A 144,179-nucleotide genomic window follows, 5' to 3' on the forward strand; every position below is an offset into this window, starting at 1 on the left:
CTGGACACTGATGGGTGGCACTGATGGACACTGACAGGTGGAACTGATGGACACTGACGGGCGGCACTGATGAGCCCTGATGGGCAGCACCATCAGTGCCCACACTCAGTGCCCATAGTGCTGCTAGTCAGTGCCCATCAGTGCCTAGATGAGCAGGCACTGATGAACACTGACTGGCAGCACTATGGGCGCTGATTGTGGGCACTGACTGATGGGGGGCACTGATTCTGGGCACTGTGGGCACTGATGGTGGGCACTTATTGTATTTTATTTACCTTTTGTGTAATCAGGGCACTGGTGATCAGTGCCCTGATTACATTCCTCTGTGTCCCCTAACCTCTGATCGGCTCTGCTCTTCCTCACACGCAGTCTCTGTGTGAGGAAGGAGAGCTGGCGATGAGAGATGATCTCATATGTTTACATATGAGATCATCTTTCATTGCACGGTCCAATCACGTGGTAAATGGCCGCTGTGATTGGCCATTCACCACGATCCAAGGGACACGGCCGACACAGATTTTCCCCGATGCGCGCTCGCGGGAGTCTGTCACTGGGAGGCCGTTTAAAGACGGCCTCCCGGAAATTATAGCCCGCGCTGTAGCCGTCTTTCGGCTATAGCGCGGGCCGGAAGAAGTTAAAAAAAAAAAAAAGTTGCATTGAATTATTTATTTAAAGCAGAACTAAACTGTATCTAAGCACCCCAAAGTGAAAATGCTATTTAATTTTAATTTAATGGCCATCTTGAGTAAGGGCAGATGATTCATGTAGCATGTACTTCCTAGAATCAATCTGCCTTTAGCTCAGGCATGCAGGCAAGAGAGTGTGCTTAGCTGAGAAAACTCCTCCTCCCCATGAAAGAAAAGAATGTGCATTAAGACTCTGGGGCTGTATGACATCATTTTTGCCTAGGCCAGAAAGCAGAAGTATGTAAAACTGAAAGAGAAAACTGAAGAATTGTAAAAATAAGTTTAAACAAGTAATTATAATATACCTTTCTATCTATTTACTAAGGCTTGCAGTGTAAGGATTACAAATAGTTAAAGTGGTTCTAAAGGCAGAAGGTTTTTTTATTTTAATGTATTCTATGCATTAAAGTGGAGTTCCACCCAAAAGTGGAAGTACTCCTGACCCCTCCCCTTGACATGCCACATTTGGGGGGGGGGGTTTGGGGGTGAGCGGTGACCTAGTTTTGACAGGTACCCGCTCCCACTTCTGCTCGGAGCGCCACGGCCCCCCCGAGCATAAGTTCTCCTCTCGCCCTCCCTTCCTGCAGTCTTCAGGGGCACATCAGAGGTCCCAGAAGATTGCCTGGCCATTCAGGACGCGCACTGCGACTTGCGCATGCACAGTGCGCACCCGGCTGTGAAGCCCCAAGCTGTAACAGCCGGGTGCCCACGCTAGAGGTGCCAGCCCGCCGAGAGGAGAGGAGTAAGGCTTTGGGCGGCCTGGGACAGGTGAGTGTGTGTTTATTAAAAGTCAAACTACAATTTTTGTAGCTGATGACTTTTAATAAACACAGAAACCGCTGGAACTCCCCTTTGTGCTAAAAAACCTTCAGTGTGCAGCAGCCCCCTTAATACCTGAGCCCCATCTCGATCCAGCGATGTCCACGAGTGCCTTGGCCACCCGGGTCTCACCCTCCTGATTGGCTAAGTAACAGCAGCGGCGCCATTGGCTCCTGCTGCTGTCAATCAAACTTTGTTAGCCAATGAGGAGAGAGAGTGGGTGGGGCCGAACTGCAGCTCTGTGCCTAAATGAACACAGGGAGCTGCAGCTGGTCTCGGGTGCCCCCATAGCAGGCTGCTTGCTGTGGGGGCACTCGACAGGAGGGAGGGGCCAAAAGAGTCGGCGCACAGATCAGGTAAGTATGACATGTTTGTTATTAGGGATGCACCGAAATGAAAATTCTGGGCCGAAACCGAAACCGAAAATGCAGGATGCCCTTGGCCGAAAACCGAAACCGAAAATGACTTTTTTCCCCCAAATGATTTTAAAATAGATAGAACAGGGGGCATACACCAAAGACAGGCAGCGATGTACACCTGTACCATATGTAGTATATGTACTGTGACGGGTTGGCAAGTGGTTAATTTAATTACCAATGATATTTGTATTATGCAGCATGAGGGGGTTAATGTATTGTCACTGCTGGTCACTGATGCATTAGTGACCGACCAGTGGCAGTTAATTAACCCCTTTGTGCTGCATTAGTGCAATCAGTATCAGTGTTAATTAACACTGGTTGCACTAATACTGGTTGCACTAATGCAGCACAAAGGGGTTAATTAACTGCCACTGGTCAGTCACTAATGCATCAGTGACCAGCAGTGACAATACATTAAACCCCTCATGCTGCATAATACTAATACCATTGGTAGAGTATCATCAGTATAGTATCGCAGGGCTGCTCCACTCTATTTAAACCAGCTGTGCAAGATCAAGTCAGTAAAAGTGACAGAAGATAGCAGCACATCCAATTTCCAAAATAAAAATTGTCCTACAGTTAACTTCTCAAGATTAGTGGAGTTCAGTAAACAGGTAATGGGTTTGTGAAACTTCTAACCTGAACAACAGTAAATCCTCCAAAAATAAAATAAAAACCCATGCAGCACACACAGAGTGAATGGAAGCTAGTTTGAGCTCTGTGTGTGCTGCATGGGTTTTTATTTTATTTTTGGAGGATTTACTGTTGGTTCAGGTTAGAAGTTTCACAAACCCATTACCTGTTTACTGAACTCCACTAATCTTGAGCAGTTAACTGTAGGACAATTTTTGTACAGCTCAGGGAGATAAAACATAAGCAGTGAGGGGAGAGGAGGGGAGAGGAGGGGAGAGGAGGCTGATCGGTAACCTGCACAATGCCTGAATACACAGCTATCTGGAACACACTGCAGTCCACCAGCATTCCAATGTGACATTGCTCTAATTCTTGTCATACCTTCTTCTTGCCGTGCAGCTATCTGCTGGTGCTCTCAGTCAAATGTGGCGGGCTGGAGAGGGGCGGGGGAGGAGTGTTTTTACTGCATGCTGACTGGCTGTGGATGGAAGGGAGGAGGAGCTCCACATTTCAGCCCGCCCATCCCCGACATCAGAGCTCCGATCTGACAGCTCTGCTCTCTCACTGACTCACTGACTCACACTGTACTGGAAGGAGTCACACTGCAGAATGTAGTGATACACTGTCAGCACACCGCCCCTGAATCCGGGGATAGCAGTGATAGTGGACCTGGCCGGCCAATGTTAGCGGCCATACATTTTCGGCATCCTTAACCCCTTATCGGCTGAAATTGGATACTCACATTTTCGGCCGAAATTATCGGTGGCCGAAATTTCGGTGCACCTCTATTTGTTATTTTTAAAGAAAAAAAACTAGACTTTATTATCACCTTAATGTTGACAGAGTTAACTTCCACTTTTATAAATGACATTTGTGTCATTTTCAGATGGACATGCAGTGCTGCATGCACCATGAATTTTTCTGTTACAGGGTAAAGGTCTGCTTTAAATATGAGTAAGGGGCATGTTAAATGTCTTTTATCTGGTATACAGTATATAAGCCTCAGGGTTTACACAGTAACAAGAATAACAAATGGCTGGTCAGATCCTCAGAAGGGGAATGTACTAAAGGAAAACGTTCTGTCACTGGTTTATAGATAATTCATAATAAATATGAATTCATTTTAGCAGTTATTGTAGAAGACTAAACATTCATGTTTTGAGTTAATTTAACCACTTGCCAACTGCCCGCCGCAGACATACTGTGGCAGGCTGGCTCGACTGCGTGAATCGGCCTAGCCATACGTCGCTCCTCGGGAGCGAGCATGGGAGGCGTGCGTGGCCATTCGCGGGAGGGGAAGCCGATTTACGGGGTCGGCGGCCGCGATTGCCGCCGGGCGCCCGCTAACACTCCCCGGGTAGACAGAACGGTGGTCTGCCATTGTAAACACAGCAGACCAGTTATCATCACATATCCTCCTATTTAGGAACACAGGTCCCTGTGTTGATCCAATAAGCCCATCCCCCTCACAGTTAGCAAACACCCCCTAGGCTCACATTTAACCCTTTGTTCGCCCCTGGGGTAACCCCTTCCCTGCCAGTGTCGTTATTACATTAACAGTGCATATTTTTAGCACTGATTACTTTAGTAATGTCACTGGTCCCCCCAAAAGTGTCAAAAATGTCAGGGGTCTGCCGCAATGTCGCAGTCCCGCTAAAAATCGCTGAGTGCCGCCATTTCTAGTAAAGATAAATAAATAAATAAAAATTACATACATTTTTCCCTTAGTTAGTAGACCCGATAACTTTTGCGCAAACCAATCAAAATACGCTTATTGGGATTTGGTTTTACCAAAAATATGTAGCAGAATACAAATTGGCCTAAAGTTATGAAAAAATTTGATTCAATTTTTTTTGGGGGGAATGTTATATAGCAGAAAGTGAGAAATATTGTTTTTTTTTTCCAGAATTGTCGCATTTTTTTATTTAGAGCGCAAAAAATAAAAATCGCACAGGTGATCAAATACCACCAAAAGAAAGCTCTAGTTACGGGAAAAAAAAGAACATCAATTTTATTTGGGTACAGCATTGCACAGCTGCGCAATTGTCCATTAAAATAACGCAGTGCCAAATCGCAAAAAATACGCTTATTGGGATTTTTTTTACCAAAAATTTGTAGCAGAATACAAATTGGCCTAAAATTAAGAAAAAAAATTAGATCCATTTTTTTTGAGAATGTTATATAGCAGAAAGTGAAAAATATATATATTTTTTTCCAGAATTGTCGCTCTTTTTGTTGTTTATAGCGCAAAAATAAAAATTGCACAGGTGATCAAATACCCCCAAAAGAAAGCTCTATTTGTGGGAAAAAAAGAACATCAATTTTACTTGGGAACAGCGTCACATGACCGTGCAATTGTCCGTTAGAATAACACAGTGCCAAATCGAAAAAAAATACGCTTATTGGTAATTCTTTACCAAAAATATGTAGCAGAATACAAATTGTCCTAAAATTAAGAAAAAGTTAGATTTTTTTAAAAAAACTTTGAGAATGTTATATAGCAGAAAGTGAAAAATATTGTTTTTTTTTTTTTTTTTTTTGAATTGTGGCTATTTTTTTGTTTATAGCGCAAAAAATAAAAATTGCACAGGTGATCAAATACCACCAAAAGAAAGCTCTATGTGTGGGAAAAAAAGGACATCAATTTTACTCGGGAACAGCGTCACACAACCGCGCAATTGTCCGTTAGAATAACGCAGTGCCAAATTGCAAAAATTGGCCTGATCATTAAGGGGGTAAAACCTTCTGGTCCTTAAGTGGTTAATATGCAATGCCCCCTGTTCCCCAATATGTATGTGGACATTGGGATAGACAGGTATGCAGCATCAGCACTTCAGCCTCGTTGACATTATTGCTACAGTCATTAATTCACTATGTTCTGCCAGAAGCCCAAAACACATTGTAAGCCAAGACACCTACTGTTCACCACATGTCATTTAGGGACACATGAGGGCTCGGGTAAGACCTAATCAGCCCATATGGTGATATGATGAGTTTTACCTTCAAAACAACAGATTTATGTAATACTGCAATCAGTCTCCTTGTTTCCTTCCATTATATCCTTTACATCACCAACGTTACGGTGCAGAACTTTGCACTGCCTTGAAACAAAGTAACAGTTAGCAGTGTTGTTCATGTGCGCAACCAGCAATTACGAATGCACATTAGCAGGTTATGTTCTTTAATGACATGGGCACGGCCTGTAATTTTAAGCTTCCTTGCCGTAATCCTCTTCCTGCTTGTTAACCCTTTAAAAGAAAACCTCTATCACTATGCCCACTAGTAATGGCATTATTTTAACTCATCCATCTTTACTGATGCTAAGCTCCCTCCTGCCTTTGTGACTTGGCATGAAGACACGATATGGCTTACCAGTGCTAGTGAATCTGGCCCGCTGTATTGCTATTATTGCCATCAGATTCAGCAAATGGTGTATTTATGTCAGTTAAATACGAATTCACAGTCTGACAGTTTGATGGAATTTAATGATGTTTACACCATTTTTTCTGGTTAATGGAAAGTGTTACTGAACATACCCTAAAAGCATTTTACAAAAATGTAAATTATCTTCATGCAAGAATTCTTTTTCATGGAAAAGCAAATATTCCTTTCTTTTCCTTATTTACATCAGCAACGCTCATTTCTGAGCTTTCCTCTCTGGGGAAATTACAGTGCAAAGATCACAAAAATGTATTAATACTTTTAAATAAGAAACATTTTAAAATAAATCATTTGATGTATCTTCTTTGAATGATTCAAGTTGCTGGTGAATGAGGGCCAAATTCACAAAAAAATACAAATAGATCTTTATTGTGTTCAGGACCAACAAATATATATTTTTATTATTACACTGAACAAAATTATAAACGCAACACATTTTTGCCCCCATTTTTAAATGAACTGAACTCAAAGATCTAAGAAAACCTGGATTCATCCGTGAAGAGAACACCTCTCCAAAGTGCCAGACGCCACTGAATGTGAGCATTTGCCCACTCAAGTCAGTTACAACGACGAACTGCAGTCAGGTTGAAACCCCAATGAGGACAATGAGCATGCAGATGAGCTTCCCTGAGGCGGTTTCTGACAGTTTGTGCAGAAATTCTTTGGTTATGCAAAGCGAATGTTGCAGCGCCTGTCCGGGTGGCTGGTCTCAGACGATCTTGGAGGTGAAGATGCTGGATGTGGAGCAGTGTTGCCAACCGTCCGTATATTTACGGACAGCCCGTAAAATCAGGGCACTTTAAGGCTGCCCGTAAATGCCCGTAGGAGCCAGTAAGTGCCAGTAAAAATGGCTGCTTCGGGCTCAGGTGAGAACTGCGCATGCGCAGTTCCGGAAATCATCGAGTTATCCGATCTTGAGTCTGCGCCGCCGCCACCCACTGGTGATGTCATGCCGCACGGGAGGTGGGACTCGGGAGCCGTCGTAAAAATTTAAAATGATGCCGGGCGGGAGGAGGATATACCGGACGCGGTTCACCGCCACGCCACCGGGCCCATGCATCGTTTCGGAGGGGGGTAGACTAGAGGGGCAAAGATGCTGAAATTAGCCCTCCTAATGAGGCGAGCACACAGCCACACACACACGGCGTCGGCAAGAGGCGGGACTCGGGAGGATGCAGCTTTTACATCTCTATAAGCCAGGTCAGGATCGCCCCATTGCTAGATAGCAGCTTCCTTCCACGGTGAGAGAAGCATTGGCTTTACTAGGCACTGCACTGGCGCTGTGGCTAGAGAAGTGGAGGACACTCATGTAAGAAGATGGCAGAGGACAGTGCCTGTGGGGACTAAAGGGGGCACAGGACAGTACTATGGGGTCTGAAGGGGGCACAGGACAGTACTATGGGGTCTGAAGGGGGCACAGGACAGTTCTATGGGGTCTGAAGGGGGCACAGGACAGTACTATGGGGTCTGAAGGGGGCACAGGACAGTACTATGGGGTCTGAAGGGGGCACAGGACAGTACTATGGGGTCTGAAGGGGGAACAGGACAGTACTATGGGGTCTGAAGGGGGCACAGGACAGTGCTATGGGGTCTGAAGGGGGCACAGGACAGTACTATGAGGTCTGAAGGGGGCACAGGACAGTACTATGGGGTCTGAAGGGGGCACAGAAGGACAGTACTATGGGGTCTGAAGGGGGCACAGAAGGACAGTACTATGGGGTCTGAAGGGGACACAGAAGGACAGTACTATGGGGGCTGAAGGGGGCACAGAAGGACAGTACTATTGGGGCTGAAGGGGGCACAGAAGGACAGTACTATGGGATCTGAAGGGGGCAAAGAAGGACAGTACTATGGGGGCACAGAAGGACAGTACTATGGGGTCTGAAGGGGGCACAGAAGGACAGTACTATGGGGTCTGAAGGGGACACAGAAGGACAGTACTATGGGGGCTGAAGGGGGCACAGAAGGACAGTACTATTGGGGCTGAAGGGGGCACAGAAGGACAGTACTATGGTATCTGAAGGGGGCAAAGAAGGACAGTACTATGGGGGCACAGAAGGACAGTACTATGGGGTCTGAAGGGGGCACAGAAGGACAGTACTATGGGGTCTGAAGGGGGCACAGAAGGACAGTACTATGGGGGCACAGAAGGACAGTACTATGGGGTCTGAAGGGGTCACAGAAGGACAGTACTATGGGGGCTGGAGGGGGCACAGAAAGACAGTACTATGGGGGCTGGAGGGGGCACAGAAGGACAGTACTATGGGGACTGGAGTGTGCACAGAAGGACAGTGCTGTAGAGGGTATATGAAGGTGGGCAGAGGAGGACTCTGCTGTGGGAGGGTGATGTAAAAGGTGGCAGAGGTGGACACTGATGTGGAGGGTCAAGTGGGGCAGATTAGGACACTACTGTTGGGGGGAATGGGGGGTGTCTGCAGCCTCTCAATACCTCCTGTACCATGTCCGCGCACTGGGAATAAAATTCAGCCCTGGAAAAAATGTCATACCAGCCCCATAGCATTATTATACCGGCCCAACACCATAACGCCATTATTTTCTTGTTCATAAAAGGGAAAACCATGCATTTTAAAGCAAATTTGAAGAGTGTACTATCATAGATAAGATAGATATAAAAGCAGGGCTTTATATATAAAAGCAAATTATAGTTAAAAGTGGTAAAAGTGCGGGCATGATACAGGAGATGTCAGAGGATGTGCGGACATGGTACAGGAGATGTCAGAGGCTGTGCGGACATGATACAGGAGATGTCAGGGGCTGTGCGGACATGGTACAGGAGAGGTCAGGGGCTGTGCGGACATGATACAGGAGATGTCAGAGGCTGTGCGGACATGATACAGGAGAGGTCAGAGGCTGTGTGGACATGGTACAGGAGATGTCAGAGGCTGTGTGGACATGGTACAGGAGAGGTCAGGGGCTGTGCGGACATGATACAGGAGATGTCAGGGGCTGTGCGGACATGATACAGGAGATGTCAGGGGTTGTGCGGACATGATACAGGAGATGTCAGGGGCTGTGCGGACATGGTACAGGAGATGTCAGGGGCTGTGCGGACATGGTACAGGAGATGTCAGAGGCTGTGCGGACATGATACAGGAGATGTCAGAGGCTGTGCGGACATGATACAGGAGATGTCAGAGGCTGTGCGGACATGATACAGGAGATGTCAGAGGCTGTGCGGACATGATACAGGAGAGGTCAGAGGCTGTGTGGACATGGTATAGGAGAAGTCAGGGGCTGTGCGGACATGATACAGGAGATGTCAGGGGCTGTGCGGACATGATACAGGAGATGTCAGAGGCTGTGTGGACATGGTATAGGAGATGTCAGGGGCTGTGCGGACATGATACAGGAGAGGTCAGAGGCTGTGTGGACATGGTATAGGAGATGTCAGGGGCTGTGCGGACATGATACAGGAGATGTCAGAGGCTGTGCGGACATGATACAGGAGATGTCAGAGGCTGTGCGGACATGATACAGGAGAGGTCAGAGGCTGTGTGGACATGGTATAGGAGAGGTCAGAGGCTGTGCGGACATGATACAGGAGATGTCAGAGGCTGTGTGGACATGGTACAGGAGAGGTCAGAGGCTGTGTGGACATGGTACAGGATATGTCAGAGGCTGTGTGGACATGGTACAGGAGATGTCAGGGGCTGTGTGGACATGGTACAGGAGATGTCAGAGGCTGTGCAGACATGGTACAGGAGAGGTCAGGGGCTGTGAGGACATGGTGCAGGAGATGTCAGGGGCTGTGCGGACATGATACAGGAGAGGTCAGAGGCTGTGTGGACTTGGTACAGGAGAGGTCAGAGGTTGCAGACATGATGAGGGGGGTGGGATGAGTGGCAGCAGGGGTGGTGGTGAGGGGGGTGGAATCAGTGGAAGCGGTGGTGATGGTGAGGGGGGTGGGATAAGTGGCAGCGGTGATGGTGAGGGGGGTGGGATCGGTGGCAGCAGGGGTGGTGGTGAGGGGGTGGCAGCGATGGTGGTGATGAGGGGGTGGGTTTGGTGGCAGCGGGGGTGGTGGTGAGGGGGTGGCAGTGAGGGGGTGGCAGCGGTGGTGGTGATGAGGGGGGTGGGGTCGGTGGCAGTGGTGGTGGTGAGGGGGATGGGGATCAGTAGCAGGGGTGGTGGGATCAGTGGCAGGGGTGGTGGCATCAGTGGCAGGGGTGGTGGCATCAGTGGCAGGGGTGGTGGCATCAGTGGCAGGGGTGCTGGGGGATGATCAGTGGCAGGGGTGGTGGCATCAGTGGCAGGGGTGGTGGCATCAGTGGCAGGGGTGGTGGGGGGATCAGTAGCAGGGGTGGTGGGGGGGGATGGGATCAGTGGCAGGGGTGGTGGGGGGGATGGGATCGGTGGCAGTGGTGGTGGTGAAGGGGATGGGGATCAGTAGCAGGGGTGGTGGGGAGGATGGGATCGGTGGCAGTGGTGGTGGTGAGGGGGATGGGGATCAGTAGCAGGGGTGGTGGGATCAGTGGCAGGGGTGGTGGCATCAGTGGCAGGGGTGGTGGCATCAGTGGCAGGGGTGGTGGCATCAGTGGCAGGGGTGGTGGGGGGGATCAGTGGCAGGGGTGGTGGCATCAGTGGCAGGGGTGGTGGGGGGAGGGGATCAGTGGCAGGGGTGGTGGCATCAGTGGCAGGGGTGGTGGGGGGGATCAGTGGCAGGGGTGGTGGCATCAGTGGCAGGGGTGGTGGGGGGGATCAGTGGCAGGTGTGGCGAGATCAGTAGGGGCCAGGGGGCAGTGGTGGTCTGGTGGAGGTCGGAGGATGGGACCAATAATTGCACTGCTGCTGATTTTTATTACTAACTTGGTCCGTCGATCATGCTGCTGCCGTCTGTGTGTGTACTGCCAGACAGTACTGGATGTGGTGTGGGACTCTCGGCGCCGTGACGGTCCGTCTTGCTGTGCCTGGGTCACATGATCCACCGCCGGCTCCCGCTCCCGCAGCCGCTCCCGCCAGATGTGATGTCATGCCGCTCATAGCGGCTGACGTCACGTTGGAAAGACTTCACCGGGGCGGGGCTGCAGCGGCCGTCACAGCGCGGCCGCGGCGCGGTCCCAATAGCGGCCGCGTCTTAAAGCGGCCGCGTCTTAAAGCGGCCAAATGAATCTTAAAGCGGCCCCAATCTTAAAGCGGCCCCAGGGCCGGCGGCCCACCGGGAAATTTCCCGCTATCCCGGTCGGCCAGTCCGGCCCTGTCCGCGCAGCCTCTGACCATCTCCTGTAGAACGTCCGCAGTCTCTGACCTCCTCCGGTATGATCTCCACAGCATCTGACCACCTCCCGTATCATTTCCGCAGCCTCTGACCACCCTCAGGTAAGTGACAGCGCTGCCAGGCCAGTCTAAGGGGGGTCACTGGTGTAATGCCCCGTACACACGTGCAGATTATCTGCAGACTTTTGTCTGCAGACTTACCTTTTCTATGTAGTGCAAGGGCCTGCCTGATTGCATACAAATTGAAAGTGTTTAGGTTTGACCTCATATTATATGGTTTTGGTAAGTCTGCAGACAAAAGTCTGCAGATAATCTGCACGTGTGTATGGGGCATAAGGGCTGGGTGAATACAATAATGTAAGGGGGAACTGATATAAAGGTTTCCCCCTTATAGCAGGGAATCCCCCCTTACCTTAGTGTAATTAATCTGTGGAAGGGGGTCTCTGGTCACCAGAGTCCCCACCCCCCTATCAGAGTTCCTGATATTCCTCTCTACATCAGAGCCTTACAGTGCGAAGGGGGAACTCTGCGGACCCTGATGTAAAAGGGAACTCTGATGTAAAGGGGAATGCAGTGGACTCTGATATAAGGCGGTTTCTGGTCACCAGAGCACCCACCTAAATCAAGATCTGCAGCATTCCTCTTTATGTCAGAGTTACACTGTAAGGGAAATCCTGCACACTCTGATATATGGGGGAACGCTGTGCTGGCTGGGTTATATTAATCTGACCTTCATGTAAATGGAGAAATATGTTTTTTGACTTTTGTTTAACCTAAACACATTGCTAATAGCACTATCTACATGTTTATAGTTTAAGTATTGATATTTGCACGGTTTAGCACTGAAAACAGCCTGTTTATGTACATTTTTGCAGTGCCAGTAAAAAATTTGTGCCGTCCGTAAATTTTGGACGTTCTGCCAGTAAATTTCCCTCCGGGGGGTTGGCAACACTGATGTGGAGGTCCTGGACTGGTGTGGAGACACGTGGTCTGCAGTTGTGAGGCTGGTTGGATGTACTGCCAAATTCTCTGAAATTCCTTTGGAGACTCTGGCTTATGGTAGAGAAATGAAAACTCAATTCACGGCAACAGTTCTGGTGGACATTCCTGCAGTCAGCATTCCAATTGCACGCTCCCTCAAAACTTGCGACATCTGTGGCACATTTTAGAGTGGCCTATATTATTATTATGTGAGGTGGATGGATTATCTCGGCAAAGAAGAAGTGCTCACTAACACAGATTTAGACAGATTTGTGAACAATATTTGTGAACAATATTTGAGAGAAATGGGCCTTTTGTGTACATAGAAAAAGTATTAGAGCTTTGAGTTCAGCTCATGAAAAATGGGGGCAAAAACAAAAGTGTTGGGTTTATAATTTTGTTCAGTGTATATACTAGGGCCTGTTCACACCACAACATCCCGTGCACTGAGGTGCATTGCAATATGCTGTGTTAGACAGTCCAATTTTTTTTAGCCAACAAGCCTCAGTGGCTAGTAAGTGACGATTAGACATGATTGAATGACTAACATTAGTGACTAATCTCCTACCAGAAGGCTCAGTCCAAAGACAAAACAAGCAATAAAACATGATACTACTACTGTACTCTTTCAGTTTACCCATACTCTTAATAAAATCCTTTATCGTGTATTAAATATTTATTTTTAAAACAATAATTGCACATAGGTAGTAAAATAACATGTAAACGTTTAAAAACCTGCCAACTTAACCACTTGAGCCCCGGAAGATTTTACCCCCTTCCTGACCAGGCCCTATTTTGCGATTTGGCACTGCGTGAATTTAATGGAAAATTGCGCGGACGTGCGATGCTGTACCCAAATGAAAATTTACATCTTTTTTTTCCCACAAGCAGAGCTTTCTTTTGGTGGTATTTGATCACCTGTGCGATTTCTACTTTTTGCGCTATAAACAAAAAAAGAACGAAATTTTGAAAAAAATAACAATATTTTTCACATTTTTTTATATGAAATTTCCCCAAAAAATGTAAAAATCTAATTTTTTTAATATTTTAGGCTAATTTGTTTTCTGCTACATATGTTTGGTAAAAAAAATCACAATAAGCGTATTTTGATTGGTTTGCCCAAAAGTTATTGTGTTTACTAACTAAGGGAAAGATTTATGTCATTTTTGGTGGGTTTTTTTTAACGAGTAATGGCGGCGATCTGCGATCTTTTTTTTGCGGGACTGCGACATTGCGGCGGACAGATTGGACCCTTGACTGACATTTTTGACACTTTTGGGGGTACCACTGACATTACTGCAGTAATCAGTGCTATACATATGCACTGTTACTGTAAAAATGACACTGGCAGGAAAGGGGTTAACTTTATTGGTGATGCAGGGGTAAAGTGTGTCCCTAGGGGCGTGCTTCTAACTGTAAAGGAGTGTGGCTAGTGATGTAACCACAGAGACATACGATCCTACATAGCAGGATCTTATGATCTCTGCTGTTACATCAGGGAGAATGACAGGCGGCTTTGTTTACATTAGCCGCCTGCCTTTCTCCCTCTGCACCGGGAGATCGCGAGTGGTCGGCGGACATCGGAACCGCCGGTCACTCGCGCGGACATGTCAGGGAACGAGCGGGGGCGGGAGCGCGCCTCCGGCGGCCCCCTAGAGGCTTGTAAGCGAGCGACGTAGTACTACGTCACTTTGCCTGTATGGGGCTGACTGCCGCAGTAAATAGTCGTGCGGCAGTCTGCAAGTGGTTAAATATTTATTTTTAAAACAATAATTGCACATAGGTAGTAAAATAACAGATGTAAACATTTAAAAACCTGCCAACTTAAGAAAAAAAAAAAAAGGCACTTGCCTTTAGTAAATCAACTTCATAGTGCAGGGGTCTCCAAACCTTTCAAACAAAGGGCCAGTTTACTGTCCTTCAGACTTTAGGGGGGCCGGATTGTGGCCTGTGGTGGTAAAAAATTTCCCAGGCTCAACATCAGTGAGAATAAACATGGCCTCAGGGTTGGTGGTCAGGAGGAAGAGGAATAGTACCCCATCATTGCTATCAGTAAGAGGAATACTACCCCATTGTTGGTGTCAGTGGGAGAAATACTGTGTCATAACACTGGGAGGAATAGTGCCCCAAGGGCCATATAAAGGTTAGCAAAGGGCCACAATTGGCCCGCGGGCCGCAGTTTGGAGACCACTGCCATAGAGTCTCAAAGGAAACAGGTTCTGCTATGCTGTCACCTTTAGTAAATAAAATTGAATGGACCTAAAACCATATTTCCTGACAGTCTCCATGGCAGCCTACGTGTGGATTAACCCCGCTTCCACTCCAAGGGTATAGGACCCCCCTCCCATAAATTTCAGCTGTTCCTTTTTTGTCCTCCTCCAAGGACCTACAATTTTGATGTCTTACTTTGTCCGGCTTACCTCGGGAGCAGGCATAGAATCTTCTTCTTCTGTCAAGGATCTGACCATCCGGACAGTTTTCCTAGTAGCCATCACTTCGGCTAAAAGGGTCTCTGAAATAAGTTCCCTTGGCTATAGAGAACCATTCCTGACTTTCTTCCCAGACCGGGTAGTGCTAATACCCATGCTAAATTCAAACCTGAAAGTCACCTCAGTGTTTCACCAAAACCAGGAGATCGTCCTTCCTACTTTTCGGTCTTCTGATGAGTCTAGTCCTCATCTGCTGGATGTGGGAGAATCCTTAAAAGTTTATCTTCAAGCAACTGCACCATTCAGACAGTCTTGCAACCTCTTTATCCTGTTCTGGGGGAAGAACAGAGGTAAACGTGCTTCATCCAGAACTATTGCATCATGGGTAGTGGCGGCTATCCAACAGGCCTATAGAGCAGAGGGTTTGGCTCCTCCAGAGGCGGTGGCGGCGCACTCTACAATGAGTATTTCTACGTCCTGGGCGGCCTCGTTACACGTGGCTCCAGATGTGATCTGCAGAGCGGCTTCATGGTCTTCGGTCAATACTTTTATGACCCACTATTGTGTGGAGCCTGCTTCTTTGTCTTCAGTTAATTTTGGTTTGACTGTTTTGTCTGCAAATAGCATGAATTAAAGTTTCTTTGCTAAAGCATTCCCACCCGTGTGGCGTGAGCTAGTTATTTCCCACATGTAGGCTGCCATGGAGACTGTCAGGAAAATGGAAAATTCCTATCAAATACTTACCGTAATTTTCCTTTCCTGATGGTCTCCATGGCAGCCAGAGTTCCCACCCTCTCGTCTTGGATTCGGCTAAGATATGGAACACCTGCTGTACCTGAGAGCTGAAATTTATGGGAGGGGGGTCCTATACCCTTGGAGTGGAGGCGGGGTTAACCCACACGTAGGCTGCCATGGAGACCATCAGGAAAGGAAAATTACGGTAAGTATTTGATAGGAATTTTCCATTTTGTTTTCCTTTCAAGAATAGTTAAAATTAAGAGTTTATACTGAACTATACATTTTCAAGAAGATTGAAACATCTGCCCATGTTTGGTAAAAGAGCAGTTTGCCTTTTAGCAATTTGTTTTGAAAATACATTCTGCAGTCTGAAAGTTTGGGTGTGCTTTCAATATTCTGAAGTAAGAGGGTTCATGCTAGGAAGCTTACTATCAAATACACTGTGAAACCCATAGATATTAAAAGATAGCATCCCTAGCCTGTCCACAGGTGATATGCGATGCATACTAGCACATTATGACATTAACTTGCAGGGAGAATTTTTTTTTCTTTTATTGCGGTTTACTACCGCTTTAATGACTTTATAATTAATGAGAAGCTTTATAATATCTTAGCGAACAACCATGAAAATTTTCTCAATGTCTCTCTAAATTCACATCCTCAACTGCTTGCCCACCGTATAACTTACAAATACGGCGGCAGGTGGCTATACTGCGCAGGATCATGTACCTAGTACAAGATCCTGCACTTCCGGGTCTGATTACACACAGCGGGAGCTGATCTGGGGGTACCGCCGACATGATGTCTGCTGGCACCTGCCGATGATTAGGCAGAGAGCCAGAACGGCGATCTGCCTATGTAAACAAGGCAGATAACTGTTCTGTCAGAAGGGAAGGCATTGATTCTGTGTTCCTGCAAAGCAGGAACATGGACCAATGCCTTCCTGTAATGAAAGCACCTCTCACACAGGACAAGAGCACTGGCTAGGCAAACAGTTAACCCTTTGATCGCCCCTGATGTTAACCCCTTCTCAGCCAGTGTCATTAGTACAGTGACTGTGCATATCATTTTAGCACTGATCACTGTGTTAGTGTCACTGGTCCCCAAAAAAGTGTCAGTTAGTGTCCGATTTGTCTACCACCATATTGCAGTCCCACTATAAGTCGATGATTGCTGCCATTACTAGTAAAAAAAATTAAATGTATAAAAATTCCATAAATGTATACCATAGTTTGTAGATGCTATAACTTTTGTGCAAACAAATCAATATACGCTTATTGGGATTTGTTTTTACCAAAAATATGTAGTAGAATACATATTGGCTTAAATTGATGAAGAAATTTTATTTTTTTTACCTTTTTTTTATATTTTTTATAGCAGAAAGTAAAAAATGTTGACGGACGTGTGGTTTTTCAGCTCCGATCCTGTCGACACCATACCATATCATCTGGGCTCTTTTCTTCCTCTCTTGTCGCCTCAGCCTTCATACTGGGTCCCCTGCTGCAGAATCTCTCATCTCCGGTGACCAAGTTTGCCTCAGGAGAAGCCGCACACCACACGTTCCCAGGTCGGTACTTCCCACCCCTCTCCCTCCGTGGCTCTCTTGGACACGAGGCCTCATTCTATGTTGGCTGCTACGCAGACATTCTGTGGGGCTCCGGCGCCCACTAACCCCGCTGGGGCAGATATTCTGGCAGCGATTAATGCCTCCAAAGAGGCACTTACAGCCAAAATAGATGTTCTGACCACGGAAGTAAGCTTGATCAGACATGACTTCAATAAGTTTTGTTCTCGTTTGTCAGAAACGGAGGATCGCATTTCGAGGGGGGAAGTTGTGGTCCGGTATGACTCCACTGAACACTATGCCTTACAGCTGCAGGTGAGAGCATTCCAAGAAAAAGCAGTGGATACCGAAATCCGCTTACGCCACAACAATGTTCGCAATGTTGCCAACCGTCAGTATTTTTATTGGCAGTTAGTAAAAAATGGGCAGTTTTCTCCTGCCAGTAAATTCATGTGAAAGGAAAAGGTTGCCAGTAAAAAATATGACTGCGACGCTCAGGTCGGAACTGCGCATGCGCTATTCTGCCCCGCAGCTGGCAGAGACCATCCAAGTGCCTGCTGCAGTGTGTTCAGGCAGCACCAGTGGGGGGGAAGGTCTGGCAGAGGCAGTGCCTGAGCATGTCTTGTGATGTCATGGTGCAAGGGAGCAAAGCTGAGTGGCTGAATTTGTGGGATGGGAGCATGCAAGAAGGGAGCTGTTTTGACTGTAGGGATCACCTGGTGTGGAGAGAGACTCACTGTAACGTGTCATCATCATCTGTGTGTGGGACGTGTCATCATCTGTGCTGCTGCACACTGCTGTAGTCAATATCGTGTGATGTGTGTGTGTGCCTTCCGATTCATATTTTCTTGCTCTCTTGTCCTATAGCTAAGCTACTTACTTATTATATAGAAAATAAAATAAAAAATATGTTTTTTGCCTTAATATCTACCTTAAATCACATTGCTGTACTTGTTTATAGCCTAAAAACTGAAATTTGCACCTAAAACTAATTTTGTAACTTTTGGAAATGCCAGTAAAAACATGGCTGTGCCAATAAATTGTGGGTGCAGTTTTAGGAAATTTCAATCTGGTAGGTTGGCAACACTGAATGTGCGGATCCTGGGCTTGCCGGAACGTGCAGAGGGCTCCAGACCAGCGGAGTTTCCTCAAACCTTCCTGGCCTAGGCCTACAAGATCTCCTGCCTACATTTGCGGTAGAAAGGGCCCATAGGGTCCCCCCCACTCCACTGATCCAAGGAGCTCCAGCGTGACCTTTCCTACTTCACCTGCTGAATTGGTCGCGATCGGGTCCTGGCGGCTGCCAGGAACAAACTGGATCTTCAGTATGAAAATTCCAAAATTCTCCTTTTTCCAGATTACTCCCCGGAGATCCAGCAATGCTGTAGGTCGTTCACGGAGCTTCGCAGGCGCCTTCAGGAAAAAGGCCTAAAGTTCAGCCTGTTGTATCCTAGCAGGCTCATAGTCGTGGGTGGAGATCGTACACGCTTCTTTGAATCCCCTGAAGATGCTTTCACCTTGCTGGATACTCATTGAGCCTTGAACTGCCTATTTTGCATAGTGATGTCCTGTTGTCATCTTTGCTACCTTCACTTTCATTTTGCAGATTTCAGTTGCTTTTAATCTCTGTTGTTTTTTTGTTTTCTTTGAAGAGCGTACCCACCTATTGGCCCATGGAGGAACTACTTTTTGAGCCTATGATTCCTGGCCATTTTCCTTCTGTGTCCACATGTGCGGGCTCAGGCTCTACCTCTCTATGTCCTGACATGTGGAGAGCATGTGTCTCCCCAGAACTATCATTACTACTGTTACCTTTATTACAGGTTATTACTCCCATTGGGCATAGTGTATTGGATGTGACCAGTTAAGTTTGTTTGACTGTTCTGGGATAAAGTGCCTACTTGTTCCTTCTCATGTTGGGAGGTTCAGGTATGGATAGGGCTGGCACCACAGTGCCAAGTTGTTTGAGTTTCCTTGTTGTTTTTTTTTTTTTTTCTTTTCTTTTTCTGTTTTGGTACTTGTCATTATATTGGTATAACGGCTTTCTTGAGCTTCCCTGGACCTCATGCCTCATATTAGTCTCTGCCTATTCCATCATGGCTTCACATGCTTTTGAAGAGTTAAAAGTGATATCATGGAATGTCAGAGGTCTAAATTTGAAATTTAAAAGGGCACTACTGTTTCAATACCTTTAAGCTTCAGGCCCCACTCATAATCCTACTTCAAGAAACGCATCTCACAGGCAGCAAGATTATGACATTGAAGAAGCCCTGGATTCAAGGGGCCTTTAATGCCACTTTCTCAAAATTATGCCAGAGGAGTCTCAGTGCTCGTCAGTAAAAAATTTCCATGTGTCATTGACCACGTACATACGGATCCCTATGGTAAATGTGTGATTATGGTGATGACATTATGGCAATATGTAATAACTGCCTTGTATGTTATGATTTCAATTCTACTATGTCTCCTACCTTAGAAAGACCCACTCCAGGCAAACAATTCTTGGGGGACTTGACTGCTTGGGCATTGGCAGCTGGCCTCACGGATGTGTGCAGGTAGAAATATCCCATGATTAAAACGTACTCCTGCTTTTCTTCCTCATACAAAACATCCTCCCGCATTGACCTTGCCTTCGCCAATCCCTCCCTCTTGGCGGATATTTTAAGTACTGCTTATCTGCCTAGAGGTTGTCTGATCACTGTCCCTTAGCAGTAGTCCTTCGTACTAGACCCCATCCTAATGGGTCCCTGTGGCACTTGGGAGCCCACTGGGTTTCCCACTCAGACATTCTGACACCCCCCCATCTTACAGGAGTATTGGGAAATCAATGGGGGAACATCCTTTTAGGACATGGAATGGGATGCTTTGAAGCCTTCACGAGGGGTCATTATATCTCTTCCATAGCTGCTGTTAAGCAAGTCCAGGCCTCTGAGGTACAGTCTCTACAAAAAAGGTACTTGAGCAAACAAGTCGTTATAACTCTAACCCTAACGCTGATAGCTTTGACTCTCTTGAATTGGCTAAAATGGAAATGCATTTACATTTGGCCAAAGTCACTGGATTGAATCTCTTACAAATTAAGACAAACATTCTTTGAGCAAGGAGAAAAAAAGCGTTGTCTCAACATGACGTTTCCTTTACGCTGATTCCTGAAATTGAATCCCACTCTGGCAATATACTAATCTCTTAGGAGGACATCTTAGAGGAATTTAGAAGGTGCTATGCTAATTTGTATACCTCCTCCCTTCCACTGAATGTTGACCCACCAGGCCTTACCTCTCTATTAGATACTGTGGCCCTTGGCTGGCTTTCTGGATAGGAATGTTCCATCCTAGTGCATCCCATCTCCCTGGAAGAGGTTTGTGTAGTCATACAGTCCTTTTCTAATGGAAAGGCACCTGTACCTGACGGTGAATAATGATAATGACAGCCCACTCCCTCCCTCCTTCTCTATACCCACTAAATAGCTAAACACAAAGGGGGTGGGATATTAGCTGTTCATTGATGGAGGCTTAACCTCTCTGTAATTCTATGTACATACAGTACAGCACCATAGATAGGGTGTGAAACAGGCTGTGATATTTGTCAGGCGATTTAAAACAGGGGATTGTTTACATCCCTATCTGATATCTGTTAAGCTGGCAGAACATCCATTACATCTCTATGTCTCTATGACATGGGACTACTCTTGATTTTTATGTGATTTCCGTGCATTTCACAAATGAGGTGTGCTCTGATTTGCTTTTTACACATGTCCCAAAATGCAACATGCAGGATGCATGGCACCCACAGCACATTGATGTGAAGTGTTTCATAGTATTTCAAGTGATACATTTTTCATGCATTTTTGTTCCGCTTTTTAAACAACAGATGTGTATCAAAAACGATTCAGTGTGAAAGGGGCTCTTATAATTAAAGGTACCCTATGTCTCTCGATCACTTTTTCTTGTACCTGGATTGTGTCATTCAACCTCATGGTTTGTTCTACTTTATACTACAACATACAATGAAAGACCAATAAAAACCTTTACAATCAAAAAGTAGCATTCTACTCTTGAATGGTTGATCCACACATTCAGCAGACATCATGTGACCTAAAGCCTGGGCCTTTAGACATGTGGCTAGTGCACAAGGGAACATGAAATAGCATTTTCTCCAGAAAAATAGGAGTTTTGTGTTCACCATAAAGGACACACCTTTATGAAGAATAAACAATCAGTGTTATACCGCTGCCTACAGGGGCAATTACTAAGCACCTAACAACTGAAGTCCAGTCCCCTAAAGGCTATGACCCCTTACACTTCCCACCTGCTCAGTTGTAGCAAGCAGTCCAAAGAGGAAGAATAGTGTATAAGGGTAAAAAGCTGTGTTCCTCAATGGACTCCAAGAAAATATTTTACTATGAGTACTAAAAAAAAAAATATCCAATCCAAGAAAACGCTACCCAATCCCCCTGGAGTACTTAAGAACATTGTACCAGAGATGGACTGATAGGAGAGACTCTATGCCACTTGTCAACTCCACCAACTCTCCTGGAAAACAGAGTGAAACTTGCCACAGCTGCTGAGAATGCTGGGATTTACAGACAAAAGCTGGGGAGTAGTGATGGAGAGTAATGTACTTGCCTAAAATAATATCTTAGCTCTATGAGACCAGCAGAATGCAGGAAGGACAATTGCGCCATGGAGTCCTCAGAGTCCCAACTACAAGATAAACAGTGGGTAATTCAAAACAACAGTTTAATAAGGAGGGTTGTCTCCAGTCCCCCAAAGTCTAACAAAAGTGCCAGCCTGTTTAGGCAGCAATACAAAAACATCTCTTTTGCCAACAGCAGTGCCCCACAAACTGCATCTGAAACTGAGACAGCCGCAGGTAGAAGTACAGCCATAGCCAACTACAAAAGTGAAATCAGGATTAAATGAACTGCTATGGCCCTGGTTCTGATGCTCGGCAAGAAATCCCCATAAAACTGGCATGACCTGAATAGTGGAGTTTTGTGCCACTGTAACACAGCCAGGATGTGACTGTCAAACACTGGATTGTTGCAGAGAGAGCACTAGTATACAACTTGTAAAACCTTTGCTTGTTGGTCAACGCGAGAGAATTTATGGATTTTTAAAATATGGCATGAAACTACCAGTGACCGTGGATAGTGGAAACTATTCCAATGCAAGCAAATGGTTATAGCTTCTAGGGGGCTGGCCTTTAGTTTCTATGTGCCTAGTGTCTATTTCTCCTGTAGGCTGCAGTGTAACCCTTGGTTACTTATTCTTCATAAACCTGTGTCCCTCAATCAATTATAGAGATAGTAGCTTTTATTTTTTCCTATTGCCATTTATTTTTTCCATTTTGCCAACCTTGTTAGCATAGATATATGTTAACATTTGAGTAGGTCTTCTTTATCTTCTAAAACAGCTGCAGAAAATTGACATAGTTTATTCCCAAGGCTAATGTGAGGTAGAATCTTTTTCACGTTTCATTGACTGGAAATCTGATCATGTTGTAGAAATACTTTGAGTACAGTTGCTTGAAGCTATGTATTATGCATCCCTTTTATTGTACCTTCAGTAATGGTTGCCTCTGGGCTGTGTGACTATAGCACAAAACTACAGCTGTTTGCACTACTTTGCAGCTGGAAAATAAAAAGTTGCTTTTGTGACTCTGCAAATGTAAAAGCTGTGGTTTAAAATACTTTAAAAGCATTATGTGATTTATTGTAGCTGTGTCATTGTCTAATCCATATTTACAAGTGTGTTGCAAATTTACGTGATCCAATGAGTGTATAAAAAGAAGCAACCAAGTCCCCAAAATCTCCCTACCAAACAAGACATGGCAGATATTTTGAAACACCTAGATCCTAGAACAAATGATTAAGGGAAAACAGAATGCAATGAGGATAGATTTACAGAATGCCCACCACCTCCAAAGAATCGTGCCCCCATGTTAATGGTGACAAGGGCCTTTTCCCCACAACCCCAGGACGAGGGCTGTGGGGGTCTGCCGGTGGGGGGCTTATCGGAATCTGAAAGCCCCCTTTAACAAGGGGCTTCCAGATCCAGCCCCCCTATGTGAATGAGTGAGGGTACATAGTACCCCTACTCATTCACCAAATAAAGTGTCACAAAAAAAAAAAATGATGAGACAGATTTTGACAATTATTTTATTAAATGAACAAAAATAAAAATGAATGTCGCCTGGTGTAGATCCATTGGCAATCACAAAAAAAATCAACAAAAAGAAAAAAAAATGCTACACTCCCAACCAAGGCTCTCGCCGTTTGCCCAATCCGCCATTTGACAGTTCTCAAATAACGAAGGGGCTGGGGCCACCAGATGACATCCCTGGGAGACCCCGCCCCTTGTGACATCATCGACTGAGGGCATGCTGGATTGGTGATGTCACAAGGGGGGTGCCACCTGCCTCTTAGTTATTTAGGAACTTCAGATGGCAGAGCGAACAGTTGGTGGGAGCCTTGGTCGGGGGCGGAGCGTTTTTCTTTTTTTTTTTGGGTTGGCGGTGGTGGCGGACATTGTGATTGACGAGGATCTATACTGGAGACATTCTTTTTTATTTTTGACACTTTTTTTGGTAAATGAGTAGGAGTACTATGTACCCCATACTCATTTTCATACGGCGGAATCCAGGATCTGGGAGCCCCCTTGTTAAAGAGGGCTTCCATATTTCGATAAGCCCCCACCCGCAGACCCCACAACCACCAACCAGGGTTGTGGGGAAGAGGCCCTTGTCCTGAAGGACCTGGTAAGGATTGGGGGGACCCCCACGCTATTTTTGTTCACAATTATTTTTTTTAGTTGCCGGCAATGGTTTTTATTTACATTCAGCGATAGCTGATGACTCATTGATTACCCCGGCTCCCTGCTTTCCTTAGCAAACAGATATTCCTACATTCTGCTGTCAGAGGGTAACCCTGCTGACTGCTGATGAGTCATCTGTTGTTAGGACACTGGAGGGTGCTGCCTCCTAACAACAGATGCAAAAACAGACCGTTTGTTTGTTGACATCAGTTTAGGTCCACTTCTGTTTTTTAAACGGAAGAAAAAAAGAGCTTTCTTCCATTTCAAAAAATGGATTTTAACGAAGGCAGATGTCAGTGGATGTCAATGATCATCCACTAACATCTGCTTGCCCATAGGAATACATGGGTGTCTGTTTTCATCTGTCAACGGATGGAGGAAAAACGGACAAGAGGAACACCCGTGTGAAAGGGGCCTAAGATTATGTATACTCCACCTCAATAGATATGAGGATAAAAGAAATGAATTAAATAAATAAATTGTTGTCTAGGTGGTGTTATGTTCCATCAAAATTAAATAAGTTAAATTCAGGGCTGCCATTGGAGGGAATGTGGATGTGAGCAAACACATGCCTATATATAGTGGCATTGTTCAATTGTTCAGGTATACTGGGGAAAAGTTTTAAACATAATTTTAAGATGATTAGTAACTCTGAAATTAAGCAAGATCTACTGCAATGTTTATTTGACGCTTCCAGTAAGCCAAGGAAAAAATATAAAATGTCTAATATTCCATTTTTGTTGAAGGCAGCAAAGGTATTGATCCCGATGCTGGAAAACAAAGAAAACTCCAACAATATCAGAACGGTTTGGAGAAATAGATAAAACCAGATTAATGGAAGAGTTGATACATTTACAAAATGATTCCTATACAAGATTTTATGAAATCTGGGGAAGTTAGTCTATGGTTTGTATAAGATATATAGGTAATAAAAATGCATCAGAGGAGGGGAAAGAGGGAGAGGTGCAGCAATCCCCATAATATGGAAAAAAGTTGGTAGGTAAGAAAATGAGAGAGGTGGGCTTAGATACTTGGCTCGGCTGCTACAGAGACATAAAAAGAAAATTCTGAGGTTTGGCTGCGGGGGGATGGTGAAGCAATAAGGCAACTTAGCGCATGTGCCAATAGAGAGGGCTCTATGTGCCAGCTGTGGCTTGCGTGCTATAGGTTCGCAATCGCTGGTATAGGCAAGGGCAAGGATGGGTGTGAATATTAGGGTAGGGATGGGGAAGGAAGAAGGGAAGGAATATGAAGAAAGATGAAAGTCATTCTCTTCTTCCTCCTCAATATAACTATTGGTTTCATTGATTTTTTTTCTCTTTTGATTCACATTAAAACAGATGTTGTATGGGGTGGTTAGCAGATGATAGAGAGGGAGGTGAGGTGTGGCGGGTGAGCTATAGGTGAAAGGGTCGGGTAGTCACAAGATCCTTTCTGGCAAAGATCAGTAGGATTAGATATACTCAGATTCAGGGAGAGCCCACCTCTCCTGTTGTCCCCTTCCTCGTTTTTAGGAATTAAATGTGGTCGCTATGATAACCGAATAGGATTTCAATATATACACCATGGTATAGTTTTAAATGTGTTTATATTTTGTTTATTGTCTTTTTGTAATATATTTATTTGTAATAACCTAAAATTAATAAAAAGATTTCAAATCGAAAAGGAAAGAAAAAAAGGAAAAAGAAAAAGGGAAAAAAGAAGGGGAAAAAAAGACACAACCAAATCCCCTAAACTAATATTTTAGAATTTTTTTTATTGGAGTTGAGTAATATGAAAGGATGAATTCTCCACCAGTAGACATAAGAAGACTGTGGTCTGCTCTACAGGCTTACTCTGTATATGTATGGTATATTCTGTATGAAACAGATGTGTCAGTGCACAAAAAATGTAGCTTACATGCTCTTGCATGTGTGAAAGTGGTATTAGGCCCCAGAGAAGCTAGTTGAGACAGTCATGGTTTGTGATACACGCAGTGCTTCTAGATAAATGATGTTTCAGGGAGGCCAGAAGACATAAATCTGTTTGGCCCTTTCAATCACAACGCAGCCTAGATTCCAAAAATCCTTTCAAGGGTAACTTCACTTTTGTGGAAAAAATAATATAGCAAAGAAAAAAAAACATTATAGCATATACAATTGTGACACAAACCATATTGTAGTATAACTATTACTTTAAGTAAATAACCAAAAAAGCAGCGCTTGCAAAATGAATAAATTCTAAATCAAATCAGTACATTTCATATTATGAAGTCAATATGTGCAAACAAAATGCTTGAGTGTATAATTTATAATGATCCAATAAAGTGCAAAAACTGAATATCGTATAAATAGCAAAATATCACAATGTACCCTATAAGTGCATATATAAATAAGATTAAAAATCAATCAAATTCAGAACAATTCATAATAACCATGCTGAACATATGCATAAAGTGCTTGGTGCTTAGTGCAAACAGATAAATATTGATCCAATAAGGTGCAACAATGTATAAAAAAAACACATATCAAGTGCAAAAGTGCCAAAAAATTTATATTTAAAGTCCCACAAAGATTTTTTTGCTAGACGTGTTGAGACAAAATGGTAAATCAAAGGTACAGCTCTGCTCCCGGAACACAGCCAGCTTGCTTTCCACGGACACCAGGAAGTCACGTAATACGTTGACCATTCATCGGAGGTGCATTGACGCTTTTCGCCCGCCTACATGGGACGTTATCAAAGAGCTTTGTACTTGTGATTTACCATTTTGTAAATGGTAGTTGCCTGTCCCCAATCTCAGTACATTTTGAATTAAAGGAAAAGTGTAGCCAAAGCAGCTCTTTTGGCCATACTTCTGTAGGTCACAGGAGTGCACTTAGTTCTGCTTAGTTACAGATTACTAAAGCCCTCTGTAATCTGACGTCACAGCGCTGGTCCAGACTCTGCAGGGATCCTGACAATAATGTCAGGATCGGCGCAGATGCCTGACCGGGTAGCTGACTTAGGCTCCCAGCGTGCCGCTTAGAGCCTAAGCCAGACACTCCCATCCCCTCCATAGCCTTGGTTAGGTTGAGTGCTATAGGGGCAGACCTGACAGTCACTGCTCTCTGCTCAGATTGAACCTGAGGAGTTAGAGATCAGTGGTTTTTGATCACTGATTCTCAGTGTAGAGGCAGCAGGTGCGTATGATTTATTTTTAATTTTTTTTGACACTTCTCCCGAACTTCCCTTTAATGATCCAAGTCATCCTACTACCAAAGTCAGGGAGAAATTCAGAAATCCTGATCATCACAATTGTTCTGGGTCTATTGCACGGGAACCATTGACATCATAGAATCAACTAAACAGTTAGACAGCTAATATTTACAAAAGGGGAATTTAGTATGGTAACCCAATTATTTTATCAGTATGAGTTTCCTTTATTAGAGACAACACCACAAAAAAAAAAGAGGCAGCAATAAAACCCTTTGCTTCCACCATAAAAAAAACGAACTTCTGTGTTCCATTCATAATTTAAATTCTTGCTTGTACATGTCTAGTAGAATCCCTTGCAGGCTTGTTTTTTTTTCTATGGTCTCTATAACAGGGAAGGGGAGGAGGGGGTCTTACTCTCCAGGTAGGATCTCTTCTTTTTTTATTTTTTATGGAGAATGTTTAAAAATCCAAAGGTGGGTAGGAACACCCCAAACTTCCAGATGGACAGGAACACATTTTTTTTAAAGACACAGAAACAGGAAAAGGGGCTGACTCAGTCTACTAGGCCCAATGTATAGCTAAATTATTACTCATGGGTGAACTGGCCCTTTAACTATTTTTGCACATTATTGCTTTTACGTCTTTGACAGGTTTACTTAAAAAGGCTATGAACGAGTTTATGAGAATTCTACACGTAATACTGACAAATTGGACCCAGTAATGTATGTGATAAATTCTAACATTATTTGTGTCTATTTAAAGCATATTTATTTGATGTCCTTAAGGCCCCATACACATTGGCCATTTTGCCCTGACGCATGGGTCTCCATAGTCTAGGTATGGTGGAAGGTAGAGGTGCACTGTCCAGCAGCCTGCCAAACTCTATGAGAAGCTGACAGCTGCACTGAGCAGTATGTTAAAGTGTTACTAAACCCACAACAGTAAAATCAGTCTGTATATGCAGTAAAGCATGCTTAGTATACTCACTGTGGAATCTAAGGAGTTAATCCTTTGCATTGTATATAAAGGCTGTTTGATCATGTCTCTCTGATCCTCCTCTTCTTTCACTGACTCTAAAAAATAACCTGATATTTACAGAGCCAGGGGACGGGCTGCACATGCTTAGTTTGGTGTGTATTGCTAGAGAGTTTACTCTTTTTTTCTTGGGAGAGTGCATTTGATCAGCACAGGGCCACTCAGCACTGTCCAGAAAGAGGATCATGGGGGAATAAAAACTCCTCCTACATGCTTTACTAGGAACTGTTACAAGTCACAAGGCTGCTATATACTGCTGATGAGAACATATTTATCCATTTATATTTACTAAAATAATTGCATTTCCATCTTCTGTGTACTGTGGGAGACCAGATATAATAAATGCAGGTTCTGGGTTTAGTAACACTTTAAGTGCAGTATGTGTCCAGGGACAAGTGTTTAGAACACAAGTCTGCATTCTGGGCATTTGTCCCTGGGAGCATACAGACCTAAATGGAAGTACTGCTCAGTGCACCATCCACCATGTGCAGCTTTCAGCCTCCCATAGAGTTTGATAGGCTGTCAGCAGGAAGGCTGGACTGTACCTTCGACCAGAACCCAAACTCTGGAGATTGGGGTGCATGAGGCGTTATAAAGGATTTCCATCAACTAATCAAAAATGATCTTTCAGTGATCTGACTATAAAAATATAATATCTGGTTCCTACAATTTACTAAACATTGATGATAAGCATTGCTCTTCACACTGCATTCACAAGATATTTAAAATGTTTATTTGTAGGGAAATTTAGGGTTTTCCACTTAAACAAGAAACACATTTCCTAGAATTGCCTAATAGAGTCATCATTGTCATCACTGTATATTTATTAGATGGTACAAAATTAGTTTCTCTAAACACCATAGTGGGAATAGAGGCAACTCTTTCAAACTAGATTAATCCATTAAGAAAAAAGACAGAGTATTGTCCTTAGTAAACAATTATCTGTGTGTGGGCGGGGTCTACTGTGTCCATGGATGTGGGGTAACTCTCTTGTGGAGTATGTTCATTAATGCCCGTACCAGACTATGATTGAGGTCATGTGAACCATCAAACATTAAAGAAGCTCCCGACTTAGAGATGAGCCTTCACTGTGTGCAGTAAAAAACTACAAAGTTCCTCTGAAAAGCTACTGGTCCTATGTCACTACACACTATAACTTGTACATTACATTAGGAGGGACGTGCTGGGCCTGCACCCGCCTTCACCAGTCCACCAGTACCTCTGTTATCTCACTTCCAGTAACAGAATTGCAAACCTCACGTGTGCTCTCATTTAACTCTGACTGTACCACATGACAAGGCCAAAGGTCTCCATAACGCTAGTCTGCACCCAGTTCGTATGGGAGATGGACTGCCAGGGAGGAAGCCAGAACACCAACCCCCTTACTACCAGAGGATCTGTCATCTTACCAGGTACCACACTTAACAACTGGTTGCTATAGCTTGTTCCTTCACTTAGTTATCCATAGCAACAACACTCCTCTTTCTTGTCCTGTCGAGTCAACCTTTTGTAGTTGTGTCACTTCATACCCTGTGATGGACTGCCTGGCACCCTGACTGGGTGCCTCCCCCAAACTGGGCCTTCTGCCCTCCAAAACCTTTTAGCAGACCAATAGCTAACACAAACCCCATAGGCGTGCACACAGGGTGCGCCAGGTGTGCCTGGGAACACCCTAATCACCCCATGTACATTAACATTATCACTTTTTGTGCTGGCAGGAAGATAGCAAAAATCTCTCTCTTACTGGGTCTGCCAGAAGTCTTTAGGCACTTGCCTTTCAATGTTCCTGCAGGGAGATAAATGTGCTGGGGTCATATACAGTGGGTACGGAAAGTATTCAGACCCCCTTAAATTTTTCACTCTTTGTTATATTGCAGCCATTTGCTAAAATCATTTAAGTTCATTCTTCTTCCTCATGAATGTACACATAGCACCCCATACTGACAGAAAAACACAGAATTGTTGACATTGTTGCAGATTTATTAAAAAAGAAAAACTGAAATATCACATGGTCCTAAGTATTCAGACCCTTTTCTCAGTATTTAGTAGAAGCCCCCTTTTGATCTAATACAGCCAGGAGTCTTTTTGGGAAAGATGCAACAAGTCTTTCACACCTGGATTTGGGGATCCTCTGCCATTCCTCCTTGCAGATCCTCTCCAGTTCTGTCAGGTTGGATGGTAAACGTTGGTGGACAGCCATTTTTAGGTCTCTCCAGAGATGCTCAATTGGGTTTAAGTCAGAGCTCTGGCTGGGCCATTCAAGAACAGTCACGGAGTTGTTGTGAAGCCACTCCTTCGTTATTTTAGCTGTGTGCTTAGGGTCATTGTCTTGTTGGAAGGTAAACCTTCGGCCCAGTCTGAGGTCCAGAGCACTCTGGAGAAGGTTTTTGTCCAGGATATCCCTGTACTTGGCCGCATTCATCTTTCCCTCGATTGCAACCAGTCGTCCTGTCCCTGCAGCTGAAAAACACCCCCACAGCATGATGCTGCCACCACCATGCTTCACTGTTGGGACTGTATTGGACAGGTGATGAGCAGTGCCTGGTTTTCTCCACACATACCGCTTAGAATTAAGGCCAAAAAGTTCTATTTTGGTCTCATCAGACCAGAGAATCTTATTTCTCACCATCTTGGAGTCCTTCAGGTGTTTTTTTAGCAAACTCCATGCGGGCTTTCATGTGTCTTACACTGAGGAGAGGTTTCCGTCGGGCCACTCTGCCATAAAGCCCCGACTGGTGGAGGGCTGCAGTGATGGTTGACTTTCTACAACTTTCTCCCATCTCCTGACTGCATCTCTGGAGCTCAGCCACAGTGATCTTTGGGTTCTTCTTTACCTCTCTCACCAAGGCTCTTCTCCCCCGATAGCTCAGTTTGGCCGGACTGCCAGCTCTAGGAAGGGTTCTGGTCGTCCCAAACGTCTTCCATTTGAGGATTATGGAGGCCACTGTGCTCTTAGGAACCTTAAGTGCAGCAGAAATCTTTTTGTAACCTTGGCCAGATCTGTGCCTTGCCACAATTCTGTCTCTGAGCTCTTCAGGCAGTTCCTTTGACCTCATTATTCTCATTTGCTCTGACATGCATTGTGATCTGGAAGGTCTTATATAGACAGGTGTGTGGCTTTCCTAATCAAGTCCAATCAGTATAATCAAACACAGCTGGAGTCAAATGAAGGTGTAGAACCATCTCAAGGATGATCAGAAGAAATGGAAAGCACCTGAGTTAAATATATGAGTGTCACAGCAAAGGGTCTGAATACTTAGGACCATGTGATATTTCAGTTTTTCTTTTTTAATAAATCTGCAACAATGTCAACAATTCTGTGTTTTTTTGTCAGTATGGGGTGCTATGTGTACATTCATGAGGAAGAAGAATGAACTTAAATGATTTTAGCAAATGGCTGCAATATAACAAAGAGTGAAAAATTTAAGGGGGTCTGAATACTTTCCGTACCCACTGTATATGTAGACACACAGAAACACATGTGTTTGAGCTTTGGGGTGCACACCCTAATTTAATAGGCTGCGCACACCTGTGACCAACCCTTTAACCCAAGCATCATACGCAGACAAAATGTTGAGGTAAAACCTTTATCTTTATGGAATAGAAATACAAGTTTTTATACACTTCAAAAATAGGAGCAGTCACCACATGAACAATAAAAACAAATATAACAAATATAAAATATTTGGGGCAAACAACTCACAATGGTTAGGTAAAGATAAATTTGACACAAGACTAATCACATCTTGTAGTAATCTCCAGGAGGATTTGCAAACAGACAGAAACAATGGGTTCCTCAATTAACAATGGAAATGCACATTTAGGAGGCACACAATGGGGAAATTACACAATGGGAGAAAGACACTTCACACCTAGACAGGATAGGCAAACACATAACACCTTAATTAAACAGATTATACATAACAGTCAACAGTAGACCCCAGCTTTAGGTTTTTTTTTTTTTAGTCCATTATAATCTTCTGCTTTGAGTCTAAAAAGGGGTTCAAACAGTCAGTGCTGGTTTTGGATGTTGATTCTACACCCCAACAAAACACAGAGGCCCTGATCTCTATCGGGGTCCTCCAGTTGTTAGAGTCTGTTTATTTTGGGGAGACATAAACTTGAATCTGAAGCAAAACTGCTTAAAAGGTCCACCCAGGCACACACTTCCCAAAGAATAGAGTCTCCTCAAATGCCAGTGCCCATAGTCAATAGGCAAGAGGCTAGCCTGCAGTCCCCTCCAGAAGTCCCTCTCCTTGTTGGGTCTGTCACATACTCCATAGTGCAATTACAGACTTAAGGTTTTTGAAATGTGCCAGAATCAGCATGCACCCCTTGGAATAACTTCAGACCAGGCTTAAAAAGGTTAGCATAACTTTACTGTTGAAATGCAGCATGAGAATACAGCATGAACAATGTCCTTTCCCTAATCCTAACTAATATGATGCAGTGGCCCAGGCATACTTATGTGAGGTGAAAGTTCATATAGCCATTGTCCATGACTTGGATGCTGTCCATGACAGCATTTTCTCATCTTCTCCCCAGAGGCGTGAATTTACAGCACTCTCTGAAGGCGACTGCTACCACGATTACTCTATTGCCCCCTGATCTTAGCAGTTCTCATCTTTATTTATCATTGATGGCCCACCAAAGTAGAAAAGCCCAGAAAAAACAGAACCAAAAATGTTTTTACCCCTTCCGCAGCCTGGCTCAGATGCAGGAAGCAACTGCATTCATTTCAACCTTCCTACATGTGCATGGGCAATGACAAATGATTTCAAAAGATGATGCCATGGACATAAAAACAAGTCATGTTGACATACGCCATTAGAAGAAATTAAAATGCAGGATGCTTCTAGGTGCTTTAGAGAAAGGGGCTTGCAGATGACAGACTCAAATGGTAACAATAAAATAAGCACCTGAAAGACAGAAGTCAATATGCACAAAAGTGAAGTGACATGTGCAACAGCTTTTTCTGGACAAAAAAGTGCCTTTGTTAAAAAAAAAAAAAAAAAAAAAAAAAAGTACCTGTGTTCAAATGATTGTGCAAGACCCATATTCAAACACTTTGGTTTGACACAACTTTTGATCTTAAACCCCCCTCTTGCTGCTACTCCTGGGTTAACTTGACTGTTATGGAGGTCATACACTTTGATAAGTTATCAATTTCTTTTCCAATTGATTTTCCCTGATAGGAATAATCAATCTATAGTGTAAGACCTATTCAATTGATATACCACATGCAGGGAATTTAATCTTTATAAATAAATAAATAGAAGATTTGATTGCAAGTTTTTAACTCCATCTCTGTTTTCTCTATGCAATTTTGTAATCAGATTGATTGAAATACAATCAAATTCATGACCAAAAATTCTCAGTTCTGCCGATCAATGCAAAAATTATCAATAAATTTCCACCCTGGCCAATCGACTCAGTTTAATCAAATCCAGTCTAAATCAAGTCTAAATTGATCAGAAGTTTTACCTATTCAGTTGTTTTAATTAAACTGCACATTAATTAGATAATGAACTTGAAGAGTGTATGGCCACCATTAACTGGTGCTGACTGCTTCAGCTTGGCTTTTTCTGACCATCTCTGGAGTGTTATTTACCTCTTGTAAGCAGTGTGATATGCCATTATTCCTTGAGGACTCTTTAGCCTCCATGGATCCATGTTATGGACTATATTTATTCACAAATTGTTGATTTATACAATTTCATTAGACACTTTATTTGTTCATTTATTCATTTTTGTTAATGTAATTTAGTTCCTTTAGCGTAGCTCCTTTTGGTTTGTTGTCAGGATACCTGATCAGTGCCTGCATCTAATTGGGTGTAGATGTTGTTCGGACAAAATTTTCCACTCTGCTCCTTCGATTTTTCAGTCAAAGGATGTTGGGTGAAATGGCGTTAAAAACAAAAAGTTCACTGCGCAATTAGTGTTTGAACAATACCAAATTTGAATTGATCAACTAATCCAGACAACTTAAGTGGTTGCTGCTGTCATTGACATGTATTCCCACACCTACCTGTATTCAGATAAATAAAATTTAAAAATGCAGCGCAACCCACTACTAAACTGGTAACTAAACAACTGTGCAAACCAATATAGTAGCAAAAAAAAAAAAAAAGCTTGCAATATACAGCAACGGTAACACCCTCAAACTGGGCTAGACATACAGTATTTGTCTAACTAGTATAAATTTACAAATTTACTTATACATCAAGTAAGCCTCCGTTCACATTAGGTCGCTCCGACTTAGGGGCAAGTTGCACGGACTTCACATAATGGAAGTCAATGCAAGTCGCCTCCAGGTCGCCCCGAAGTAGTACAGGACCCTTTTTCTAAGTCAGAGCGACTTGTGTCGCTCCTATTAGAACGGCTCCTGTACTACACAATGGGAGCGTGAGGACCGCGACTTGTCAAGCTGACAAGTCACGTCCAAGTCGTACCAGTGTGAATGCGGTCTAAATCAACAGTAGTATAACCCTCTTAAGTGTAGGATGTCTACATATAAACCCTAACAAAAAATATATAGATTACACAAAAAAACAAGTTTTGCAATTCCACAATTGTTGCAGTTAATAAATAATGGTGACGCCCCACAACATATCAACAGTGGTGTGACCCTCTTCCGTGTTGGATTTCTACATATAACCCCCCCCCCCCCTCAAAAATATACTAAAAACCAAGTTGTGCAATCCCACTATTGTTGCAGTTCATGGATAATGGTTACACCTCCCAAATCACATAACTTGAGGAGTAATAAATTACAAAAGAGATATGAATAAAGGTGAACGTCCCTCCCACAATATTTTCTTTGTTCCAAGTGTTGAAAAAACAAGTGGATACAGGAAAAAAATCACAATAACAGTCCTTTATATTACTGTGCTGTTACTTCTTAATTGTACATTATGTGTTATTCTCCACCAGCTCCATCAACTGCCCACCCTTGCAATAAAACCTACATAAAGTATAGTTCAATAAACGCTTAGGGTGTCTCTCTCCAAGAAAGGTTTTACTCCAGATGCATCAAGATGGGACTTACTTTCAGCTGTACCAGGCTCTCCCAGATGTTGTGCTTCATCAACGCTCAAAAAACAAAACAAGGCCATCATTATGCATACCAATAAAGACAAACAATATTTATAAAAACCTCAATATATACATTAAAATGTGCACTTAAAACTGGTGTACAGCAGAGTATATCCCACGTAAGACAAGGTATTGCCCCCTTAAGGAGCTAACGCAAAGGCTTCACACAGTATACCATAGTATTAAGCCACTTCCAGTTACGTGATGATGTCACTGGCCTCTCGCTGACGCGTTTTGTCATAGTCACATGACTTCCTTAACCACTTAGCGACCGTCCACGGCAGTTTTACAGCGGCAGGCAGCCGCTCCTGGGCAAAGCGACGTAGTACTACGTCGCTCGCTCAGGAGACTCTAGGGGGTGAGGGCGCGCCGCCGGTGGCGCGCTCCCGCCCCCGCTCATCAGCTGGGGATCAGTGTGTGTGACCGGTGGCTCCGATGGCCGCTGGCCACTCTCGATCTCCCATAGCTGAGAGAGAAGGACAGACGGCCGGCTGTCATTCTCCCTTAGATGATCACAGAGGCTATGTGATCCTTCTATATAGGATTGCATGTCTCTGTGATGATCTCACATTCTACGCCCCTCTACAGTTAGAATCACGCCCCTAGGGTCACATTTAACCCCTTGATCGCCTGTACAGTTAACCCCTTCCTTGCCAGTGTCATTTTTACAGTAACAGTGCATATTTTTTAGCACTGATTACTGTAGTAATGTCGCTGGTACCCCCAAAAGTGTAAAAAATGTCAGTTAGGGGTCCGATCTGTCCGCCGCAATGTTGCAGTCCCCCAAAAAATCGCAGATCGCTGCCATTTCTAGTAAAAAAAAAAAAAAAACAATAAAAATTACATAAATATCTTTCCCGTATTTAGTAAACGCAATAACTTTTGCGCAAACCAATCAAAATACGCTTATTATGCTAAATATGTAGCAGAAAAAAAATTGGCCTAAAATGTTAAAACATTTAGATTTTTCCATTTTTTTTGAGAATTTCATATAAAAGAATGTGAAAAATATTGTTATTTTTTAAAAATTGTCACTCTTTTTTTGTTTATAGCGCAAAAAATAAAAATCGCACAGGTGATCAAATACCACCAAAAGAAAAAAAAAATTGTATTTGGGTACAGCGTCGCACAACGTGCAATTGCCGTTAAAGAAATGCAGTGCCAATTTTGCAAAAATTGGCCTGGTTATCAAGGGGGTAAAACCTTCTGGTCCTTAAGTGGTTAATATGCAATGCCCCTGTTTCCCAATATGTATGTGGACATTGGGATAGACAGGTATGCAGCATCAGCACTTCAGCCTCGTTGACATTATTGCTACAGTCATTAATTCACTACGTTCTGCCAGAAGCCCAAAACACATTGTAAGCCAAGACACCTACTGTTCACCACATGTCATTTAGGGACACATGAGGGCTCGGGTTAAGACCTAATCAGCCCATATGGTGATATGATGAGTTCTACCTTCAAAACAACAGATTTATGTAATACTGCAATCAGTCTCCTTGTTTCCTTTCACGCAATTGTCCATTAAAGTAACGCAGTGCCGAATCGCAAAATAGGGCCTGGTCATTGAGCAGCCAAATCCTCCAGTCTTAAAGTGGTTAAAGAATCATTTGCCTTTTAGTTAGGCAATTATTGTATGCCTAGCCTAGTTAGAGGGTGCCACCATTGCTGCTATATTGCAATAATTTTCTGGCTACTTTATTGGTTTTCACAGTTGTTTGGTTATCGGTTTGGTAGTAGGTTGCGCTGCCTTTTTTTATTTTATTTATCTGTATGGGTGAAATGGTGCCAAAAGGGCCACCCACTGATACAATTCAGCCATTTCATTTGGAACTGAATGAAATCTGCTCAGTGCATTGCCAGCTTTAGCCTCACCTGGGTTTTTTTGCAGGACGCTGTGCAGAACATTTTTACTACAAGAATCATCTTCTGAAACAAAAATTGTTTTATTTCACATGTGATTTCCTTGTAATGTGAATTTCATTTCACTTACTGTATATTGTCCTAAAATTATGAATAACTGTAGTCATTTAAATTTCCTGCTTTGCCAATGTTCTGTTATTTAGGCTGAACAAAGCTGTCAAATGCGTTAAGGATGAAATGAAGATGTTATTGTTATATCAAAGATTTCCTCTCTCTTCCCGCCTGCCTGCAACCATGTAATGAGCTCTCCAGTTCAGAAATAAGGTTTGGAGGCTGGTATTAAAACTCCCCCTGCTGTGCTAGAGCTGATTAATTCTGTTCTCATCAACAGCTGCTCGCCTTCGTCTCCTATGTATAGCTCACTTAAAAAGTGTGAAGATGCTGTAACCAGTTCAAAATCTGTGATTTCGTATTTTTTTTTACAGTTCATTGTTTAAAGAAAAACTGTCATGCATTTTATAAACAGAGATCATCTAAAGTCTGACAGTTGCTCTCCTTTCAACTGTCTGACCTCATGTACTGTTCCCTACCACTTAGAATGCATAAGAGTCTGTATTGATGAGCTTTTTGCGCAGAACAGGTTTTGAATACCTCTGCAAGTCTATGGGTATGCAAAACCTGTTTAACCGGTTCCAGACCGCCCACCGCATATATACTGCGGCAGGCTGGCCCTCCTGCACGAACCGATGTAGGACTACGTCGGTCACGCACCTGCAGCTAGAGGGCGAGCGTGCGCTTGGCAGCGGGTATTCTGATGCATGGGGCAGGCGGCTCCGATTGCCGCCTGACACCCGCGATCGCTCCCCGCTGAGAGAGAACGGTCAGCTGTTGTAAACTTCTATATAGGATCAGAGGTCACTATGGTCATTCCATAAACCCCGCCCCATACAGTAAGAATCACTCCCCTAGGCTCACATTTAACCCCTTGATCATTATTACAGTAACAGTGCATATTTTTAGCACTGATTACTGTAGTAATGTCACTGGCCCCCCCAAAAGTGTCAAAAATGTTAGTTAGGGGTCCAATCTGTCCGCCGCAATGTCGCAGTCCTGCTAAAAATCGCAGATCGCCCGCCATTACTAGTTAAAAAAAAAAACAATAAAAATGACATAAATCTTTCCCGTAGTTTGTAGACTTTTGCGCAAACCAATCAAAATACACTTATTGTGATTTTTTTTTTTTACCAAAAATATGTAGCAGAAAACAAAATTGGCCTAAAATTTAAAAAAATTGGGATTTTTACATTTTTTTGGGGGAATGTTATATAGCAGAAAGTGAAAAATATTGTTTCTTTTTTTCAGAATTGTTTTTTTTTTTTTGTTTATAGTGAAAAAAATTAAAGTCGCAGGAGTGATTAAACACCACCAAAAGAAAGCTCTATTTGTGGGAAAAAAGGACATCAATTTGGGTATAGCGTTGCACGACCATGCAATTGTCCGTTAAAGTAACGCAGTGCCGAATCGCAAAATATGGCCTGGTCATTAAGGGGAAAATTTTCCGGTCCAGAAGCGGTTAAAACAGGTCAGAAGGTGGCCAACCATAGGTCAAATGCACCTTTCAATAAATTTGAAATGATCTCACAAGCCTCTCAAACTGATGTCATACTGATGCCCTATAGCAGGGACATGCAAACTGTGGCCCTCCAGCTGTTGCCAAACTACAAGTCCCATCAAGCCTCTGCCTCTGGATGTCATGCTTGTGGCTGTCAGAGTCTTGCCTCATGGGACTTGTAGTTCTGCAACAGCTGGAAGGCCACAGTTTGCATATCCCTGCCCTAGAGAAAAACCCAGATTTTGCCCTTAGGAGCAATGCAAATGCAGCTGTGGCCAGGTACTTTTAGGGAAAAAAAACTTGCAAGCACATTGATGGTGAAAGACTAAAAATATGCCAAGCGTAAAATTCCGGGTGGTTTCCCTTTTTGGGGTGCCAAGAGAGTGGCTGGATGCGGCCATACTCTTGTAAATGCTGATGTTTCTATATGCAAGGGTAAACGGCGATGCGCAGACGCATCTGCATAGCTCCCAACTGTCTCTGATTTTGAGGGACTGTCCCTGATTTGGAACAAAGTCCCTCTGTCCCTCTTTTCTCCTCATTTGTCCCTCATTTTGGTCTGATCCTTAAAGTTGTATATAACATGCACTTTTTATCTTTTAAAATGTGTTTCGCTGCTAAACCTTTCATCCAATTTCTAAATTGCTTCATCTGTAAATTTCAGAAGCCAGTATAAATGAATAATAGTAAAAAAAGCACTTGTGAGATTAATTTTTTTTTATGGTATAATTCTCCTTTAACCACTTGCCTACAGTGCACTTTCACCCCCTTCCTGCCCAGGCCAATTTTTAGCTTTCAGCGCTCTCACACTTTGAATAACAAGGGCAGGGCAATAACTTCACAACATGAGGCAGATATCTTACAGAATGACCTGAACCAAATAACAGAGTGGGCAACTACATGGCAAATAAGGTTTTATGTGGAGTAGTGTAAGGTTTTTCACTTGGGGGCTAAAAGCATAAAAGCACAATACACTTTAGGGGGGGGAACCTTTGGGGGAATCAAAAATGGAGAAGGATCTGGGAGTCCTGGTAGAGGATAGACTTGGCAATAGCATGCAATGTCAAGCTGCAGCTGCCAAGGCCGGCAGAATATTAGCATGCATAAGGAAGGGGATGTATTCCCGACATAAAACTATAATCCTTCCACTTTATAAAACTCTGGTCCGACCACATCAGGAGTATTCTGTCCAGTTCTGGTCACCATTCCTCAGAAGGGATGTGTTGGAGCTGGAAAGAGTCTAGAGAAGGGCAACTAAAATGATTAGGGGATTTACAATCGCTTGATTTATTCCCCCTGGTGAAGATACGCCTGAGAGGGGACATGATAGCAATTTTCAAATACCTCAATGGTGATCTCAGCATAGAAAAAAGCTATTCAGTCGCAAGGATTGCATGAGGACACGAGGATATACAATGCGATTAGAGGAGAAGCGTTTTAACCTCAGGCAACGTAGGGGGTTCTTCACTGTTAGGACTACAAGACTGTGGAATTCTCTACCACAAGAGGTAGTTACTGCAGGAAGTATGGTGGCTTTCAAAAGACTCTTGGACGTACATCTCAAGGCTCAGAACATTAGGGGTATGAGAGATGATTACGGCCATACACACCTACACAGGTTGAACTGGATGGACTGTTGTCTTTATTCAACCTCAACTACTATGTAACTATGTAACTAAGAAAGAGAAAGGCCCCACTTGCCAGAACACTACGGTCAGCTCTCTCAGCCATTAGCTGAGAGCGCTGATTGGAAGCCGATTGGCAGACCTTTTTTGGTCATGCCTCTTTGACAGGATAATGGCTGGGTCAGGACTCTGTGCAGGCCAGTCAGGTTCCTCCACCCCAAACTGGCTCACTTATGTCTTTATGGACCTTGCTTTGTGCACCGGTGCGCAGTCATTTTTGAATAGGAAGGAGCCATTCCCAAACTGTTCCCACAAAGTTGGGAGCATGAAATTGTCTAAAATTTCTTGGTATGCTGACGCCATAGGAGTTCCCTTCACAGGAACTAAGGGTCTAAGTCCAACCCCTGAAAAACAACTCCACACCATAATCCCCCTCCACCAAATGATTTAGACCAGTGCACAAAGCAAGGTCCATAAAGACAAAGATGAGCGAGTTTGGGGTGAAGAAACTTGACTGGTCTGCACAAGTCAAAGAGTCCTGATCTCAACCCGATAGAACATCTTTGGGATAAATTAGAGCAGAGACCGCAAGCCAGGTCTTCTCATCCAGCATTAGTGCCTGAGCTCACAAATGTGCTTCTGAAAGAATGATCAAACATTCCCATAGAAACACTCCAAAACCTTGTTAAAAGCCTTCCCAGAAGAGTTGTTATAGCTGCAAAGAGTGGGAGAGTGGGCCAACTCAATATTGAACCCTGCAGACTAAGACTGAGATGGCATTAAAGTTCATGTGCATGTAAAGGCAGGTGCCCAATACTTTTGACAATATAGTGTGTATATATATATATATATATATATATATATATATATACGCAGTATATCACAAAAGTGAGTACACCCCTCACATTTTTGTAAATATTTTACTATATCTTTTCATGTGACAACACTGAAGAAATGACACTTTGCTACAATGTAAAGTAGTGAGTGTACAGCTTGTATAACAGTGTAAATTTGCTGTCCCCTCAAAATAACTCAACACACAGCCATAAATGTCTAAAAAGCTAAACCGCTGGCATGTTTATCCCCCCCCTAAGTGAAAAAGTCCAAATTGGGCCAAAAGTGTGAATATTTTGTGTGGTCACGATTATTTTCCAACTCTGCCTTAACCCTCTAGGGCATGGAGTTTCCAGAGCTTCACAGGTTGCCACTGGAGTCCTCTTCCACTCCTCCATGATGACATCACAGAGCTGGTGGATGTTAGAGACTTGTGCTCCTCCACCTTCCGTTTGAGGATGCCCCACAGATGCTCAATAGGGTTTAGGTCTGGAGACATGCTTTGCCAGTCCAACACCTTTACCCTTAGCTTCTTTAGAAGGCATTGGTCATCTTGCAGGTGTGTTTGAGGTCGTTCTCATGTTGGAATACTGCCCTGTGGCCAAGTCTACGAAGGGAGGGGATCATGCACTGCTTCAGTATGTCACAGTACATGTTGGCATTCATGGTTCCCTCAATGAACTGTAGCTCCCCAGTGCCGGCATCACTCATGCAGCCCCAGACCTTGACAATCCCACCACCATGCTTGACTGTAGGCAAGACACACTTGTCTTTGTACTCCTCACCTGGTTGCTGCAACGCACGCTTGACACCATCTGAGCAAAATAAGTTTATCTTGGTCTCATCAGAACACAGGACATGATTCAAGTAATCCATGTCCTTAGTCTGCTTGTCTTCAGCAAACTGTTTGAGGGCTTTCTTGTGCATCATCTTTAGAAGAGGCTTCCTTCTGGAATGACAGCCATGCAGACCAATTTGATGCAGTGTGCAGCATATGGTCTGAGCACCGACAGGCTGACCCCCACCCCTTTAACCTCTGCAGCAATGCTGGCAGCATTCATATGTCTATTTTCCAAAGGCAAACTCTGGATATGATGCTGAGCACGTGCACTCAACTTCTTTGGTCGACCATGGCGAGGCCTGTTCTGAGTGGAACCTGTCCTGTTTAACTGCTGTCTGGTCTTGGCCACCATGCTGCAGCTCAGTTTCAGGGTCTTCCCAATCTTCTTATAGCCTAGGCCATCTTTATGTAGAGCAACGATTCTTTTTTTCAGATCCTCAGAGAGTTCTTTGCCATGAGGTGCCATGTTGAACTTCCAGTGACCAGTATGAGAGAGTGAGAGCGATAACACCAAATTTAACACATCTGCTCCCCATTCACACCTGAGATCTTGTAACACTAACGAGTCACATGACATTGGGGAGGGAAAATGGCTAATTGGGCCCTATTTGGACATTTTTACTTAGGGGTGTACTCACTTTTGTTGCCAACGGTTTAGACATTAATGGCTGTGTGTTGAGTTATTTTGAGGGGGACAGCAAATTTACACTTTTATACAAGCTGTACACTCACCATGTTACATTGTAGAAAAGTGTAATTTCCTCAGTGTTGTCACATGAAAAGATATAATAAAATATTTACAAAAATGTGAGGGGTGTACTCACTTTTGTTAGATACTGTTTCTCAAAAAATGTGAATATTATCAAAAAATTTATTTATTTCAATAATTCAATTCAAAAAGTGAAACTCATATATTTTATATAGATGCGTTACACACAGAGGTATATATTTTAGGCATTTCTTTTTTTATCCTTGATGATTATGGCTTACAGCCAGTGAAAACCCACAATTCAGTATCTCAGAAAATCAGAATATTACATAAGACCAATAAAAAAAAAAGGATTTTTAAGACAGAAATATTGGCTTACTGAAAAGTAAGTCTATGTATGGTATGAAATCAACATCTTCATAAAGCTGGCCAGCAGAGGGAAGCATGAAGTGCCCTAAAATTTCCTGGTTAAGGATTACGCTAACTTTGGACTTGATTAAACACAGTGGACTAACACCAGATAACATGGCTCCCCAAATAATTTACAGAAGTAGCTGTAAATGGCTTAGAAGAAGGCCAAGAAGAGAATTCCACTTCTGGGCATCCAGGGTCTGAGGAGCCATTCTCGGCGTCTCAATCCCAGAGATTATTAATTCAGTCTCTCACTGAAATGGTCCGATCTGGATTTAAACTACCTCCCTTAGAGATTTCTGAAGTCTCTTTTTCCTCATTAGGCTCATTATGCCCTCCTCAAAATCCTCAGGCTTTTCCCTTACATCCTCTCTTAGAGCAGATAGTATATTCTGATTGGGATTATCCTGATAGGATTTTTATTCCTCCCAAAAGGTTTTCTTTGTTGTATCCTATGGAGGAAAAGTTCACAAGAAAATGGAATGTACCTACAGTAAATGCTGCTATTTCTTCTGTCTTCTATGCTGTAGATAATGCCCGAGTTTTTAAAGATCCAGCTGATAAGAATTTGGAATCCTTGCTAAAAGCTTCCTTTGCTATTGCAGGGTCTGCAATACAATCGACAGTGGCAACTATAGGAGTTTGTCAGACCGTATTAAACGAGTATCCAGGACTGTTCCTTCTCAAGGAGAGTCTGTTGAAGATTTGACAGATCTACCTTAAGCTTGTGTTTTGCAGTAGATGCTCTATACAGGACTCTATACAGCAAATGTTTCGGTTTGCTCTTAAGGACTCCATACAGCAAATGTCGCGGTTTGCTCTTTTGTCAGTTCATATGCACAGAATCCTGTGGCTAAAAAGGTGGTCTACGGAATTACTGTGTAAAAAATTGCTGACTGGTTTTCCCTTTCATCGGGAATGCCTATTTGGTGATGATCTAAATAAATATATCCAAAAGATTTTGGGGGGAAGAGTGCACTGCTACCAGTTAAAAGGAGACGCCCTTCTTTTAAGGTATCTGACACTCAGATTCCCAGTACTTCTAATCACAGGCAGTTTTGACTGCCTCAGCCATCTGGATCTAGAGTCAAGCCTTCAGGTCAAGGGCAGAAGAAATCCTGGGCCCAGAGACCTACCAAGCCTAGCTCTAAATCTACCTTGTGAAGGGACGCCCCCCCCCTTCAGTCGGGTGGGGGGATGGCTGCTACGGTTCTAAGAGGCCTAGGTGGAAATGATTCAGGACAACTGGGTTATTTCCACAATCTCACAGGGGTACAAGCTAGAATTTTGGGTGTTTCCTCATCCTCGGTTTGTAAAGTCAAACATATCTGCAGATTCTCTAAAAAGAAAGAAGATCCTTCTTTCTGGCGCTGGACCATCTACAGCCCCAAGCAGTGATTACAGAGGTTCCAGATGGCAAGAATCTCAGGGGTTTTTCCTCAAACCTTTTCGTAGTTCCCAAGCCAAATGCAGACGTGAGACCTATTCTGGATCTTAAAGCTCTGAACCAGTTTTTAAACATTCGCACATTCCGAAGAGTCAATTCGCACAGTCATGCCCTCTCTACAAGGTGGAGAATTTCTAGCATCCATAGACATCAAGGATGCATACCTTCACGTTCCTATCTTCCAGGCCCATCAAAGGCTTTTGCACTTTGCAGTGGAAGACCATCATTTTCAGTTCATGGCTTTGCCCATCGGGCTAGCCACGGCTCCACGAGTGTTCACAAAAACCCTAGCCCCAGTATTGGCTATTCTAAGGGCTCAAGGGATAGCAGTGGTAGGATACCTAGATGATCTATTACTTATAGACTGGTCGGCATCTACTCTAAGCCAGAATGTGTTCTGGGCAGTTCAGTTCTTAGAACGTCTGGGTTGGATTCTGAATTTGGCAAAGTCAGCATTGCAGCCGGTTCAGAGTCTTGAGTATCTGGGCTTCCTTGTGGACACAGTACAGGCAAAGGTATTTTTGCCACCAAGAAAGGTCATAGCCCTAAAGGATCTGGTTCGGATCGTAAGAGGGAAGAAGTATCCTTCTGTACGTATTGAAAAAAAATTAATGCAAAAAATGTGACACAATAAATTATATCATAAATACATATCATAAAATGATGTGCCAAAGAATATATGAATATATGTGCAAAAAAAAAATATATATGTGATCAATCTCCGGCTGCATACACAAAATTTGGGCTCACTCTTCACAATCAAAATCAAATAACTAACATAAAAGTGTTGCGCCAGAAAAATAAATATATATAGGTGCACATAAAAAATAGAGTTATATAAGTGAAAAATCACACTTTCCAAAACAATATAATGTCCTTAATAGGTGCAAATCATATATTGTGCAAAATAAAGTGACCAGAAAAAAGTCCATCTAATAAGTCCCATAATCCAACTGATATGATAACACCTCCGTGAACGTGTCAGGGTCCCCTTCACCATCTAAATTGGCCTCTCACCTTACTCTTTGATCCGAGAATCACCCCGGGTCAAAACAGCTTTTTCCCTCACTGGGGGGGTTATGATGTCAATGCACACAGGGGAGTAATCCAGGATCCCTCTTCCGGTCTCAGAAGGTTCAGTGAATATAGGAAGTAAAAGGATTAAATCTAGTGCTCTCTGCTTTGCTTGATATGGTAAATTTAACATTTAACAAATGGCCGCATTAACATTAAAAAAACACTCAGCAGTGCATGCATGTCAAACCATCTCGTATCAACTCAGGAAGGGATGTGACATCCGGTATGCAGAGAGCACTATATTTATTCCTTTTACTTCCTATATACACTGAACCTTCTGAGACCGGAAGAGGGATCCTGGATTACTCCCCTGTGTGCATTGACATCATAACCCCCCCAGTGAGGGAAAAAGCTGTTTTGACCCGGGGTGATTCTCGGGTCAAAACAGTTCCTTATGCTCAATTCCATGCCAGACCTTTATAGAACAACATTCAGCCTGGAGCAAAAAAGATCCTGGCCATAGATTGCCCTAGTCTCTAGTACAGAGGGTACGTCAGAGTCTAAGACGGTGGTTGATAGCCAGGAATTTTGTAAGCAGGAAATCCTTTCTTCCAGTAGTCTGGAACGAGGTGACTACAGATGACAGTCTTTCTTGCTGGGGAGCAGTTCTGGAGAAAGACACTGTCCAAGGGAAATGGTTCTGGTTATAAAGGAGCTTCCCCATCAATATCCTGGAAATCCGAGCAGTTTGTCGGCATTAAGGTACTGGACGCCCAGACTTCGGGGATATCCGTCAGGGTATAATCCGACAATGCCACGGTTGTGGCCTATAGCAACTATCAGGGGGGCACCAAGAGTCAGTCAGCCCAGAAGGATGTGGGTCACATCCTATCCTGGGCAGAGAAATTTTTTCCTTGCCTGTTGGCAGTTTTCATTTCAGGAATAGAGAACTGGCAGGCAGACTTACTGAGTCGCCAGCAGATGTTTCCAGGGGAATGGTCCTTATATCCTGAGATCTTTGCCTTCGTTTGTCAATGCTGGGAGGCCCCGGACGTAGATCTGTTGGTATCCAGGTTCAACAACAAGTTGAAAACATTTGTGTCCAGGACCAGGGATCTACTCGCAGTTAAAGTAGATGCCTTGGTGACTCCCTGGGAGCAGTTCTCTCTGACCTATGCTTTTCCTCCGGTTCAGCTGCTGCCACAACTTCTGTGCAGGGTTCAGAAAGAGGGTAGACCAGTAATCCTGGTGGCTCCAGCCTGGCCCAGGAGTATTTGGTGTGCACAAATTCTAAGTTTGGCGGTGGGAAAGCCTTGGGTTCTCCCACTGCTTCTGGACCTGCTCTCTCAGGGTCCGATTTTCCACCCTGCTTTACAGTCTCTAAATTTGACGGCTTGGCTATTGAAGCCTGGAGTTTGAGGGAGCGGGGCATATCTGGCCCTGCAGTCTCTACCCTGATAGACGCTAGGAAACCAGTCTCTAGGCGCATTTATTACAGAGTCTGGTGTGAGACCAGAAAGTAGCATCCCCGTAAATATATATTTGATCAGGAGAATCCTAGCCTTCTAGCAAGTAGGAGTAGATATGAAACTAGCCTTAGGAAAAATTAAAGGTCAAAATTCAGCCTTATCAGTCTTTTTTCAAAGACCGATTGCTTCACATTCCTTTATTCAAGGGGTGTTACATATGCTTCCGCCAGTGAGACCACTGTTGTGTCCTTGGGATTTAAATTTGATTCTGGCAGTTCTACAGAAACCGCCTTTTGCACCTATTCGGCATATTCCTCTGGTTCTTTTGACTAGAAAGTTTGTTTTTTTGGTTGCAGTAACTTCAGCTGGAAGAGTATCAGAGTTAGCGGCTCTTTCTTGTAAGGAGCCATTTTTGATGTTACATCAAGATAGGGTGATTCTACGTCCACACCCAGGGTTTTTGCCTAAGGTGGTGTCCGCTTTCATTTGAACCAGGACATTATACTACCAGAGCGGCACAAACACATGGGGGCGAGAATACTTGTGACATCATTGACCTAATAAGGCCACATGGTTATATTAGTTCCATGTCATTGGCCTAATATGGCCATGTGGTTTTATTAGGGGAATGATGTCATGAGCATCCCCACCCCTTTGTGTTTATGCAGCATCCTACTATAGGCTTATAGAAAATAGAATGAGAAGGAGTTCTGAAATGTTTATTATTAAGTAAGGGGCAAGCCTTCCAGGCCTGGGGCTTTGCTGGTCTTGGAGGAACTAGAGCAAGTTGCTCTGATGTGAGTGATTCCTTTAGCCAATCTCTTAGCCCCTGGGGAATCGATTTGAGGTAGGGTTCTATATGTTGCTGACATAAAGGGAAAAGAGGCCTTACCAGGGGACATGAAGTTGTATAGTAAAAGTTATTAAACTCTTGTGTGATGGCCAAGGTGGCAACCAGATGTTCTGTTTTACCAGATGTTCTGTTTTAAATTATTTGAACATATTTTAAAATGAAAAGCTTTATTTGTAGAAACCATCTGATAATTGAAATATTATTATAAATAAGGATATGATGTTAGTGATTCCCCAATCGAAGTAGTGACAGCCAAAAGTTACATTTTGTTTATGTTTAGGTTAATAAATACGAATTATACAGTGCATTAAAAAAGAGGTCAGCCCAGACTGAACAGGCTGCATGAAATCTGACTGCAGAACACCTTACTACTGCCATCTGCATCACTCAATTTGCCAACAGCTCCTTTAGCCTGTATATAGCATATTTATTTGTCTCCAAAAGACTATTAGCTTATTGGAAATAATTCCTGATTTAAGTCTACCTATCTGTGCTGTGTTTGGAGAACAATTAGATTGACAGAATGATTGAAAGCTTTTCTTGCCAACTGCTTTGGCCAGACATAATGAATATTATTCATTTAAATCCAAAGTGTAAAAATGTATCATGAAAGATGATCACTGGGTGATTTATTATCATATGTGTATGTATCTAGCTGCTTCATAAAGCACAAAGGGTCACTAATAAGACACGGCTGATAGGGAGAAGTGTTTGAAGACTGCAGAAGGGTGATTTGATCTTTTGCTTGGCACACACACTTTAAACAGGTGCCTGGAAAACAGCCCAACAAGCTAACAGCTTCTAAATCAAACCTGTAAAGATCAGAATGTCTCCTCACTTTGGTAAGAGATCACTTGAACATGACAACATCAATATTTACTCCAAAGAAATATACTGTTGCATAAACTGTCATTTCAACCAGATAATAACATAAAATGTTTTGGGTGACTTTTCTGCATTAAAATGACAAAAGAGACATCAGGAACTTTGTGTGGACCTTTACAGAAAGTAATAATCGCAATACAATACAGTGGTCATTATTTTCACAACAATCCAGAATCATTTCAGGCAGCGTAATGCAGAAGAACTATACTAAACTATATACTTCCCATAATACCAACAGACAAAAAACGTTAAACATATAGACACAAAAACAAGAAGAAAAAAAGCGGGGTGTGGGGAGGTGCAAGGTAGAGAATGAATGATATTAGTGAAGTCAACCTATTTTGCGCTTTGTGTTCATCATGCCTCTTCTAATCTATTATAAAAAATGAAAATTGACACATACAATCATGTAATATATCAGCCTTCACACCCAGTGCCACTAAAACAATTGGATAATTAAAAGCAGCTACTATAACGAATTAAAACACCTCAAAATATGTAGTAAAAAAAGTAGTCCATAAAAAAGTACACAATTGATCACCACATTAGTAACGCTAAAAGACGGAATTACGAAACGCGTCCGGGGCGCAACCAGGTGACCTCAGCACAGGAGACGCCGGATCGTCTGGTACCACTCGGGTATCACCGCAGGACAGGTGGTGAGAGGCGCCGGATTACCAGGGTTTTGGATGATGACTTTTTAGAGAATGCGGTTGTTGTTTTTAACCATGTATTTTTATTGTGTGTGGTGTGAAATAAAAACCTAAAACAGGATTACACTATGTGTTGCTGTATGTGTTTCCTATGAGCACTGAGGATGGAAGGGGGAGGCAAATTCAGCTAATCATTGAGGAAGCCCCTTTAGGATCTCAGGCTGAGGATTATCGGGATTATTGAGTCTGTGTGCACCTATATATCATAGAAGTTATTCCTGTGGCTGGAGCTGGAGGAGAGAGATGTGTGGTTATATCCAAAAGCCCTGAATCACCTGTTCGTAGGTTTGTATGCTGAAGGGGAGAGGATGTGGTGGAAGCAGTACACATCACCTGATTCCTAATGAAGTCACTTTAAAAGCACATGGTGGATTGAAATATAAACTTTTTTGTGTAAAGTTTTAGCGCTACTAATGTGGTGATCAATTGTGAACTTTTTTTATGGACTTCTTTTTTTACTCCATATTATGAGGCCTCTTCATATCTATTGCTGTTAATGCTTAGTTCAATTGTATTGTAAGGTCTGAAACTGTCTATTTTGTAATATGTTTGATAGTTTTTTGGAGAATTGTAATCTGTTCCATTTGATGTATCTCATCAGCTCGTAATATTCATTCCGCTACCGGTGGGGGTCCAGGAGTTTTCCAATATTTCAGAATCGGACTTATGGCCATGTTCAGGAATTAGTGAGTTATACATAGTGACAAGCCAAGGAGTGTTGTAAAATAAGAGGACCCAAGGGTACTATTGAAGGGTCACATAGCCAATTTTCTCTATTAGGTCAACAATTTGTTCCCAGTAGCGTTTAATTAGTAATCACTGCCACCAAGTATGGGAAAGGGTACCTGGATACAATCTGCAATTCGAGCAGGGCTGCAACTAACGATTATTTTCAAAATCAATTAGTTGGCTGATTATTGTTTCGAATAAAAACCTAAAAAAAAGTGTGGTGTATTATTTACATTTAAAGTTAAAAAGACCATTTATTCTTGAATATCTATATGCAGTGGTAAATATAAAAAAAAAAACAGCTATACGGTTAGGAAACAAAATATCTAATCCACTCTTAGATTAACAGGCAGAATAGATGTATATACTATTAGAGGTTGAATCTGATACATCAGACTCAGAGATCAAAAATTTTATTTAAAGAAAAAAAGAAATGAAAAGAGACCTAAAATGCTGTTTGGCAGATTTTCAGACAGGATTTTAATATAATTTTATGCATGTTCGACTGGTACTAGCTACCTGCGTCAGATTACATTGAGGCCCCTTTAACACTTAAAATGAGATTTTACCACAATTTGGCTGTGATTTTTGCTGCAATTGTGACGGGATTTTGACGCGATTGTGACTGGCATGAAGCAATGCCTTTAAAATCTTGAGGTCTATAGACAAAACACATCAAAATGGGACCAAAGTAGTGCAGGGACTACTTTGAAGTTGTTGCGACTTGAAGTCGCACAGATATGAACAGTACTCATTGGAAATCATGAAGTACAACTTGTCATGCGACTTTGCAGTCCCAAGTTGCAGGACAAGTCGCACAAGTGTGAAAGGGGCCTTAGTAGCAGCAGAATGCTTTTTGTAAGGAAATAAGGAAATCGGCACTACTTTCTCAGTGAGTACAAGCTCACTGTCAATGAGATGGACAATGTAGTTCCTGTGTGTTCAAATGCATTGCAAACTCTTTAGTGATAAGGTAAAAACGAATAGAGGAAAATGGGTGGCCCAATCAGGTCCGCCTGAAAAATGGACAGACAGACCTAATCGGTCCGCTAGTGTTAAAGGGGCCTAATATATATATATATATATATATATATATATATATATATATATATATATATATATATATATATATAAATAAAACGTATATTATATATATATGATAATAAATACACTCAGAAGTAGTATATAGTGTTTATTAACTGGGATTTAGACCCGAAGCTATATGAAGGGTGGAGGGGAGATATAAATCTTTTATATTAACTTTAAAAAGTTTAAGTTTAACTTATAAAACTTTTTTGCTTAGATATAATAATTTTAAATGCACAATACTGGTAAACTTTTACTTTAAATGTAATTGTAATGCCTTATGTAACCTCCAGTCTATCAGCCTCTACCTTCTGTGAGTTTAGATGTTGATCTTCTCTACAAAGAGCCCTTAAAGTGATTGTAAACATTGGATTTACAATGGTTTTGCACAGAGCAACCCCTGATCTTCCACTTCTGGCTCCTCCTGCCGGAAAGTATAGTATAGAGCAGTGGTTCTCAACTAGGGTTCCTCCAGAGATTGCTAGGGGTTCCTTGAGCAAGGAGCAATTTCTGCCTCTCAGATAAGTTCCCCTGAAACCATTCATCTTTTTAGCTATCTGGAAGAAGGTAATTATTTCCAATGTCCACAAGTGTAAGGAGCATTCGTCCCACTGACCATCACACTAATGTATCATGAATTGTAATTATAGTCATTTTTAGTAGGGGTTCCCTGAGACCTGAAAATTATACTTTGCTTAAAAGGTTGAGAAAGGCTGAGTGTACTTATGGCAAGGTTAAAAAAAAAAAATCTGCCTTTAGAATCGCTTTAAATCACTTCCTTCTCCTGCCCAGGACTACATGTCCCATAAAGCATTGTTTCTCACACATTCACAAGTTCTCATCCACTTATTGACATGTATGGATGGTATACTGAGCTGTCTGTGTGCTACACTGTGTATACTGACATGTATGAATGGTGTACTTAGCTGTGTGCGTGCTGTACTGTATTGCCTGATATGTAAACAAAAAATGCATTCTGTATGCAGGCCAACTAATTGGCTGACCAACTAATCGATAATGAAAAAAGTTGACAACTATTTTCATATTCGATTATAGTAAATTATGTTGATTAGTTGTTTCAGTCCTAATTTCCAGCACAAGGAAGGTTTGGGTGTCATATCTACTGTACTTAGGTGCACGGGGTTTCTGTACTACCGTGTTGGAAGGTTAATGTTGCTCTCTGATATAGCAGTATTAATTAGGGGTTATGATTTAGGGGAAGTACTGTATTTTGGATTGGTGCTCTTCCAGCAGGTCAAGTAGTCTGGGAATTTACATTTGCAGTTGATAGGTCCAGTTTGTTCAGCAGTAAGTGAGAGAGACCAGTTGTGGCCAAGAAGATTTGTCCTATCAGGGTTAAGAGAGTCTGAGTTTAATAAGGGTTTTGAACTCTGAGTACAACTATTTTCATATACATATAATTCCTAATAGCTACAAAGGATATACAGTACTGTGAAGAAATACTACAAAGTAAGAATGCTTTCAAAAATGTATATTTAAATTTGTTTACTTTTACCAATTTGCAAAATGCAAAGTGAGGGAACAGATGAAAAATCTAAAGCAAATCAATATTTGGTGTGACTATCCTTTGGCTTCAAACCAGCATCAATTCTTTCACCTGTACACTTTGTACACTTGCACAAAGTCAGGAATTTTGTAGGATTAGAGTCAGGTGTATGATTAACCAGTTATACCAAACAGGTGCCAATGATCATCAATTTCATATGTAGGTTGAAATTCATTAACTGAAACAGAAACAGCAGTGTACAAGGCTTAACCAGTGAAGTTCTTTAGAAGTACTATGTATGTCCACAGAGTGAACCTTTTATCACGAGCTAATGGCTGCAGTAGCAGTCATCAGCTTGTGTTTAGCCAGCTCTCGGCTTCAAAGTGAAAGTGATGCGGCAGCTCCATAGCTGCCAATCACTTTCACAGAGCCGGCAGCGCAGTGCCTCCTCCTTCCCTGCCAGCGACCCCCCCTCCTCCCATGGTTCCTGGGGTCTCCCACTCTTACCAGAGCCCGTGAGCACAACCACCAGCTAGGGAAGGGAGAGCACTGTGAAACTGAGGAAAATCCATGCCTCTTTCTCACATGCAAACAGTGAAATTCGAAGTGATGTCACTTCCGGGTTCAGATGCACCATTTCCAGGCAAGTACAGCCAGGGGACACATCTAACCAAGCCGATCTGTGCTTGGTTAGATGGTGTGAAGGGCAGGGGGAGACATTGGGGTCTTTTAGACCCCTAATGTCTCCATAGAGAGTTCCTGTCACCTACCCAATGCTATCACATGGGGGTTTATTAACCCTCTGTGATAGAAGTCAAGTGAAAATAAACTAAAAAAAGAAAAGAAAAACATTTTAAAATATAAAATTATAATAAAATATATTAAAATTAAAAAATAAACCCCGTTGCCCCTCACACCTGCGCAAATGCAAGCCCAGGGTGCACACGTGCATGTAAACTGCGATCGCACCTCACTTGTGACATACCACTGTGAACGGCAGAGTGGGAACAATAATTCTAGCAAAAGAGCTCCTAGTTAACTCTAAACTGATGAGCTGTAAAGGTTTTTAAAGCATCAGCTATTGAGATTCTTGGACACCATAGTTTTTGATGATAACTTGGGTGCATGCAATTTTAAGACATGGAATGTTTGTAATCTATTTACTCAATGCAACTTCATCTATTATATTTGAATCAAAAATGGGTATTATATTTTATTGTGTGTTTTTGCACTTAAATTAATTTATTATAATTTTCCAGAAAATGTGCATTTAATAAACATTTGCACAAATATCATGTGACATAGCAATTTGCAACTATCACCTTTGTATTCTACAGGGCCTCTGCTTTCAGAAAATATAAAATGTTCTGGGGGTTTAAAGTGGAGTTCCACCCTATTTTTATACTTACCTCCATCTTCTCGCTCCGGGTCACCTGAAAAAGAAATGGATAATCGCATATTTTTTTTTTTTTTACTTACCTCGTAGCGAAGAAAATATACTTACCTTACTTCCTTCTTCCTCCTTCCTCGGCCGCGGCCCGTCGTCACTTCCTGGCTCTGCAATGATTCCTGGGAGCTGGACGTCATAGCTCCCAGGAATCATTGCGCCTGCACCGGCCCCGACGTCAGTTCCGGGTCGCGCGCGTCATCCCCTTCTAAACAGCTTCTGGGCATGCCCAGAAGCTGTGGAGGGGTGACGCGCGCGACCCGGAAGTGACGTCGGGGCCGGCGCAGAGCATCGTGGGACCAAAGAAGGCGGAAGAAGACGCCGAAGAGGACGCGCTGGCTTCAAGCTGCCCACATCTGAGATGGCAGCGCTGGACAAGACGTTTGCAAGGTAAGTATTTCGTCTTGCAGGTAAGTGCAACCCGGGACAGATCAGAGGCTAGCCATTGTGGAATGCACTAGCCCTGACTGTCCCGGGGGTATTAAAAAAAAAAAAAAAAAAACCAGGGTGGAACTCCGCTTTAAGTAATTTTATTGCCAAAAATTAGTATTTTTACATGTATGTGAAAAAAAAATGTTCTGGAGCCGAAATGGTTAAAACTGAGTGAGGAACAGCCAAACCTTTCTACTAAGATGAGGTTGTGAAAGACAGGTTCATATCACAGGTCATACACCATGGCAAGACTAAACACACAGGGTAGTTATACTGCATCAACAAGGTCTCTCGCTGGCAAAGGTTTCAAAGCAGTCTGGAGTTTCAAGATGTGCTGTTCAAGCTCTTTTAAAGAAGCACAAAGAAACGGGCAACGTTGAGGACTTTAGAGACAGTAGTCGCCCAAGGAAACAATGCAGCTGATGAAAGACACATTGGGATTGATTTACTAAAATTGGAGAGTGCAAAATCCAGAGCAGCTCTGCGTTGTTTGTAGCCAATCAGCTTCTACGTTCAGCTTGTTCTAATAAGGTTTGACAAAAAACCTGGAAGCTGATTGGTTTCTATTCAGAACTGCACCATATTTTGCACTCTCTAGTTTTAGTAAATCAACCCCATTATGCTTACTTCCCTTCGGCATCAGAAGATGTCCAGCAGTGCCCTCAGAGCTGGCTGAAACCAGTGGGACCCAGATACAACCGTCCACTGTCCAGGGAAGTCTGGCCAGAAGTGGTCTTCATGGAAGAATTGGGGCCAAATAGCCATAAATCCAACTAGGAAATAAGGATAAGCGACGAAAACATAGAAACTGGGAAGCAGAAAATTGGCAGCAGGTGCTCTGGACTAATGAGTGAAAATCTGAAATGTTTGGCTGTAGCTGAAACATTTAGCTGTTCGTGAAGAGCTAGAGAGCGGTACAAAAATGAGTGTTTGCATGCAACAGCGAAGCATGGTGGAGGTTCCTTGCAAGTTTCGGCTTGCATTTCAAATGGTGTTGGAGGTTTGGTCAGGAGGATTAATAATTTCCTTAATGCTGAGAAATACAGCCAGATACTTATCTCTCATGCCATACCATCAGTTGTGTTATTGGCCCCAAATGTATTCTGCAGCAGAGCAATGACCCCAAACATACAGCCAACGTCATTAAGAACTATCTTCAGTGTAAAAAAGAACAAGGATTTCTCAAAGTGATGATCTGGCCCCCACAGAGCCCTGATCTCAATATTATGGAGTCTGTCTGGAATTCAATGAAGAGGCAAAGGGATTCAGTTTACATCCACCGACGATCTCTGGTTAGTTCTTTAAGATGTTTGGAACAACCTATATGCTGCAAGTGTACCTAAAAGATTTGATGCTGTTTGAAAGCAAATGGTGGTCTCACATAATATTGATTTAATTTGGATTTCTCTTCTATTCATTTACTTTTTTTGCTCAGTTTGATAAAGATAAACTGTTAACACTAATTTCTGAAAGCTTTCCTTATTTACAGCATTTTTTCATACCTGCCTACCATGCTTTTGCAGACTCAGGTAATACCTTGGAAAAGTAGCACTAACTTCATCAATGTGCTGTGCATAGCCTGGACAGACACAAGAACTGTGGGAGGAACCAGTAGACTCCACCCACTAGTGGATGCCTGCAGAAAACTACAGGAGGGGCTGGAGACAAGAACAGTCACCCTGCACAAGGAGAGAGACCAGTAGTGACTGGTCTTTATTAACCGCTTCCGGTCCGCGCTATAGCCGAAAGACGACTGCAGCGAGCGTGCATCGGGGAAAATCTGTGTTGGCCGTGTCCCTTGGACACAGCCAATCACAGATCGTGGCGAATGGCCAATCACAGCGGCAATTCGTCACTCGATCGAGGCATCCAATGAGAGATGATCTCAAATGTAAACATATGAGATCATCTCTCATTGCCTTCCAGTAACAGTCTCCCCGCGCGCTCCCGCGAGCGCGCATCGGGGAAAATTTGTGTTGGCCGTGTCCCTTGGACACAGTCAATCACAGATCGTGGCGAATGGCCAATCACAGCAGCCATTCGTCACTCGATCGAGGCATCCAATGAGAGATGATCTCAAATGTAAACATATGAGATCATCTCTTATTGCCGGCTCTACTTCCTCACACACAGACTGCAGTGTGAGGAGAGGAGAGATCGTGAGTTATAACAGTGAATTGCCCACAGTGCCCACAGTGGCCACAGTGTACAGCAGTGTGCCCATCAGTGCCCATCTGTGCCCACCTGTGCCCACAGTGCATATCAGTGTGCCCAGTGCTCATCAGTGTGCCCACAGCTCATCAGTGTGCCCACAGTGCTCATCGGTGTGCCCACAGTGCTCATCGGTGTGCCCACAGTGCTCATCAGTGTGCCCACAGTGCTCATCGGTGTGCCCACAGTGCTCATCGGTGTGCCCACAGTGCATATCAGTGTGCCCACAGTGCTCATCAGTGTGCCCACAGTGCTCATCGGTGTGCCCACAGTGCATATCAGTGTGCCCACAGTGCATATCAGTGTGCCCACAGTGCTCATCAGTGTGCCCACAGTGCCCATCAGTGTGCCAGTGTCACAGTGCCCATCAGTGTCACAGTGCCTATCAGTGTGCCAATCAGTGTCACAGTGCCCATCAGTCTCACAGTGCCCATCAGTGTCACCATGCCCATCAGTGTCACCGTGCCCATCAGTGTCACCAACGATGGCAAAGACATTTTTTTCAGCCGAGGAGGCCTTCAATATCCTGAGTGTGGACGAGGATATCAACAGGGAGCTTTCTGCTTCGGAATCTTCTTCAGAGTCAGAGTCTGACTCCGAAGTAAATTACGAGCCGTTCATAAGCAGCGGGATGCAGACAGACTCCGACGAGGAAGAATATTGTGTGCCTGCCAAACGAAGGCGTTCTGGTGAGGAGGAGGCAGTGCCATCCACCAGCTCCGCAGTGCCATCCACCAGCTCCGCAGTGCCATCCACCAGCACCACAGTGCCTCGGCAAGAAAGGCCAAGTTCAAGTGGGGTGTCACCTCACCCCAAAGGGTTAGGACCAATGCCAGCCTTCCCTATGCCCTTCAGAACCCCTTGTGGCTTCCTCCCAACTCAGGAGAAGCCATCATCCCCCCTTTCACTGCCCAGCCAGGAGTCCAGGTTAACACGGAGAACTTTGCCCCAATAGACTTCTTCGGTTTAATTTTTACAGAGGACATGCTGACGTCCATTGTGGCCCAGTGCAACCTGTATGCACAACAATTTATTCGGAGTAACCCCACGTCATTTTATTCCCGTCCCTTTGAGTGGAGAGACCTAACGGTGGAGGAGTTCAAGATCTTTTTAGGCCTCACCTTCAACATGGGACTCAATAAAAAAAATTAATTGCAAGCATATTGGTCAACCAAACCTATCTACCATATGCCCATCTACTCTGCAGTAATGCCCAGGGCCAGGTATTTGATGATAATGAGGTTCCTCCATTTTAATGACAATACCCAGTGCCCTCCCCGAAATTCCCCAGCATTTGACAAGCTTTATAAGTTCGGGCCACTTCTAAATTATTTTTCAGAAATATTCCCTCAATTATTTACCCCAGACCAACATGTATGTGTGGATGAGTCCCTGGTTAAATTTACCGGCAGGCTGAGCATCAAACAATTTATTCCCAGCAAATGGGCCCGCTACGGGGTGAAGGTGTATAAGTTATGTGACCGAGCCACAGGGTACACATATGCCTTCAGGGTGTACGAAGGGAAGGACACCCAGCTGCATCCCCCTGAATGTCCGGACTACTTGGGATCAAGCAGGAAAGTTGTTTGGGACCTCATTTACCCTCTCCTAGAAAAAGGCTACCACCTTTACGTAGATAACTTCTACACAAGTTTGCCCCTGTTCCGAAACCTTCACAGAAAGAAGACTCCTGCATGTGGCACGGTCCGAAAAAACAGGAAAGGCTTTCCTCAAAAGCTCGTTATCACCAAGCTGAGAAGAGGGGAGGCGGCGAGTCTGCGAAATGAGGAAGTTCTGGCTGTGAAGTGGAGGGACAGAAGAGACGTGTACATGCTGTCTTCAATCCACAATGACAACTACGTGGAAGTCCGAAGAAGGAATGGCCCAATCCGAAAGCCAACGTGTGTACATGAGTACAACTTGTTCATGGGGGGAATGGACTTCAACGACCAAATGATGGAACCCTATCTACCCACAAGACGTACATATCATTGGTACAAAAAAGTAGCAATTTATCTTTTTCATTTGGCCACATACAATTCGTACATAATATACCGCATGTCCACTGAAAGCCCCCAACCCTTCCTTTATTACCTGGAGGAAATCTTCACTGCCCTTATATTTCCAAACGGCCCACCAGAAAACATTTGATCTGACGTAATCAGTAGACTTTCTGAACGCCATTTTCTCAGTAAAATCCCTCCCACACAAACAGACAAAAAACGGCAGAAAAAATGTAGGGTGTGTACCAAGGCAGGAATTAGAAAAGACACCGTTATTATTGTCCCCAGTGTCCTTCCCAACCAGGCCTCTGTGTAGAAGACTGTTTCCGCCGTTACCATACATGTCTAAATTATTAGTGAAGTATGGTAAACGTAGTCCTCCACCTTCACCCCTTATGCCACTGTATGCTCCTGAAATGACCCTGGCCAGTTATTCAATGACGCCTTTGCCTGCTGATTTTGTACATATGTCTGCCTGCTCCGGAACTGACCCTGGCCTGTTTTTTGACCATGCTTCTGCCTGCTGATTCTGTTCATACCTCTGCCTGATCTGGAACTGACCCTGGACTGTTATTTGACCACGCCTTTGCCTGCTGATTTTGTACATACCTCTGCCTGCTCTGGAACTGACCCTGGACTGTTTGACCACAATTTTTGCCTGCCTCTTGAAGTAGTGGGATTCATACCACAGGGGTCTCACATATGTGAGGGGACCAGAATTGTGTTTCTGGATATAGAAAACAATTTTTTTTGTTTTTCTTCTTCTCAGATTAGGGTCTGAATCCCGGAGGCTTCAAAGCGATTTGGGTGGGAGATGCCTCTACCCCTGTCCCCATTCTATCCCGACAGAGGCCCTACTTCTGCCTGCAGGACTTACTACCATCATGCCTCTGCCTGCCACATGAACTGACCACACCAGCACTGCTCACAATATCTCGGCTTGCACTGACACTGGACTGGTATCCTTGCCTGGAGAATTGCATGCACTGTTGCTGACCAAGTCCCTGCCTGCTGCCTGGACTCAACTCCTGTGGACAACTGCGCTTCTAAAACTACAGGTAAGCTTTTGTTTACCCTTTGCGCAGCAGAATGTATTTTGGGGTGTAATTCATGGTAATTCATGGTATGTGCATGCTATGTATCCCTAGAACACCTGATGGTGTTCTTTGCATGTTGGGCCTCTGTATGTGACCTGACTGCGTAAAAGTCTCACACATGTGATATCGCCATACTCAGGAGGAGTAGCAGAATGTATTTTGGGGTGTCATTTTTGCTATGTACATGCTATTTGTTGGAAATATCTTATAAATGGACAACTTTGTGTAAAAAAAAAATGCGTTTTCATTTTTTTCCACATTTTCCGAAAGATTCTGGAAAAAAATGACATGTTCATTATGCCTCATAGATTATACGTTGGGGTTTTTGCTTTGCAAAATGGGGTCATTTAGTGGGCCCACTGTAATAGGTGGTTGAGAAATGAAAAGTGTATTTTATGCTCCGAGAACGCCTGAAGGTGCTACTTCAATGTTGGACCTCTGTATGTGGCCTGGCTATAAAAAAGTCTCACACATGTGGTATCGCCATACTCAGGAGGAGTAGCAGAATGTATTTTGGGGTGTAATTTTTGCTATGTACATGCTATGTGTTGGAAATATCTTATAAATGGACAACTTTGTGTAAAAAAAATGCATGTACATAGCAAAAATGACACCCCAATATACATTCTGCTACTCCTCCTGAGTATGGCGATACCACATGTGTGAGACTTTTAGGCCTCTTGCACACGATACTCCTGTTTGGGCATCTTGCGGCTTAAAAATGCTCAGTACAGCTAAAATACAGCCCATTAATTGTAATTTGCCTATGCACACAGGCGCGTAAACAAGCGCTGTGTATTCTTCAGTAAGAACAAAATAGAAAAATCTGCATTTTTGGTCAGTAATTTAAGCCTCAATACTCGCGAATACACGCGAATACACGCACAAATACATACAAGAAAAAAGGTCTGGAAAAAAGTAGATGCTCAAACAGGAGTATTGTGTGCAAGAGGCCAAAAGGAGATGCTCAAACAGGAGTATCGTGTGCAAGAGGCCTTACGCAGTCAGGTCACATACAGAGGCCCAACATGCAAAGACCACCACCACCATCCCATCCTCCCACCATCCCTCTGCCACTGATCCCATCCCCCACCACCATCCCTCTGCCACAGATCCCATCCCTCCCACCATCCTTCTCCCATTGATCCCATCCCTCCCACCATCCCATCACTCCACTATCCCTCTGCCATTGATTCTATCCCTCTGCCACCATTCCTCTGCCACTGATCCCATCCCTCTGCTTCTGATCCCATCCCTCTACCACCATCCCTGTGCCACTGATCCCATCCCTCCATCCAATCTCTCACCATCCCTCTGCCCCTGATCCCACCCCATCCCCCTCACCATCCCTCTGCCACTAATCCTATCCCTCCATCCTTTCCCCCCACCATCCCTCTGCCCCTGATCCCATTCCTCCATCCCATCCACCCCCACCATCCCTCTGCCACTGATCCCATCCTTCTACCACCATCCCTCTGCCGTGATCCCACCCCTCCATCCCATCCCCCCACCATCCCTCTGCCCCTGATCCCATCCCCCTCACTATCCCTTTGCCACTGATCCCATCCCTCAATCCCATCCCCCTCACCATCCCTCTGCCACTGATCCCATCCCTCTTCTACCATCCCTTCCCCCCACCATCCCTCTGCCACTGATCCCATTCCTCCATTACATCTCCCATCATCCCTCTGCCCCTGATCCCATCTCACCCCCCCTCACCATCCCTCTACCACTGATCCCATCCCTCAATCCCATCCCCCTATCATCCCTCTGCCCCTGATCCCATCCCATCCCCCTCACTATCCCTTTGCCACTGATCCCATCCCTCAATCCCATCCCCCTCACCATCCCTCTGCCACTGATCCCATCCCTCTTCTACCATCCCTTCCCCCCACCATCCCTCTGCCACTGATCCCATTCATCCATTACATCTCCCATCATCCCTCTGCCCCTGATCCCATCTCACCCCCCCTCACCATCCCTCTACTACTGATCCCATCCCTCAATCCCATCCCCCTACCATCCCTCTGCCCCTGATCCCATCCTATCCCCCTCACTATTCCTCTGCCCCTGATCCCATCCCTCAATCCCATCCCCCAACCATTCCTCTGCCACTGACCCCATCCTTCTTCTACCATCCCATCCCCCCACCATCCCTCTGCCACTGATCCCGTTCCTCCATTACATCCCCCCACCACCCCTCTGCCACTGATCCCATCCCCCTTACCACCCCTCTGCCACTAATCCCATCCCACCATCCCATCCCCCCACTATCCCTCTGCCACTGATCCCATCCCTCCATCCTATACCCCCACCATCCCCTGATTTCATCCCTCCACTACCATCTCATCCCCCCACTATCCCTCTGCCACTGATCCCATCCCTCCATCCCGTCCCTCCATCCCATCCCCCCACTATCCCTCTGCCACTGAACTAATCCCTCCATCCCATTCCCCCCCCACAATCCCTCTGCCACTGGATGGATTCACCCCTTTTTTATGGATAGTGTAGGACCCACTGATAATGGGGTACTTTGACGCAGTGGTGGGCTTGAGCACGATATGGCCATATGGTGGGACTAAACCCCCATTTTTATTTATGGATTGTCTCCATATTTGATAGTCATTTCTTTTGCATGGTTGCGCTATTCTTTTTTTTAATATACATGTTGCTTGGTCCATAGCTGCACCGGCTTTAGATATACATGTTCAGGGTCTGCTCCCCCAATTTTTTGCTTGTTTATTATGTATTCGGTCTGACCAGACTTATGAGGTTGAGCATCCCATCCCCCACACACACCTGTACTCTATTGTAGATATAGGAGGAGTCCCCTGCAGTGCATTAGCACACCTTCCCAGCAAGGAGTGTTGTCTCCAAGGGTAAGAGAGGCTGGATTCACCCCTTTTTTATGGATAGTGTAGGACCCACTGATAATGGGGTACTTTGACGCAGTGGTGGGCTTGAGCATGATATGGCCATATGGTGGGACTAAACCCCCATTTTTATTTATGGATTGTCTCCATATTTGAGTCATTTCTTTTGCATGGTTGCGCTATTCTTTTTTTAATATACACTGAACTAATCCCTCCATCCCATTCCCCCCCCACAATCCCTCTGCCACTGATCCCATTCCTGCATCCCATCCCCCACAATCCCTCTGCCCCTGATCCCATCCCTCCATCCCATCCCCCTGCCCCTGATCCCATCCCTCCACCACCATCCCACCACCCTGCCATCCCTCTGCCACTGATCCCATCCCTCCCACTATCCCTCTGCCACTGATCCCATTCCTTCCACCATCTCTCTACTACTGATCCCATCCCTCCCCCCATCCCTCTGCCACTGATCCCATCCCTCCACCACCATCCCACCCCCACCATCCCTCTGCCACTGATCACATCCCTTCATTTCGTCCCCCATCCCTCTGCCCCTGATCCCATCTCTCCATCCTATACCCCCACCATCCCTCTGCCCCTGATCCTATCCCTCCATCCCATCCCCCTGCCCCTGATCCCATCCCTCCACCACCATCCCACCACCCTGCCATCCCTCTGCCACTGATCCCATCCCTCCCACTATCCCTCTGCCACTGATCCCATTCCTTCCCCCATCTCTCTACTACTGATCCCATCCCTCCCCCCATCCCTCTGCCACTGATCCCATCCCTCCACCACCATCCCACCTCCACCATCCCTCTGCCACTGATCACATCCCTTCATTTCACCCCCCATCCCTCTGCCCCTGATCCCATCTCTCCATCCTATACCCCCACCATCCCTCTGCCCCTGATTTCATCCCTCCACCACCATCTCATCCCCCCACCATCCCTCTGCCACTGATCCCACCCCCCACCACCATCCCATCCCTCCCACCATTCCTCTGCCCCTGATCCCATCCCCCCACCATCCCACCCCCAACCATTCCTCTGCCCCTGATACCATCCCTCCCACCATCCCACTGCCACTGATCCCATCCCCCACCACCATCCCATCCCTCCCACCATTCCTCTGCCCCTGATCCCATCCCCCCACCACCATCCCATCCCCCAACCATTCCTCTGCCCCTGATCCCATCCCTTTCACTATCCCTCTGCCACTGATCCCATCCCTCCCACCATCCCTCTGCCACCATCCCATCACCCCACCATCCCTCTGCCACTGATTCATTCCTTCCCACCACCATCCCATTCCCCCACCATTCTTCTGCCCCCTGATCCCATCCCTCAACCACCATCCCATCCCCTCTGCCATCCCTCTGCCACTGATCCAATACCTCCATCCCATCCCTCTGCCACTGATCCCATCCCTCTACCACGATTCCATCCCCCCACCATCCCTCTGCCATTGACCCCATCCCTCCATCCCATCCCCCACCATCCCTCTGCCCCTAAACCCATCCCCTCAGAATCCCTCTGCCAATGATCCTATCCCTCCATCCCATCCCCCCACCATCCCTCTGCCCCAATCACATCCCTCCATCCCACCCCCCCACCATCCCTCTGCCACTGACCCCATCCTTCTACCACCATCCCTCTGCCCCGATCCCATCCCTCCATCCCATCTTCCCACTATCCATCTGCCCCTGACCCCATCCCACCCCCCTCACCATCCCTCTGCCACTGATCCTATCCCTCCATTCCATCTCTCCACCTTCCCTCTGCCCCTGATCCCATCTCTCCATCACATTCCTCCATCCCATCCCTCTGCCACTGATCCCATCACTCGACCACCATCCCATCCCCCCCACCATCCCTCTGCCCCGATCCCATCCCTTTATCCCATCCCCCACCATCCCTCTGCCACTGATCCTATCAATCTACCACCATCCTATCCCTCTGCCACTGATCCCATTCCTCCATCCCACCCCCTCACCATCACTTTGTCACTGATCCCATCCCATCCCTCTCACCATCCCTCTGCCACTGATCTCATCCCCCTCACCACCCCTCTGCCACTAATCCCATCCCTCCATCCCATCCCCCCACTATCCCTCTGCCACTGAACCAATCCCTCCATCCCATCCCCCCACAATCCCTCTACCCCTGATCCCTTCCTTCCACCACCATCCCACCACCATCCCACCCCCCTGCCATCCTTCTGCCACTGATCCCATCCATGCATCCCATCCCCCCACCATCCCTCTGCCCCTGATTCCATCCCTCCCACCATCTCATCCCCCACCATCCCTCTGCTACTGATCCCATCCCTCCCACTATCCCTCTGCCACTGATCCCATTCCTTTCCACCATCCCTCTGCCACTGATCCCATCCCTCCCACCATCCCTCTGCCACTGTTCCCATCCCTCCACCCCCACCATCCCTCTGCCACTGATCACATCCCTTCATTCTATCCCCCCACCATCCCTCTGCCCCTGATCCTATCCCTCCACCACCATCTCATCCCCCAACCATCCCTCCGCCAGTGATCCCCCCCAACATCCCTCTGTCACTGATCCCATCCCTCCCACCATCCCTCTGCCACTGATCCCATCCCTCCCACCATCCCTCTGCCACTGATCCCATCCCTCCATTCCATCCCTCCTACCATCCCACTGCCACTGATCCCATCCCTCCACCATCCCTCTGCCACTAATCCCATCCCTCTGCCACTGTTCCCATCCCTCCACCCCCACCATCCCTCTGCCACTGATCACATCCCTTCATTCTATCCCCCCACCATCCCTCTGCCCCTGATCCCATCCCTCCACCACCATCTCATCCCCCAACCATCCCTCTGTCACTGATCCCATCCCTCCCACCATCCCTCTGCCACTGATCCCATCCCTCCCACCATCCCTCTGCCACTGATCCCATCCCGCCATTCCATCCCCCCTACCATCCCACTGCCACTGATCCCATCCCCCACCACCATCCCATCCCTCTCACCATTCCTCTGCCCCTGATCCCATCCCTCCACCACCATCCCATCCCCCCACCATTCCTCTGCCCCTGATTCCATCCCCTTCACCATCCTTTTGCCATGGATCCCATACATCCCACCATCCTTCTGCCACTGATCCCATCCCTCCCTCCACCACTCTGCCACCATCCCATCACCCCACCATCCACTGCCACTGATTTATTTCCTCCACCACCATCCCATCCCCCCACCATTCTTCTGCCCCTGATTCCCATCCCTCAACCACCATCCCATCCCCTCCGCCATCCCTCTGCCACTGATCCCATTCCTCCATCCCATCCCTCTACCACTGATTCCATCCCTCTACCACCATTTCATCCCCCCACCATCCCTCTGCCACGGACCCCATCCCTCTATCCCACACCCCCGCCATCCCTCTGCCCCTGATCTCATCCCTCCATCCCATCCACCCCCACCATCCCTCTCCCACTGGCCCCATCCTTCTACCACCATCCCATTCCCCCACCATCCCTCTGCCCCGATCCCATCCCTCCATCCAATCTTCCCACCATCCCTCTGCCCCTGATCCCATCCCACCCCCCTCACCATCCCTCTGCCACTGATCCTATCCCTCCATCCCATCCCCCCACCATCCCTCTGCCCCTGATCCCATCTCTCTATCACATTCCTCCATCCCATCCCTGTGCCACTGATCCTATTCCTCCACCACCATCTCTCTGCCCCGATCTCATCCCTTTATCCCCCCCACCATCCCTCTGCCACAGATCCTATCCCTCCACCATCCCTCTGCCACTGATCCCATTCCTCCATCCCATCCCCACCACCATCCCTCTGTCACTGATCCCATCCAATCCCCCTCACCATCCCTCTGCCACTGATCCCATCTCTCCATCCCATCCCCCCCACTATCCCTCTGTCACTGATCCCATCCCTCCATCCCATCCCCCCACCTACCCTCTGTCACTGATTCCATCCCATCCCCCCACCATCTCTCTGCCCCTGAACTCATCCATCCATCCCATCCCCCACCATCCCTCTGCCCCTAATCTCATCCATCAACCCAATTCTCCCCCCCACCATCTCTCTGTCACTGATCCCATCCCTCCATCCCCCTACCATCCCTCTGCCCCTGATCCCATCCCTCATGCCCTATCCCATCCCCCCCGCTATGCCTCTGCCACTGATCCTAGCCCTCCTTTCCACCCCCCGTCCCTCTGCCCCTGATCTCATCCCTCCCATTATCCCATCCCCCATCATCCCTCTGCCACTGATTCTATCCCTCCCACCATCTCTCTGCCACTGATCCCAGCCCTCCACCACCATCCCTCTGCCACTGATCCCATCCCTCCACCACCATCCTATTCCCCCACCACCCCTCTGCCACTGATTCCATCCCTCCGCCACTGATCCCATTCCTCTCACCATCCCTCTGCCACTGATCCCATCCCTCCATCCCTCCCAACATCCCTCTGCCACTGATCCCATTCCTCCACCCCATCCCGCAACCATCCCTCTGCCACTGATCCCATCGCTCCCACCACCCTTCTGCCACTGATCCCATCCCTCCCAGCATCCCGTCACCCCACCATCCCTCTGCCACTGATCCCATCCCTCCATCCCATCCCTCTGCCACTGATCCCAACCCTCCACCACCATTCCTCTGCCACTGATCCCATCCCTCAACCACCATTTCATCCCCTCCACCATCCCTATGCCACTGATCCCATCCCTCCCACCATCCCTTTGCCACTGATCCCATCCCCCCCACCATCCCTCTGCCACTAATGAATCCTCACCACCATCCCTCTGCCACTGATCCCATCCCCCACTACTATCCCTCTGCCACTGATCCCCCCCACCACCATTGATCTCACCCCCACCACTGATTCTATTCCCATGCCACTGATCCCATCCCTCCCTCCCACCACCACTACTGATCCCATCCCCTCCACAACCACTACTCCCACTGATTCCAAGGAGGCATTTAGGAGGATGTAAGGAGGCACTCTGCAGGTACTGTTTTAGTACTTCCAGAGTGCCCCCTATATCTTCCAGAGTGCTTCCTTACACCCTTTAAAAATGCCCACTAGTAATTGGAAAGTTAGTGGCAGAACTACCAGGGTCTTAAAGGTCGCACTTGCGACCAGGCCCTGGCGTTCCACCACCATGTGGGGGCCTCAAGACAGCAGGAGATGGCCCACAGCAAAACATGAGAAAGGGCCCCGGGATGGGGTCCGGCCCTTCATGGTTGCACCAGGGCCCTTAAGGTTGTATTTATGCCTCTGTTGGATAGTTTTATTCCTCCAGAGGTGGACCCAAGCAGATATGAGAGGATCAACTGGCTTCCCAGGGCAAAGCTGGGGATCAGGAAAAACTCAATTGTAACATTAACTGATTAAGAGTACAGATAGGTGTGACTTCATAGAGATTCAGGTAAAAAGAATGGCGGGCCAGTGGTGGTGGTTGAGACAGGATAGGTAGAGCATGATGGCAAACCTGAGAAAAATTACTGATATCTGTGCAATGGAAGTTCAACCTAAAGAACTTGAACATCTCATGAAGTCATCACGGTTCTGGATCAGAAGGATGGATGTGAGACGTTGTGGAGGTGGCACTACTGGAGCAAGGCCATCTGTGTCTCTGAGGCAGAGGATTCGAAATCAGAGGGACATGGTTTTTAAGAAGGATATCCAGCCAGTTTGGGATGGACACAGGATCGGCTCTCAAGAATGAAAAAAGCTCAGGAAGTTGGTCCAGGGACCGCAAGGTGAACTGACAATTCTCTTTCTTCACAAGCAAATGAAACAGGAAGCCCCATGTATAGCGCAAGATTCTCGTATAGCGGGTAAGAGAGGCCTAACAGCTCTTTGTATCCCAAGGGTAACACGGTATTAATCTGGCAGAAGGTGAATAGTAGCTTTATCAAAATCAATTATAGTAAAGTATAGTATACTTTATAGTAGTTAACATGGCATAATCCATCCTTGGACGGTCATTAGCAGGTGTTACGCCAGGTGTGACCCTGTGGACTCTACTAAGTTCCACATCCCCGTCTGGTTCTTGGTCCACGTATTTAAAAAAGATTGATGTGACCGTCGCGGTAAGGTCAACAGGAGCAGTGGCCTCCAGTATACCTCAGAGCCTGATGTTGTCTCTCCTACTCCTGTTTTTAATTTGCTCCACCCTTAACCGCAGCTGAAGGAGTTGTGATTGATGGTGGGACACAACAGTATCAAATGCCACAATGCAAGCCTCTTGATCGGTCGCAATAGAGTCAGTAGCAGTGACCCTGTTATCTGTGTGGGCAATTTGAGCCCGAAGGTCCTCCACCTCCCTCTTCAGGGGGGATTTGATCTGTTGAGCCCAGTGGTCCAGCTCTTGTTTATTGGGCAAAGGTACGCTTTGCTGAATCTATCTGAGAGCCTCTAATGGGGCTGCATTAGTGAGACTAGGTTCTCTGTCTTCGGTGCCAATAGGAGAAGGAGACAGGCACAGGCAAGGCAAGGGAATCCGAGATCAGTCTCTTACCCAGAAGCAGTGGCTGAAGCGGTGTGACAAGAGCGAGAGGGCAAATGGCTCCTATCTGCATGGCTGGCCACAGGAGGAGATGACACCATATTGGCTGCCGCAGTTCCCATGGGGCTGGAATCTGCAGGAGGCACAGAAGAGAAAATGCAGGTGTGATCAGCCAGCACACGTGACCGAGGAATGCTCTGGGACTTCCTTTTCTTGGGCATCTGTCAGGTACCCGGTTTAAGTTGCTAATACAGTCTCAGGGAGAGCCCTGTGTGTCAGGAGCTGTGGAGTCAGCCATGGTCAGCGACACCCCCAGTTGTATTTATGTTAATAGAACAGGAAACCATTCAGAAAATGTAAAAAAAAACTATAACCCAAGGTGCTTGGTGCCCTAGTTATAAACCACATCCTCCAGCTGTAAAATAGACCTTTCGTATACAAAAATATATATAGTTAAAGAACTAAAAATGCAATTAAGTATAAGATAGTTGCATATCACCTCATATTATGCTGTATATGTACTATGTTAAAATCAGAGCCTGACAAAGGGGAAATTCCTCCGAAAACATATTTTCAGGGTGATTTGCAAATTGAGTGAGAGTGGCCTTATATTATCCATCAACAGAACATGATTCTGGAAAGATTTCAGGGCGCATAATGAAAGGGGAATTGGAGGGTACGAAACAGATATGAGATTTGTTAGGATTTTTATTTTGATGGCATTGATTTTCTCTATTCATGATCATTGGGGGTTAGACCAAGAATAAATCAAAGTTTTTAATTGTTGTTGTTGGAATATAGTTTGCTGTATAAAGTTTTTGATACGAGCGGTAAGGTGAAATCCCAGGTAAATCCATAGACTAAATTTTTCAAAAATATAACTATAGCCCTTAGGCATGGTTTGCCAGCACCAGGACAGCATGTGAACATGACTTGGTAGAATAGGCTAAAATGTGGAAACACAGACAAGGCAGGTGCTTTTCTACACTAGAAATTCAAACCTTTCATCTCAGAGACACGGTAGGTGTGTTTTTTTTTTTTTACAAAAAAAATATAAGTGTACTATTTATTTATTTCAGGTTCTTATATAGCGCTGTCAATTTACGCAGCGCTTTACATATACATTGCACATTCACATCATTCCCTGCCCTCAAGGAGCTTACAATCTAAGGTCCCTAACTCGCATTCATACATACATAGTAGGGCCAATTTTATACAGGATCCAATTAACCTACCAGCATGTCTTTGGAGTGTGGGAGGAAACCCACACAGGCACAGGGAGAACATGCAAACTCCAGGCAGGTAGTGTCGTGGTTGAGATTTGAACCAGCGACCCTCTTGCTGGTAGGTGAAAGTGCTTACCACTAGACCACTGTGCCGCCCATCGATCTGCTTGACCTACGGTAGATTTACTCTTCTTTATGACCATTCTATTTTTCTGCGATTTGCTTTAACAGGAAGTGGGAAGAAACCTTTCTAAAGTGAGGGTGATTCCCATTTAAGACAGTTGTCACCAGAATATTTGTCCCAATCGGATAGTTTGCCTCACCTTTTGCTGTGGCCTTTCCCTTATTTTCTGTCTCAGTGGCAATGGCCATCAGGACAATCAGAAGGGTGAATCTTTACAGACAGCAACGAACAATGAATGCCCAACCCTCCCCTAAAGCCATCTAAAACGACAAAAAAACAACCAAAATACCCCCCAAAAAAAAACGTTCTGCCATTACACCAGTGGCGGGTCGTGCATAGGGGGCGCCAGGGCGCCGCCCCCCCCCCCCCCCCTAAAAAAAAATGACAAAAAAAATGACAAAAAGAACAATAAAGTTATGAAAAAAAATCGGTTCGCCAGCCTATGTGGTGGCTAAAGGGGGGGTGGGGTTTACGACCCAGAAGAGGCGCCGATTGGCTGCCTTCTGGGGGCGTAACCTGGGCGCAGGAAAGAGCGCTTGGCCACCCCCACCTTCGTGATATCCTGGCTGTGATTGGTCCAGTCTCCAGCCTGGACCAATCATCATCCAGGACATCCGATCGCTGATGTCGCAATGGGGGCGGTGCCGGTGCGTGCGTCAGTCACGCACCGTCACCGCTTCCCGCCACCCGGAGCGATCGGAAGACAGAAGACTGAAGAGGACGAGACGAGCAGCGCCGTGGACGGTTCCCGGAATCCCGCCGCCGTCAGAAGGTAAGTGATTGAAGCCGACCTGTGCCATTCCTATGCCATCACCTGTGCCATGCCTATGCCATCACCTGTGCCATGCCTATACCATCACCTGTGCCATGCCTATACCATCACCTGTGCCATCACCTGTGCCATGCCTGTACCATCACCTGTGCCATGCCTGTACCATCACCTGTGCTATGCCTATACCATCACCTGTGCCATCACCTGTGCCATGCCTGTACCATCACCTGTGCCATGCCTGTACCATCACCTGTGCTATGCCTATACCATCACCTGTGCCATGCCTATACCATCACCTGTGCCATGCCTGTACTATTACCTGTGCCATGCCTGTACTATCACCTGTGCCATGCCTATACCATCACCTGTGCCATGCCTGTGCCATGCCTATACCATCACCTGTGCCATGCCTGTGCCATGCCTATACCATCACCTGTGCCATGCCTGTACCATCACCTGTGCCATGCCTATACCATCACCTTTGCCATGCCTGTGCCGTGCCTATACCATCACCTGTGCCATGCCTGTGCCATGCCTGTACCATCACCTGTGCCATGCCTATACCATCGCCTGTGCCATGCCTATACCGTCGCCTGTGCCATGCCTATACTGTCACCTGTGCCATGCCTATACCGTCACCTGTGCCATGCCTGTGCCATGCCTATGCCATCACCTGTGCCATGCCTGTACCATCACCTGTGCCATGCCTGTACCATCACCTGTGCCATGCCTATACCATCACCTTTGCCATGCCTGTGCCATGCCTATACCATCACCTGTGCCATGCCTGTACCATCACCTGTGCCATGCCTATACCATCACCTGTGCCATGTCTGCGCCATGCCTATACCGTCACCTGTGCCATGCCTATACCATCACCTGTGCCATGCCTGTGCCATGCCTATACCATCACCTGTGCCATACCTGTACCATCACATGTGCCATGCCTATACCATCACCTGTGCCATGCCTGTGCCATGCCTATACCATCACCTGTGCCATGCCTGTGCCATGCCTGTACCATCACCTGAGCCATGCCTATACCATCACCTGTGCCATGCCTTTGCCATGCCTATACCGTCACCTGTGCCATGCCTATACCATCACCTGTGCCATGCCTGTACCATCACCTGTGCCATGCCTGTACCATCACCTGTGCCATGCCTATACCATCACCTGTGCCATGCCTATACCATCACCTGTGCCATCACCTGTGCCATGCCTGTACCATCACCTGTGCCATGCCTATACCATCACCTGTGCCATGCCTATACCATCACCTGTGCCATGCCTGTGCCATGCCTGTACCATCACCTGTGCCATGCCTGTACCATCACCTGTGCCATGCCTATACCATCACCTGTGCCATGCCTATACCATCACCTGTGCCATGCCTGTACCATGACCTCAAAGTCACGCAATTTTTTTACCGCATTTTTTGCCGCGAAGCAATACCTATTACATTTTTCTTTTTGCGCCCCCCCCAAAAATTTTGAGCACCAGCCGCCACTGCATTACACTTATTTTATTGGGTCTTTTTCAATTAAATCTGGCCTTTGACAACCTTTTCAGTGAACACTAGCTAAAAGAAAACAAACCTACCACTGTTTGAACACAAACCTGCTGAACTAGATTGTGGAATGAAGTCATGATAATCATGTGCAGAATATGTTTTATTGTGTTCAGAGATTGCTTACTATGCACTGAAATTTGTCAAACAGGATAATTTTTGAATCTGATCATTCTGCTAGAACAATCAGATTCTCACATGTATGACCAAGGAAAATACAGCTATTGTCAGAGAAGCAGTCGGGGTGAGAGAGAAAGAGGCCCTGTTTAATAAAGATCACCTAACCTGGTTGAGGATTGCAGAACCTTTCTTTACCTGAACCTGTAAATTTAAATCGTAGAGATATTCAATGTATCTCCAGTGTTTATTGCTAAGTTTAAAGATCTGGATCTGGGTTCATGTCCTGCATTCCTAGCTATTTTTGAAGAATAGCAATACATACCAACTTCTGGTCTCTTGTATAGACATTAAAAGGTTCTGAGGTATGTACAATAATAGTAGTCATTGAATTGCACATTAGAGAAAACCTGCGCTCAGAGAAAAATGGAAATTGCCATTGCTGATGTCCCTCTAAAAAATACTAGTTGCCTATGGCTTCGCAACACCCAAAACAAGCATGAAGCCAGCAAAGTCACTCTCCCAGAAGACATTTAAGCCAATAGATCAGCCAGGCAACTGCCATTTACAGAAGGAGATGGTGCGGAATGACAGCCTCAATGTTTGTCCAAGCAGGTTGACTGCCATGTCAATGTCATGAATGCTCATCACTTTCAGAAAATGCTAACTGTCTGGCTTTTATGAGGCCTCTCTATCTTCAAAGCCTTTTTAGTTACTGATTTAGAACAAGTATGCAGGTTTGAATATAATTAGAATTTTTAGCTGCATGCATGATCCTGGTCAGGGGCGTAACTACAGGGGTTGCAGAGGTTGCAATTTCAACCGGCCCCCATGCTCCAGGGGGCCTGTGCGGCTCCCCTGTACACCTGAATAGGAGGGGCGGTGGGGGCAGCATGTAGAGAAATCACTGTCCTCCTTTTTCCTCCTGTAGCTGCAGGAGGAAAATGGAGGAGATTGGTTCCTCTGTATGCTGCCCCCGCCATTCCTCCTATCCAGTTCACTTGTGTTCTGCTGTCTATGGGCCCCTGTGTGCTCCCCTGGTCCCCCCCCCCCCTCTACTGTCCTGCCCCCCCCCCCCCCAGTGTGCTCCCTTTCCTCTCCTGCTGGCTGCTGCAGGGGATGTGTCACAATACGGAACCAGGAAGGGGTCGGTAAATATGTAATTTACCAGCTCCTTCCTTTTCTGAATGGACAGAGTCATAGCAGACATCCCAAGTCTCTTGCAAGTTGCGGGAGTCTACCGCATTTCACCCTGCACTCATGGACACCCACGAGCGCAGGGCGATATCCCGGCAGGGCTGAGGACGGCAGTGTCAGAGGCGAGCTCAGCTGTCATTACTGAGAATGGAGCCGCTATTTCCTCCGTAGTACCTGCTCACAGGCGGAGTGATATCAAGTACACTCCACCTGTCGGAGGAGGAGCCATACAGAGGAAGCATGCGGCTCTGCTCTCTACTGCAGCCGTGTGCTTCCTCTGTATGACTCCTCCTCTCACAGGCGAAGTGCACTTGATATCACTCCGCCTGTGAGCCGGTACTACGGAGGAAATAGCAGCTCCATTCTCACAGTCTTGACAGCTGAGCTTTGAGACTGCCACCCTCAACCCTGCCGGGATATCCACAGCATAACACAGAGACCGCACCCCAGAGCCCAGCATACCACAGAGCCCAACATACCACAGAGACCGGCACCACAGAGACCGGCACCACAGAGCCCAGCATACCACAGAGCCCAGCACCACAGTGCCCAGCATACCACAGAGCCCAACATACCACAGGGACCGCACCACAGAGCCCAGCACCACGGAGCTCAGCATACCGTAGATATCAGCACCACAGAGACCAGCATACCACAGAGACCAGCATACCATAGAGACCGGCACCACAGAGACCAATACCACAGAGACCAATACCACAGAGCCCAGAACCACAGAGCCCGGCACCACAGAGACCGATACCATAGATACCACAGAGACCAGCACCACAGAGACCGATACCACAGAGACCAGCACCACAGAGACCAGCACCACTGCGCCCAGCATACCACAGAGCCCGGCACCACAGAGCCCAGCACACCACAGAGCCCAGCACCACAGACACCGGCATACCACAGAGCCTAGCACCACAGAGACCAGCACCACAGAGCCCAGCATACCACAGAGACCGGCACCACAGAGACCGATACCACAGATACCATATAGACCAGCACCACAGAGCCCAGCATACTACAGAGCCTGGCACCACAGAGCCCGGCACCACAGAGCCCAGCACCACAGAGACCGGCATACCACAGAGCCCAGCACCACAGAGACTGGCACCACAGAGCTCAGCATACCGTAGATACCAGCACCACAGAGACCAGCATACCACAGAGACCAGCATACCATAGAGACCGGCACCACAGAGACCAATACCACAGATACCACAGAGACCTGCACCACAGAGCCCGGCACCACAGAGCCCAGCACCACAGAGCCCCGGCACCACAGAGACCGATACCATAGATACCACAGAGACCAGCACCACAGAGCCAAGCATACCACAGAGACCGATACCACAGAGACCGATACCACAGAGACCAGCACCACAGAGCCCAGCATACCACAGAGCCCGGCACCACAGAGCCCAGCACCACAGACACCGGCATACCACAGAGCCTAGCACCACAGAGACCGGCACCACAGAGACCGGCACCATAGAGACCGATACCACAGATACCATATAGACCAGCACCACAGAGCTCAGCATACCACAGAGCCCGGCACCACAGAGCCCGGCACCACAGAGCCCAGCTCCACAGAGCCCAGCACCACAGAGACCGGCATACCACAGGGCCTAGCACCACAGAGACTGGCACCACAGAGCTCAGCATACCGTAGGGACCGGCACCACACCACCCAGCATACAACAGAGCACAGCATACCGTAGAGATCAGCACCACAGAGACCAGCATACCACAGAAATCACAGAGCCCAGCACCACAGAGACTGGCACCACAGAGACCAGCATACCGTAGAGACCGGCACCACAGAGACCAGCGTACCACAGAGACTTGCACCACAGAGACCAATACCACAGATACCACAGAGACCAGCATACCACAGAGACCAGCACCACAAAGACCAGCATAGTCTGCAAAATAAGTAGAAAAGGTATGTGCATTAGTGTGTGTAAATTGTTGCAATGTGTTTTTTAATACCTAGCTGTGTTCTGTCATAATAAAATGTCATGTCCTTCTTCATACATGTATGAAGAAGGACATGACATTTTCTGGCTGCCTAAGTCACATGTGCTAGGAGTAAAACTAGCCCCCAACACATAACTGTAAATATCCCAGCATGTGCAGTGTTTCTGTCTCCTCCCACCATCACCACTTCAAATCATTGAAGTGGTCATAGTGGTTAGAGTGTTCCTTTAATATCTCCCAGAAGAAGTAAACCTCCATATACTGATTCCATTTCATTTCATTATCCTCTGGTTGTGTTAAATTGGAAAGGGGCAGCGAAATGCTGCGTGGGGGGGGGGTTGCGGCGGCGGCGCGGAGTGCCACCTCCCTGAGATGAGTTTTTACAGGTTGGGAAGTTTGTCATAGTCAGTGACATTGTAAAGAAATAAAATGATAAAACATAATACAATTAAAATACTAAAAAATAAAAACTACTGACACCAGTGGGTGAACTTCCAGGATCGCAAAGGTCACACTTGCATTCCACCACTGTGGGGAGGCCCCAAGATGGCAGGAAGGGGGCCCAATGCAGAACTTGTGAAAGGGTCCTGCTGCCGGACCGTAATAAAGGGCCCCACAATGAGAGTAAAGGGCCCCAGGATCAGTGGGCTGAGCCCCAAGCTTGAAGGGAAGGGCCCCGGCTAGGGGTGGCCCTTCATGGTTTATTGCACCAAGGCCCTCAAGGTTCTAGTTACGCCTCTGTTCCTGGTTTATGTCTTAAAATGCTGAAGCAAAAGATTTAGCATGATAGCCAAACAGATAGCATTTGTGGAGGTCAGCAATGTAAGTCTAATATTTGTTTGATCACAGGTTTACTTCACTGCGATACATTAAAAACAAATTTCAAGCCTAGAGCGCAGAAATAGAGCAATATGCTGCCTTCTATGAAACAGCCACTAGATGGGGTAAACGTCTATGAACACTAGAAGAAGCATTTTTGTTTCTGCAAGCTGCATGTGAATAGGGAGGACCACACAGGAGTGGAACATTTTAATTTGATACTGTAATTACCATTTTAAGGCTGCCAATGTGCGTTCAGCTGCAATTTTTGTTATTTTACAGTACAAATTCATATTGGAGTATGGATGCCAACATTCCTACTTCAAAACAAGGGCTGGGGTTTGGTTTGAAGAGTCAGCAGCTTATAACATCAAGAAAACATATTAAACATCAGCAAGCTTGTGCAGAGCTGTGTATACACTATATTACCAAAAGTATTGGGACGCCTGCCTTTACACACACATAAACTTTAATGACATCCCAGTCTTAGTCCATAGGGTTCAATATTGAGTTGGCCACCCTTGGCAGCTAAAACAGCTTCAACTCTTCTGGGAAGGCTGTCCACAAGGTTTAGGAGTGGGTCTATGGGAATATTTGACCATTCTTCCAGAAGTGCATTTGTTTGGTCAGGCACTGATGTGGACGAGAAGGCCTGGCTCACAGTCTCCGCTCTAATTCATCCCAAAGGTGTTCTATCGGGATTCATCCCAAAGGTGTTCTATCGGGTTGAGGTCAGGGCAAATCAAGTTACTCCACCCCAAACTCACTTATTCATGTCTTTATGGACCTTGCTTTAAGTTCAGCTATAGGTCTGCCTAATAATTTGGACAGCTATTTTACTTTCCACTATAACCGGTTGCCAACCACACGCCGTGTATTTACTGCGGTAGTGTGGCTCCCCCCAGGCAAACCGACGTAGGGCTATGCCAGTCGCGAGCAGGGAGCTAGGGGGCAAGCATGCGGTGCCGGTGGCGCGCTTCCGCCCCCAGTCGGCAGCGGGGAAGCCGATTCATGGGTCAGGCGGCTCCGATTGCCGCCTGACACCCGCGGTCGATCTCCGCTGAGAGAGAAGTACGGTCGGCTGTTGTAAACACAGCTGACTGTTCTCCCTGTAAGGATTGTAGAGCCCATGTGATCCTTCTATATAGATCTTTATGGTCATTTCAGAAGCCATGCCCCCACAGTTAGAATCACTCACATTTAACCCCTTGATCACCCACAATGTTAACCCCCTCACTGCCAGTGTCATTATTACAGTAACAGTGCATATTTTTAGCTGTCTAACTGTAGTAATGTCACTGGTCCCCCCAAAAGTGTCAAAAATGTCAGTTAGGGGTCCGATCTGTCCACCGCAATGTCGCAGTCCCACTAATAATCGCAGATCGCCGCCATTACTAGTAAAAAAAAAAAAAACAATAAAAATGACATAAATCTTTCCCGTAGTTAGTAGATGCTATAACGTTTGCACAAACCAATCAAAATACACTTATTGCGATTTTTTTTACAAAAAATATGTAGCAGAAAACAAATTGGCCTAAAATGTTAAAAAAAATTTAGATTTTTAATTTTTTTTCCTTGAGAATGTTATATAGCACAATGTGAAAATATATTTTTTTCAGAATTGTCGCTCTTTTTTTGTTTATAGCGCAAAAACTAAAAATCGCACAGGTGATCAAATACCGCCAAAAGAAAGCTCTATTTGTGGGGAAAAAAATAGAAAGCTCTATTGTCTGTTAAAGTAACGCAGTGCAGAATCGCAAAATATGGCCTGGTCATCAAGGGGGAAAATCTTCCGGTCCAGAAGTGGATAAAAACAAAAATCTATTAAAAAATAATAGTATAGATTAAATACTATATATTAAAAAATAGTGTGTTAAAAAGATTGAACCTCAGTGTTTTTTTTATGCTGCCTGTGGGCATTAGGAAGATTTCATCTAACTTTCTGTCCTGGTAAAAGCATTACTAGAGAGGTGGGAAGTGAAAGGCACTAACAGGATTACAATAGCAAGCTAGGCCTGATATATTTGGTGACTTTTACAAGCATGTACTGCAGATTGCAGGTTTATTGCTGTGCTGTGAGTACAGACCTGAATAGCAAGACCTCAGGTTACACACACAGCTAAATGAGTCAGCGGATTGACTACAGGGGGTAAGGGGTGGGGGACACCCCTTCAACTCTAAGTACAGGCAGTACTGTCTAGATTTGCAGTCTTCTAGAGCAGTCAACAAGTGCAGAGCTAATGGCTAATACCACAGATCTGCACATAGTAATGTCTACAAAACACCTTGTTTCCGTTTTTAGGTGTTCAGTTTTAGTACTGTAGGTTCGAGCAATCCACCACTGAAATTTTTATCTACAACTAAAGCAGAGCTAATCCCAGGCTTCCTTATTAGACAGCCCAGTATGTACTGCACACACTGAAGCATGGAATCACTCTGTATTAAAGTTACATGATTACATAGTTAGTAAGGTTGAATAAAGATAATAGTCCATCCAGTTCAACCTGTGTGTGTGTGTGTGTTCGTGTAGATAATCATTTCCCATATCCCTGTATATTGTGTTCGCTAAAATGCACAGCCAAGAGTCTTTGGAAACTAATAATACTTCCTCCTGACACCACCAATTGTGGAAGAGAGTTCCACATCCCTACCGCCCTGGCAGTGAAATCTCCCTACCCAGTTTAGGATTAAACCGTTTCTCTTCCAGTCTTATTGTTTGGCCCTGTGTCCTCCTACACTTCCTGAGACTGAATAGTTTCCTTCCTACACTGGGATCACTGTTGAGATATTTTATATCGCTATCATATCTTCTCTCAAGCATCTCTTCTCCAGAGAGAATACATTTAGAGCTTGTAGTCCTTCCTTGTAATTGAGGACTCTCTCCAGTTCCAGCACATCCTTCCTGAGGATTGGTAACCAGAACCGGATGGAATATTTCAGATGTGGCCGAACCAGAGTTTTAAAAAGTGGCAGGATTATCATTTTATCTCTGGAGTAAATCCCCTTTTAATGCATGCTAACATTCTGCTGACTTTGCTTGCTGCAGCTTGATGTTGCATGCTATTTCTCAGTCTGTCTGTACTAGGACGCCCAGATCATTCTCCATCCTGGAATCCCCCAGAGGTTCTCCCCCTAGTTAGCACTTTGTGTTTTGATGTTTAACCCCCTTTACATTTTTCAATGTTGAACCTCTTTTGCCATGTAGTTGCCCACACCATTCATTATTTAGGTCCACTTGTAGGCAGTGGCGGCTGGTGCTCAAACTTTTTTTTGGGGGGGGGGGCGCAAACAGAAAAATGTAATAGGCATTGCTTTGCGGCAAAAAACGCTGTAAAAAATTGCGTGACTTTGAAGTCGCAAAAGTGTGAAAGGGGCCTTCAGTAATTAAGGTATAGTGTGCCCCCTTTCAATGCAGAGAGACCAGCGTGCCCCCTTTCAATGCAGAGTGACCAGCGTGCCCCCTTTTAATGTACAGTGACCAGCGTGCCCCCTTTCAATGCAGTGACCAGTGTACATGCCCCCTTCAATGCAGTGACCAGCGTACATGCCCCCTTCAATGCAGAGATCAGCGTACATGCCCCCAATGTAGTGACCAGCATTCATGCCCCCTTCAATGCAGTGACCAGCATACCATTCCCCCAATGCAGAGATCAGCGTACATGCCCCCAATGCAGTGACCAGCATACATGCCCCCAATGCAGTGACCAGCATAAATGCCCCCAATGCAGAGATCAGCGTGCGTGCCCCCAATGTAGTGACCAGCATACATGCCCCCAATGCAGAGATCAGCGTGCGTGCCCCCAATGTAGTGACCAGCATACATGCCCCCAATGTAGTGACCACCATACATGCCCCCAATGTAGTGACCAGCATACATGCCCCCAATGCAGTGACCAGCATACATGCCCCCAATGCAGTGAACAGCATACATGCCCCCAATGCAGAGATCAGCATACATGCCCCCAATGAAGAGATCAGCGTGCGTGCCTCCAATGTAGGGACCAGCATACATGCCCCCAATGCAGAGATCAGCGTGCGTGCCCCAATGTAGTGACCAGCATACATGCCCCCAATGCATAGATCAGCGTGCGTGCCCCCAATGTAGTGACCAGCATACATGCCCCCAATGTAGTGACCAGCATACATGCCCCCAATGCAGTGACCAGCATACATGCCCCCAATGTAGTGACCAGCATACATGCCCCCAATGCAGAGATCAGCGTGCATGCCCCCAATGTAGTGACCAGCATACATGCCCCCAATGCAGAGATCAGCATGCGTGCCCCCAATGTAGTGACCAGCATACATGCCCCCAATGCAGAGATCAGCATGCGTGCCCCCAATGTAGTGACCAGCATACATTCCCCCAATGCAGAGATCAGCATGCGTGCCCTCAATGTAGTGACCAGCATACATGCCCCCAATGCAGAGATCAGCGTGCGTGCCCCCAATGTAGTGACTAGCATACATGCCCCCAATGCAGAGATCAGCGTGCGTGCCCCCTTACTTACCTGGAGCAGCAGCGGCGGTGGGCGGCTTCTGATCAGTCTCTCGGCGCCGGCTTCTTCTCGGTCCCGGTGGCGCGTCTCTGAATCCTCCGCTCCCGCCTCCTCCTCGGCCAATGGCATGAAGTTTGCCTTGTGGCCAATCATGAAGCGGGTATCGGACGCGCTTCCTGATTGGCCAGGAGGAGGATCGGTGTGACAATAGCGAATTTTCATTCGCTATTGTCACACAATGGGTGGGCTCGGTACGCACTGCTCTGCGCCCGTGGTCCACGTTTGCATCGCCCTATTAGAGCCTCTGGTTCTAATCAGGTGATGCCAAAAAAAATAAATCCCCATTGAACTCCATGCGTCCGGCGCCCCTGCATGCAGATTAGAGGGCCGGACGCATGGTTGGGGGGGCGGCACCCCTGCGCCCTCTGTACACCGGCCGCCACTGCTTGTAGGGTTTCTATATCCTTTTGTGATGGTATTCCCCTACTCATTTTTGTGTTATCAGCAAACACTGAGATCAAGCTATTTATTCCATTCTCTATATCATTTCTTAATAAATTAAAGTGATTCTAAAAGCTAAAACATTTTTAACCTTAATGCATTCATTGCATAAAGGTAAAAAATGTTTTACCACTTGCTGTTTCCCCCCTCCCTAAATACTTATCTTAATCCTGTATCAATCAAGAGCTGTGGCCGGTTGCATCTCTTCTCTGCCACCTCCCTGCTGATACAGGCTTTGCTGGAAGCAGTGGGAGCCATTGGCTCCTAATGCTGTCAGTCAAATCTTGTGAATGGGGATGAGGAGGCAGGGCCCAGCTGTGCTTTGTGTGTCTATAGACACACACAGCTTGGCTCTAGAATGCACCCAGTTTATGTTCCCCTATAGCACACACCTTGCTAAGGGGGCACACACAGAAGAGGAAGAGAGGAGAGTGCCAGCAGGGGACCCTAGAAGAGGAGGAATGGGGCTGTAATACCATTGCACAAAGCAGGTACTGTAAGTATAACATGTTGATTATTTTAATAAAAAATAAAACAGCCTTTAGAAACATTTTAAATATTGTAATATTGGGAGTTCATATGAAATAAAATATATAAAATATGCTTATTTACTTCTAAATCTTAAAGTGATTTTAAAGTCTTGTTTTTTTTTTAATATGTTATACTTACCTGCTCTATGCAGTGGTTTTGCACAGAGCAGCTCAGATCCTCCTCTTCTTGGATCCCTCGCCGGTGCTCCTGGCCCCTTCCTCCTGCCGAGTGCGCCCACAGCAAGCAGCTTGCTATGGGCGCACCCAAGTCGAGCCGCTGCTCTGTGTGTTCATTCAGACATGGAGCTGGGTCTCAGCCTCACCCCTCTTACTCCTCATTGGCTCACTGACTTTGATTGACAGCAGCGGGAGCCAATCGCTGGTGTGTCTCAGCCAGGAGGGAGAGTCCCGGACAGCCAAGACTCTTGTGCAACATCGCTGGATCGAGATGGGTCTCGGGTAAGTATTTAGGGGGGCTGCTGCACACTGAAGGTTTTTTTATCCTATTGCATAGAATGTACTAAGATAAAAAAAAAAAATTCTGCCTTTAGAACCACTTGAAATTTAGTCATTTTCTTTTTAAATCAGCACCAGGGACAGTACTTACATGAATGACGAGTGCCCTGTGTACTGGTGGCTGCTTCTTGAAATCTTTATTCCCCTGCCCCCCAGATATCCCTGCAGCTGCAAATCTTCCAGTGCTGCAGCAGGAGTTAAAGCTATTGTGGAGCTATTTTTTTTTTTTTTTTTAATAACAAACATGGTATACTTAGCTATTCTGTTTAAGGATATTGCACATAGTGGCCCGATCCTCCTATTCTTGGATCCCCTGCTGGCGCTCTTGGATCCTTCTCTTCTTGGTGCACCCTGTGGGCGTGCTTTACACTGTCTATTTACACACATAGCGTGACTCAGCCCTGCCCCCTGCTCACTGAATTTGATTGACAGTAGCAGGAGCCAATGGCTCCCGCTATTGCCTGTGAGAAAGAGGAGGGAGGAGAGAGCAACTCACAGGACTCAGGTATTTTGGTTGGGTGGGGGGGCGATACTACTACTAGGACATTTTTTACCTTAAAGTGGTTGTGAAGGCACAAGGTTCTTTACCTTCATGCATTCTAGCAGCCCCCCAGCCCCCCTAATACTTACCTGAGTCCCGTCTCGATCTAGCGATGTCCAGGAGAGCCTTACCTCTCTGGGGACCCGCACTCCTGATTGGCTTTTGCCAGCAGCGGGAGCCATTGGCTTCTGCTGCTGTCAATCACACCCAGTGAGCAAATTAGGAGACGGAGGGTATGTGGCCGAGCCGGGGCTGCATGTGTGAATGGACACACAGAACAGTGGCTCAGCTCGGGTGCCCCCATAGTAAGCTGCTTGCTTTTGGGGCACTCGGCAGGAGGGAACCCATATGGAAGAAAAATATATTTCCAATATATTTAGGGAACAATTTTCAGAAATATATTGAATATGGCCAAAATTGTAGCATTTCAAATATATTTAGGGAAATTTTTTTTAGAAATATATTGAATATGGCCAAAATTGTAGCATTTCAAATATATTTCCAATATATTTGGGGGAAAAAAATGAATTTTTAAAAAAATATATTTTAAATATATTTTTTTTTCCATGTGGGAAGGGCCAGGAGTGCCAACGTGGGACCCGAGAAGAGGAGGATCCAGGGCTGCTCTGTGCAAAACCACTGCACAGAGCAGGTAAGTATAACATGTTTGGTATTTTTTTTAAATAAAAATCAAGACTTTAATATGACTTTAATGCAGGGAACCACTTTAATACGAGCATATATATGGAACATCCACCTCCTCTATTCATAGAGCACTTCTCATTGTGGAAACAGTGCAGTACAGCTTCTATGAAAGGAGTAAGGGGCAAAAAGAGAAAAAGAGGGGCATGGAAAGTGCATGTGCAGGAGGAGCCACTCAAATTAAACCCTGCAGCTGTGATCTTTCATGAAGTCACGTGGTTAGTGATGATAGGGGAGGAACCAGGTGACGTCACGTATGGAGTGCGAGGATCAGCGGCCGGTTGCTTTGTTACATGCTATATCTGCTTTTTCTTTATTTTTTTATTTATTAATAAAACAATTGGTATTTTACTTACTAGACTATGGGGGGTTTATTTACTATAGCTAAAGAGGGCAAAATCAGTCACACTTCTGCAGAAAAACTAATCAGTTTCCAGGTTTTTATTGCCAAAGCCTAATTAAACAAGCTGAGGTTAAAAGCTCATTGGCTCCTCTGCAGAAGTGTGACTGATTTTTCCCTCTCTAGCTTTAGTAAATATACCCCTGGGAGTCTATCTGTGGTCTTGAGCTTCTATAGAACGAATTGGGAATTGATGAGACTACTGGAATAGAGGGAGAGGAGAAATTGATGGTGAAGAATGGAGATCATTCCTTTATGATTGTGTACATCACCCCGAAATCAAGGAACAAAAGCTCCTAGATCTATGATATAGGTCTAGCATACAAGTATGGGTCCACCCTTACTTTCACTGTCTGGTGGAGCACTGGAGAAGCTAAATTAGTCTTACAGCACTGAGATTTGAGTTTCAAATCACCGTAAGTTTTTTTCCTTTATAAGAGCACTGATTGCTATAGGTCAGCTATGGCGAACCTTGGCACCCCAAATGTTTTGGAACTACATTTCCCATGATGCTCATGCACTCCGCAGTGTAATTGAGCATCATTGAGCATCCCTTTAAGCTAATGCCATCACTTGTTGCACTGAACAAGGAATTATAGTATGTGAATCTTTATATTGGAACTGAATACTGGAAAACACTATCAATAATAGTGACTTGAACTCAAATCAATGGATTATATTTGGTGCATTATTATGGCATGCCTATATCAAAGAGGATTAATATAGGAAAGAGTTAATTTATTGATCACATTTTTGGTATACCAAATTTGCACTTATATTTATGTCATTATACCAGCAGCGCAGCACATTCATTTCATTTGTCTTCTTGAGAAGTTGCATTCTTCAGGCTCAAGCAAAACTGCCTGAAAGCCAGTTCTGATAGTGGAGGGTCACTGACCTGGCTGCAGATCATTTGTCCAGCCACTTCTGCCTCATCAGGTGTGACCTTTCTAGGTTGCTGAGGGAGGGAGTCCAAGGATTTTATACTACATGGGCATGTCTGAGAACCCAGGGAGCTGTGAGAAATGAAGTCAAAGGGGCCTGTACCTGCAACTGAGCATGGTGAGGACATACTATGTATACAAATGAAACACAGAAGTTTGTGCCAGCCTAGGGAAATTTGTTACCACAAATGTAGGGAGGCACAAGCCATGATAGCCCCAGACATATCGCCACTACATCAGAAGCTACCAGTTACACTACAGGCTGGAGTGTGTATAAGTAAAAGGAGGTCAATAGTGTGCCAAAAACTAACTCACTTTGCATGACATAAAATAAACAGCTCTACTTCTACATTACTAGAGGCAGTAAAAATCATGGGCAGTAAGTTGATAAAGTGTTCTAGAACAGGCTGAAACTGTACGTCTTTCTTTTAGAACTCTAGCACTCTTCATGAAATGTGACCTGAGAGCTGTGGATGCGTGGGAGTAAATAAAATGTCTAGCAGAGTGAGATTGAATCAGACTCAGTTTATTTCTGACAGCAGTCCTCCTAGTATTCAGTTTCATTCAAGCAAGTTCCTTTTCAGCGGCAGATTTCTTGTACACAGATATAACTGTTGGCCCTTTCAGGGGGAGTTAAAGCAATGCTGCTATGAAAAAAAGAAAAAAACGTGTCCTTAAGCTGTTGCAAAGGCTACCGCCAACTATGAAATCTTTCTAGTTTCTGTGCAATCAGTCCTTCCATTAGTTCACTCTATGCTTGTTGTATCTATAACATATTGGTAATTGAAATTGACTAAATGATCAGACAGGGAACAATTGTAATTTAAAGTTTAATAAAGGTTCAGGATGACAAAAACATGCAAACATTGCAAAATAATGAAAAACAGGTTGAGGGTGGCAAAAAAACATACGTATACATCAGAAGCAGATTATGAAAGCTGCACAAACATGGACTCTTCACAGCAATTTTTCAGTAGCTCAATCAGGGAAACATGTAGCTGCATAGAATATTCTCTAGAAGACTCTACAACCCTGGTACCCAACCTGTGGCCTAGCACCGCATACAGCCCTTTGGCACTTATTGCTCTGCCCTCAAACTCAAGCAGCTAGTAGTTTGAGCATTCTTTTGTAAAGGTGCTATAATGCTGCTATGTATTGTCCCCAGTTGTTAAGGGTCTCCTGCAGCATATCTACAGTGTTCAGCTACACCTATAGGATGCCCTGAGTCAGAGGCGTAACTAGAACCTTCAGGGCCCCGGTGCAAGAAACCATGAAGGGCCCCCCGGACCCCTGGCCGGGGCCCTTCCCTTCAAGCCTGGGGCTCTTCCCCTGGGGTGACCAGGGGAGCACACAGGGGCCCAGAGACAGCAGAATACAAGTGAACTGGATAGGAGGAGTGGCGGGGGCAGCATATAGAGGAACCAATCTCCTCCATTTTCCTCCTGCAGCTACAGGAGGAGAAAGGAGGACAGTGATTTCTCTACATGCTGCCCCCCACCGCCCCTCCTATCCAGGTTTACAGGGGAGCCGCACAGGCCCCCTGGAGCATGGGGCCGGTTGCAATTGCAACCCCTGCAACCCCTGTAGTTACGCCCCTGCCCTGAGTTTCTAAACATCTCTTGCAGTAGAAGTGTGTGACAATTGTCTGTAGCAATCCATATTCTGAATATTATGGGCAGCTCTCTGAGGATGTTAGAAGATGCATTTTTGGCCCCCTCCAGAAATTCAAGAGAATGACCAGGGCTTCAGGAACAATAATAAAAGGTTAGTATTATCCTGCATATGACTTTCCAAAGCCTTTTACCAGATTTCCAATCCACTTATGCCAAATGGGTCAAATAAACTATCAAAATGACCAACTGTGTGTTGGTAATTAAACAAAATACTACACTATTTGATTTTTTTTTTTTTTGAGTTTCACGTGATGAGTTGAAGATATTTGAGAAACAAAGGTAAATAAAGGAACAGACACACAGTTGGTGATTTTGACAGATTATTGGACCCATTTGGCATGAGTGGGTTGTAAATCTGGTAAGAGGCTTGGAAAGTCATCTGTAGGATAATACTCACCTTTTATAACTGTTTCTGAACTGATGGCCATTCTCTTGATTTGTTTTAACGGAGTATGCCAGGGGGCTTTGCTGGTCTGTTCGATTGCTTGGGAGACTCTGGGAGGCATTTGTGCGCTGGTGGACTCTTTAAATGTTAGGCACCCTGTTCTAGTTAGTTGACCACTACTGTTAAATAACAACAATGAGTCTAGCTCAGAATCACTACTTCAGTAGAACAGTTTAGAGCACTGGTTGTTAACCTTTCTTGAGTCATAGACCCCTTTAAGAATTTGATGAAAGCTATGGAACCCTTTCCCAGAAATGTTCATATGAACAAAACTTTGCATGCAATGAATATATGTACTTTATTTTATTGATATTTGATTTCCTCATAAATATATGACATACACAACATTTGAATAAAGTAAAACTCACTCCTTTTTATACAAAAAGTAATGGGTACTGATTACAAAAATGAAATACAATCATTGTGTGCAAATTAAACAATTTGGTTTAGTGCAGAGCTACTTGCAATTATCCTGACTAACAGTGTCCCTCACAGTGAAGAACAGGGTAGCTGTGGTAACACAGGTGAACAGCTGGAGGAATCCAGGTCCCAAAGACTAAAGGCCACCCAACTGCATCTGGAGTACTCTACTACCAGTCAGGGATGGGCTCTGCACAGTAGCTGGGCATTTTGGAGAAGTTGTGTGCTATAAGGCTCTGGCCCAGCTGCCCACACACGGTGGTGCTGACAGTGGGGGCCCTCACCTGGAAAAAGATCACTCACTACCTACGCCTCAACACTCGTGGCTACTCTTTTCTACTGTGGGAAGGAAGCTGAGGAATTTATACTCCCTGGGCATGTCCGGAAACCCAGGGAGTTGTGGATAATGAAATTAAAGGGGCCCAAGCTTACATCTGAGTATGGTAAGTAAATTGGCCCAAACTCTGCTTGACTGTTTGTGTGTGTTCATTGCTTGTGCACGTAATGCAACATAATCATTGCTGCAGATAAACTGCAAATTCAATATTGGATCATCATATCCGCTCTAAACAGTGCTGTACCTTCCATGCAATGTGTGGGGCACATGGGCTCCAAGGTGGGGGGACACTGTGTCCTTACACATTGCACAACAAAGGAGCAACGTCATTTTGTTCTCTGTCTTTGCAACCATTGGGATTGTGATGGGAGAGGAGATTCGGTGCCAGGCTAATGATGGTGGGAGGGGGGTAGGTCCCTGTTTCCATGAAGAGCAAGACAAAAATGGCCATTGCTAAAGCCAATCACAGTCAGCCCCACTTACCAGACCCAAAGAAAGGAGCAAATGAGCCTGGAACAGACAGAAGGAACCAACTGATTGTGGCAAGGGATGGTAGTAAGCGGTGCAGAGGAGGGCTGTGTGAGATAGAAGGTCACTTTTGACCTTGAAAATCTGCATCCCTTCCTACTGACCCCAGAACTCTGTGCCATTTATTGCTGACCTCTGAACTCAGCACCACTTACTCTTGGTCCCTGAATTCTGCATCACTTACTACTACTGACCCCAGATCTCTGTGTCACTTACTACTGACCTCTGAACTCTGCCTCAATCCAGTCATTTACAGCTGCAGCTCAGTGGGGGTGAGTCCATGTTTCCAGGGGGAGGAGGACAGTAATTGGACTCTGCTAAGGCCAATTACAGTCCTGCTAGCCCTGCCTACCAGACCCGAGGAAAGGAGGAAGAGAGCTGGGAAAAAACAGAAGGAACCAACTCGTGATGGCAAGGGAGGGTGGTAAGCTGTGCAGTGTAGGACTGTGTGGGAGAGAGGGTCACTTACTTCTGAACTCAGAAATCCTCATCCCTTTCTACTGACCCCTGAGCTCTGTGCCATGTGCTACTGACACCTGAACTCTGTGTCACTACTGACCTCTGAACTCTGTGTCACTACTGACCACTAATCTCTTTGCCACTTTTTACTCCCTCTGAACTCTGTAGCACTTACTACTGTCCCCAGAAATCGACGTCACTTTCTACAGACCACTGAACTCATTGTCACTTATTATTGACCTATCAACTCTACCTCACTTACCTCAGACCCCTGAAGTCTTCCTCGCTTATTCCCCCTAAAACTCTGCATTAGTTAATACTGACCCCTGAACTAAGTGTTTCTTGCTACTGACTCCTCAACTCAGTGCCACTTACTACTGAACTCTGTGCCACTTTCTACTGACCCCTCAACTCTGTGATATTTATTACTGACCTCTGAACCACTATTACTGCTCCTCAGAACTCTGCATCACTTACTATTGACCCCTTAACTCTGCCTGACTTACTCCTGACCCCTGAACTCTGCCTCACTTAGAACTAACCTCTTAACTCTGCATCATTTACTACTGTGAAAAAATGGGGGACAGCGCTCAATGGTGTAAGTCAAATTCAATCACTTCTAATAAATATATGAATAAATAAATATATAAAATGTATATGAAAACACAAATCACAAACCACAGTTAAATAAACCAAAAGGGTTCCCCCTAAAGTGCTTCAACTTTAAAGTGATTGTGCATATAATACTTTTAATCATATTAGATATACAGTCCTCGTATCTCCAAAGTGCAAATGCAAAACGTGCAACAAATAAGACTGAGTGATTATTATTAAAGTGCTTCGTGTTTAGCAAAATTGCATTTCTTCATGCAAATGAGGGAATCCGTCACCATGTGGTCAGCCCACTTACCAAACGACCCCTTGGGGTCTAGCGTAGGTAAATGGTGTCTTAATGCCCGGTATCTTTAACTCCCTGCTGAAGATGTGTCCGGGATCTCCTACTGCTGGTTTGGAAGAGGGCTGGATCGGTGATTCCGGTATCTACCCCGTTCGGGCGTACGGTGGTTTCAACATATCATAAAAAATGCAAGGAAGCTTATGGTGTAGTATGTATAACTCTGAATATAATAAAGTAGTAGTCACTTATAGTTTAGTATCGAAGGAACAGCTGTAGAGCAGCGCCACAGCCAGTTTGCGTTCCCGCTGCGTTCCAGAAACAGGAAGTGACATGGGGCGTAGCACAGGACCCGACGCGTTTCGTCATCAAACGTATGATGTCATCAGGTGATTCTTTTGTGAAAAGAATCCAGTTCCTATCTCTAAATTTAACTGAGTGGCTGCCCGGGCATACCGCTACCGGTGCTAGTCCGTAGCTGGCATTTTCCATATCTTGGTTGTTCTGTGGAACCACAATGCCTCCGATTAATTGCATGGTGCAGCAGAGCTCCCTCAGAGCATGTATGGCTAAGAGCGGGCCAGAAAGCCTCAAACCCATTTTTCCCCCATTTATTTAACTGGTGAGAAAGCTGAATTTAAAAAACGTGTGGGAACTTCTTGACTTCTTGACTCTCCCCCCCCCCCCTCTCAGCCCGGGCCAGCCACTAAATAACTAGTGCAACAATAAACAACCTGCCATTGGTGGGAATACTCCCAATGTTCCAAAGAAAAAACTCCTTCCTCTACTCAAAAGGAAAATACACTCATAAGCAGATAAATATAAAAAGTGATGCCCATAGTGTAGAATTAAAATAAAACCATTTTATTATAAGAACAAGCGCACACTCACATAAGACAAAAAAGGCTGTACCACATACAAGTGCATCTCATAAAATTAGAATATCATCAAAAAGTTAATTTATTTCAGTAATTCAATTAAAAAAGTGAAACTAACATATTTTAGATAGATGCGTTACACACAGATTGATATATTTCAAGCATTTCTTTCTTTTAATTTTGATGATTATATCTTACAGCTAGTGAAAACCCAAAATTCAGTATCTCAGAAAATTTGAATATTACATAAGACCAATAAAAAAAAAAAAGGATTTTTAATACAGAAATGTTGGCTTACGGAAAGTATGTCCATGTACATAATAGTATGCACTCAATACTTGGTCAGGGCTCCTGTTGCATGAAATACTGCATCAAGGCATGGAGGCGATCAGCCTGTGGCACTGCTGAGGTGTTATGCAAGCCCAGGTTGCTTTGATAGTGGCTTTCAGCTCATCTACATTGTTGGGTCTGGTGTCTCTCATCTTCCTCTTGACAATACCCTACAGATTTTCTATGGGGTTTAGGTCAGGCTAATTTGCTGGCCAATCAAGCATAGTGATACCATGATCATTAAACCAGGTATTGGTACTTTTGGCAGTGTGGGCAGATGCCAAGTCCTTCTGGTAATTTAAATCAGCATCTCCAAAAAGCAGGTCAGCAGAAGGAACCATGAAGTGCTTTAGAATTTCCTGGTAGGGGGCTGTGCTGACTTTGGACTTGATAAAACACAATGGACCAACATCAGCAGATGACTCCCCAAATCATCACAGACTGTGAAAAATGTTGCATTTCATTTGGAAATCAAGGTCCCGGAGTGTAGAGGAAAAGTGGTGAGGCACAGAATCCAAGTTGCATGAGGTCCAGCGTGAAGTTTCCACAGTCAGTGATGATTTCAGGAGTCATGTCATCTGCTGGTGTTGGTCCATGAGTTTTATCAAGTCCAAAGTCAGCGCAGCCCCCTACCAGGAAATTCTAAAGCACTTCATTATTCCCTCTGCTGACCAGCTTTTTTGGAGATGCACCTGCCCACACTTGACACCTACCCACACTTGACACCTACCCACACTGCCAAAAGTACCAATACCTGGTTTAATGACCATGGTATCACTGTGCTTGATTGGCTAGAAAATTCGCCTGACCTAAACCCCATAGAGAATCTGTGAATCTGTGGGGTATTGTCAAGAGGGAGATGAGAGCCACCAGACCCAACTATGCAGACGTGCTGAAGGTGGCTTTTAAAGCAACCTGGGCTTCAATAAAACTTCAGCAGTGCGACAGGCTGATCGCCTCCATGACAGGCCGCATTGATGCAGTAATTGATGCAAAAGGAGCCCTGACCAAGTATTGAGTGCATACTATACTGTACATGGACATACTTTTTAGTAAGCCAACATTTCTGTATTAAAAATCCTTTTTTTTATTGGTCTTATGTAATATTCTAATTTTCTGAGATACTGAATTTCGGGTTTTTATTAGCTGTAACCCATAATCATCAAAATTAAAAGAAAGAAATGCTTGAAGTATATCACTCTGTGTGTAACACATCTATATAAAATATATGAGTTTTGAATTGAATTACTGAAACAAACGAACTTTTTGATGATATTCTTATTTTATGAGATGCACCTGTATAAGGAAGAATGTCCAGCTATCATAACAAAGCCAGGAGCACTGAACAGCGACAATTGTGTGTGATGGTGTCACATAGCTTCCCCCACATATTTTGTCAAAGATGATGTCTCAGATGGTGTGGCTGGATGTATCATGCTCAGAGTATAAATGCAAGCCCGAAATGAGAGGATGATCGCCACCACTTGCAACCGCAAACCTAGAGAGGCACAGGGAGCAAACACAAAGTGCATCTTTTAAATCATAGGAATAATATATTGATATTGATCAGTGTGTGTGCATCCCTGCTCTATAGAAGTTGATCAAACAATTCTGGAAAACTTTTCTCGATTCACTAATTTGCTGCAGCTGCTGATCAGTGTATTCTAAAAGCGGCAAGTCCAGCTGTAAGATAACAATTTCTTAGTGGGGGGGATTTTCCATCCACTTCATTTTCGTTCAAAACAAACCATCTATGGCCAGCCTAATGCTATCAGAACTGTTTACAGAGTAATTTGGTTTCAGCAAAAGGCTGACAATGACCATGCTACATGGATGTGCAATCATATTATGCTTTTTTGCATTTACCAAGATCTTAAATTCTAAATGTAAAACCAAAGAAATTCCAGCGCTGGAACTGTGGCAGTCTCAATAGATGATTGATAATAACTCCACCTGTGGTGCTGCTAATAAAGGTGCTGAACCAGCACAAAAGTACACAGAAAACAAGGAGATCAGCGCTAGCCTCAGTGGATATAGGGGAACCACAGCCAACATGAACCAATATAGTTTATAAAAAATTATAAGTTGAGAATAAAAATCCAAATCTGTATGTAAAGTCCCTGATGGCTGAGGGGTGTACACCAAGCATCGCCGCCGGATGGGGGCCGCTCTTTGATGGAGAAAGCTTGAGCTACCGGATGTGATAAAACAGCAATTCAGAGCCAGCTTGACTCGCAAAGCAACTGGGCATTGTTTGCGAGTCAAGCTGGCTCTGAATTCCTGTTTCATCACATCCGGTAGTGATGTCCTTCCGGTTTCCGGCTGCACGCATCCATCCCGCTCCACTGAGCTCTGCAGCATAGGAGGTAGAAGGAGGAAGTGTTAGTGCACACCGGCTGGTTCGGTGTGCTCCCCTCCCCTCGCTACAAAATCAACCAGCTCAAGCTTTCTCCATCAGAGAGCGGACCCCATCTGGCGGCGATGCTTGGTTTACACCCCTCATCCATCAGGGACTTCACATACCGGTTTTGATTTTTATTCTCAACTATCAATTTTCAATAAACTATATTGGTTCATGTTGGCTGTGGTTCCCCTATATCCACTGAGGCTAGCGCTGATCTCCTTGTTTTCTGTGTAAATTCTAAATGTGCATATGAGTTCACCTGCCATACCATATATATTATATAGTTCATATTCCTATCGCACACCTTCCTGGTTTGTAGGCTCGTGTTTACTGGGTGCTGAAGCGATCACCAGTTGGCAACTGGATCAGTTACATGTAGATACATATTCGCCAGCACACCAAGGAGCTTGCAAAAGCAGTCCAAAAAACTTTATTCCAGATAAGATCACATCAGAAAAATATAGTGCAACGTTTCAGAGCCGCACAGGACCCCTTCGTCAGGCATACCAGACTTCCCCAGTTGTCTGTCTCTACTTTTAGACTCAAACAAAGAAAAATGGCAGCTGCTCAGTCATTTAAAGCAAACCTGTCATGAGAAAGCTACAGGAGCTTTCAAATCTGACAGCCCTTGTCTACTTACTTTCTCCAGAGCAGTCACTCACAATAGTGAAGTGAGAAAGTAAATTAGCATTTTTTGAAAGCTTGGCCCTTTCTCAAGACAGTTACCCTTTAAAACAAACATGGGCAGTGTAAAATGGGAGGATTTATTCACAAAGCTTACTGTGTGATACAAGTTTCGCTGTCACTTGAACCTCATTTCAAAGTCCATTCATGTCAGCATTGAAAATTAAACCTCAAAATGCAATAAGAGACATGGCATACCGGCTCAATGCTTCAAATTGTTATCCTAACATCCCAGTAGTGCACTAGTCTATACTGCCCTTTTGTATTAGTAATCTGCTGAGATGACTGTCATCTCATGTCTGTGGTGGCTAAAAAATATGTTCATATAATTCCCAACAGTCAACGTTCCAGCATCCTGGAGATTCAGGCTGTGTCACACTGCAGGCTGGTTGCTGGAACACTCTTTCCTCCATCCCCTTTGTTGCTCTGTTGGGCAGAGTGATCGCCTGCTCGACATAAAAGCTATAGTTCCACCAGAGGGAGGCAGCGATGTGGGATACAGAGTGTGGATAGGTAAGTAATCCACTGAAAGTGCAAAAACGCAGCAAAGTGTACTTGATGTGGACAAAAATAATGAATTATTAATTAGGTAGTTATATATGATATATAAATATAAAGTGCTCAGTGGGGTATAGCAAAATAAAATAATAAATAATATCCAAAGTGCATCAACAAGTGGTCAATAAATATACCAGCTGATAAAAAAAATCACTGTGTGTAAGTGATCATTCCAAGTGTATAAATGGAATTAGTGTATCCAATAAATATAAAGTGACATAGTGCTAATTAATCCGATATATGATAATAAAAATGGCAATAAATTGCAAATTAAAGTGACAAAGTGTGGCCTGGTCCAGTATGTGTGCAAAATACTTTGTGCTATGGAGCGGCCAAAAAGGTGAGTTAAAGTGACTGAGAAATGTTTAAATTAATAATATAAGTCCATAGGTGATCAATTGGTGAAGTAAATTCCAGAAGAAGTTGATGGGTGAATCTCAGGGTGGTCCAAATAGGACGTGACGGATGAGGAAACTAGTGCTCCCCTCTAAATTCTGTCCGCACTCACCGGAGCTCACTACCCCTACAGGGGTAACCAGCGTGATGTAATTGGGGGTTCCCTCTATCAGACGGGGCCCAGATGCCGGTATCCTCAGTGGTTATATTGGATCATCTCTCCCTGATATGTGGTATACCCAGTATAATTGATACAGCCTCGTATGATATCAATATCCCATCGTGTTATTGCAGCAAATTCCAGATCATAAACAAGAAGAAGAGCCTCATATAGTGAAATATTGTATGAAATCCTTTCTTTATTAAATAAAAACGGTACTCACATTAAGAGCAGGTAAACAAGCATGTATTGGTATAGGGACTGCAACTTCCTCACTCGCGGTATGCTTCCAGAACGCTATGCGTTTCAATCGCCAGATGTGTGTTCCAAAGTCAGCGGAAATTACGTGATTACGCTCTATGCGTTTCGTCAGACTGACGTCATCAGGAGCAGCCTAAAGGAACACATCGTATGCCACGTGACGTCACTGGAGCAAAGGGTTCGATCCCACACTTGAAAAAAGAGCGTGCATGCCCATTGCGAGCTTGGCGAATGCTCTAAAATGCGTTGTGTCACCCTTTGCTCCGGTGACGTATCGTGACGTACGCTGTGTTCCAACCTGGTCCCTGGACATCAGCTGAACCCGAAAGACGCCCGGCCGCTCTTTCCCGTCTACCGGTTCCATCTCATCGGCTGCTTACATCCATCTTTCCGGGACACCTGGACTTCACAGCCTCCCTCCACGGACCACCAGAGCCATCACAAGCCTTTGATACCAAATTTTTTATGTGAGTTACTACATTCTGTGCTTCCATTGTCATCAATAAATACGGCACTTAGAGGCGCTCTGTGTGTTCTTCTATTTGTTCCTATCCACAGAATTGACTTCCCTGTGTCTCAGAGCCAGCCCTTATTGCAGTTTACATGCATCACTCCTTATAGCACAGTGACTTTTTGGGACCCCATACCCCAACTATGGACTTGAATATCCTTTAACTGTTTATGGACATGTAAGTTCCATCTTCATGAATTGTATCAGCGTTCTATGATCCTTTATTAGCTGATTAGTACTTCATTAGACCCCTGTAAGTTTATTTTCTCAGAGCGCTTGTTTTCTCCTCTCACCACTGAGCAGACAGGAACAGGCCGTGTCCGTCAGTAGGTTGCAACAGAGCAGGAATGCCAGATGGACACCACTGAGCAGGAGACAGGAGCAGGCTGAGTCCGTCAGTATGTTGCAGCGGAGCAGGGAAGCTGGATGGACACCAGTGGCAAGTAGGCAGAGACTAGCAGCAGGAAGTCCAGCAGAGTAGTAGCCAGGAGCAGGATCAGACAAACCGGGTCATACACAGGCAGACGGATCAGGTGCAGATGTGTAGGCAGAAGTGTGGTCAAAAGCAAGCTCGGGTCAATGCCGGCAGAGTTCAGGGGAAGTCAAGGCAAGCCGGGTCGGTAACAGTAGTCAGATGCAGATTTACAGGTAGCAGATACCCACAGGAACACTGTAGACAAGACAGCACTGAAGCACAGCACAGGCTCAGTTTAAATAGCCCCCTTGGCGCCAATATGAGCAACAGGTGCTCGCACATAGCAATGAGCAATAGGTGTTCAGGCATGCGCACGAATGTTCGAGTATCTTCCCCGCGAACACTTGCACAATTTCTGTTAGCCTGAAGACGGATAAGCATATGTACAGGAAGCTGTCTAGAAGAGCCATTCTGTCTACTGGAATGTCTTTCCTGACACCTATCCTCTGCCAGCATACTACAGAGAAGCACATTTTTTTTTCTGTTTTGGAAGCATTGGCTTCTCTGTAAAGGTCTGATGCCTGTAGTATGCAAGGTCCGCATATACAGTCTGGGACCCCTCCCCTTTAAAAAAAAAAACACCTGATATTACTAGATGCAAAAGGTACCATCTGTCCAGGAAGAATGCTAAGGGGTGCAGAGCAGGAAAAATCTTACAAGAAGACACTCCAGTTTATAGCTAATGTGTCTTCTCACAAGATTTTGGCTGCTCTGTATTCTACAGGATCTCACTGGAAGGACTGTGACAACACCCTCGCTAGGCACTGTGGGAGAAAGACCAGATTAGGTATACATTTAACTTTGTTCTTTACAGGTACATTTTGACTACAGCAACCAGTGGCGTACCTAGAGCATTTGGCACCCGGGGCGGATCCTATATCTGGCACCCCCCCCCCCCAACTTTAAAATGTAAAAACACCCACAGAAATTTGTAATGTTTTCAAGAATATTTATTGCACAAATTTCACAGCCCCCCATCACAGTGCCCCTTGCCGTCTGCCCCCTCCCCCGTCTCTCTAATCGCAGTTCCTCCTTTTGCACTCTCTGCCTCCCCTGCACCGTCCTACCTTCAGCATAAATAGATAGAGACTGCAGACATGGTACAGGAGATGGTCAGAGACTACAGACATGATACAGGAGATGGTCAGAGACTACAGACATGATACAGGAGATGGTCAGAGACTACAGACATGATACAGGAGATGGTCAGAGACTACAGACATGATACAGGAGTTAGTCAGAGACTGCAGACATGATAGAAGATAGAAGAGCACTAGGGGGGCCAGAGAGCACAGGCGAAGCAGAGAGCACTGGAGGAGCTGAAGGGCACGGTGGGGGGGGGGGGCTGGAGAGAATTAAGAGGGGGTTTGGAAAGCATTGCAGGGTTGGTTGGAAGGCGCAGGGGGTGGAGAGCACGGGGGGGGGGGACAGGGAGCACTTGGGGGTGGGCAGGGAAAACCAGGGAGGTGGAGAGCACTGGGGGGACAGGGAGCACTTGGGGGGTGGGCAGGGAAGACCAGAGGGGTGGAGAGCACTGGGGGGACAGGTAGCACTTGGGGGGCGGGCAGGGAAAACCAGGGGGGTGGAGAGCACTGGGGGGGACAGGTAGCACTTGAGGGATGGGCAGGGAAAACCAGGCAGGTGGACAGCACTGGGGGGGGGACAGGTAGCACTTGGGGGGTGGGCAGAGAAAACCAGGCAGGTGGAGAGCACTGGGGGGGGGGACAGGTAGCACTTGAGGGGTGGGCAGGGAAAACCAGGGGGGTGGAGAGCACTGAAGGGGACAGGGAGCTAGGGAAAGATGAATTCCTCATATGCAGCTGCCCCATCCCCCTCCTATCCAGCACACACACTTCGGAACTCACCTTCTTCCTGCCGAGGCTGAGGCTCCGCCCCTTCTTCCCGCTGAGGCCCCGCCCCCTTCTCCGGCCGCGGCTCCGCCCCTTATTCCCGCCGCCGTTCCGCCCCCCCCGCAGCGCTGACTGAAGGAGCTGCCTTCACAGCGATACGGAACACCGGCTCAGGGCACAACACCGGCTGACACCCCCCAGTGCGTGGCACCCGGGGCGGGCCGCCCCCCCGCCCCCCCTCTTGGTACGCCACTGACAGCAACTTAGGTCAAGGGAGGGGGAGGGGGTCTGTAAAATACTTCATACACAACCCTTGCATTTTACTGTAAGGTCTATTTTAGGTGGGATACTGTTTTCGGGTGCTTTACACAATCCCAGGCTACAAGGGCATTGTACAATGTTCCTGTTGTTTTCCATTTTCCCAGGCTGCAATTGTTATTATAATTATTATTATACAGGATTTATATAGCGCCAACAGTTTACGCAGCGCTTTACAACTTGAGGGTAGACAGTACAAACATAATACACGGAATCAGAGGGCCCTACTTATTAGAGCTTACAATCTAAGAAGGAGGGTCAAGAGATACAAGAGGTAGTAACTGTCGGAGGTGGGCTGATGGAGAAAATAAATGTACAGTTGTTAAATGGATGCCAGATAGGCTTCTCTGAAGAGATGTACTTTCAGGGATCGTCTGAAAGTGGACAAAGTAGGAGATAGTCAAACAGATTGGGTTAGAGCATTCCAGAGGATGGGAGAGGCTCAGGAGAAGTCCTGGAGGCGAGCATGGGAAGAGATGACGAGGGAGCTAGAGAGCAGAAGGGTCCTGGGAGGAACGAAGAGAATGATTTGGTTGGCATTTTGAGAACAGGTTAGTGATGTAGCTGGGTGCCAAGTTATGGATAGCTTTGTAAGTTATGGTTAGCATCTTAAATTTAATTCTAAGGTTGAGTGGCAGTCAATGGAGGGATTGGCAAAGAAGGGCAGCAGACAGCAAGTGGTTGGTAAGGTGGATGACCCTGGCAGCAGCGTTCATGATGGACTGAAGGGGGGACAGCCTATTTAAAGGTAAACCAATGAGAAGGGAGTTGCAGTAATCAAGACGAGAGATGACCAGGGAGTGGATTAGAAGCTTTGTGGTGTCGTTGGTTAGGAGGGAGCGTACCTTGGAGATGTTGCGGAGGTTGAGGCGGCAGGCTTTGGACATGCGCCTGGATGTGTGGCCAAAAGCATAGTTCAGAGTCCAGGATTACACCTAGGACCTTGGCATGGGGGGATGGGTTGATGGTTGAGCCACTGATTTTGACAGATATCAGAGGAAGAGGAACGTGGGGGAGGAAATATCATGAGCTCGGTTTTGGATAGGTTGAGTTTGAGGAAGTGATGTGTCATCCAGATATGTCTGTTAGTAAGTTGGTAATGCGTGAGGAGACTGATGGATTTGGGTGTCATCAGCGTAGAGATGATATTGAAAGCCATGGGAGGCGCGGTCCAAGAACAGAACCTTGGGGGATCCAGACAGAGAAAGAAAGAGGAGAGGATGTAGTAAGGTTGTAAGTAGCACTGAAGGTGCGTTGGGATAAGTAGGATGAGAAGCAGTGAAGAATACAGTCACGGAGACCAAGAGATTGGAGTTTTTTGAGGAGAAGGGGGTGGTCCACTGTGTCAAAGGCAGCAGAGAGGTCCAGGAGGAATAGTACAGAATAGTGTCCATTGGTGTTAGCTGTTAGTATGTCGTTTGTTAGTTAAAGGAAACCAGTTTCCGTGGAATGTTGAGGGCGAAATCCAGACTGAAGGGGATCAAGAAGTTTGTTCTTAGTCAGATGGTCAGTCAGTCGGTTATAGACCAGTCGTTCAAGGAGTTTGGAGGAGAAATGGAGTAAGGATATGGGACATAGATTGTGAAGTTTGGTGGGGCCCAGTGAGGGCTTTTTAAGGATGGGAGTGACAAGCGCATGCTTTAGAGAGTTGGGGAAGATGCCAGAAGAGAGGGAGAGGTTGAAGGTCTGAGTAAGAGAGTGTAGAACAGAGTCAGAGGGTGAGAGTGAGAGAGGGTGAGCGTAGCATTTGCGAGGGAGTAGGATCCAGGGGGCAGGTAGTTAGATGGGTGTTAGAAAAAGTCCAGCAACCTCGTTAATACTAGCAGGGTTGAACGAGGGAAGAGATGATTGTACCTGTGGACATGGGGTGTTAAGTGGGGGAGGTTTCTGCACATTGGAGATCTCCTTGCGAATTGTATCACTCTTATTTTTGAAGGGATTGGCAATCTCCTGGGCAGTAAGTGAGTTAGAGGGTGGAATTTGTGGAGGACAGAGTGGAGAGTTAAAGGTAGAGAAGAGTTGACTGAAACTAGATGAGAATGTGTGAATGAGCGTGATAAAATAGCTGCTTGGCAGTGAGGAGTCAGAAATAGTTTTTAAGGAGGGCAGATTTATATTGGTTTAAATCTTCCGGGGACTTAGTCTTACGCAACAGGTGCTCAAGAGCGGTCGGGGCTGAATTCTGCGTGTAGTGAGGTAACTGAGCTTGTCTAAGTAGGATGACAGTGAGCTGTTGTAGATGGAAGTGGCTAGGCTGGGGCATGACAGGGGTGAGAATTTGTCATATAGATGGTCAGTAGCAGAGTAGAGAAAAGAAGGGTTGAGGTGGCAAATTTTTCTCAAGTAACTGTTAGGCAGTTGGAAGGAAAGGTGGTGGAAGACAGGGAGAGAGGGAAACTAATAAGGTGGTGATCATAGAATGGGAGAAGATTGTTGGAAAGGTTGCATGGAGTGCATATATAGGAGAAGACAAGGTCAAGGGTGTTGCCATTGGAGTGTGTAGGAGCCTGTATCTATTGCTTCAGGTCAAGAGATGAGGTAAGTCTAAGAAGTTTAGAAGCAGTAGTAGCATTAGCATCAGAGTTGTATAAAGTACTTGAAACCCATACTTGAGTAAAAGTACAAGTGCTCGATCAAAAAGTGACTTGAGTAGAAGTGGAAGTGCTTGATCAAAAAGGGACTTGAGTAGAAGTACTAAAGTATTCAACATTTTTTGTACTTAAGTATTGCAAGTAGTTTTTTAAAAAAATTTGCTTCTCAAGTACTGAAAGTAAAAGTACCAGTAGTTTTGAAAACAAAATTGCTACTCAAGTACTGAAAGTAAAAGTACAAGTACTGTGTTATGTAGTTATTAAAAAAAGAAGTCAAAAGTTTGAACATCATATTGTTTTTTATTATTTCAAATGCAGCTTTTATTTATACATACAGTAGCATTTATTTTTGTATGCGCTGATAATACACATGTTTTGAGCTTCATGAAACCTGCCATCTACTGTTCTGGCAGTGGTAATTTTTATAATAGTAACGAGTAACTATGCAGCACAAAAAAAAATATCGGAGTAGAAGTATTGAAATCATCGAAAAAATTTAGTGAAGTAAAAGTGGAAGTAGGAGAAAAAAATTCTACTCTAGGAAAGTACAGATACCGCCTTTCGGTACTTAGGTACAGTAGTGAAGTAGTTCTACTTAGTTACTATACATCTCTGATTAGCATTAACAGGGATGTTGACGTTACCAAGAATGATTGTGGAGATTTCACAAGAGAGAAAGTAGGGTAGCCAGGCAGAGAAGTCATCAAGGAAGGTTGATACCAATCCAGGGGGCTGGTAGATGACAGCAATTCTTGGAGAAACAGGAGAAAATAGACAAATACAATGTGCCTTAAAAGAGGAGAATGTCAGAGAGAGAGGTGGGTGAAGTACCTGATAGGTGCTGGATGGGGCTAGAAGGATTCAAACTCCACCTCCCTTCCATCTACTAGGTCCCGGGGGAGCGAGTCCCGAGAAGACCACCATGGGAGAGGGAAGCAGGAGAAGTAAAACAACTAAAACTGTTTTACTGAAATAGAAATTCTTTGAACTTTCTGTTGTTATAATTATATTTTAGAGACTATGCTACGTAGCCACATGTTACCCTGATTGAACCATATAGACATTGCTTTACTGACTAAATAGTCAATGTCTGTGCAGCTTTCATAATCTGTTCTGTATTATTCTGAAGAGTATGTATGCTTGTAAGGGACTTGGTTTGGACAGCGGCTCCAAGCTGACCCAGGTCCTGCCCCGCTTCTTCTCTTGATAAAACATTCGCATACCTGTCTTTAGGGAAAAACTCCACCATATTGGGGTTTATTTACTAATGCTAGAGAGGGCAAAATAGTCCAAATTCTGCAGAGAAAACAATCAGCTTCCAGGTTTTATTGCTAAAGCTTAAATAAACAAGCTGTGGTTAGAAGCAGATTGGTTTCTCTGCAGAATTGTGACTAATTTTGCCTTCGTAAAATGCCCTTTAGTAAATAAACCCCATTGTGTCGCTCATTTTCCGGGCCTGAGACCCACCTTCTTACATAATAAATAAAGAATGTCTTGAATGGTGTACTGAGGAATGTTTACATAGCATTATAGTCCACATTCCAATATATATATACTTCGACAAAGTGACGCTATTGTGGGAAACAACGTACTTGTACGTCGTTTCGTTTAATAGCCACTAGATGTTGCCATTGTGCCGCTGGAGGCGCCATCGCGCCATGATTGGCTAGCATGGATGTCAATCAACAGGTCTGATGGACCTGTTGTCCGCCAGCCACCTGCAATCCTCCCCAGGAGAGGCAGAACGGTGATCTGCCTATGTAAACAAGGCAGATCGCTGTTCTGCAAGGGAACAAGATGGAGATCTTGTGTTCCTGCTAAGCAGAAACCAGTATCTGTGTCTTCCCCAATCAGTATAACCCCCCCACAGGTAGTAAGCACTCCTAGGGGAAAACCTAACCCTTTGATCACCCCCTGATGTTAACCCCTTCCCTTCCAGTGTCATTAGTGCAGTGACAGTGCATTTTAACACTGATCACTGTAATAATGTAACTGGTCCCCAAAAAGTCTCAAAAGTGTCAGATGTCCGATTTGTCTGCTGCAATGTTGCAGTGCCGCTAAAAATTGCTGATCGCCGCCATTACTAGTAAAAATAAATAAATAAATATAAATTCTATAAAGATATTGCTTCATTTGAAGACGCTATGAAGTGTGCGCAAACCAATCAATACACGCTTATTGGGATTGATTTTTTAAATTTTTTTATTGGCTGCGTTTTATAGCAGAAAGTAAAAAATATTTATTTTTTTTTCCAAAATGGTCGCTCTTTTTTTGTTTATAGCGCAAAAAAATGAAAAAACGGAAGAGGTGATGAAATACCACTAAAAGAAAGCTCTATTTGTGGGAAAAAAGGACATGAATTTACTTTGTATACAGCTTTGCACGACTGCGCAATTGTCAGTTAAAGTAACGCAGAGCCGTATCGCAAAAAATGGATGTAATTAACAGTGTCTTTACAGTGCAGAGCACAGAACCTCCATTACATGACTTCCTGCCGCTACAGTGTGGAGCACTTCACTGCAGCTATCACACACCCATTAACTCCAGCCATCTCTCTCTTTACTCATCCATGAGTGCACCAGCAATGGGTCTTCAGAGGCAAGCTCCAAAGGGCTACTCAATTTCCAGCTAGAGACCTGCTAATCAAACACCAGGGGTAGCTACATCCTTCTGTTTCCTTTAACTTGAGCCCTCCTGCCAGTTCAGCCTGAAGAGGGCTCTCTCTCTCTCTCTCACTCTCTCTCACAGGACATAGACCTATATGGTGTTGCTCAGGGGTGACCTGTTCCTATACCTGAACTCTTGGGCCCCAACCACATCAGCGTATAATAAGGGGCACCAAATCCACCCACTGACATCACCAGGGGAAGGGCATTACCAAAAATGCACTACACCCTTCACCTGGCAAAATGCTATTTTCCATTCTTTTCCATGATCGCTTTTAACTTTGCACCTGTTTAGTAAACTGCATGTTACAGTTACTCTCCTTCTGATTACTAGACCTATTCACCTATACTGTTAAAGTATTACAGTGTACCGATTTCATTTATAACCATTAGTAATTAGCACCTTGGCTGGGGAATGCAATTAAATATTACCTTACTATTGGTGCCAAACACAAGGAAATCCCTTACCTTTTGAAACTATCTGCCAACTTGGAACAGTTTAAGTGAGAGAGAAGTGTGGGTCAGATACTACATCAGGGATACTGAATCTTTGCAGCTCCTCTGATGTTTCTTGAAGCCATAAAACGTATTTGGCACCTTCAGTAGTAGGCTTTCTTTAACATGTAGCTGTCATCACCTTTTAGGAGACAGACAGTGTAAATGATTAGAGTTTCTATTCACATGTCTGCTCTGGAATGAAATAAAAAGGTCAGGTTAGCAGCATATTGCTAAGGAATGGGCTGTCCCCTGAAACAGCAGTTTTCACTTACTTCCCAGAAAACCAACCCGGTTTTTCTCTATCATTTTCTAGTGCCGATAAGGGAATTGAACAAAGAACCTGGTTGGTTGCAATTTGATAGATAATACAATAGTCATTGGTTTTATCTGTACAAAACAGTGCATCCGGAAAGTATTCACAGCGTTTCACTTTTTCCACATTTTGTTTTGTTACAGCCTTATTCCAAAATGGACTAAATTCATTATTTTCCTCAAAATTCTACAAAAAATACCCCAAAATGACAACATGAAAGAAGTTTGTTTGAAATCTTTGCAAATTTCCTAAGAATAAAAAACAAAAAAATATCCCATGTACATAAGTATCACAGCCTTTGTGCAATACTTTGTTGAAGCACCTTTTGCACCAATTACAGCCTCAAGTCTTTTTGAGTTTTATGCTACAAGCCTGAAACACCTATTTTTAGACAGTTTCTCTCATTCTTCTTTGCAGGACCTCTCAAGCTCCATCAGGTTGGATGGGGAGCGTCAGTGCACAGCCATTTTCAGATCTCTTCAGAGATGTTCAATCGGGTTTAAGTCTAGGCTCTGGCTGGGTCACTCAAGGACATTCACAAAGTTGTCCCGTAGCCACTCCTTTGTTATCTTGGCCGTGTGCTTAGGGACCTTGTCCTGTTGGAAGATGAACCTTCGCCCGAGTCTGAGGTCCGGAGCACTCTGGAGCAGGTTTTCATCAAGGATGTCTCCGTACATTGCTGCATTTATCTTTCCCTCGATCCTGGCTAGTTTCCCAGTTTCTGCCTCTGAAAAACATCCTCACAGCATGATGTTGCCACCACCATGCTTCACTGTAGGGATGTTATTGGTCAGGTGATGAGCGGTTGCTGGTTTCTTCCAGCCATAATACTTGCCATTCAGGCCAAAGAGTTCAATCTTTGTTTCATCAGACCAGAGACTTTTGTTTCTCATGGTCTGAGAGTCCTTCAGGCAGTCTGGCCACTCTACCATACAGGCCTGATTGGCGGAGTGCTGCAGAGATGGTTGATCTCTTGGAACGTTCTCCTCTCTCCTCAGAGAAACGCTGGAACTCTGTCAGAGGGACCATCGGGTTCTTGGTCACCTCCCTGACTAAGGCCCTTCTCTCCCCCAATTGCTCAGTTTGGCCGGGCGGCCCGCTCTAGGAAGAGTCATGGTAGTTCCAAACTTCTTACATTTAGGGATGATGGAGGCCACTGTGCTCTTTGGGACCTTCAATGCTGCAGAAAATTTTCTGTACCCTTCCCCAGATCTGTGCCTGCATTCAATCCTGTCTCGGAGATCTACAAACAATTCCTTCGACTTCATAGCTTGGTTTGTGCTCTGACATGCACTGTGGGACATTATATAGACAGGTGTGTGTCTTTCCAAATCATGTCCAATCAACTTAATTTACCACAGGTGGACTCCAATCAATTTGTAGAAATATTTCAAGGATGATCAGTGGAAACAGGATGCACCGGAGCTTAATTTTGAGTGTCATGGCAACGGCTTTGAATACTTATATACATGGGATTTTTTTCGTTTTTTGTTTCTGATAAATTTGCAAAGATTTTAAGCAAACTTCTTTCATGTTGTCATTAAGGGGTATTGTTTGTAGAATTTGGAGGCAAATCATGAATTTAATCCATTTTGGAATAATGTGGAAAAAATAAAGCACTGTGAATACTTTCCAGAAGCACTGTATATGACATCATTTTGGATTGATAAAAAGGACTATATAAATGTATGCTGCTTCCATGGTCATATACACATTGTACAGTCAGGAGGTTGGGGATTCACAGCCCTGACATTTTTAACTTAGGGTTTAGAGCTTGACAAGTGGCGCCGCTTGTCAAACTCACTTATTGAGTTTAATGGGGCCATTCTGCAACCATGTGCAATGCATGTGATTGTGGAGTGGTAGAAGTGGTATTATAGGGTTAAACCAGGCAGTGAGGAGGCAATATAACGCCTCCTCACCTCTTGGCAAATGCCCTCTAAAAAGAGTTCCAAACATGGATTGCTTTTCAGTGGGCACCGCACTCCACTGTGAATGTGAAAGAGCTCCTACTATTGTAGTGCTACTGAGGGGCCACTTGAAAATGCTTGTCCCCAATGGTTGCCCTGACCTTGCAACCCTCCAGACACCTCTGACACTCTGGGTTCTGACATAATTCAAATAGAGGCAGAAATTGAAAAGCCTCAATTCTTTAGTGACACGTTAAAGAGCTTTTAATCAAGAACCGGTAGACCACAAAATAACAATATCACTGTGCACAACCTCAACCAAAGGAATAACAGTAGGCTTTAATACAAAGATTATGATTAATTAGCAGAGGTAAATGGTTTATGACAGTTATGGCAAGTGAAAAATTAGCATCGGAGAATTGTTTAACAACTATGGTAAGAGAACTTTAGTCATTAAACTGAAACCTTAAATGGTAAAGAGGGGGGAAAGGAGGACTTATTGGTCAGTCAACTCCCTCTGAACCCCCAGCATTAAGCAGGAAAAGAAAACATGTCCAGGGAAAACTCTGGTTTTATTGGTTAAAGCCTTGAACGAAAAAGAGTTATTTTTACTAAAATAGTACGAAGATTCATGTGATGCAGAAGTATATTTGATGCAGGAGTCTCTTTGATGATAAGGGGATCCGCTGTCTTCTGCTCGCAATGTCGGGCACCCATAAACATTAGTGAATACTGGTAATTCAATAAAGTTAAGCAGATAGGCTTTGGTACTGCTCAAAGCAAAGGTCTCCTGGCCTTGAGGTGTAAAGGTGTCTGCATATAGTGTCCTAAGATTGATGACAGAGAGATGTTGGGCATCCGCCTGCTCACCAATCCTATGGATAACACGGACTCCTAGGAACAGGATTCTGACCCCCAGCTCTTGGCTGTTTGCAGGAATGTGCAGAATTACCGCCTGCCGGCCTGCCAGCACGTTGAGCAGAGGTGTCTGGGTGACGAGAAGACAGTGCAGAGAAGCTGATGCAATCCCAGTGTGGCAGTAGGTGTCACCGCTGTGCTGAATTGTTGTGCAGAGTCCCGCAGCAGTAGGCCAGCAATCTGTCTCTGGAGGAGAATGGTAGTCCCCCTGCATTCATCTCTGAATCCCATGCCAAGAGAGCTAGTCAGTCCCTTGCTGTAGAATATATCTGCTTTCCCAGCATCCTTCTCCTATGCCAGCTCTCTTGTAGTTGTAGTTTGATAAGCACTCAAGAACACAGTGTACTGTGTATAGGGACTACAGGTTCTAAGATCCTCTGCTGGAAGATGGAAAGAGCTTAGCTCTGCAAACAGGAAATGATGTAGCTGTCTCAATGTTGGGCACTGGGGGCAAAATGCAAACTCATAGTCCCACTGGACGTGTCTGTTGTATAGAGCAGTGTTTCTCAACCTTTATTCAGTCAAGGCACCCTTTAAAAATGACGGACAGTCTAAAGGCATGCCATTTTAAAATGTAAAAACTATTCTAATAGTTTTACATAATGCAGCAACATCCACAAAAGTAGGACACCCAACGTTAGAGGGGATTTATTCTTGCAAAGCAAATACACTTTTTGCAAACTGGTACTGACTAGTATTCCAATGTTTATCTTCTCCCTACGTTTTTCTCCATCGCTCAGCCAATGTGACCTCACTGCTGATGGAGAGAAGAAGAAGGATGCTATGCAGGCGACTGACATCCTCCCTATCAACTGATGTCATTGGTTGTAGAAGGTAGCTAGAAGGTAGTAATGGTGCTCAATGAAAACCTGTGGCTTTGTGTAACTAAAAGGCAATCTTTATCCGCATGCCAGGCTTGTATACAATTTTTGGGCAATTTTTAGGCATTTTACCAAGGCACCCCTGAAGAAACCTCAAGGCACCCCAGTGTGCCTGGGCACCCTGGTTGAAAAAGGCTGGCATAGAGCGATGTCTAACCAGCACTTAGCTACATTGTACACAATAAATTTCACATCTGGCCAAGTGTGTTTATGGATTGTGGAAAGAGATTTGGGCTGACACACAGTCAAAAAAGGCCACTAGGTGAAAATGAGAAAGGTGTAAGCCAGTCTTCAACACTACAGGAAAGTGTTTGAACTTGAAAATTATATTTTGGGGGTCCTGCAGCAGTATGTAAACACCTAAAGGTACATTTAGACATCTCTAGATACCTGCTTTTTAATCTTTGCTCACTTCCCAAAGTTTAAGTTTCTAGAGAGGTCAATATACTGTCAATATTTTACCCACTATGTTCCCACTTCCACATTTTGTGCAGGCTGCGTTTGCATGGACATAAATTAATAGGCTGCTGTGCCTGCAATTCCAAAAAAATATAAAAAGTGCATGCACCTTTTTGAAAACGCAGGTGCAGGGAAATCACATGGTCTTTTTAACCATGCGATTTCCCTGCAGTTCCTACACCCGCAAATGCACTGGGTGCTGAGATACGTGGGGGTGCTATTCAGAATGAATAAAAATAAGAGACGGTGCTAAATCCTAATAGGGCAATCATGAATAATCATATGGTAAATAATGTGGCATGAAAACAACTAAACATGCAGTGAATAAATTATGAGCAAAATATAACTTTGAAAAAAAGCAAACATATGAAAGTGATATAATGAAATAAGTGCAAAATCCAGTGTTAGGGGAACATAAAGTCCTTTCAATGAAAAAGTCCTTTTCAAAATAAAAAAGAGTGTCTATAAAGTACAAAAAAGTGTAAAAGTACCGTTGATTGATGAAATCCACCACCAAGCACCAACACTTAGCATACGCTTCTTACCAGATAGCATAGACCATAAATTATAATGGTCATAAAAGCACAGAATAACCCGGCATCCGAGATAGGCGGTGGCTACTAAAAAAAATAAATGAACAAGCATAGTGAAGCCTGCTAACATTTAGTTCCTTTTATTTAAAATATATAAAAAGTACCTTTGATGAGTTGTAAACAGGCACAAACGAGTAAAAAACCAGCAGACTGTCAGCTCTTGAGAAAGGAACGCCGTGATTGACAGCTAAGCTAGCGATGTCTTCAGTAACAACCAATCCCAACGAGTTTTGTCATCGGTGACGTCTTCCCAGGTGCAGGCCGAACTTCCTGGCTGAAAATGCTGTGGAGATAGCTAGTTCAGACACTGAACAGATGTTGAACAGAACCTGTTGCATTAGTCAACAACTATGAGGGACAGGAATATTCCAATTACCACGCACCTATTTCACACAGGAATGGGAATTATCATGACCAGCATGCTGGCTATTCTTTCCACTTAGCTCATCACACTAGCCATTATTCACAATTTAAACATTCCTCTGGAAAAAAGAAAGGCTTTGTTCCACCACATATAAGGAATCCAACTAGGACCAATCCTCACACTAATGGACCAGTGTCTATTGTGTTTGAGACGTAACTATTATCAGCAAACTAGACTACTCAAAAGTCGTTTTCTAAAAAAAGGGTATGATCCAGTAGATCTAGATAGGACCATTGCTGAAGTAGCTGATAGAAATAGAGAATCGCTTTTGGTTACAACTCATCGAAAGAACTTTTTATATATTTTAAATAAAAGGACCTAAATGTTAGCAGGCTTCACTATGATTGTTAGTTTTTTTTAATTCTTGATCCATTTGGAGCTGCTGCTAAGCAGCCACCACCTATTTCAGGTAATTTTGTGCTTTTATGACTGTTATAATTTATGGTCTATGCTATCTGGTAAGAAGCGTATGCTAAGTGTTGGTGCTTGGTGTTGGATTTCATCAATCAACGTTACTTATACTGTACACTTTTTTGCACTTTATAGACACTTTTTTTTAATATTGAAAAGGACTTTTTTCATTGAAAGGACTTTATGTTCACCTAACATTGGATTTTGCACTTATTTCATTATATCACTTTCATATGATTGCTTTTTTCAAAGATATATTTTGCTTATAATTGATTTATTGCATGTTTAGTTGTTTTCATGCCACATTATTTACCATATGATTATTCATGATTGCACTATTAGGATTTAGCGCTGCTTCCTATTTTAATTGATCATTTACAGCTGGTATCGTAGTTGGTTAAGTGGCTGCTTACCTTTTCGTTCTTTTTGCTTGACCTAGTGCGGATTTTTTCTTTGTTTATATTCAGTATGAATGGCACCTCCATGTATCTCAGCACGCAGTGCGTTTGCGGATGCAGGAACTGCAGGAAAATCGCATGGTCATTAAGACCATGCAATTTTTTGGTCAACCTCCAATGCTAAATTGGAGGTTTGAGTAAGTACTGACTTTAGTGCGAAACGCATTACCTTTTATGTTCCTTTCATACCTGTGATGTGATTTTAAGGCTTCAATAAAGTTACCAAGGAGTGCAGCAATATTTAGGATTTTTGCATGTCTTTGAGCCCCGCCCTCCTTAGGAAGTGCATTTCCATCTTCAGTGTGGGCATCTGAAGCCCGTTCGTAGCTTCTTCCGGGACACGGTGCTGCTGGCTACCCAGCATGCGCCACCCCATCATTGCATACAAAGCGCGGCACACACGTATTGCGGAGGCTGCCTGTTGACTCCTGGGATTGAATTCACATATTCCAGGAGCAAATTGGTGGCCAGATATGAGCAGAAGTGCACCTGTCTACTAGCCAAAAAAAGGTAATAATCTTTAAAAAACAAAACAAAAAAAATAAACATTCAGAAGATTAGTGGCAACGTGATAAGCAAAACAGGGGGGGGGGGCGACCTTCAAAAATTGGGCGGAACCCTGCTTTAAGAGCAGTGCAATTTGGTTTCAGGTGCGGGAACAGATGAGATACCCACAACCTGAATGCAGAGTGCGGGCTAGTGTGGACCTAGCCTTAAGGTTCCTTCACCTTTGTTGGGTTACAAGGGGGACCATATTGCATACAAAGAGTAACAATAAATTCAAACATTTATTTCTAAAAGTCTAGCACCAAATAATAAGAATACATTGAGGATGAAAAATTTAGCTTTATATCACGTATAACGTGTAACCTAGTTTGAAGGGTTCATTTCCGTTCCGGCTCTAAGAAGAAAAGTCCTTAGTCAGAATATCTTAAGCCCCGTACACACGCACTGATTGTTGGCCGACCGATCGGCCGTCTTTTGTCCAGTATTGTTGTGTTGGTTGAAATGTGCTCTAGACTGCACACAAATTTTGTCGGCCAACAACAACCAACTGCAGAAGTGATGTCATGTTCTGGTCTACTTTCCGTGTGTTTTTTCTTCTCTGAGCATGCCCAGTCTTGCTCATCTGACTTTTGTCGGCCGAAATCTGTACTGACTGATGAACAATCGGCCGTTCTGGTGACGGCCAACAAAAATTTTATAGCATGCACACCAGATTTTGTTGGGCCGAAAAGTCGCAGTCGGTTGTCGGAAGCATCATACTAACAAGCCGACAATCGGCCGATTGGACGTTGGCCGAAAATTTACGGCCAACAATCGGTGCATGTGTACGAGGCTTTAGTCTTTATACTGTGCTTTAAGGGCAGCCCAATTTGGTTTCAGGCACGGAGACAGATGGGATACCCGCAACCTGAACGCACAGTGAGGACTAGTGTGGACCTAGCCTTAAGGTTCTTTCACCTTTGATGGGTTACTATGTGGACCATATTGGATACAAAGAGTAACAATAAATTCAAAAATGTATTTCTAAAAGTCTAGCACCAAATAGTAACAATACATTGAGGATGAAAAATATAGCTTTATATCACGTATAACGTGTAACCTTGTTTGAAGGGTTCATTTCCGTTCCGGCTCTAGAAGAAAAGACCTTAGTCAGAATATCTTAGTCTTTATACAGTCTTTGCTCAGAGGCTTTTGAACGACACGATTTACAGTTGTATAATGCTTATGCGTGATATGAAATCTATAGGTATGCAGCTGAGGACTTTATTAGCATCAGGGAATAGCTGGGCTGTCCTCAGGTTTCAGACACATTAGGAGACAAACCTGTCTCTTCCACAGGGATCTCCCCACAGCAATATCTCAGCAAATATGGAGCGTATAGTCTATGCTTTGCTTACTTCTGGTAACACATGTATATTAAAAGGTCAACCCAACCAACATTAATTTTTCAAACTCGATTCCTGCCATTACTTTTTTGTTGTGTTGAATAGCATGAGGTTAGAAATCCTGTAGAAAGCTTATTACTGTAATGGAGAGAGCGGTGCCTCTAAGTGCAGGTATCCAATTTAATGCAATAAAAACAACAGTAAAAACTAATATTAAAGTAAAGGTAGACAGGGACATCTGATAAATTGTGTGAAGTCAAGTCCATGATGTCCTTGTGTCCTGCAGAGCAATGGCTGTGGCGTCCCGTCTCGTTATTTCCGTTGGTCTCTGTATAGAGCCAGCTGTACGGTGATGGAAATCCGAACAGGGCGAGGCTTGGGACGCTGCAGGTGAGGGATCATGACGTCACCAGTATGCGACACGTCTCCGAGCGTGCGCGCTGCCAGTGGTATGGCAGCCGCGCTCCTTTTTCAAGCACTGGTTTCAGTTTTCCCTGGACGGCAGCCCTATGCTCACGGTCTTCCTAGCCCATATCCAGTATATTGGATTGTATTACCCTCTCTCTTTGGTATTTTTTCTATTTTGCCATCCCCTTCCCCTCCCCTTGTACTGTTAGCTTTAGCGCCTATCCCCTTGTTATAGGGAATAAAGATAACAATGCTGACTGGGACATGAAGACACAGACAGCAAGAAAAACCTCAGAGATTTTCATTTTTCCACGTTTAAAAAAAAAAAAGTGTTCAATGCTACTAATGCATACAATTTCCAATCACTTCCTGTTCCTGTAGTAGTGACACTGACGACAATATGGGATCTAAACTGGAGCTGAGCTTTCAGATATTAGTATATAACAGAGAGTTAAAGTGATTCTAAAGGTAAGATTAAAAAGCAAAACCAATGGTTTTGTACAGACCAGCCCCGATTCTCCTCTTTTCAGGTCTCCCCCCCCCCTACTCTCCTGGCTCCTCCCCCCTGAAAGTCACTTTATATGAGGGCACTTGTGCGTGCTCGCTCCCAAGCCCTGCTCTGTGTGTCCATAAGACCCCGCCCGCTTCTCACTGTCTGTGGTTTACCATAGATTAATGCACGGTAAAGGTGCATTGAAAATGCTCCCCAAATTCCCTATGCATATTTGATGCCACCAGATACCTATATTTTTTGTTGTTGTTGTTGTGAACAAGGCCTAACATACTGCAAGCACATCGCATAGACAGGCCACTGTTTATGTTATCATAGACTTGAATGTTAGGAGTTGAGATGCTTCAACGTCTTCCAAACACATCATGTAGCATTTTTAAAGAGCAGCATTGGGCTTGCAATGCAAATGCTTCATGTTTTGATAATGCTAACAGCTTAGTGTGCTGTCCATATTATCATTTGCAGACTGCTTTACTAGGCATTTGAAGAGTGTTAAAAACACACCTCAAATGACTGATTTTAATGGCAGTGTGAACAGGGCCTAAAGCTGGCCGTAGATGGATCAGAATTTGGCTAGTTCAGCAGGGAACGGCCCGAATTTTAATCCACATATGGCTGCTCCAGCTTGACAGATGTTGATCTAACGATCGACTTCTGTTGAATGAGCCTGTTAGAAAAGCGGCTGCAGCTGTTGATCAGTGCATTCTGACAGTGGAGAGTTAGTGGAGAGAATACAATGTCTCAGCAGTTGTCTGAATGAAAAAAAAGAAAACGATCCTTCTATAGCCAGATTAAAGCCCCCGTACACACAATTTCGAGTCGAAATATGGCCAGGAATTTTTGTCCGACGACCGATCTGCCGATTTTCGGCTTGTTAGTATGATGCTTCCGACAACCGACTCCGACTTTTCGGCCGAAAAAAATCTGGTGTGCATACTATAAAATTTTTGTCCTCCGTCAAAACACGGCCGATTTTCGTGCAGTCAGTACAGATTTCAACAGGGAAAAATCTTAAGAGCAAGACTGGGTATGCTCAGAGAAGAAAGAACACAAAGAAAGCAAACCAACACATGACATCACTTCTGAAGTAGAATTTTGTCATGCGGGAAAATTCGTGTGCAGTCTAGGCACATTCCAACCAACAAAACACCACTCTGGACAAAAGATGGACGACCGGTCGGCGGAAATTCGTTGCGTGTGTACTAGGCTTTAGTGATCCAGCTGGAATCAGGGAAACCAACCAGGAATCAGGAATGCAGCACCAGTTTTCAATTATACACTAGCCGGATACAGCCAGACAGTACTATATTCAGAGCTCCCAACTGTCCTTAATTTCGAGGGACTGTCCCTGATTTGGAACAATGTCCAATGCAGCATGTTCTACTTTTTTTCAAGAACTGGAATGCACTGGAACTGACCGCACTGGTGTGAACTATGCCATTGAATACCATATAACATAGCTCCCAACTGTCCCTGATTTAGAGGGAATGCCCTGATTTGGAGCAAAGTCCCTCTTTCCTCCTCATTTGTTCCTAATTTTGGTCTGATCTATATAGATATATACAAAATTAACTATTTATCTTTTAAATAGTGTTTCAGTGCTAAACCATTCATTCAGTTTCTAAATTGTTGCATTTGTACATTTCAAAAAACAGTATGAAGGAATATTAATGGTTATAAAAAGAGCACTTGTGGGTTTAGCTGTTTTTTTTTTTTGTTTAGTTCTCCTTTAAGGGGGCGTGGAAGGGGCGTGTCTATATCTACATACTTTTGCAAATAGGTGTCCCTTGTTCCCATCTCAAAAAGTTGGGAGGTGTGCTATATTGGGTGGGATACTTGAGATTAACAATAACATTTGCTGAGAAGTCAAAAATCTTCTTTTTTGCATCATATTGACAGAAATCTAGCTCCCAACCGTCCCGGATTTGGAGGGACTGTCCCTGATTTCGAACAAAGTCCCTCTGTCTCATTTGTCCCTTATTTTGGTCTGATCTATATATAGTTGTATATAAAATGCACTTTTTATCTTTCAAAAACTGTTTCCCAGTGCTAAACCTTTCATCCAAATTCTAAATTCCTGCATTTTTAAATTTCAAAAGTCAATATAAAGGAATAGTAGTGGTGCAAAAGCACTTGTGGGTTTGACCAATCTTTTTTTTTTGTACAATTCTCCTTTAGGAGGGCGTGGCAGGGGGTGTGTCCTATGCCTAAGTACATACTTTTGCTAATAGGTGTCCCTAGTTCTCATCTGAAAAGGTTGGGAGATCTGCAGATATATTGATATAAATCAGCATAAGGGTTCATTCAGACAGTTGCTGAGACCCATCCTTCATTGTGAGCTGCAGTGTGTTGCGTGTGAATCCACCTCAGAGCAGGCAGCCTATAAAAATGGATGTAGTTGCAGCGGCTACAAAGACACAGTCGCATGTCAAAATCTGACATGTGTGCTAGTACAGTCACTGTGTTTTCGGATCTGTGCACCCACTCCAAATGTTGACATGTTACTGTGTCTGTGCAGGCCCTGCGCCAGCATCCAGGTCTATGGGCTGCCTGAATGCAGCTCCAAGGTGGATTCACATGCACCAGACAGCGGCACAGCATAGAGGTCGGGTCTCAGCACCCGTCTGAATGAGCCCTAAAGCTGTTCTCACAAAGAAGGGCGCTTCCAGCTGTATTTTGTAGTAGTATCCTTCCAGCAGGATGATAGGAATCTGCAACTGCTCTCACGCAGCATACATGAGGATGGTAAAAACACTCATCTCCCTGCCTTTTTACTATTCTGTGCCACAATTTATTGAGGTATTTGGCATAGGGTAATACTAAAGGTAAAGCACTGTGTATTTTCAATGATAGCATATTTTAAATGATTTTTGTACTTTTTAACTTTTTTAGGTGTTCGTTTTTATACACTCTCCCTTTCATGTTCTTGTATTTAATAAAGAGATTTGTAGATTTACCTGTAGAGGGAGATCTCCTCGGTTTAATGAAAGAGCTTCTCCAGGCATACAGCTTGTCTATGTCCAGCCAAAAACATAATTTTCTAGTTCTTAATGGAGTTCAGAAGGTTTAAGGATTATCCTGTCCAATTTTACAGCTTAGCAGAGCTCAATAAGCCCTGGTCCATGCCAGAGCGGCTTTGAAATCATGCTACTTCGGCGCAATTTCAAAACCACAGATCAGTGCCATTTGCACCTTCGATTTCACTGCGGCCTGCAAATTCATTTAACTGAAGTCTATGCTAGTCGCAATAAAATCAGAAAAAAGTAGTGCAAGAACCTTTTTAAGAGTCGCTGTAATTTGAACGGTTCCATTGCCGGCAAATGGGTGCGACTTGTCATGCGATTTGATATTTCCAAAAAATATCACCGGTGTGAACCAGGGCTTAGGGCCGGTTCACACTGTTCCAACATGTGCTCTGACTTCCAGAGCACAAGTCGGATGACATATCAAAATCAATGGTTCTCTATGAGAGCCATCTTAACTGGTCTGATTTGTGGTTTCTGCACTACTTTGGTCAGACTTGGGCACGATTTCTGCCCATTGATTTGAAGGAAGTAGGGATCATCATCTTAACTGATCCGACTTGTGGCATGCGACTTGTGCTCTGAGGATCTTAAGGGGGAACCCCCACACCAAATCTGAAAAAAAAATGGTGTGGGGTCCCCTCCAAGACCATACCAGACCCTTCGGTATGCCATGGGGGCCTCATTGTTCCAAGCAACCTCTGCTGCCAGGGTACGGAATTCAATGGCGTAATGGGCAACAGTTCTCATACTCTGATGGACATGCGGCTCTTGGCAGCAGAAGTAGAGCGAGTGGGAATGTCAAATACCCTTTTAAAGGGAGCCACAAACTCAGAGTAAATGAGGGCAATGTGTTCTTGCATCTCCCATAGAGGGTTTGCCCAGGCCAAGGTTCTATCAAAAAGTCAGGAAATAATGAAGCCCACTTTGCTTTTGCCCATGGGGAATGCCTGGGGCAGCATCTTAAAGTATATCCCAATCTGGTTGAGAAACCCTCTGCATTGAACAGGTGGGAGGAACACAGTGGGAGGATCCAGGTGAGCAGTTTGAATCAAGAGCAAGAGCATCTGTAATGCTATGGTAATCTGATCCATGCGGGGGTCCAGCTCACCCCATCTGGACAAAAATATTACCATTAGGTGGATTGCCTGCATCTTCTGAATTCATGGCCTTTGCCTACTGTCAGGAACCATAAATTAAACTGAGACAGAAAATGCAGTAAAATCACACCTTTAATGTCATGGTAAAAAATGGTACAGAACAGTAAACATAGTCAAAACATAAGCCAGGGGTTGGAAGCCAAAATGGGAAGTCACACGAGTCAGTGATCAGCAAACCAGAAATCAGCGTAGTCAGAGGCAGAGGAACAGGATCAGGAAACAAAAGGGACGCCAGCCAGACAAAGTCTTTCACAGGAACACAGCAGAGAAACTCCAAATATGTTGACCAGGCAAAGGCAGGAAAGGAATGAACAAGGCAGCCTAAAAAGTCAGAAGGGGCTGGCTGTAGGTGGGACTGATGAGCAGATAATGATAACCAGGTGAGCCACTGAGGAAACAATGGCTGCTGACAATTAACCGCCAGCTGAGCAGCCTGAACACAGAGAAGAGAGCTTCTGCAAGCTCAGCCCTGACAATACTCTGCTAAGCCTGTAGATAAATAAAACAACCAGAATCTTCGCTAAGTGGAAGATTGGGTCATACAAGGTTGGCAGTGCCTCCACCCAGGACAGTGCCTCTGAGAGCAGAGGGGATTCCCTTCCTGAGAAATTACCCAGTGATCTAATGAAAGTAATTAAGATAAAATAATTTTATTTTCTCATATAACATTAACAATAAGAGAATTCATTTGATGTGTTGAAAGCAGAAAAACTTGGAATTGCAGTTTTTTGTGTACGGGGCTGCTTAACAGCAGACTGGTCAGGGTGCCCATGCTGACCCAATTCCACAGTCAAAAGTGGCTACAATGGGCACATCATCATAACTGGACCATGGATCAATGATAAAAGATGATCTGGTCTGATGAATAAAGTTTTATTTTAAATCATGTGGATGGGCAGAAGGGAAAGCAGCAGACAGATAAGGTAATCTCTCTATCACTCTGTTCTCTCCTTCTATCTGCATATTTCTTTTTAGCAGTACAACTAATTGGTTACTTGTGCTAGCCCTCTCTCAGCTCTGCTGTACATAGATTGCAAAAGACTGATAGCCAGCCAAATTCAGCTCCTTACACTAGTTGCTTTAAATATACACATATTTACAGTAAAGTGGAATCTCAGCATTTTTTAGTTTAGCACACTGAGCACAATAAAATAATCATTCCCTGGTAAACTATTTGTTAAAATTCTTACCCCGGCATTTGCAGTTTACAATTTTCAATACTGTTGGCTCCTGCTCTTAGTGTTGCTTCTCTAAACTTCCGATCTTCATGGCAAAGAGTAATGCCTCGTACACACGTACCGATCGTCGGCCGACCGAATGGCCGTCTTTTGTCCAGGGCTGTCCTGTCCGCTGAAAAGTGCAAAAGACTGCACACAAATTTTGTCCGCCGACTGCAGAAGTAATGTCATGTGATGGTTAACTTTCCCTGTGTTTTTTCTTCTCTGAGCATGCCCAGTCTTGCAAATCTGCTGATTGTCGGCCGAATTCTGTACTGACTGGCGAACAATCGGCCGTTCTGGTGTTGGCCAACAAAAATTTTAATGCTTGCATGACAGATTCTGTTCGGCCGAAAATGCGCTGTCGGCTGTCGGAAGCATCATACTAACAAGCCTACAATCGGCCAATCGGTCGTCGGCTGAATATTTACAGCCGACAATCGGTACGTGTGTACGGGACTTTACCAGTGAACACTGCAGTCTCCAGTCAGACAGTTTCGAGAAGGGAGGATTAGGGGAATGCCTTGCCACCCTACGCTACAGGAGTTTGTGTTTCTATTGCTGCACACAGTTTAGGGGGACACAGCTCTAGTCCCTGCATGCAAGGGTGACTCCATAGGATGCTGCAAGAAAAAGAAGCTACCCTGAAAGAGGAAACTTGGGGTCTGTCCAGATTAAACTGGAACACAGGAAAGGATTTTAAGATAAAGAAGCTGCATACTCAGTAAGTGAATAATACCACTTTAGGGATTAATACCACTTTAATCATAAATTGGTGTTTTTTTTTTTTTAATTCTGGTTGGAGTTGGGCTTTTACAGTTCAAAAAGAAATGCATGGGGCTTAGGAACAGAAAAAGGAGGGAAAGGCTGACCATCATATTTAGAGAACTACAGAATTGAGTGTGGAAAAGGAGGAGTGGAACAAGCTTGCACCTCCAGCTAAGCAGCAGAGACACTGTGTGATTACCAGGGTCCAAGGTTGATGGGGTGTGATAATAAGCTAATTATAAAGCAAGGTTTGGGCCCTCATCCTTTTGCTGAAGGGTTTTTCATAACTGAGGTACAAATGCGTTCCGCTAACTCCCCACACCCATAGGCATGTGCAGGGGGTGTGCCAGGTGTGCCTGGGCACACCCTAATTACTATGTGAGGTGCCGATTCCCCCTACCACCTAGGCCCCCCCCTTGTTGCCCCCCCCCCCCGCAGTGTTGCTGGCTTCCCTCCTCTCCTCTCCCCCCTGGCTGCTGCAGGGTATGTTTCCTGACGGAGAGCGTGGGTGTGCCAAGTGTGCCTGGGCATGCCCTAATCTGTATGTGCAGTCCTGATTCCCCTACTAGCCAGGCTCCCCCCCCACCCCCACCCCGCAGTGCTGCTGGCTTCCTTACTCTCCTCTCCGCCTGGTGGCTGCTGGGTATGTTTCAGGATGGAGAGCGGGAGAAGGAGCTAGTAAATACTGTATGTAGTTTACTGGCCAGTTAACACACTTGCTTACTGTGACCATTCATAACTGTGTTTACTATGCTTCGGTTTGTGATTGAACAGGAAGCCACCCAGCACAGAACACTTCCCATTCATTCACTGCCCCATGCAGCTGAGGCTGCAGAGAAAGGCATGTGTGTTTGAGCTTTGGGGTGCACACCCTAATGCAATAGGCTGCGTACACCTATGCCCACACCAAACAATAAGGCCCCTTCCATACTGTTAAGCTTTTCTTCCACTTTTGCCTTACCAATGAAGCGCTTTACACTGGTCAGCTGTGTTTTTTAAAGTCCTGCATGCTGCATTTTTTAGGCATGTTTGGTGCAGTAAAAAAAAAAAAAAAAACACCAAAAACCTCCCTAATGAAATGAGTGCAAAAATTCACCCGAGGTTGTGTTATTGGTTCGTTTTTGGAGTCACTTGTCCTGTTTTTCACAAGCTCAAAATGCACCGAAAACGCAGCAAAAGTACATATGTGTTTTTACCGCGTTTATGCAATGGAGCATTGTGATAGCAGCCTAAAAGTAAAGATGGGGCATCAAACCCATATTGCGTTGGAAGAAGCGTACATACCATTAGTAGATATGATGTCTAGATATTCCCTAGAGGGCTGGTAGTGGAATCAGCAGGCCCAGGTTTTGGTGAATTTTGACAGAATGTCCTGTTAGGTGTGAATGAGCTCCTCCACTGATACGCTTTTAACATCAAGTTGATCTCTTTTAAATATTTAGCAAAAAAAACCTTTTCATTCCCATTAATCTAATTTCCCATTTCCAGTGAAAAGGTGGAACATGTATCTTGTTGCCTAGTGCAATAAGGCACAAACAGGCACCCGAAATGCCTGGGATGGCAATTGGGCACCTGGTACAGCTCCAAGCTTTTCAGCTTACTTCATCTCATGCAACGAACAGCTGACAACTGCTGAACACTCAGTTTCTAGGTAGTGTTCAATTAGTGGAATAGCAAAGGCCCAAGGCAAGATTCCACACTCCTTCAAACTAAAGGGGGCGAATGGGGACTACCATATTTTACTTACCGGAAAAAAGTCCCTTATGCACCATGTTCTGTTTTCTTTCATTAGTTTTTCTTTTTAGAGGGGCTTTTCTATCCAGAAAGAATACAGCTCAATCTTAGTATTTGCAGACGATACTAAATTAAGCAGGGCAATAACTTCTACACAGGATGTGGAAACCTTACAAGAAGACCTGAACAAAATAATGGGGTGGGCATCGACATGGCAAATGAGGTTTAATGTTGGGAAAGGTAAGGTAATGCATTTGGGTGCCAGAAATACGAACGCAAGTTACTCGATAGGGGGAGAACCTTTTGGGGAGTCTATGATGAAAAAGGACCTGGGGGTCCTAGTAGACGACAAGCTCAGCAATGGCATGCAATGCCAAACTACTGCAAGTAAAGCCAACAGAATACTGGGTTGTATAAAAAAGGGGATTCCCTCCAGAGATAAAACAAAAATTAGACTTGGAGTGAGTCTGGAGAAAGACAAAAAAGCTAATAAATGGAATGGAAGACTTCAGATATGAGGAAAGACTACAAGCTTCGAGGAGACGCTTGGGAGGGGATATGATATCAATATATAAAAACCGTACTGGTGACCCTAGCATAGGGAACAAACTTTTCAGCAAAAAGAAATAAAAAGACACACGGCCATTCACTAAAATTAGAAGAGAAGCAGTTTAACCTTAAACTGTGTAAATGGTTCTTTACTGTCAGAGCAGTAAGGATGTGAAATTATCTTGCACAAGCAGTCGTATCAGAGGCGTTAGACAGGCGGCGAGGAGGCAATATGTTGCCTCCTCACTGCCCGTTTACACCCAGTAAATATCGCACCATCGTGCCGTAACTGTGTGCACTGCATATGGGTGCAGAGTTGTTGCAGCGCAGCCCTATTTCCTTGATATTGGGTACTGCCCATGGAATGTGACAGAGAGGATATTTGCTGTGGCTGTGAAGAAAATCATTGCAGAGGTGGCGTGTCCGGCTTCCTTTACATCTTAAAGCGTAACTCCACTTTTGTTGAGAAAAAAACATTCCCCTCTGGGTGATCTCTGTACATTACAAGGATTTTAACAAACGGTGTTGCAGATTCCTACCTTTTGTTATGGGACAGTAGGCAGGATTTCTTATTCTAAATTCTTATCTAAGATAAAAAGAGGCAGACAACTGTACTTGTGAAAAATAATTGGCCGCGCGCGACCGTTTATTATTGGTTTTAAAACTTTTAATAAATATAGGATAAAAACATACAACACTTGCAACAACCCAGCCACCACGGCTCAGGCTGCATAAATAAATAACTCAGATAAAATCATCACTTCCAAATATATAGTAAAAACCGTCCCCCTTTGCTAAAAGCAAAGGTTACTCACCACATAAAAACATCCGCGACAACGGAGGAGGGGTTGGGAAAATCCACTGGTCGAGTCTTCTGAGGCGAATGAGCCCCTCTGAGGCGATCCCCTCTTTATATAGGGTCCCCAGAGGGCTCTAGAAACTTCCACAGCTGATCTCTCTCCCTATAGGTGCTCTGACCCCTGCAAAGCTATGGGACCACCCACAGCAGCTGTTTCCCTCAGGATAACCTATTCTTCCCTCCCCTTTTTTCCCTGAGGAAAAAAGGAGGGAAAATAATGAATAACCTCAAACTAAACTCCTTTCCCGCCACTCTCCCATGAGGAAAAGGGGGGCTATACAGCCTTCCCTTTTCCTCTCATTGTGAATAAATCATTGTTTGTTGCTCTGTTCCTCTGTGCTGTGTGGGTTTAATGGGAGTGGTTTCATAATTATCTATCAGCTGTGGCAGCTGCAGTGCTCTAATGAGGAAAGCTGCTGGGCCTGCATCCCTTTAGACGTGCTCCTATTGGGAGTATCTCACCAAAAATTACATTTTTTTTGCAGGGGATGCCAGAAATCTGACTTGTATCTTAGGCAGACTTCTGGCAAAATTGGTGAGCCAATCACACAAGCAGGAAAATGATGTTTATTGGGTGTGGTCAGTACACATTTTGTGTACAGAACATCTCCAGGTAGCCATATTGCATTGCATTTTCAGAAAATTACAATAGCTGCAGATTAAAAAGGAAAGGTCATTTTAATAACATTCAATTACAATATGATTTGTGTCGCAATTGTGTACGCTTTATTGTTTTTTCTTTATTTGCTGATTTTTTTTCCCCATGAAATTGGAGTTACCCTTAAAGAGGGGTAACAATACAGCTCAACTATTTTTAACGCCCCAACCTAAAGTTTAATCAAGCTTTGGTATTTGCCAGGGTAGCCAATCTGTTCAGCACCAAAGCCTACAGAAACTTTGAATTTGGGCCTATACAAAATAACTGAGCACAAGATGTTCATTCAAATTAAATGTGTATTTTGCACTGCAAACCATAAATCTGCCTGATTCAGTGAATATATTTTTTAATAAAACATTTAATCCAGAAACTTTTGCAGCATTCATGATATATTTCCCATCAGTGCTGTATAAAGTAATTGCTGTGTTAAGGGCATTCTAGAATGTAGAGGCTTCACACCCATTTCACTTATTCAGCAGTACTGTCTGCAACCCACAGCTATTTATATCTAGTACGAAGGCCATCTGGGGAAAGCTAAAAGAGATTTCTCATTTATCAACACTCTCAACCATTTGCATAGCTTATTTTTCAACACAATGAAAAATGAAGAATTCTGTGGTCATCTGTGTCATGTATCCTGTATTACATATTGCACACAGGAAATAGACACACATTTTATGAGCTTCCAGTTTAATGCCCTAAGGGGCCATTGCACTTTACTATGAGTGACTATGCATTTTGATTAATTACTGTAAAGTTTATGCAATGCATGGAGTAGTCTTCACATTTTTACTTGCGTGCTGATCTATATTTTCACATTTATATATCTTATAACAATTTGTAAACTCTATGTGCATTTAGGATCATTGATGACCTACCGCTGAAGTAACATATAATCTCATGCTGAGGTTGTAGCTGTCAGCCAGTTTGCATACTTGTACTGCGTAACAGTAAAGCGCAGTCACTGTAGAACTACTAAGCTGGAGGCACAGCCTATGAATGTAATAAACAATTTGGAAATGTTTAAACATTTTATTGCCATTTTGTTATTTTATGTTTCAGTATAGTTATTCAGAGGGTATATAAGCTGTGCTACATCAAATATGTTCCTTTTCACACTAGTGGCGAATCAGAAATAAGAAAGCTGCTGCTATAACTTGTGTTACTACAAGCAGTAAACAAAAATAGTGAAAATAGCTGCGCTATCCCCTATAGCAGGGGTACTCAATTAAAATTCATGGAGGTCCGGTTGGTAACATTTTCTTTCTGCAGAGGTCCGAATCTAATTTTTCTGCTATGACTCAGGTCTTTCACGTCACAGCCCCCTTTAAATGAATGTCCTCAGTCCCCCTTTTCCTATTACAGCCCCCCTTACATCACAACCCCCTTTCACATTAGAGCCCCCAAAATTAGTGACCCGGTTACATCACAGCCCCCCTTGAAATCACAACCCCCCACATCACAGCTCATCCCCGCCTGACATCACAGCCCTTCACCTCACATCACAAACCCTTCATATCACAGCCCCCCTTCTCATATCACAGCCCCCTTCTCATATCATAGCCCCCAATATCACAGCTCCCCCATATCACAGCCCCCTCTCGCATCACAGCCCCCCCCATATCAAAGCTTCCCCATATCACAGCCCCCTTTCACATCATAGCCCCCCCATATCAAAGCTCCCCCCTCACATCACATTCACCGTATCACATCACAGCCCCCTATATCACAACTTCCCCCTCTCACATAACAGCTCCCCCATATCATAGCTCCCCCATATCACATCACAGCCCCCCACATCACAGCTCCTCCTCTCGCATCACAGCTTCCCCACATCACAGCTCCCCACATCACTGCTCCCCCTCTCGCACCACAGTCCTCCATATCACAGACCCCTCTCGCATCACAGCCCTCCATAACACAACTTCTCCCTTTTACATTACAGCCCCCAATATCACAGCACCCCCCTATTCTCATCCCAGCTCCCCCTCTCACATTACAGCTCCCCCTTTTTACATCACCCCATATCACAGCTTCTCTCTCTAACATCACAGCCCTTTAGTATTATAGTCCCCCCCTCACAGCCCCTCATATCACTGCTGCTGCGGTCCAGATTTAAGCGCATCTGGGTCCGGACGCGGCCCGGAGTCCGCCTATTGAGGACCCTGGCCCTATAGTGAAAAATTTATATAATCCAATCATCAAAGTGCAAATGGTGCTCAAAATATAATTAAAGTGCCAAAAGTTCCTTAAAGTGCAATTAGTCCTGAAAACAATGTGCTCCTCTTTCTTTAGCCAAAGGAAACTACTGTGCCTTGGGCAAAAAACACAATCTCTGTGTCCTATCACCACTCCAGTACCCTCCTATGATTGAACTCATCATAAGTTGTTGACCTCCTGAGTTTACACTGAGGTAGGTCAAAACACGCTTAGTATGTCTGGTCAATCTCTCATTGTGGGTCACCATCCGTGCCACCGTAATTTTCTATACAAGAAAACCAGAAAGAATAACATCACATAATGCTATTTATTTGTTTAAAATCCCAGTAAAAATCATATAGTATGCATCAGGAATTATCTGGCCTCAATAATGTAATGTAGCCTGGCCGCTCCGTGTCTCCAAATGTATATTGAAGCCAGTGTACGTTCCACCTGGTGGAAGTGGAAGTGACGTCCTTCCACGCTTCTGCGCCCTTACATGTTTCATCACCAGGACGTCATCAAGAGGTGTTTGAAAATAGTTTTCTTCCAAAAATGTTTAATTCACAAATATAAAGGTGTGGATTTGTGTATTTTTTTTTTTAAATGATCATTTAACTGTTAAAAGCCTTTTATTTTTCATGAATAGTTATTTTCACTCACAAAAACACTTTTAATTATTATTTTAATAATATGTTAATAAATACTAATTGCCATTACAGCAAATAATTAGTGTATACTGTGTATGTGTGTGTGTGAACATGAGCATGAGTTCGGGCCGAACATGGGCTGTTCGCCCTAGTCGGGGAACACCCGAATTTGCAGGATGTTCAGTGGGTGTTTGGCGTGACTGCATGCTTCACAGTGCATTCTGCACCCTGATCGCGCAAAGCTTTGCCCGATCAGGGCACAGTAAAAGCTGGTTGTTAAGGAGCGGGGCAGGGAAGGCGGCTGGGGAGTCCTTAACAACTGATGAGTAATCAGCCGTCCATGGGCTTCCCCGCTGACAGCTAAAAAAATAACACATTTGCTGCTCTCCCCACCCCAAAGCACTTTGTAACCATGTTGATGGGGCCAAGGGTCTCTTCCCCACAACCCTGGGCTGTGGTTGTGGGGGTCTGCAGGCGGGGGGCTTATCAGAATCTGGAAGCCCCCTTTACCAAGGGGGCCCCCAGATTCCGCCCTCCCCCATGTGAATGAGTATGGCCCATTCACTAAAAAAGTGTTAAAAAGTAATGAAAACACAGAGACAGTTTTTGACAATTCCTTTATTAAAAAATAAAAAAACTGTCCCCCGATCTATCGTCAATCACACTACCCGCCGTACCCGAAAAAGAACAAAAAAAATGCTCTGCCTGGCAACGTCACCTGGTGGCACTGCCCCCTTGTGATGTAACTGACCCAGCATGCACTGGTCCGTGATGTCACAAGTGGGAGTGGTGCCACCAGGTGACGTCGCCGGGTGGCATGCCCTTACCTATATAAGAACTGTCAAACAGCGGAGGAGGCATTTGGCGGTCAGCAGTCAGTGAAGGGAAGCTTTTTTTGTTCTTTTTTGGGTGCGGCGGGCGGCGTGATTCAGGATGGATTTACATTGGGGGACACTTTTTTAATTTTTTTATTAATAAAGGAATTGTCAAAGACTGTCTCTGTGTTTTTATTACTTTTTGACACTTTTTTGGTGAATGGGTAGGAGTACATACTACCCCATACTCATTCACATAGGAGGGAGGCCGGGATCTTGGGGCCCATTGTTAAAGGGGACTTCCAGATTCTGATAAGCCCTCCGCAGACCCCCACAACTACAGCCCAGGATTGTGGGGAAGAGACCCTTGTCTTAAATGTGATTTGATTCGTTTTTGCTGCAGATTGTTCAATGCATGATACAGATGTGCCACTTTACAGGCAGACTAAGGCAACCCCCCAGGCACTATATTTAAAGGAATTTTTCATTTTTATAGTTGCACTTTAAGCATCATTAAAATGACTGCTCCTGAAAAAACAATTGTTTTTAAAACATTTTATTGCATTGATACATGTCTCCCAGGGCAGTACCCAGGCCCCATACCCAATTTATGGCCATTTACTTATATATAAGCCTTCAAAATGGGTACTTTTGTTTTTTTTTGTTCGGCTCCCATAGACTTCAATGGGGTTCACCGTTCGGGTTAGAACTTTTCCCCTGTTCGTTCTGCTGAGAACCGAACAGGGGAGTGTCGGGCTCATCTCTAGTGTTTATATATTTCTTAGTTAAAGGGTAACTCCACTTTTGTTGAGAAAAAAAACATTCCCCTCTGGGTGATCTCTGTACATTGCAGGGATTTTAACAAACTTTGTTGCAGATTCTTACCTTTTGTTATTCTGAAGAAATCATTGTTTGTTCCTCTGTGCTGAGTGGGTCGAAGGGGAGTGGTTTCATAATTATCTATCAGCTGTGGCCAGTGCTGTATTTTGGCCTAGGCCAACAAGGCCCAGGCCTAGGGCGGAACTTTGCAAGGGGGCGTCAAAAAAGTCACCCCCCTCCACCTTAGACTCTATTGGCCACTAATTGCTAGAGCTACCTCTATCACCCCTTCCCTCTCTCACCCCCCTTTTCTCTCTCTCTCTCATCCCCCTCTGTCTCACTCTCATCCCCCTCTCTCTCTCTCTCGCTCTCATCCCTCTCTCTCTGTCTCTGTCTCTAATCCCCTCTCATCCCTCCCCCTCTCTCTCACCCACCCTCTCTCTCATCCCCCCTCTCTCTCTCTCACCCCCCCTCTCATATCATCCCCTCCCCCTCTCATCATCCCCTCTCTCTCTCATCATCCCCTCTCTCTCTCATCATCCCCTCTCTCTCTCATCATCCCCTCTCTCTCATCATCCCCTCTCTCTCTCTCATCATCCCCTCTCTCTCTCATCATCCCCTCTCTCTCTCTGTCTCTAATCCCCTCTCTCATGCCTCCCCCTCTCTCTCACCTCCCCCTCTCTCTCTCTTCCGCCCTCTCTCTCTCATCCACCCTCTCTCTATCTTCCGCCCTCTCTCTCATCTGCCCGCTCTCCCTCCCTCACCCACCACCCTATCTCTCTTCCCTCTCTCTCTCTATCCCCCACCCCCTCTCACCCCCTCTAGTGAGATCTCAGGGGTTCATGCTGGGACTTGTAGTCCTTCAATTTTGGAGGGAGTCCCATTCATTAAAAAGGAAGGAGTGGGGCAAATTTACATAGGAGGGGGAGGGGGGCACCCAATTTTAGTCTTGCCTAGGGCAGCACAAAACAAAAATACACCACTGTCTGTGGCAGCTGTAGAGCTCTAATGAGGAAATTTGCTGGGCCTGCATCCCTTTAGACGTGTTCCTTTTGGGAGTATCACACCAGAAATGACATTTTTGTTGCAGAGGATGCCCAAAATCTGACCTGTATCTTAGGCAGACTTCTGGGAAAATCAGTGAGCCAATCACACAAGCAGAAAATGATGTTTCTGTGTACAGAACAACTCCAGCTAGCAATATTGCATTGCATTTTCAGAATGCTCCAACAGCGGCAGATTGAAAAGGAAAGGTCATTTTTAATAACATTCAATTACAATATGATTTGTGTCGCAATTGTATACGCTATATTGTTTTTTTTTATTTGCTGTTTTTTCCCTACAAAAGTGGAGTTACCTTTTAAATTCTATTTCCAATTTTGCAGCCACATTGGGATAACACATTTTATATTTGTTACATATTATAATTCAGATAGCATCATTTAAAAAATTAAACATTTTCCTCTGCCATGCAGATGAGGCTGAGTAGTTATTATTTACCATACCTAACCTTGGCTGTACTGTGCTGACAAATCTCATTATCATTTATAAAGTAGATTGAACACTCACTGTCCTAACAAAGGGTTAAAGATCTAGACGATGGACTTCTGCATTGTATGTGAATGAGAGGAAACTCTTTGTGTCCCTCTTTGTCAGTGGGGACAGACTGAGTTTTATATCATTTCAAATTCTTTATTATTAAAGATCAAACATATAAACACATAGCTTTGCATTGGGGTACTATGGCCTAGGAAGCTGGAAGGGAGTGCTATGCAAGTGCTGGCTATAGCATGGAAAAGCTACAGCACTGAGCCAAGCAAATCCATCACAGCTGACTGATTGTTTCCCCAAGCAGGTTCAGATAGGAGGCACCAGAGGAAGACCTTTTATGCAGCTTTCTGATCAGTTCTGCCTGTCAGTTTTTTTCAGGCAGACCTGATCAGAAGCTCCATGCAGGTCTAAGAGCAGGAGGATGTAAATGGACCTTCTTTGTGTTTGTCAAGGTTTGGAGAAAAAAGCGTCCTTTTCCGTTTTTCTGGAACTAAACGCAACAGATTGGAAGTAGCCTGATGTAAACAGGCACAAGTCGGTCTACATTCAGTAGCCCATAAATGCAACATGGATCTGCTACAATCTACTGGCAAAATGCTAACAAAAACAGGGTGGGCATGGATGCTACAAACCTGACATTCGTCCCATTGAGCTCTGATTCAGCAGGGGATCTGCTCACAAAACCTCTGCTGAACAGAGCGGCCCCTTGTAAAAGGACGCGATCAGTGTTTTCTGATCCAACTGCAAACAGCCAGTCCAACCTTATGTCTGTAGGTGTACTATTCCAAGCTTATGTCTCTCAGCTGAAGAAAATTTGAACTGAACGACTCTGAATATCCTGTAAGTAAGATTTAGTCCCAGTACATTCCAGGCACCTTAAGTCCTTGCAAGACATAAGAAGTCAGCATGTTATTCAATAAGCACAACCCTTTCCTCCTGTCTTATTTGCTTTAAGGTTTGTTCACAGTATTCCCTATGGCTTGGGTCCAGTATGGGTTTCCTAAGAAGTTCTACTTGACTATTTAGGGAAACAGTACTTCACAAAGGCCATAGGGAATTCTGCCCATGTGCACATACCCCTCACATCTCTTGGGAGTTGAAAATAAATGCTCTGTCACCAGTAACTGACAGCATACCAGAACTGCAAACATAGGGTACTTTCTTGAAAAAAAAAAAAAAATATATATATATATATTTAAAACCTGCGCTAAATAATAAGTGCAAGTACTACCTGCAGCAGCTGTACACTTAGATAAAACTAAGAAAAAAGAGATTGCAATTTTAAAACAGCGCTACCAGGTAGATAAATATAAATATAAAGTGCACTACAATCCTCTAATATGTTGATATAAAGGTGCATCAGTGCTAAGAAATTAAATACTCATAAATCCATACAAATATATAAAGTGCACTCTAAAATATTAGTATAAAAGTGCATTAGTGCAAAAATTATGTACTCATAAATTCATATAAATATATACTAATAATGCGCCACATATATAGTTAGAATCCAGATATATATACAATAAATATAAGGTGACAAAATGTGCGAAAAAATTGTTAAAAATAAGGTGCAGTCCAAAAAGCGTGAATAGTCCACTTATAATTAAAGTGCTGATAATCGTGCTCCACACAAAAAAGTGCCCAGTGCTTGCAACAAGTCCTCTTGGGGATCCACTTAGCAGATTTTGGCAAATCAAAAACCTTAAGGATAACAAGCAGACACCTCCAGATCAGCCTCCAACCTCATATATATGGTACTATAAAGCCTTGGTGTCCCCCCGAAGGACAATGGGAATGAGCCTCCAAAGAACGTCTCCACGATACCTTTGCACACAGGCCCTCAGGCAAAAGAGAGGAAGGAGCCGAAATAGTGAAGCCCGTAGGGTAATTTTTATTATAAAAGCATAAAATAAAGCAAGGGGAGGGAAAGTGGTACTTTAAATGAGACTCCTGACCAACAGAGTCTCCATCCCTAATTAGATTAACACAAAAATAAAAACAAAAACAATGTGGGACTTTAAATGAGGTGTGTCCAGCTGGAAAATTAAATTGTAAATGTATAATAGAAAAAAACAGAAAATTAAATTGTAAATGTATAATAGAAAAAACCAGATAGGTGGAGATATAAACAGTCATTTATTAAAAAGTCTAAGGACCATATATAGGTAAAACCAATGTATTCACTATACAAATGTATCCCATGGTAGTGGGAAATACATAAATGATATACATATGGGTATAAATGATCTAAAGACAGTAATAATAATACTCAGATAATACAATTACATTTGATACATTCTGGTATATAGTAGGACATGTAAAAGGGGGTCAAGATATAAAGATACATGATGAACATTGGTAATTGATGGATTGCCTGTATATAACTCAACGCGTTTCGTGAACACAATTCACTTCGTCAGGAGTAGGCAGTAAGAGTAAGCACAGTTCAAAGATCTAAAAAAAGAAATGTATAAGGTGAATAACAATATATGTCCAATGAGCAGGTGAACCTGAGGCACCTGACCATGATGTAACTTACAATGCGATATCAATTTGAGTTTTCAAGGGGTAACCAGAATGCTCGGGAGTATGTCCAACCCGGGAGCTGAGGGAGCGAAGCCCCACGTGCATCAAGCAGGTGTCTATAGTATAGAATATATAGGGCGGCTCGCGAACATGGGGGGATCTCAGAGAATGACCATACCAATTGGGTAAATCTGTAAGAATAATGGACGCTAAATAGGTACATGTCATAGACAAGATACATATAATAATATGGGGATATATAAGGTAGGGACCCCAGGAGAGCCTGAACCAAAAAAGTGAATTAATACATGAAGTAGTGATGATAGCCGTACCAGACTAATCAGAGATGAGTGAACCAAGGAGATAGCCAACTAAATGTAACCATAGTGAACGGGTGAGGAACTGTGAGAACATCAGAATCCAGCCTGGATTATGAAAGGGAAAAGAGATGGAACGTGAACTAAGAGTGTGATCGGTGAAACCTCATTTAAAGTCCCACATTGTTTTTATTTTTGTGTTAAAAGCATAAAATATTACTCACAAACAAACGAGTTGTCTAGGCATTAAGAAAATCAGTAGCCATGATCATCCGATACACTTCTGGGTACGCTGCCGGCGTGCGTTCCACGGTGGTTTGCGGAAGTGACGTGGTGTGACGAATAGCTAGCAGGAAATTACGTCAACGCGTTTCGCCCGCCTATCATGGGCGTCATCAAGGACAGAAATAGGGTACTTTCTGTCACTGTTGCCTATAGGTTGTAGAAAATAAAATAGAAATAGTTTTTAAACCTGGCTAAAATGCAAAGAAAAGTGCATATTGTATCACTGTATTTATACGTTATATGTTGCAAGAATGTTGCAAATGCTTTTATCACAAAGTTGCCTGCTTAAATTAGTGGATTTCAACGTATTTCACAAGAAATGAATTTACAAGTATAAACTGACTGTTCAGGATTTTTGAAGATATGCTTCATCCCTTTCGTAGGCTCATTGACAATATGATTATAATTTAAAGTGGACCTTGCTGCAGTCCCAGTAGATAAGAGATATACAGTATAAAAGCCTAGCACACCCCCCCCCCCCCCCACAAGCTAAAGAACAAAAGCCAGAAAAAGTGAATCCGCCTACTACAGCGCAGGAGAATATTCCTGCAAGATTTGGAATCCTTGGCTTTACCAGGATCCCTGCAATGGTGTCAGCAATGCTTAGGTAAAGCAGCAGTCCAGGGAAAGTATTTTTTCTATTTTGTTTCTTTGAACCCTATTTTTAACGGCTTAGAATGGGGTGAAGGGCTACTATCATGCTCTTAGCTGGTGCAGACAAAAAGAGACACTTTATCATTTGTTGTAGCTGAAGTTGACCATCAACAAGGATGCTACCTACATGAAGTTTGCATGTTCTTCTTTGGCTTGGTGGGTTAATTGGTTCCTTTCTATATTTGCCCTAATATGTATACTGTATATACCTGTGTGGTTGGGACCTTAGAGTGTAAGCTCCATGAGGGCAGAGACCGATGTGAGTGTACAGCAATGTGTAAATTGTCAGCCCTTTAAAAATATCTGTAATAAATGAATTACGCACTGTTCTTTAAAATTAACCTTTTAATATTCCATGGGTACTTGCAAGCTGAATCACACAGACCTCAGGTACTATTGGCACTTTTCCACAGCAAGTACCGGCTAGTACCGGCTCGGCTCTACTCGGCCCTGCTTGGCCCGGTTTGCTTTTCCACTGCGGTACCGCATGGTATAGTGTCGGAACGGTTCGGTACGGTACGGTATAGGTTTGCTTTTCCACTAAAGTAGTACTAAAGTTAAGTGGGTGGGATAACAACGGGGTGGGTGTGATTCTCTGACCAATCAGTGGCTAGTAGTGACTGCATGCATAGGATTGTGGGATATGGTACCAGTTTGGTACCTGTTGGAACCACAATCGAGTAGGTACTGTTTTTTCAGAGCCGTACCGTACCGTACCGTTCGGTTCCATGCAGTGGAAAAGCAAACCTATACCGTACCGTACCGAACCGTTCCGACCCTATACCATGCGGTACCGCAGTGGAAAAGCACAAAAGCGTGCCGAGCCGGTACGGTTCTATGCAGTGGAAAAGCGCCATATATTGCCAGGATATTGGTACTAAAATTTACTGTTACACCCAACTGCTGTGACCATTACAAGGTCAAATGATTATGTCACACGTTGTGTTCAACATGGCAGATTAGTGCTCCTTAGGCCCAAATATGTCACATTGATGATTCTGCTGCTGGAGACAACTGACACGTGGTGGAATCAGAAAGACTTACAATGTTTTTCTACAGCATCACTTCTGCCTGCCTAAACCAAAGAATTGTTCTGTTGATGCTTATTCTCTTGCAGCTTAGGAAAGGTTTTGGTTTCATTTTGGTGATTCAGCACAGAGACATGGACATTAGGCCGCCAGCCATTCATCACAAAAGAAGGAGCCATTCTTCACCTCTTCAGGACACCACCACCTGTCCTGTCAGTCATGTGGACTGCAGCAGTGTACTATCTCTAACCAGTGATATATTATAATAAGTAGAGATTTGGTGGCTACCAGGGGGCCATGACTTTAGAAGGCTCTATAGGGATCCCTATGCACTGAAATTTCTGCTTGTATGTTGCTATTTGTGTCAAGAAGCGAGTCAAACACAGCATGTTTTCAGGGAAAAAAGCCTAAGTTTGAATTCAGGATCTCAGTTTGAGATACATTTACATTGAGGAGGCAAGTAAATTTATATTACAAAAGTGGAGTTACCTTTTAAATTCTATTTCCAATTTTGCAGCCACATTGGGATGACACATTTTATATTTGTTACATATTATATTCAGATAGCATAATTTAAAAAATTAAACATTTTCCTCTGCCATGCAGATGAGGCTGAGGAGTTATTATTTACCATACCTAACCTTGACTGTACTGTGCTTACAAATCTCATTATCATTTATAAAGTAGATTGAACACTCACTGTCCTAACAAAGGGTTAAAGATCTAGACAATGGACCTCTGCATTGTATGTGAATGAGAGGAAACTAAGGATTTATATAGCGTGGACAATTTACGCAGCGCTTTAAAACTTATATATATATACAGTATATACCGTATTTTTCGGACTATAAGGCGCACTGAAAATCCTAAAATTTGATCAAAATTTGCGCCTTATAATCCGGTGCGCCTTATATATGAATCTTGAGTATTGAAGGGATCTCAAAACAATTTCTGTTTCACATTGCGCAGCAACAAAGCAACAAAAAGCCATCGCCCAATTGATGAACTCCGATACGGAGGACGAAGAGTTCGAAGGTTTCATGGAAGATGAATAGAGCCGACTGTAAAATAAAGTTGTTTAAAAGTTTAATAAAAGTGAGTGATTTTTCTCTGTATTTTTTTAGTGTTTTGATTCTTTTTAGGCTGCGTTTAAAGGCTACGCCGATCCGTGAAAAATGTTTGCAAATTGAGCACCTGCCAGTAAACCCCGTGATCGCGCGATTTCGTTCGTAATTTGTTTGTTTGCGAAAGTTGCGCGCGGATCAACGTTGCAAAAAAAAAGTGCGCCTTAAAATCCGGTGCGCCTGCTATATAAAAATAGTTTGAAAATTTACCGTTAACTGATACTGCGCCTTATAATCCGGTGCCCCTTATGGTCGCGAAAATACGCTGTATATATACACATAAAAATGCAAGGGGTTACAGTATTTTATATTTTATTGTGACAGTGCAAGGGCCTGCCACTGTGAAAATATAGGAGAAAATGATACAAGATTCGCATTACAGTAAGGCTTAATGTGAGGTTCCACACTATCATTTCCGAGCAGAGAAAGCTGTGTTTGGCTTTCTCTGGATTATGTTAGCCTAGATTGGGGCCTAAAGCTTGAAGGTTCCAAAGTGTCTTGAGTGGAATGGAACCTTCACATGAGTATAATCACTCCATTCCAACAGTATATATTATATTATTTATTGATTTAATTTATATGATTTTTTGGGAACACGACTAGTTATGGTCATAGATAACTATTTTTACTTGGTGCCACTGTCCACCCTTTTAAACTTGTGCATCATTTCCCCTCTCTCTCAGGAAAAAAAATATGTCAGGAAAGTGAATGTAAAGCCCAGTGGCGGAGCTAGACTTTTAAAACAGGGGTGGCAAAGGGGTGGCTAGGTATTATTTTGGGGGGTCAATATACAAAGTGTAATTTAGTGTCAGATTCGTCCACCGCAATGTCGCAGTCCCTCTAATGATCGCTGCCATTACTAGTAAAGACAGGATACAGGTGGTGGTGATCAGAGGATACAGACAGAATACAGGTGGCGATCAGAGGATACAGGTTTGCCCCCAATGATTATTGCAGAGTGCCACAGCAATGCCCCCAATGATTATTGCAGAGTGCCACAGCAATGCCCCCAATGATTATTGCAGAGTGCCACAGCCTTGCCCCCAATGATTATTGCAGAGTGCCACAGCAATGCCCCCAATGATTATTGCAGAGTGCCACAGCCTTGCCCCCAATGATTATTGCAGAGTGCCACAGCAATGCCCCCAATGATTATTGCAGAGTGCCACAGCCTTGCCCCCAATTATTATTGCAGAGTGAGACAGCAATGCCCCCAATGATTATTGCAGAGTGCCACAGCAATGCCCCCAATGATTATTGCAGAGTGCCACAGCAATGCCCCCAATGATTATTGCAGAGTGCCACAGCAATGCCCCCAATGATTATTGCAGAGTGCCACAGAAATGCCCCCAATGATTATTGCAGAGTGCCACAGCAATGCCCCCAATGATTATTGCAGAGTGAGACAGCAATGCCCCCAATGATTATTGCAGAGTGAGACAGCAATGCCCCCAATGATTATTGCAGAGTGAGACAGCCTTGCCCCCAATGATTATTGCAGAGTGAGACAGCAATGCCCCCAATGATTATTGCAGAGTGAGACAGCCTTGCCCCCAATGATTATTGCAGAGTGAGACAGCAATGCCCCCAATGATTATTGCAGAGTGAGACAGCCTTGCCCCCAATGATTATTGCAGAGTGAGACAGCCTTGCCCCCAATGATTATTGCAGTGAGACAGCCTTGCCCCCAATGATTATTGCAGAGTGCCACAGAGATGCCCCCAATGATTATTGCAGTGAGACAGCAATGCCCCCAATGATTATTGCAGAGTGCCACAGAAATGCCCCCAATGATTATTGCAGAGTGCCACAGAAATGCCCCCAATGATTATTGCAGTGAGACAGCCTTGCCCCCAATGATTATTGCAGAGTGCCACAGAAATGCCCCCAATGATTATTGCAGAGTGAGACAGCAATGCCCCCAATGATTATTGCAGAGTGAGACAGCAATGCCCCCAATGATTATTGCAGAGTGAGACAGCAATGCCCCCAATGATTATTGCAGAGTGAGACAGCCTTGCCCCCAATGATTATTGCAGAGTGAGACAGCAATGCCCCCAATGATTATTGCAGAGTGAGACAGCAATGCCCCCAATGATTATTGCAGAATGAGACAGCCTTGCCCCCAATGATTATTGCAGAGTGAGACAGCAATGCCCCCAATGATTATTGCAGAGTGAGACAGCCTTGCCCCCAATGATTATTGCAGAGTGAGACAGCAATGCCCCCAATGATTATTGCAGAGTGAGACAGCCTTGCCCCCAATGATTATTGCAGAGTGAGACAGCCTTGCCCCCAATGATTATTGCAGTGAGACAGCCTTGCCCCCAATGATTATTGCAGAGTGCCACAGAAATGCCCCCAATGATTATTGCAGAGTGAGACAGCAATGCCCCCAATGATTATTGCAGAGTGAGACAGCAATGCCCCCAATGATTATTGCAGAGTGAGACAGCCTTGCCCCCAATGATTATTGCAGAGTGAGACAGCAATGCCCCCAATGATTATTGCAGAGTGAGACAGCCTTGCCCCCAATGATTATTGCAGAGTGAGACAGCCTTGCCCCCAATGATTATTGCAGTGAGACAGCCTTGCCCCCAATGATTATTGCAGAGTGCCACAGCAATGCCCCCAATGATTATTGCAGAGTGCCACAGAAATGCCCCCAATGATTATTGCAGTGAGACAGCAATGCCCCCAATGATTATTGCAGAGTGCCACAGAAATGCCCCCAATGATTATTGCAGAGTGCCACAGAAATGCCCCCAATGATTATTGCAGTGAGACAGCCTTGCCCCCAATGATTATTGCAGAGTGCCACAGAAATGCCCCCAATGATTATTGCAGTCAGACAGCAATGCCCCCAATGATTATTGCAGAGTGCCACAGCATTTGCCCGCAATCATTGCAGAGTGCCAGCGTCGTCCCCCCCCCCCCCCATGAGACCGGCTTACTTACCTCACGGACGGACAGTCATCACAGCAGCTTATCATCGGTCCGCGGCTCCCTGCATCTTCTCAGTCCTCCCGCCGGCGCCTCCTCGACCAATGGCACGGCATTTGCCATTCGGCCAATCAGGAAGCGGGAGGACCCGCTCCCTGATTGGCCGGAGGAGGATCCATGTGACAATAGCGAATTTTCATTCGCTATTGTCACAGAATGGGCGGGCTCGGCTTCGGGACGCACTGTTCTGCTGCTCCCTGACCCTGGCCGCCAGCTTAGAGGGATCAGCCGGTTCTGCGAACCGGCTGATCCCATCCCACCACTGCCTGTGATTCCTCCGCTGCCAGCCTGGATCGGGGTGGCAACAGGGGTGGCAGGGACTTTTTCTGGGGTGTCAATTGACACCCCAGCTAACCCTCTGGCTCCGCCACTGGTAAAGCCAGAATGTATTTTAGAGAGAATAGATTCTCTCTTTTGAGAAGGTGTCAGTTTCATTTCGGTGATTCAGAGCACTGACATGGTTCTTAAGACGCCAGTGCACCACCCTGTCAATGGCACTGGGATATAGAGTCTTGGAAATCCAAAGTGGGAAGCCCAGGAAGAGACATTCCTTTATTTTCAAAAGATCTACTCTTACTTCTTGCCGTGTTGTTTTTAAATGATGTACAATAAAGAGTTATTATTTTTAAGTATCTGTAATAGTCTATATACACTCTATTACCAAAAGTATTGGGACGCCTGCCTTAACATGCACATTAACTTTATTAGCATCCCAGTCTTAGTCCATAGGGTTCAATATTGAGTTGCCCATCCTTTGCAGCTATAACAGCTTCAACTCTTCTAGGAAGGCTGTCCACAAGGTTTAGGAGTGCGTCTATAGGAATGTTTGGAGCACATTTGTGAGGTCAGGCACTGATGTGGACGATAAGCCCTGGCTCGCAGTCTCTGCTCTAATTCATCCTAAAGGTGTTCAGGACTCTGTGAGGGGGGATTATGGTGTGGGGTTTTTTCTCGGGGGTTGTGCTTGGCCCCTTAGTTCCAGTGAAGGGAACTCTTAAGGCATTAGCATACCAAGACATTTTGGACAATTCCATGCTCCCAACTTTGTGGGAACAGTTTGAAGATGGCCCTTCCTGTTCCAACATGGCTGTGCACCAGTGTACAAAGCAAGGTCCCTAAAGACATGGACAGATTGGAACTAAGGGGCCAAGCCCATTTTGGAAGAATAGTTAAACATTCCCATAGACACACTCCTAAACCTTGTGGACAGCCTTTCCAGAAGAGCTGAAGCTGTTATAGATATATGTTCTGCAAAGGGTGGGCCAACTCAATATTGAACCCTATGGACTAAAACTGGGATGCCATTAAAGTTCATGTGAGTGTAAAGGCAGACATCCCAATACTTTTGGTAATAAAATGTATGACAGAATTGTCTTGTTTAGACCTGTTTATTTCATAATATTCCTCATTAAAAGTCCCACGGACAAAATAAATTGTGTTGTCGGTGTTGAATGGGGATGGAAGCGCACAACTTTTGCACACCAGATCACAATCCATTCTTTTGTCTTTACTGCTTTGTCTCTGGGACAGGATGCGAAGGGAGATCTCCCCAGCAGAAATCACACAGCAAAAGACTGGCAGATGTTTTAACTATTCCTTACTCTTTCCAAAACCAGAAAAAAAAGTTTTACTTTACACAGACAATACCTACCTTTTCAAAGAATGAAGGGTAGCAGGTAGTAGTAGCAGTCATGAGCTTGTTACTCTTTTGCTCAGCCACCTCTTAGCTGTAATGTAAATGTGATCAGGGCAGCTTCACTTTTTCAGTGCTTGCACTGTGGAAGTGTCCAGCTCTGAGCGTTTCCGGCTTCAGAGCTATAATTTTCTGGCTGCTATAGCTGGTGAGGTTGATTAGCTGCAATGGAGGGCAGGGGAGATATTAAGAGTCACCCCTAATGTCTCCATAAAGAGTACCTGTCACCTGCCTAATGCTATCAAGTAGGGGGCTTGTTAGCCCCCTTGTGATAGCAAAACAAAGTTAAGTAATTCAATTATTAAAATCACAAAAAAAAAAAAAAAATTAATGGTAACCCCATCACCTTGCTCACACCAACAAATACATACATAGGGCTTGCACGTGAATGAAAAGGACGGTTGCACCACACATGTTATATATGGCTGCAAACTTGGAGTGAGAGCAAGCATTCCAGGCCCGTCATTTACAGTTTGCTCTGAACTGTTGAGCTGTAAAAGCATTTGAAGCCTCACCTTTTGATAATTTTTGGTAACATAATTTTATGCCATTTTGCAGGTACACGCAGTTTGAAGGCTTGACACGTATAGTATATATTTATTGTACACTTTAGTTGTACAAAAAATTGGGGATTAAATTATGTTTGTGTGTAGTAAAATTTGTTTTAGTGTATTTTTCCTGAAAATATGGATTTGATAAAGCGTTGTGCCAATATTGTGCAACATAAAAAAATTGCAACTACCATCGTTTTATTCTACAGGGTCTCTGGCATTTAGAAAATATATAGTTCTGGATATTTTAAATAATTTTCTAGCCAAAAGTACAGATTTTAACGTGATGTGTGCAAAAAAATGAAAAATGTGCTTGAGAGGGAAAGGGGTTAAATAAAACCAAATTTAAAACCCAAAAGATTTCCTTGCAAAATATAAACTTGGGTTCCCCTTTCGGTTTCTGAACATGTACAGTATGTCGTTTGAATATATTTGACATAGAAAACAAACAAAAATACTTTTTGTTGCAAAGTTACAATTACCGTATATAAAAACGTTTGTTGCAATCTTCCAGTTTGCTCCTCTTCTAGCTGCTCAGAAGACTGTGGAATTAGGACTAGCTCCCTCTAAAGGGAAACCCCACTCAGTTCACAAAGATGTAATGGGGACTGAGATGGTTGAGTTCGTATGTACTCAAATGGCTTGGAGAGGAACAGGGGTTTTTGGTCAGCTGAAGTGCAGGATATCTGATATAGCAGATCCTAACTGGAATTTCCTTACTGGATGAAACGGTAGAGGGCAAGCTGAATTGTCAAATTCATTAGTCAACTTAAAATAGTCCCAAATTAATCAGTAGAAAAGAATTTTTGTTGATGAGATCCGAAAGCCATCAACAAGAATTAAGATGGATAGGATTTTTCCGCTTACATGAAATCTAATGAAATCTTTCCTGTCATTTTTAAATGTAAACAAAGATTAGAACTTCCTTTACGATAAAGAAATGTATAATTGTTACAGTTTTAGACATGCCGATAAAAGAGGCTATATTCACACTAGCCTACATTTATGCATACATGGTGAAACTCAGCATTCTGCTGTACAGCTTAGTACAGGTATAGGCACGGACCAACGGATCATACATGGACATACACTGATCCCCCCATGCACTGACCCCTACACTGACCCCCCTACATTTCCACATACACTGACCCCCCTACACTGACCCCCCCCATACACGGACACCTACACTGACCCCTGCACTGACTTCCCCATACACTGAGATCTACACTGACACCTATACTGACCCCCCTACACTGACCCCCCATACACTGACCCCTACACATTTCCACATACACTGACCCCCCCACACTGACACCCCCTACACTGACCCCCCCATACACTGACAGCTACACTGACCCCCCTATACACTGACACCTATACTGACCCCCCACACTGACCCCCCTACATTCCCACATACACTGACCCTTCCCCTACACTGACCTCCCTACACTGACCCCCCCTACACTGACCCCCCTACACTAACCCCCCTACACTGACACATACACTAACCCCCCCTACACTGACCCCCTACAATGACACCCCCTACACTGACCCCCCCATACACTGACACCGATACTGACCCCCCTACACTGACCACCCCATACACTGACCCCCTCATACACTGACCCCTCCCCTACATTTCCACATACACTTACCCCCCTACACTGACACCCCCCTACACTGACACCTATACTGACATCCCCTACACTGACCCACCTCCTCCCCTCCCATGTCAACTTCCCTGGGCTCCCGGGGGCAGGCAGCACATCACTTGCTTGTTCTGTGTCCAAACAATGGCAATTCGAGGAGGCGATCCGGAGCAAAGGGGAGAGACAGTGGGCCGTCCTGGACAGCAGGGGGGGACTCTGGAAGCGGTGCTGCACATGCACCGAGCCACAGAGCATCTTCACCCACGACCAGCCCCACCCCCTGGCCGCAGGTGACACCTTCAGCGGTCCGCCACTCGTCCTGCACAAAGTCAGTCACGGAGCCAAGAGGAGGAGTGCGGGCAGGTGGGCCGTTGGACACTATGATCCCGCGGATGGCGGGCGTGGGATGCGCCCCCCTAAATGTTGCGCCCGGTGCCAGTGGCCCCCCCCAGCACCCCCCACGCTACGCCACTGGTCAGGGCTCAGTGTTAACAACAGAATAGACGGTTAAAAGAGTTACCCTATTGTGTACTTTTCCTAACCCACTTAGCTCTAGTGTGTGTCATATACCCCTCTTACAGTACCTTTAGAGCAGGATCCCCAAAGATTCCCCTTTAGAGCAGGGTCCCCATAGATCTCCCTTTAGAGCAGGCCAGGCCAGGGTCCCCTATAGATCCCCGTTTAGAGCAGGTCAGGCCAGGGTCCCCCATATAGATCCCACTTTAGAGCAGGCCAGGGCAGGGTCCCATAAATCCCACTTTAGAGCAGGCCAGGCCAGGGTCCCCATAGATCCCCCTTCAGAGCAGGCAAGGCCAGGGTCCCCCATATAGATCCCCCTTTAGAGCAGGCCAGGGCAGGGTTCCATAAATCCCACTTTAGAGGAGGCAAGGCCAGGGTCCCCCATATAGATCCCCCTGTAGAGCAGGCCAGGGCAGGTCCCCCATAGATCCCTCTTTAGAGCAGGTCCCTCATAGAACCCCCTTTAGAGCAGGCCAGGCCAGCTTCCCCATATAAGTCCCTCTTTAGAGCAGGCCAGGCCAGGATCCCCCATATAGATTCCCCTTTAGA

The sequence above is a fragment of the Pelophylax lessonae genome, assembly GCF_965119305.1.
Source record: "Pelophylax lessonae genome assembly, chromosome: 6".
Lineage (NCBI taxonomy): Eukaryota > Metazoa > Chordata > Amphibia > Anura > Ranidae > Pelophylax > Pelophylax lessonae.